Raw genomic sequence first — 122,834 nt, forward strand, 5'->3', positions numbered from 1 at the left:
AGGTTCTTTGGGTCACTATTTTCACTCTTCTTTATCTCTTAAGTGATCTTTGATTACGATTAATACAACAGATATAATCGAAGCTGCTACAGTGGTAAGTGGTGTGTTGTCTCATTTCAAGAGACATTGTGTTAATATTACAAGACTTTAGGATCATTTTCAAATGATATCTAACCCACTTCATTTTTTTGTTGTCAATTTTAGTTTTGTAATTGCATTTGCATTTGCATATGCATACTAAAATATTGAGAACAATATCATGTTTAAGTTCAGGGGTGTAAGGTCGAATTGTCACCTATTTTTTTTCATTTATTTTCTTTTCTATACAAAAATCATAAAAATTAAAAAAAATTGAAAAATATTTTAACAACTTTATTGTATTTTTGTAACACCCCGAGTTTTTAAATTATATCTCGAGGAAATCTAATTGTGAATTTCGATAAAACTCTAAAAGAAGGACTTAGGGTAAAATACTTGAATTTTCGTTTGTTCATTTTTAACGAATTTTGACTTCTCCATTAGGTTTAAAATGATAAAATATATACTTTAGCCTCTAAGAACGTTCAAATTCGAGTTCGGGTGAGAAAGTTATAAAAATCCTCGAATTTTGTGTTAAATGGGACCCAAAATAGTGAATTTTTGATAGAGAAAGAATCAGGAAAATTTAACTATACCATGAGGTCCGCAACAAAAAATTATTCGAAATGGAGTACTCATATGTCAATTTTCGAGTATGAATAATCAAGATTTTGTCGAAAATGTAAACGAAGGAAAAATACAAAAATGCCATCAGTTTTTATTATAAAAAGAACTAACTCATTCTTTTATTCATTTTCTCCTCTCCAACTCACAAAGAATTAGCCCATTCTCCAACCCTAGGGTTTCAACCATTTTCATCAAGATCTATCGCAAGCGAGCCCGAGTTGATCATCGACGAAGGAGAGAAAGTTGTCAGCATCGACGAAGTCCACTTTCAACCCGTTTAACCTTCATTTTCCTTTCTTTCTGTTGTTCTCTTACAAAAATCAGCAAGTAGGTTCATCTATACCTACTTAGAGTCTCATCAAAACCAAGGAAGAGTTGTCCATCATCATTGAAAAGGAGAAGAACACCTTCAAAGAGGGTTTTGGAATCAACTCAACCATTGGCACTCGAGTTCAACCACTATCGAAACTTCGAGCCGTCGAACATTGACCATTTGTATTGGTTCATCGCCATTGGCAACCACAAACCAAGTAGGGGACTCTTAATTCTTATTAATAACTGTAGATTTCAGAAAAATTGCATTTAGGAATTTTTCGAAACTTTTGTTATGTTTTAAAAATTGTAGAATGTTGTTGTAGTTGCTTCAAATTCATGCTAGACTTAAGGTATTTGATATATTCTATCGTGATTTAATTATTGGATTCGTGGGTGGATTATTAGAATCGAAAATGAACGAAAAACGAAGAAAAAATGAAAAATTTTACCAAATTCCAACGTTCTGACAGTGCCACCGTGCACTATTCACGGTGCTACCGTGTGCCGCCGTGCATTCACAGTGCTACCGTGAAAACCAAAAAGTAACCGAAAATTTTTCTGATATTTTTTTTGGATTCCTCATACTTTTAACATACCTAATCAATTACTTGTGACCCCCGCAACTCCTTCAAACAAAACGGGAAAAAAATAAATAAATTTTCGTCACGACGGGAATGTTTTAAGTATTTACGTGATATCTTTCACATTACTTTGAATTAGGTTACAAAATTACATATCCCTTCTCATGTTGTCAAGGACCTTCATTTACAAAAATCCATTCGACAACTTTGAAAAATCGAGTTTCCAATACTTAACCAAATTTTCACCGATTTTTCTAGTTTTGGCAGTTTGCCTTCGCATACCTATTGAGACCCTGTTTTAACAAAATTGGATAATTTTTCGATCGAATGATCAAAGTGTATTTCCAAGTTTGAAAAATAAATATTTAGTTTGAAAAGTTGAAAAGTAAAAACACGGGAGGATGGGAAAGGGATGAATCGGTAGAATGTCAGAATCACACCGAGGGGTGATGTCTGCATTTTACGTTATATGTTGGGTGTAGGTTGGTGAAAAGATATCCAGGTTATTAATGAAATGGTTGTATGTTTATTTAAATTTATGTTGGTGCAGAGGCTCCAAGTATTGTTGTTTATTTTAGGCCGGGTGGCCACAGTTGCATGGTAGGAACTGGATATCCATTCTCAACCTTGTTCTGTTAATTTCTCTTTTATTTTAAATGGAAAGCAATATATATATGTAGCTATTTTGTGAGCTGTTAAAAGGTCTGTGAATGCTTGAAGGGATAGTGCGTCACATCATCCGGAGGGATGTACTATCCTAGGATGTACGGTAGGGACGCGTATGAGAGTGGAGTCACAACTGGAATCCAGTTCCATTCCTTTCTTATCTTTACCAGTAAACGTGTATTGTAAAGGTGATCGTATACGAGTGGAGTGTTATTTTGGGAATCACATGCACGCCTGATAGGCATAGACGAAGATGATTAGTCAGTGATTACTAACAATCTAGTAGTAGTTGAACATTCTGACACATTGAAAAGAGACCCATTGCTTACGGTCACGTCAAACGGCCCGCCTGAGCTGGATAAATGGTCACCAGTGTGGTAAGAGCAGTGACCGACCACAAAACAGGAACTAAAAGCCAGATTTATGTTGTAACATCATGTCTCGACTAGGAGCGATCCAGTCGTGAATCCCAACTCTCTGATTCCACTACTCCACAAACTTGTATTATGTATCTGTTGTTATATTTTGAATTATAAACTGTAAAGCATGGTTGTTATTTCAATGTGATAAATCGTAGTTGTATAATAAAATAAAAATGTATAGTGAGTACTGATGATTGATGCCATGTAAATCTTTAAAATTGTTTAGTTGCTCATCCCTAGCTATACGTACCAGTTAACCGTAGTTTTAATAGTAAAACTTGCATGTATTGAAATGTTTCAGTATGCTTACTCGTACATATTAGGTGAGGTTATTAGTAGGGGTTGTTTGTGGACCTACTGGGTAACCATTATTACTCGCCCTTTCCTTCTTATTTTTTTTAGTTTTAGAGCCTGCAGCCGGAGAGGCAGTCGTAGAGTCGTCTAACGAGGACTACCTGGTGGGTCATATTGACGACCAGAGTCCATTACCCGGTGAGTACCATAACTACTTCTATTAGGAGTTCATTCGTCTTAGGAGCGGTATATGTTCTTTTTGGGGCCAAGTGCTAGGTCTATGTTAAAGTGAGAAAATTTTTGTAATCCTGTATATTTTCTTCTTTTTGCGCAACTCTGATCAAATTCTACGTTATTCGTAGTTTACTGTCTTCCGTACTTCGTATATTTTGGTTCATTGTCATATGCAGGATCTGTTGGTTATCGGTTTTTCTTTGTTTTGAGTTCCGTATAACATTAATATAAACGGAGGAAACCGTCCAAACTTCAAGGTTCAACCTCGAGATTTGTGTTAGCGTTTGGCAGGACGTCACAATTTTTTCTAAGATCCTAGCTTGTATATTTAAGCACTTAGTAAAAAAAATTAAATCAGCCTTTGGTTAGAAGCTTTGATCTGGAGTCTCCATTCGTATTCCTCTTAAGTAAAGGCTATAACAGAGTTACCTCTTGTTTATAGTTACTTCTAATAAGATTATCAAGAGTCTATGTTGAATTGAGTAAGCTCGTTATCTTCTTTCTATCTAGAGTATAAGGAAAATTCAGATTTGATGAACTTTGACTTCTTTGTTCATTTGGTTGGGTGATTAGAAAAAAAAATAGAACTGGATTGAAGATGTCTTGAACAACAACCATTGAATTAGATTGGGAACTTTGAAAATGATTGCCTGTTTTTCTTAAAAAAATGAATGAAAAAGAAAATAAAAAAACAAAAGAACAAGAATATAAAAAAGTCCCTCAAAACGAAAAAGAAAGATTCAAAATAATCAAAATGTAAAAGTTTAAAGTTTCAATAAGATGAAAGCCATCAAAAGTAAAAAATGTGAGTACATTGAAATATCACAGATAAATCCCCTTAAAGGTATTAAAGTGAACATCCACACTTCTCACTACCCCAGACAGGATGCTAAGTTTAGAATTAAATCCTAAGTTGATCCAAGTATCCTAGATTAGTTAGAAGATTGAAACTCACTTTAAGAAATAGAATCTCTAAAGTTTTTAAGTTAGAATCACTATATCTTAAAGGTCAACCAAGTATTACTTCCAAATGACTGACAAAATCTTAAAAGAACTTGTGCTTTTAGATATAAATTTTGATTTTGGCCATTATTACTTTAAAAGTTATTTCGAATTTTGTGGGTATAGTCTCTACAAATCCTTACGAGTCAAACTCGTCCACTAGGAGTAATTTAACAGTTTAAGGGCTTGTTAAATTCGTTAAATGCAGTAAAGATGCATGCAAAAGTGGTAAATTTATTTTTTAAGGGACTAATAAAAGGTAAGTTATGGGACGAGATCAATGTCTCAAAACACCGAATTATTCATACTATTCCCAAATATTTATCTCGATTTTCGTCCTTATTATATTACTTTAGATAAATAATTGTGTTGGGCCTCCATTTATCGCATCACATGTTATATCATGTTAAGTAGGCTTAATTGCACAAAATAATTATAAATATTGGAAAATTGATCGCGTGTAGTTATTGTTCAAGTCAATAATCAACTCATCAAGATGAACTCTACATCACTTAACCAAGAGTGCACTGTAATCAGGAGGTCAAAACAAACATCCAGTCAAAAGATAAGATCCAAAGCTTTCTAGAGCACTATGACGCAGTGGATTCTCAATGTCGCGTAGTCCACCTCGATTGGATCGTCCTAGAACTTCTCCTATTTGCTTCATACGTTAGATTATACACAAAAGTGATGACGATTATATTTGGATCTTTCGAGAAGGCCTCAAGCCTATAAATATATCATTTTCCTAATTTAGAAAGAATCTATTGGGCTCTTGTCCCTTTTCTTCTTCTCCCCCAATGCCTTTGGCATTTTTTTAGTAATTTTTTTATCAATTCAGCAAATTCTATAATTTCTTAAGGAGATAATGTATCTTGGTTATCATGAATACAAATGTAGTTTCTCCTTATTTCTCTTGTATCATTGGCATGACCATAGGCTAGACTCCCTTTATTAGTAAGAGGATGAAGCATAGAAGCAAGTTTTAATTTTGTGTATTTTTTTCTCCTTCCATGTTCTTTATAATTTTTATGGGATTTACTTCAAGGTTTTATCTAATTCTAATGGATCAAAGTTTTAGTTGAATTTTTACACCTTATATATTTAACTTAGATGTTCTATGCTAAGATAAGATCAAGATAGACCATGCTTAAATTAGATATTTGGTGGTAGGGACTTCACACATTCGTGAGTGAAGAAGTCTTAACTATAATATTTTCTCAAAAGTGTCATGACATATCTTCCAACTTAAGGAGCTCACACCAAGTCTTTGTGATTGAGTACAAAAAAGGATGAACTCAAATACAAATTTATGTGCAAATCCTAGGTTACTCTAATCACTAATAGATGTTTTACCTTTTGTTTCCTTAATAAAATTTCATCTTTTATTACTTTAATTTCTAGCAACATTTTACTCTTCATTTTGTTTCACAAAAACACAAAAATAGATTTGAATTGTAACTTAGATTAACTTCATTTCTTGCTAACTTGGTAACATCCCCCCTTTCTCTTGGGTTCGATCCCTCATTTGCCCACAAACTATGGAGAGTATATAAATATTAATTTATGATGAAATGACGACGATGACATCAAAATGCCTTCGTCAATGGCGTTGATCAGTGGGAAAACAACAACTGAGGGTTTAGATTTTAGGTCATGGGATAAACTTGTAAATATTTTATTTGATGAAAGGTATTAGGGTCATTTCATATGAATTGTTTTTAAACGCAATTATGAGAAGCTCTTATAACCCGCTTGTTAAAATTGAGGTCACAAGCCACAAAAAGCGCGAATGAAAAGCGTTATCAAACACAAATCACGGCACGAAATTACATTTTAATTGTAAAAGCTATGAAAAGCGCGATTTGAAGCGCTATTAAACACCACCTTCAAATGATTTATTTTTTAGTAATTTTCAATACTTGTGTCATTGGTCCATCAACTTAGCACATAACTTTCAAAACAATGTATCTTTGTTCGAGAAAAAGGGCCTCGTGGGGTTAGTTGTGTAGTTGGTATTTGTGGGAAGAGTCACAATTGTATGATGTAGATTCAAATATAACCCTAAGACATCCTCAACCCTAGGATTTGGTGTGTGGTTACATAGAAAGACGGGTAGTTTTTTGTTGGAAATATTATAAACCGTTAGATCCTCCCAAATAGATCTTAGACCGTTTAATATGCCTATATGTTTATGGGAGGGATAAAGATGTATTATATATATGCTAACAGATGCTCGTGGCTATGGCACATGTGTGACACGTGCACGCATTCCGCATCCGTTGAATATTCCTTGCACATTGAAAATTTAATTAAATTGATAAAATATCAAATCAAATAAATCAAACAATTAGCATTAAAAAAACAAATTCCTCTTAAATTCAATGGAAAAAATAATATATTTTTTTTTAAATAGATGTAAAAAAAGAAAACCCTTTTTCTAGTCTTTAACAAAGTTTAGGAGTTACCCTTTCCATAAATATTTCAAAAAATTATGTTCAAAAAATTCCACCAAAAAGAGATAAATTACTATTGAAAATAATATTTTGTTATTAAATTATCACATGTATACTTGCGAAACAAATATGTCTGACAATTACCAAAAAATGTAAATATAAAGAAAATCAAAGACAATCACTCTCACAAATAAAAATCACGACCCCCCCTTCTTCCCCAAATAAAAATAAAACATGAGAAAGAGAAAGAGACTAAGACCTTTCCCCCAACAATTTTCATGTTGTCATTTATTGAAAAAACAATTTTGGGTTTCAAAAAATGGAGAGGATAGTTTAAGATAAATGGAACGTGGTACGGTTTCAAGTAGTTAGTTGGTTTTAAGTAGTATTTTTTGTTTGAGTGGGAAACAATATCAACAATGGAATTTTGCCAAATAGATCTAACACCATAGATTATGTTTATGACTAGGACAAAAACCCTTGTCGACAACAAATTTTACAATCAACCTCGAGATTCATGAAATTAGATCGCAAATGATTTATTTGATTTCGATGAAATAGAGATACAAATCCTAGTATTTTCCTCTGATTAATAGTCAAGTATAAAATAAAATGATGACGTGCGTGTACTTTTTTTCTCTCCGGACTTCTTGTGTGATCTGTTGACAAGGTGCTTTGACGATGAATTTGTTTGTGTTTAATCTTTTTTAGAGGCTTCTATAGTTTTCTTCATTCTGAGCTTTATATTTTATATGTTGAAAAGCATTTATTGGCTTCCAAAGAAGGGCTTTAGGCTTGATATTCTCTTTAATCGAAGTTCGAATCTCTTAAAGAACTTTTCTTCGTCTCTAAAGAAGGGCTTGAGAGATTCTTCTTCTCTAGAAGGAGAACTTCTATCTTCTAAGAGAAAGTGATCCCTAGTCCCCCCCCCCAAATGAGGAAGGCTTTAGTATTTATAAACTTATGATAATTTAAATTTTCAATTATGTCCTTGCTTAAAGAGCTTTGATTGGTTCATATAAATGCTAAATTCGTCCAAATCTAATATTAAGGATTCTATGGATTGTTGGTAGGCAAAACTCATTTCTTTGGGTGTGGAGCCCAATATTTAATATGAATAACTTGGAATTATTGGATCATGGGCTTTATTAGTAAAAATCTAAAACTCAATCTTTAGAATGCTTATTTCTAATAGCGGAGCCCAATTTGGATGTGCGAGTCTATTTATGACTTCTAAGGACTTTATTTTAATTTATAAAATTTGTAAGGACCTTCACAAAATTCCATTTCCCACAAATGCCCCCTCAAGGATACGTTGTTCGATGCATAGCTAACGACGATGTGTCTTTTATCACACCATCAAGAGTGCGAATGTTGTAATAAAGATTAAGATTTATGTTAGCCATCCCATCTTCACATTGTGTGTAATTTCTAGATCTCCTTCTTGTGTTGTTTGTAAAGCTTTATTTGGCTTTGTATTGCTTGTGAAAGTCTTGGACTGAGCCACTCCAATATATGAAATCGCATAAAAGCCAACTTTATAAAGCCCAAATACTCACATATTCAAGCTTAATGTGGCCAAGATGCATGGGATCTAACCCACATTTGTTCAGTTAGAACTTATTGTGAACCTCTATTTTTTTTAATGTACGTTTGGATTTGATCCAACATCCAAACTCAAGTAACATTAATAATAGGCCCAATTGGCAAACAAAACATGGATAGGCCCAACTATTCAATTAGTAATGCCTCGGATCAAATCTAGACATATTTGAGATACTTGAGATCAAACCCCTCCAAGTTATCTAAATTCTTAATTTGTTGCAATTGATATGCCTAAGTTTGGTATATTTGAAATGTGTGGGATCAAACCCACAAAGTGTCCAAACGTTGTAACCAAAGTGCCTATTTGTCACGATCGTGTTCTTTCAAAGCGAGGTCGTGCGGCGCCTAGGTGCTAATCCATAAGTAGGCCTGTCAAAATTATCTCACACCACAAAGTGTAGCTAGCAATACAAGAGAATGGGGGCAACATGAGGCAAATTCGGGAGGTAACTTTGTTGAAATAGTATGCAAATTACACAGAGTATCACGTTGCAAAAGTAAATAGGTGTGTTACAAGAAACTAGTAATCTATGACACATGAGACTCCACGTAGCTTAGCGCGAGGGCTTGAAGTCAACGTGTTTGTAGGCCAGGGATTAGGATACTAGACACCATTCCTACAAAAAGTACGCTAAGTCTTTCCTAGGTTTCTAGAACAAAACATCAAAAGTATAGGTCGATCATACTCTTTACATTTTTATTACTAAAATGCCACTAAACTAACAGATATGCCTTGGCACAGAGCTAAAATGGCTTCATATGTGAGCCTTACATAAAATTATATGGGTGTTCCAAAGTGATTCCTAGGTGAGCTACACCTAACTCTAGGTGTCATCGTGTATGACCTTCACAGTCTTCCCCACATATTCTACAGATGTCATGAAAAACTTTTTAACTTCTGCTTGAAAGGTAGTAAGTTCTCTGTATTTTCCAAGATAACTTCACATTCTGGCATGTTTTTTTACTTGACGAAGTGCTCCACGTGCTGTTGTTTGATTGAACTATTGCTGACTTGACAGTTTTCGATAACTTTGTCGACAACACGCTCTGGTTGAATAACTAAATGAGAAGGTGTACGTGTTGGAATGCTATACGCGAAATCTGCATGGAACGACTTTAGACGGTTGGCATGGAAGATAGGGTGAATGTTGCGTAACCAGTATGGTAACTTCAACTTGTAGGAAAATTTTCCAACTCGAGAGAAGATGAGTATTAGGCCTTCATAATGCTATATTAGGCCTATGTGTGCTCGTTGAACTTGGTTGAACCTTTTCAACTGATCTATCTTGAGTAAGTTACCAATTTCTTCATTCGCTTAGAATTTTTTTAAGGTAAGATCTGACAATTTTATTATTATCTTGCTAAATTTTAACAAGCCTATACACCCTTGGACACTGTCCTTGATAGTTTGAAATAATAGTATGAGGAGGTAGAGGTTGTTGGCCAGTAATAAATTTAAAAAGACTCTTATCTAAGGAAGAGTTCTTCTGGATGTTGAAATAGAACTATGCGACATCAAGAAGATTCACCCAATCTTTATGGTTGGCATTGGTAAAATACCTTATATGCTCCAACATAGCATTGAATCGTTTCGTTGGCCCATTTGTTTGAAGATGTCCACTGGTTGAAAAGTCAAACTAAAACCCAAGTAATCTGAACAGTTTGATACAAAACTTTCCTGTGAATTTGGAATCTTTATCACTAATGATACTTTTGGGCACATCCCAATACTTGATGACATGATTGAAAAGTAATTGATCTGCTTCTTTTACAACCTGAACTTGATGGTAACCTGATCTCAAACCCAACTTCGAAAAGTATTTGGCTGCCACAAGTTGATTAAATAAGTCAACAATCAGTGGGATAGGATACTTGTTTTTTATGGAGACCTTGTTTGATACTCGATAATGAACGCAACGTCGCAATGACCCATCATGATTCTTTTGAAACAAAATAGGTACCCCATAAGGTGCCTAGGAAGGTCTAATAAACCTAGGCTCCAGAAGTCCATCAAGTTGCTTGCATAGCTCAGCTAGTTTTTGCAGGACTCATCTTCTAAGGCCCCCTCACAGGAGGCTTGGGTACCAAGTACTAGATCAATCTGATGGTCAATCGGCCTACATGGTGGTAAAACCTTAGGAAGCTTATTCGGCATCACATCATCAAATTTTCTCAATACCTGTTTAATTGGAGTGGGAGTTGAACTATGGTCATGATCATTAGGTTCAACTTTTAAGGTAGCAATATAAGTTTTCTCCCATTTTTTTAACTAAAGGACTGAAATCATCTTTCACCTAGCATAGTTAGTGTGTTGGCGAATAGCATTGAAAATGCCCTGTTCTATCATAAGAAGTCCATCCCAATGATGTCTCTAAATTCATCGAGTGAAACTGCGAGCAAGTCAAGCTTACTGTTCTATATCCTTATCTTGATGGACACGACCTTAGTCGATCCTTGGATAAGAGTATCCTGAGAGTTTATAGCTTTCATACAGTTAGAATCTTTTTCGAGTTGAATATTGAAGTGTTTCACCTCTACAGGGAAAATGAAGCATGCATAGCTCCTATATAACCTATTGCCTAGGTGGTCTTACCACCAATCTCTATGTCTACATACATGAGACCCTTTCATTGATGGTTCTTCTGAGTCTCAAAGGTCTGTTTGATTGCATTCAGCAAATTCATGTCTTCCATGTGAGGAGAATCATCATTATGTTGCCCACTTGGACTCTCATGACTAGGGTCACTCTAAGAGGCTTGTAGTGCGTTCAACTTGCTTCGCTGTGGACACTCAAACATCTTAGGATGACCACCACAAAAAAATTAGGCTTGTTGAGGTGATTGGTAGGCGAAGTACTTCTATTCTTCGAAGGGGAGGAATCCCGTTGGGACCCATGGCTAGAACTGTGTTTGTGTCCTTCATTCTTACCTTTGGAAAACTCATTAGTGTGTTCATATTGCGGAGAATACCTCTTCTGTCAACCGCTCGACTACAATAATAGCAAATGTAAGATCTTTCTTACATTGCCTTAGGAGCTCTATCTGAACCCAAGGCTTGAGCCCTTCTTGGAATGAGAACAGCTTGTCTTCCTCAGACATGTCATGGATATCAAGCATCAAGGCAAGAAACTGCTTGATGTAGTCATGAACTGTACTTTTCTGGTGGAGTTGCTTCAACTTGTTATGGGCAATGAACTTCACATTCTCTAGTAGAAACTAATTTTTCAACTCCCGTTTAAGGTCATCCCATGTATCGATGGAACATTGGCCACTTTCCATCTCAATGTACTTGGTTTGCTACCATAGTTTGGCATCACCTGTGAGATACATGAAAGCTGTGGTGACTTTTATCTCTTCTGAATCTGGATGAGTGGCACGAAAGTATTGCTCCATATCAAATAAGAAATTTTTGAGCTCTTGGGGACTCACAAGCGTGAAAGAAGAGCTTCACTACTGGTAGGTTGTTCATTACCAATTTCTCTAACCAAGAGACCTACCTTAGTAGTGAGCTCCGAGATCTATGTTTGTATGTCTACCAAGGATCCTCGAGGTCTACTAATCTACACGGATTTGTTATCCAACATATCCTAACGATCACTTAGTTAAGCAATACCATCAACGAGACCCAATAACTGAACCATCTTATTTTTGAGTAGCCCAATACATTCCTTGTTTGTATGTAAGGGTGGTGGAGTTGGAGCGGGTTGGTCTGCAATACTTTTCTCTCTTCTTACCATTATTCTCTGAACTAAATGGAACCGAAGAAGAATATGTCCTCAAACCAACTTGGCTCTGATACCAACTATCACAATCGAGTTCTTTCGAAACGAGTTCGTGCAGTACTTGGGGTGATAATCTACAAGCACGTCTATCAAAATTATCTCACATCATAAAACGTAGCTAGTAATACAAGAGAACGGGACAATACAAGGTAAAGTCCAGAGGCAACTTTGTTGATATAGTATACAAATTACACAGAGTAATATGTTACAAAAACGAATAAGTGTGTTACAAGCAACTAGTGATCTATGACATCTAGGACTCCATGTAGCTTAATACGAGGGTTGGAAGTCAACTTGCGTGTAAGTCGGGGATTAAGACACTAGACACCCTTCCTACAAAGAGTACGTTAAGTCTTTCCTAGGTTTCTAGAAGGAAACATCAAAAATAGAAGCCGATCATACTCTTTACTTTTTTATTACTAAAATGCCACTAAACTAACAAATATGCCTGGCACGGGGCTAAAATGGCTTTATATGTGAGCCTTATATAGAAGTACATGGGTGCTCCCGGGTGACTTTGGGGCAAGCTACACCTAATTCTAGGTGATATTATGCATGGCCTTCACACTACTCAAGCTTGATGTATGCGTATAATTGAACCCACAAAATGTTCAAACTCACAATTTACTATGACCAAGATACATATTAAGCTTGGTGTGTTTGAGATGCGTAAGATCATACACTCATATATTTTATTAGTGTATTTGAGATGTACGAGATCAAGCCCTCATCTTATCATTTTCTTGAACCCAACCATACTCTCATTTTCTTTAATCCAACCACACTAACACCATTACAGTGTTATTTAAATGGTTTTGTGTATTTGAGATGTATGGGATCAAGCTCCACCCAGATTCTCACTTTCTTTGATCCATTAACCCTTTAACCTGTATAGTATAGATGTTTCAAGAATAAACATATAGTATGAATCATTTCTCCTTCAGAAAAACACCCTGACTCTTCACCAAAACTAGTCATCCTCACCTCTTTCTTTTTGTTTGACCATCTTCACATTACCTTCGTTTAAACATAGATATAGATCTAATCAAGGGTTTCCTTCAAGGAAGGGAAATCAATGGTTGATCCAGATCTTGAACATCTGAGTTAGCTAAAGATTGCCTGGTCAAAGATTTTATTATTATTATTTTAAACATTATTATCTGAATCAAGCCTATTTTCAAATAAAATAGTCCCAGCTTTAAGTTGGTATGCAGAGGCTACACAATGAGTTGTAATTGGGTTACCTTAGTGTCCATCTGAATTGGTTTATGATACTGAGTCACCTCGTATTCGACTGGGCTACTTTGAATGGGCTTACAATGGGCCCCAAATTTATTGAATATTGGCCTAAGATGAGAGTTTAACTTCTTTCATTCAAGAATTGATTTAATTCTTAAGAAGAGAATACCCTTCTCCAACCAAAATTCTTGGAATATTATATAGATGTTGTTGCCTTTATTTTTTTTCCTAAGAACGAGAGAGACAAGAGAGAACAAGCCAAAAAACAGCACAGCTGCGTAAGCTAGAAGGTAATATTTCCTTTATACCTTCTTATTTCTTTATCTCTTGCTTTTCTTGGTGAGTGAAGACATGGATTGCACCAGAGTGTACACTACTGGGTTTCTTTGTTTCTTTTTCTTATCTCCCGAGACTTTGTGGATGATTCATCATTAAAATTTCTTCATGGCTACAGAGATTCCAAAGGCTACAGATTTACAGGAAGACTTTCATTAGTCCTTATTTATTTTGTAACAAAGAACAAGTAGGTCTTTCCTCATTCTTATATATATATATATATTTTGGCATGTGGATAAAAATAAAGGTTGCATTTTATTCTTCTTGAAGTACTAAAATTCATCCAATTTTCTTTGGGAAGTTGAGAAAATCTCAGTGTTGAAATTTATTTGTGAATCTACAAGAATTTGAAGGCCACTGTAGAACATTGCTCAAATTGTTCTTTGAGTGGACAAAATCCCATCTAATCAAATAATTTATAAAAAGCTAGACATAATAGGTATCCTTTTAGAAAAAATTTGGTATCTCATATTGATTTTTAAACAAAGTGATGCTACCATACTTTTCTTTCGAACTACTTCATCTCTTTTCATTACTTTTCTTCTATCTTATATCTTGGATTCCCCAATCATGAGTAACCCCTTAGTTTTCTTTCTTTATTTTATTTTATGTTTAATCTTGATTTTTTTACAAAGATTACAATCAAATATTTATTGCTTTTACTTGATCATGTAATTAAAAAATAGAAACCCAAACACAATTCTGCAAGCATATTTTGTTATCTTATTCGCCCCATTTTTTTATTTAAGGAAATGGAGGTAACACTTATTCCCATGAGTTCCTTTTTAATCATAATTAGAAATGAAAACTTTGATCTTTCTTCAGTAAAATTTGGAGGGTTACTCGAGTTTCTGTGTAATGAGGGCCAAAATTTTGGTGTGAAATGCATCGAACCAATAGCTTTATAAAGGCTTAGATTTTCTTATCCAATGTAGTATAGTCTAGTTCCAACTTGATTCCTACATCATAGTGATCAAGGGATTTGCTAGTTTACCCATATTGATCAATTGCTTGACATAATATTTCTCAGATTGTGGCATGCATCAACTTTGATCTCAGTGACTAGAATTTTAGTCATTATTATTGTGTCTCGGCAAGTAACACCTTCGATCCTTTTATCAGGAACTTATGACCCTTGTGAACCAGTTGTTGAAGCATAAATTTAATAATCGTGCTCAAGGCGGACAACATTAAATTGTTAGAGATGTTGTGTAACGGGATGTGTGTATGTATATATCGATATGCCAGTTTCTGAAATAGTTATTTATCAGTGGTGCTTGAGGGCGGACAATGCCAACTAGTTAAAAATACCATGTGATAGGAGATTCGTTCACATCAATTGGCTTGTCTCCAAAGTAGTTGTATATCAGTGGTGCTCAGGGGTGAACAACATTGACTGTAGGAACCACATGATAAGATACATTTATACACTAGTTAACCACTCTCCAAAGTAGTTGTTTATTAGTGGTATTTGGGGGCGAACAATGCTAACTAGCTAGAGGAACCACGTGACAAAAGACATTAATACATTGTTTGACCAGTCTTCAAAGAAATTATTTATTAGCGGTGTTCGAGGATTAACAACACCAACTGGCTGGAAGAACCATGTGACAAGAGATATCAATACGCTGGTTGGTCAGTCTCCAAAGTAGTTGTTTATTAATGGTGCTCGGGGTGGACAATGCCAACTGGTTAGAGGAACCACATGACAAGAGACATCAATATGTTGGTTGGTCAATCTTCAAAGCAACTATTTAATAGTAGTGCTCAGGCAGACAATGTCAACTGGCTTGAGGAACCACGTGACGAAAGACATCTATACGATAATTGGCTAGTCTCCAAAGTATTGTTTATTAGTGGTGCTCGGGGACGGCCAACTCGTGCCAGAGCACTATTGAGCTTAATGCCTTTTGATTTATACATGCATGTACCTTTAGTCAACGCAGCCCTAGTACTTGGTAAGACATGACCTATTTTTTGTAAATATGTGTGTTCACCCTTATTTTTTTTATTCCATAAGAATGGTTAAGGATACTTTTCCCAAAGATTCAAGGAATAAAAATCATTCCGAAAAGAACTTATTGCATGAAAGGTGGGTAGATGACCTTGCAGTTCCCTTTCAAAAGGGAAGTGACTTTGTTTTCCCCATGTTATGATAATTGGTCATTCAAGAAGAAGAAATAATCCGTCTATAGAATGAAAAATTTGTTGTACATACACTAATGATCAGTTCTTTGAGGGTACAAGATATGAAAAGGGACACATCACTCAATATGATGTGCTCTTGGGAGATGAGATTAATACGAAACATCAACCATGTTTATGTCATCCTCCTCACCACAATCAAACTCAAAATTGTCTACAACATATTTTGATGCAGAAAATCATGTAGCATGTCATTCAATGGGATTCAGGTATTGATTTTTGATGCGATATTCGATATTTAGTATTTTGGGATTAGAGATGGGACGTGATCCATAAGCAACAAAATAGAAATACGAAATATTTTCTTAGTAAGGTCGTGTTTGCAACTAGTAAGGAATATTGTCGTCCCAACAGTATGTATCGAGCTTTGTCCGAGATTTGGTGTCTTGAGACCAGTACTTTTGTAACGGGTCATGGGGAAGTTGGCATTTCTTTATGGAAAAAGTAAAATATTTCTAAATTTTCCACTATGGGTGATTATTTTAAAGAAATTCTTCCTAGTTTTGATGAATTCATGGATTGTAAGGCTATTTCAGAGTTTCCTATTTCTTGCCAGTACCTATTCAAGTCATATGTTTTACTGAATTTTGATAAGAGGGTTGATTGTGTTAGGCAAATTGAGTGGCTTGATTTTTGGTACACTAAAGATAAACTAATTTTTAATCATCGTCTGATAATGAAGTACAAAGAAATGACATAATCATTTTATTTAGATCATAATGGCAATCAACGTCCTAAAACAAAATTATGAAGACTTTTATCTTCTCAAGTCACTTTGGCTACAAAGAGTCATAAAAAGAGAGTAAATCCATTTATTAGACTCGATTTTCTTGCAAATCAAAATGTCAAAGATGAGGCTATGAGGGCTGTATATCTCATTTTGTGGTTATGTCGCTTTGATCTCCCTTGTGAAAGTGGTGATGTTCTTCGTCTAAGTACCTTTAAGGTAACGGTATTTATGGCCTGAGGTACTAAATTCAACTTGGTACCTCCACTTCTATATTTTTTGTATAAATGTTTAACTTAGACCAATTGGGGTATCAAAACACAGATAGTTGTAAGTGTTTCATTGAACTATTACCCCCTTCATTATTTGTTTGGGTAGATTCGACCTATTTGTTATATTTCGTCATGAAAATATTTGTGAGGTGGAAATGTATAGTCTTCACAAGTTTGCTTGTCAACAAGGCTTTCGTCAACATATTCCTGAGACTCCAATTTCTTTTGTTAAATCCATGAACATGATAGAGTTATATAGTTTGCGTCTATCTTTGACCCAATTAAAGAGTCAAGTCAAATTTTTTATTCATTAGAAAATAAAATATATGATTTTCCAATTTAATAATAGTTACCAAGATTGGTGGGCTCAAGATGTAGCACCACACTTAGATGCTTTTGACTTTTGGCTACTTGAAGATAGCGCCTCTGTTCCAAACTTCAATTTTGATGGGAGAAAAGGGGTTGAAGATTGTGATGCACGTCGTGCGTTGCTTACTTCATAAAAACCTTCTCAAAAAAGAAGAACGAAGCATATGCATGTTGAAGAAATGCAAAAGGTTGTTATGAAGTGTAGATTGAAATTACATTAAACAAATATTCAAATAGAACAAGACAATATTCTTGGAGTGGATATAGTAGAATAAACTATTCATGAATCAAGCCATATATGTTCATTGAAGCTTGTTGTTCAAACTAGGCCTAATAATATAGGAACAACTCTGGCTAGGCTAGAAACTAAAGATGAAAATGATGAATCTCCTAGGAGAGGTAACTTTACGTAGTATTGTAATTTAATCATTCTTACAAGGTCATCAACTGATTTGTATTGCATTGTCGATTTGTTTGACTCGAAGGATTTTGTGGACATCCTTACTTTTTTAGGTATAGGAGATGTTTGGAGTATTATTCATCCTAATGGAGGGATTTTAAATTTGGTGGATGGTACTAAACCTCTCAAAGAGTGATGGGGATAAGGTTTCTTCTTGCCCTCGCCAAAGCTCGTATGGTACTCCATCAATCACACATATAAATCTTGTTCTGTTGGCATTACCTATTTCTAATAAGTTGATTGATTCATCAATACCCCGAAGTCTCATGGGATGCTTATTATTTTTACCTAGACTCGACAAGATTTTTTACATGATAGTGATATCGACTTATGTGTACAACAAGCACTTCAACGAGCTTTTGATGAATTCTTTCAATCCAAGGTTGAATTGATATTTAGTATTGGTTTTTCCAATCTAAGAGAATTTCAATCTATTCATATGTCTATGATTGCCTCTTTTCTCAAAAATACTTTCAAACCTGATCCACAACCTTTGTGAATTTCTTTGAGTCGCTTATACTAGAAGTAGAAACGTATCTTTCGAGATGGGAGAAAACTTTATCATATATATCAACAGATGATAGGTATCTTCAATTATCTATTATGGACAAGAAAGCTTAACTAAAATGACCTTTAGTAGATAGCTTACGCACACAACTGATTAAAGCTAAAGATAAAATAGTTGAATTGACTAGAAGAAAAGTTGATATAGAAGTTGAGTTGACTCAAGTCAAATAAATGCTTCTACAAGCCATTACTTCTGAAGAGTTGCTTGGTACCCAAGTTTAAGAAAAGGAGAATTCAGTCACCTCTTTAGTGCTATAATCATAGATGATAGTGATGAAGTAGTAACTCGCAAAATAGAGAGAGAGAGTTTAAAAAAGAAGTTTTGGACGCCTTGCTTCTTTATATTGAGTTTATTATTTCATTTTTTTATTATTGTATAAGACATGGGAAATTAAGACATTATTTATTTCGTTTGAAATTAATAAAATTATCTTATTTCCTTATACAAGTATTAAAAACATTTATTGATATGGTTAAACCTGAAATAACTTTACAGACTATTTACGTATCCATAATGAAATCAAACCATAATGTATTTCAAAATGATAACACTTTAAATTTTTGCTAGACGCCCTTTCAAGTTTTCAACTAGCGAGTTTTTTTTAAATATTCACAATTTTAACTCGTGTGGGTCAGGAATATCATGTACTTTAAGCTCATACAATTATGAGTATTATCAAATAGTTTAGGCTCGTGTTGATGAGCATTGTCAAATAGTTTAGGCTCATGTCAAGGAGCGTTCTTCTTTTAAGCATAGTATCGTTTGGAAAATTTATTCTTGATTGGACCAAGATGTAATCTTTCTGATATTACAAGAAGGTATGTGTTATTAATGTACACATTCTTCAGTACGTGAGGTTCATCCCATTTTGGATCAAACTTCTTCCTAGAACGGTGTTAGAGGATGATTGATTGGTGTATAATGAGTACTAAATCACCAACTTGAAAGGAACGTGATCGAACTTTTTTTATTAAAGAAGCGTGACAACTGGATTTGGTAACACTTTAATCGTTGTTGTGATTCCAATACATGTCCAATGCATCAAGTTCAGTTAGACGTAACTTGGCATTCTTATATTAGGTTAGACATTCTTGGATTGTGATCCTTAGTAAAGATATCTGATGTTCCAATGGAAGGAAAGTTTCAACTCCATAGACCAAGGAGTAAGGTGTTACTTGTTTAGGGGTGTGGTATGAGGTTTTATATGCCCATAATACTTCTTCAATATGTTCATGCCAATTTTTATTCGACTTTGAGACAACGTTTTCAAGAAGCTTGCAAAGATTTTCTTAAAGGCTTTAGCAAGTCCATTTGTTGTGGCACTATACATTGTAAATCACCTCTATTTGATGTTGAACTTCAAGCAGAACTGATCCATCAAGGCGTTGCTGAAAGGTTTTCTATTATCTGTCATAATATATAATGGAATATTATAAAGAAGATGACGATGTCTTCAAACTTATTTATGAGTTACCTTGTCACGCCCCAAAATCCAAACACGAATCCCAATAATCCATCAGTTCGAATCTTGAGTATGAGGTAAACATGTACACAACCTGTTAATCAAACAAGAATAATAATACTAAAAGATAAAATATATACGCAGTAAAAAACTATACTGACTGACTTCAAAATCGGAGTAGCGGAAGCTAAAAGTCAAAATCATGATCCATGTCAATCCTCAACATCATTATCATATCCCAAAGTACAACTTTCAAAGGAATACATCGTTTCCCATAAAATCTGAAATCAATACATAACATCTAACCCCTAAAATGATCCTCAAATTAACAGGGGTTGTAGATCGTTGACATAACCTTCTACGAGAACCTTCTCGAATGGTTTGTCAAAAATTAGGCAATCTGAAAGGGGTAAAGGATAGGGTGAGTAACATGGGGATGTTACTCAGTAGAATGAACGTCATTTTAACAACGAGTCATACATGCATGAGTAATCATCTAAACAGTTAAATAATGAAATTTTCATCACAATGTAATATGCGAGAATGGTCTAAGCATAATAAAAATACATTTATAGTAAACTCAATCTATCATTTCAAGTATCATATACAATTTTAAAATGAAGACCATCTATCAACATTTCAATGAAAGGAAAAGTACATAATAAGAACACGACGGTGTAATTGTTAAAAGAGTAGAAGATCAAGCCAATATAATCGCCTCGGCTTTGGCAACTCGATATTTCAAATTTTAAATCTAACGTGGAACCCATCGTTATAATCTGATTTTGTGATCATTTTAGCATACCACGGCTGGATGACCATTTATCCAACTCAGACTGACCGTTGATCAAGAACCCAATACTAAGTTCAACTAATGGTGAGGTCAACCATTTGATGACTACAGACTAACAGTGATCACTAACTAGCCCAGGAGACCCCTTGCGTTGAAACCTATCATGAAGCAATACATGTGAATCCCGCCTACCTCTACACTATACAGAGACTACTTTTACACACAACGTTTCTCAAGAAAAAAGTAGGAGAAATTCTCAGATCTCAAAAGCTGTAATATAATCTAAGGTATCTCATACTACCAAAAAGCATATGACATCTAGTGTTAATCCTAGATTGACCTATCACTTCCGGATATACAGAAACGTATCACTTTTTTTAGGTTTTCTACAATTCTTTTATGGTAAACAAAATATTTGTTTGTATAGTATATGTATAGTATATATAGTAGTCTATTTTTCTAAAAATACAAGCAAGCTCGGTAGTGTCCTCCAGTAATATTCATCTATCCTTCAATCAATCTATCAACCCATCTATCTATTCATTTATCATGTCTTATGTGCCATGGTCACAACATAAGACTAGAGGCACTGTCCCATCATTCAGTCGAGAACCTGCGTTCTCTCTATCCATTCATCAATCAATTGATTAATCCATCTTCTAACTTCATAACTATCTATCAGAATATATTTATTTTTTAAAGTTATTCAAGACTCATTGGGCATCAACCAATTCAATTATATGGTTTTGGTTGAGTCAAAAGGCTCAGAAAACTTTCAAGGATTGATGATTGATTGGAAGCAAAGAGTAACGCGAACGTCGAAGTTTGTGGTCTTGGATGCGAAATGCTCAAGTGGTTGTGCTATTCTTAAAGACAATACTCCCCCTCTCTCTTATGATGGAGGACAGATCTTCTTCCAAGTAAGTAAACCCTCGAGTGGGATGTTTCGAACCCCACTTGCTAATTTTTCAGTGAGGGGCAGAGAAATTGAGTTAAAGACCGTGCGTTTGTAGAGCTCGACGTTTTCTTCAACTCCTCCTTTATTGTCAAAGTTCAACGGTCACTCGACTTCGAAGGATCTAGAAAATCCTTGCTTCTCTAAGATTTAGGACTTGGGGTGATTAGAGAGAAAGAAAAGTGAAGTGAAAGGAAATCAGATTTTTCTTTTATTTAAGACCTTGAGGGGAAAGTTGGTATTTTCACATTATTTCTATTTTAGATGATAACTTGACTTTTCGAACACGGAATTTGATAAATAAATACTCCATTCTCTATTTCATTGTGGATCTAATGGTGTATTCAAATTTTACAAATTCTTGCTCAAACAAGAATTCACTATTTTTGGTCTCACTTAATACGAAATTCGAGGATTTTATAATTTTTTCATCCGAACTTGAATTTGAGTGTATTTACAAGCTAAAATATGTTTTGCGACCATATTAAGGTCAATGGCGAAGTTAGATTTTATTAAAATGGATCGAATAAAATATGAATATTTTATCATAAGTTTTTTATCAAAAATTTTCTCGAGATTTCAATACTTGGTTTCCTCGAGATATGAAGTAGAAACTTGGGGTATTACATGCGTAACATAGAGGTGATAAGGTATTAGCTCCTACTTTCAAACGTCATAATCTGTTGAGAGTTGGTTGATGACGAGGTTTGAGTTCCCGTACATAAAGAGTTAATGTAACTTTATCTCTAGCCAAAGTTCAAGCCCGATGATAAGAGACTGGTATTCTACTATATTATTCGAACATTGTCTCATTAAGGTAAACGAAAATGGTAACACTTTATTTTGAATAGCGATGAAAATGACGTCTACTCCTACTCCATTGTTTTGATCTGCACCATCAATGAATATTTTCCAAGTCGAAAGGATATCAATAGAGAAAACTTCTTCATCGAGTAATTCAGGAGATAACTCGCAATCTGTTGGGATAGGATAGTCTACGATAAAGTTAACTAACATCTGGCCCTTCACTACCTTTTGAAGGACATAAACAATTTTGAACTCTAATAGAAGACGAGTCCACTTAGCTAATCTTCTTGACAAGATTGGCTTTGTCATGATGTACTTGAGTGGATTGATCAATGTTTCAAAATACTGATTTATTTACACTTTTCCCGTGTATTTATCTCGATTTTCATCATTATTTCAATAGATTAGATGAATAAGTATGTTAAGTCTCAATTTATTACATTTCATGATATACCATATTAATTAAGCTTAATTGCAAAAAATAATTATAAATATCAAAAAATTGATCGCATGTGTTCACTGTATAGGTCAATGATCAACTTATCCAGAAGATCACAAAATCACTTCAATAAGAGTGCACTACAATCAAGAAAGCAAATCAAGCAACCAATCAAAATATGAAATCTGGATGTTTCCAGATCAATGTGGCATAGTCTACCTCAGTTGGATCACCCAAGAATTGCTTCGGGTTGTTTTGCACGTGAGATTATATGTAAGAGTGATGGCACTTATTTTTGGATCCTTCGAAAACACCTCAAGTTTATAAATAGATCATTTTTCCTATTAGGAAAGAGTTTTGGGGGTCTTGTCCTTTCTCTTCTTCTCCTTCAATGCCCTTGACATTTTCTCTATAATTTTTATTTTTAGTTAGGTTTTATTTCAGCAACTTTTATAATTTCTCAAGGAGATAGTGTATCTTGGTTATCATGAATATAAATGTTGTTTCTTTTACTTCTTCTTGTATTCTTTCCATGACCATAGGCTAGACTCCCTCTATTGGTAAGAGGAGGAAACCTATGAGCAAGTTTTAATTCTATTTTATTTCTTTATCTTTCCATGTTATTTATAATATTTATAAGATTCACTTCAACATTTTATCCAACTCTAATGGATCAAAGTTTTAGATAAATCTCTACACCTCATATGCTTAACTTATAAGTTTTATGCTGAGATGAGATCAAGATAGAATATACTTGAACTAGATATTTGGTGGTAAGGACTTCACACATTATTGAGTGAAGGAGTCCTAACTATAATATTTTCTCAAAAAACTTTATGCCATATATTCCAATCCAATGAGCTCACATCAAGCCCTTGAGGCTAAGTGCAAAGAAGGATAAACTCAAATTCAATTTTATTAGCTAATCCTAGGTTACTCTAATCACTAATGACTTTATTTTTTATTTGCTTAGTATAATTTTCTCTTATGTTGCTCTATTTTTCATCAACATTCATTTACTTTATAATTTGTTTTATAAAAATACAAAAACAAGTTTTAAATTACAACTTAGGTAAATTTCATTCTTGCTAAGTTGGTAACATCCCCCTTTTCTCTTGGGTTTGATCCCTTACTTGTCTACAAGCTAAGAAGAATATAACATAATTTCTGATGAGATGACTACGACGACATCATAATTTTGGTGTCGTTGATGGGGAAAGGTGTAATTGTTTAAAGTTGGTTGAAGTTGTTTTTGTTATTTTCTTTGTTTTCATTTCTATTTCTGTTTTCTATTGATCCAAAAAATTTTCAAAAAATTATGCTCATTGCAACCAAGAAGAAATTCCAAGATCAATGGATAAAATTCAAACACAGATTTTGAGGTTTCAATGTGATGTATTGAACTTTGACTGCCCACATTGATCCTAAAGAATTAATTTTTTAATTTTTGACACATCTCTTTAATTATCTTCTGGATTATGGTAGTAGGTTTAGTTTTTGTTTTTTCTTTTCTATTTTGCACATTTTCTAACACTCTATTTTTTTGTAGATTGGAGAAATCTTTAGACAAAAAGATTAAGTGTAGCCTATTAAATCCAAGTTTCATTCCATCTTGCTGAGATTTTTTTTATTTTTATTTTTTTAATTAGGTTTCCTTTTTATTCTAGATCCATTTGTATTAAGAACATTGTAAAACTTTCATTAATTCATTAATTATCCAAGAAGACTTGGATTGTAATAGACTAGGGAAGGATGACGGTTGGACGATATTGTCAAGGCTCCTTAGGTTTGAATATCAAAATCGGAGTTGGTGGCCTAAGTCAACTAACCTCCGTCTAGTACAGGAAGTAAATTTGAAACACCCATGCCTCTTATTGCTAATGGGTTACTCCTTGACTATCACTTTGCGTACACTTCGAATTATTTACTAGATTTAGTAAAGAGTACTCTTCTTCTAAGAATGATACCATAAGATAAGGATTAGACGTCATCACCAATTTCTTGCTCTAATTAGAATAATCAATTTACTTGTCATCCAATCAAATTAATTAAAATCAATTAGACTTGACTATAGAGCCCAAAAGCTTAATAGGAGAAATTTGTTTCAAGTTGTGTCAATTATACTTCTTGATCATATTTGTCATCTAGTGAGATCTTGCCCTTTTAAGGAGATAAACTCAATTTATTTGAGAAATGAATGTGATTTAAGAATGCCTTTGCTTATGTACTATGCACCACCTCTGATCTGGAGATCTAAATGATCTGAATTTTATTTCATAAAACTAGGTTGGAAGGATAGTTGTGCAATTTCTAACTAATTAGGAGATGTCTAGAGTTAGATAACCTATATAGGTCCAGTCTTTTCTTTCGTGATTATTTGAATTACTCTGTAAATTGCATGCTTGGTAAACGATTCAGGAATAACACATTAGAACTATTTGATCTTGAGATCGAGCGTACCATCAATAGAATTCGTAAGAAACCCTCATTAAACATGATGGGTGATCGAGAGTGAATTCTTAATGAGTTATTCACTCTTACTTCTGTTATCCCCAACTACGTGTATTGTGTTACCACTAAACAATGCACCTCAATTTGAAATTAGGGCAACCACCATAAGTATACTCCCTAAGTTTTAGAATGTGAACAACTTTACACCTACTTCAATCGATTCTTGACCATATGCCACATCTTTAGAAACAAAAATTTAAATAAGAAGAATGTTAAGCTCATGTTATTTTCATTATCCTTGGAAGATCACGCAACTGCGTGATTGAACTCCATAGCTCCCAATTTCATAAATTCATGAGATGTTCTATATAAGAAATTCATGGTCAAATTTTATTTTATGGCCAAAATCGAGATAATGAATAATGCAATTAGGAATTTTATAGGGCGCCTGGATAAAGGAGTTTCCAAACTTGAAAAATATTCAATGACTTGTTAGTCAAATGCCCACACCATGGCATCAACAAAGCATAGTTGGTGCAATACTTCTATAAAAGATTAACGAAGACTCAACGTACCTTAGTTGAGTTTATGCGTAAAGATCAATTCATGAATCAAACTCCCAACCAGGCGTAGGATTTTCTAGTTGAAGTAGTCGAGAGTGCTCAAAATTGGAGTACTAATAATAAAGAGTTTGATAAATAATATCTCATAAGGAAATTAGAAATGTATGAGATGAAAGTAAATCCTGATCTCAAAAATGTTATGTCAAATCTAGTGAGTAATATGTACAATCTTACTAAAAGCGCCCTCGATCCACGGGGTGCGCGGATCCGCTTTTGACCTTTAAGGTTTGGGAATCGCCACCTAGTTATTACGGTCTAGGAACCAGATACTGACTCTAAACAGATAAAGAAACTAATCTACTGAAGAGAAAACGGGTCCGGGGATCACGTTACGGGGTTGGAAGGTGTTAGGCACCAACACCGTCCGGCTAATGCCGGTCTCTACTTATCCCAAATAAGACTACATTGCTAACAAATAACCTAGATAAAAAATAATAATAATAAAAGAAAGTTTACCTTTGATACGCAAAGATCTTGTTCCCTCAGATCCGACAAAAATTGCTCCTTGTACCGCACTCCTTGCTTCGTTCTGTCTCCGGATCTGATTTCTGATCTCCGAGGCAAGGTATCTCTTTTTTTGGATCTAGATTCTTCAAATTTGTTATGGATTTTGAGGTGTTTTTGAAGGGCTTTTAGGTGTTTTTTAGGCTAAAATCGAAGTATGGGTGTTAGGTAAGGAGTTGGGGCTTCAAAACTAGGGTTTATGGGAGGCTAGAGGGACTTTTTGACCTACTTCTCTTGGGGTTTATGATTTTATACGAAAATAGGGTGTGAGGACCTCTATTTATAGATTTTTTTAAGAGTTAATTTAGATAGAATTAGTGTTTGATTATAATTCTTTTAATTAGAATTGTGTTTTAGTTAGAATTATTTTAGGTAGAATTGTATTTTAATTAGAATTGTCTTAGGTAGAGTTATATTTTAGTTAGAACTCTATTTAATAGAGTTATTATTTAATTGGAACTCTATTATCATTTTGACTTTTGGTCTTATTTGATTGACTTTTAATATTTTGACTTTAGTCTTAAATGATTGACTTTTAATATCTTGACTTCAGTCTTTCTTAATTGACTTTAATTTTGACTTTAGTCTCACTTGATTGACTTTAATACCTTAACCTTAGTATTGCTTGATTGACTTTAATTTTTTTGGAGAACCCCTCTCTATTATATCTTTAATTCTTTGGACCCCCAAATGGAGGGGTCCTTAAATAAATATCTCACGAACCCTCAACAATTTTACTTGAAAGCCCGATTGATCGATTTTTTTAATTCAAAATTTTAAATTAATTTTATCAATGTTTCACTTTAATTATTTAATGTTTTATTTATTAATTTTGAAATTTTTTATTATGAAAATTGTGAAATTATCATTTTGCCCCCGAAGAGGACTTTTCACGTTTTAAGTCGATTTTTAATGTTCTAGAATGTTTTAGAATCGATTTTTCGTAAGGAATTCAATGAAAGTATTAGTTTGTGTCATTTATGAAATTATTTGTGTGAAATGGTCATGAACTTTATGAGGGGCATTTTCGTAATTTTATCGAATTCTGTTAAAATTGGCGAAATGATTTATTTGATTTCGATTTGTTATTTTATGTGTTTAAATGAGTTTTCCTAATCGTAACATAGACTCTAGTGTTGTTTTGATGTTAGGGGTATTTTGGTAATTTGATCAATTTTTAGTGATTTTTATCGTGAAGTTTCTTTTTGGGTCTGCAAGATGATGATTTCTATATTTCTGGAGTTGTATTTTCCTAGCATAGCGTGGTTTCTAAGGTTTTGTCAGTTTGAGATACCTCATCCGGATTTCTGAAATATTTTTAGTAACAAAATAAAGCAATGGAAATAACATCCATCATTGGGAATCATTGCGATCGGGTTGACGAGTTGATTAATCAAGCGGATGCAAAAATGGGGTGTCTACACTTACAAAAAAAACTAGATTCTTTCAGCATCTCAGTATTTACTCCTTATTATAATTCTCACTCAGTTTTAGTCGAACAAAGTTCTTTATGTGTCTTGTATGACGACAATGACCATTTGGTTGAATGTTGTCTCAACTTGCCATATATTAAGAATGAACAGGCCAATGATGTTAATGGTTACAGTGTTTTTAAGAAGCTCACTTAGAATTCTTACAATTAAACGTATCATCCAAATAATAGGTTTTATCCAAATTTTTCATACAAGTAAAATAAACCTATTCAATCCAATGGTCCGTCAGGTTACAATAGAAGTTATCTTAAACAAGCCGGTCCTTCTAGGAACCAAGCTATTGTTTCACAAGTTATATATCAATCTCAACAATCTATTGAATATAGAGCCATAATTTATATTCCATGCCCAATTACAATTCACTTGGTCGACAACAATATCTTTTAGAATCTATGATAGTAGAGTTGATGAAGTAGCAATAGTAACTCATCCAAACTCAACATTAGACCAATCAAAATCAAATTAAGATTAATCAGGTCACTACTCAGTCCATAGCTAAGATGGAAGTTCAGTTGGATTAGTTAGTTCTTTCCCAAAGAAGAAAAATGTCAATTCCCTAGTCAAACTATTCATAACCCTAAAGGTCAACCTACAGTTCCCAACAAATTGAAAAGTCAATACGAGGTAGGAAGTCATTCTGGAGATCCACAAAACTTCGCCCAAACTATCCACATGTTAAGGTTAGGAAAGAAGGTGGATAACAAAGTTTAACCTATTGACAAGGAAGATGATGTCCTAGAGAAGGACAAAGTTCAAGTAGAAGAAATCGTAAAATCTCCTAAGGAGTAGGAAAAAGATTTAGAAAAACTTCTCATCTTTTCATCAATTTCAAAAATACCATTTCCCTATGAAAGCGCCATCGATCCACGGGGTATGCGGATTCACTTTTGACCCTTGAGGTTTGGGAGTCGCCACCTAGTTATTACAGTTTAGGAACCTAATACTGATTCTAAACGGATAAAAAAACTAATCTACTACAGAAAAATTGAATCCGGAGATCACATTACGGGGTTGGAAGATGTTAGGCACCAACCCCGCCCAGCCATTGTCGGTCTCTACTTATCCCAAATAAGACTACATTGCTAATGACAAAACTTAGATAAAAAAATAACATAAATTTTACCTTCAATACGCAAAGGTTCTACTCCCTCAGATCTGATGAAACTGCTCATTGTACTGTACTCCTTGCTTCGTTCTGTCTCTAGATCTAATTTCTGATCTCCGAGGCAATGTATCTCTTTCTTGGATTTGGATTTTTCGAATTGGTTATGGATTTTGGGGTATTTTTGAAGGGCTTCTAGGTGTTTTTCAAGCTAAAATTGAAGTATGGGTGTTAGGTAAGGACTTGGGGCTTCAAAATTAAGGTTTTGGAAAGGTTGTGGAGGCTTCTTGACCTACTTTTTCTAGGATTTTTCCTTCGATACGAAAATAGGATGTGGAGGCTCCTATTTATAAAGTTTTTTAGAAGAATTAGGATTTGATTAAGGTTTCTTTTAGGATTTTGATTTTAGTCTTATGAGATTGACTTAGTCTTTAGGGTTTCACTTTAGGATTTTGACTTTAGTCTTATGAGATTGATTTGATTAGTTTAGATTAGGGTTTTGATTTAGGATTTTGACTTTAGTCTTATCAGATTGACTTGATTAGTTTAGATTAAGGTTTTGACTTTAGTCTTATGAGATTGACTTTAATGCTTTGACTTTAGTCTTTCTTGATTGACTTTTAATATCTTGACTTTAGTCTTACTTGATTGACTTTAAGATTGACTTTAGTCTTACTTGATTAACTTTAATTTTTGGAGAACCCCCTTTTATTATATCTTTAATTCTTTGGGCACCAGATAGAGGGGTCCTTGAATAAATATCCTAGCAACCATCAACAATTTTGCCTGAAAGCCTGATTGATTGATTTTTTGGTTAAAATTTTTAAATTAATTTTATTAATGTTTCACTGTACATTATTTAATGGTTTATTTATTAATTTCAAAAATTTTAATTATTAAAATTATAAAATTAACGTTTTGCCCTCGGAGAGGATTTTTTACGTTTTAAGTCATTTTTCAATGTTCCAAGATATTTTGGAATTAGTTTTTCATAAGGAATTCAATGGGAATGTTGGATTTTGTCATTTATGAAGTTTTTTGTATGAAATGGTCGTGAACTTTATGAGGGGCATTTTCATAATTTTATCGAATTCTGTGAAAATTGACGAAATGATTTATTTGATTTCGATTTGTTGTTTTATATGTTTGAATGAGTTTTGCTAAGCGTAATGTAGGCTCTAGGGTTGTTTTGATGTTAGGGGTATTTTGGTAATTTGGTCATTTTTAGTGATTTTTATCGTGAAGCTTCTTTTTGATCTGCAAGATGATGATCACTATGTTTCTGGGGTCATATTTTCCTAGCGTAACGTGATTTCTAAGGCTTTGTCAGTTCGAGATACCTCATCTAGATTTCTGAAACATATCTGGTAACAAAATAAAGAATTGGAATAAACATCCATCATTGGGAACCATTGCGATCGGGTTAACGAGTTGATTAATCAGGCGAGTGCAAAAATGGGGTGTCTACACCCTATCATCTTAGAGATAACAAAAAAAGTAAGCAATTCGAGGGTGTCCTTAAAGTTTTTCAAAATGTGTACATTAATATTCCATTCTTAGATGTCATTAAGCAAATACATTCTTATGTAAAATTCCTGAAAGATTTAACTACAACTAAGAGAAAAATATCATTTCCTTGGAAAACCATCATGGCAGCCTAAGTTTCGTCTCTCATCCAACAAGCAGTTGCACTGAAATTTAGAGATCCTAGATGTCTGACAATTTTTATTTACATTGGAAATCAAGTGGTTGAAAAATGTCTCTTAGACGTAGGCGTAAGTGTGAATCTTTTATCTTACTCAGTTTATAAACAACTAGGTTTTGGACTTTTAAAATCTACTGATATCACGTTGAGCTTAGCCAATAAGTCCATGAAAATTCCCAAATGTATAATTGAAGATGTGATAGTAAAATTTAATTATTTTTATTTCCCAGTTGACTCTATTATCTTAGATATAAAACCAGTTATCAATTCACATAGTCATGTTCCTATAATCTTAGGACGTCCATTTTTAGTAACTTCTGACGTAGTCATTCATTGTAGAAATTGGATTATTGCATTGACATTCGGGGATATAAAAGTCAAATTGAACGTCTTCCACAATTTCTAAGGAATTATTATAGATGATGATGTGGAGGAAGTGAACATGTTAAGTACGCTAGTCAATCAAACGTGTCAAGATTTACGATATTCTGATCCATTGGAAAAATGTTTGACCCATTTTGGTTAAGATTTTGACATAGAAGAGTCCATAAGTAAAATCAATGCTTTGTTTTAATCTGTTCCTTATTTAGACTCTACACGTTAGCACGAAAAAATAAAAAATATGCATGTTCGTACTTCCACTTTTGTTCCTTCCTAAGTCGAATCTCTTAAATTAAAACTCAAGGTATTTCTATAGACTTTGAGATATGTATTTCTTGACAAAAATCAAATTTTTTCTATGATAATTTTCTCTCACCTCAATGTAGTCCAAGAGAAAAGGTTGTTAAAATTTTTTAGGGAATATCAAGAAGTTATTGATTTGACCATAGCTGACATTAAGAAAATTAGTCCATTTGTGGTAATGCACCACATTCGTCTAGAGGATTTCGCTAAGCCTTCATTAAAACTTCAAAGACGGTTAAATCCTATCATGAAAGATGTAACTGAAGTAAAGTAATGAAACTATTAGATGTAGATATCATCTATCCTATTTTCGATAATCGTTGGGTGAGTCACATTCAGGTTGTTCCTAAGAAGTATGGTATCACTGTGGTAATGAACCAAGATAATGAATTAATTCCCACACGAGTCCAAATCGGATAGAGAATGTATATCGATTATAAGAATCTCAACTCAATTACTCACAAAGATAACTTTTCGCTATCTTTTATTAACCAAATATTAAAGCGTCTAGCAAGATATTCTCACTATTACTTCTTGAATGATTATTCAGGGTACAACCAAAATACCCATTGCTTCCACTGATCAAAAGAAAACAACTTTTACGTGTTCCTTCAGAACTTTCGTATATCATTGCATGCATTTGCAATGTGCAATGCACTAATTACATTTCAGCGATGTATGATGAGTATAATTTCAAATATGATAGAAAGATATCTTGAAGTGTTCATGGATGACTTTTCAGTATTCAGATCAAGTTTTGATGAATGTTTCAATCACTTGACTTGGGTCATCGAGCACTATAAAGAAGTCAAGCTAATACTCAATTGGGAAAAATGTCATTTTATGGTAACATCCGGAATTGTGCTAGGGCACGTTATTTCTACGAGAGAGATTGAAGTAGATAAAACGAAGGTAGGTTTAATTGAAAAGTTACCACCTCGTAGAACTGTCAAAGAAATTAGGTCATTCTTAAGCCATATAAATTTCTACTATAGATTTATTAAAGATTTTAAGAAGATCTCGAAGTCTTTATGTGAACTCTTAGACAAGGATATTACTTTCAACTTCTCAGAGTCATGTTTTTTTTGCATTTAACAAATTTATGTCTGAGTTAACCTTAGCATTCATCATTCAACCTCTAAATTGGAATGTTTCATTTGAGGTTATGCACGACAATTCAGATTATATGATAGGTGTTATTTTGGGTTAGTGAATTGATAAACATCTTCACGTTATCCAGTACACTAATAAAATCCTTGGTGATGCTCAGCTTGACTACTCTACAACAGAAAAGGAAATGCTAGTAGTGGTCTATGCCATTGATAAATTATCCCCCTATCTAATAGGATAGAAAATTGTGGTACATAGATCATGCTACTTTAAAGTATCTCCTACCTAAGAAGGATGCTAAAACAAGGTTAATCTGTTGGATTCTACTCTTACAAGAGTTTCATCTCAAGATCCAAGATAAAAAACGTGTAAAAAATATCATAACTGATCACCTATCAAATAATGTTATTCAGTCTTTTGAGGAATCTTTACCCATTTTTGAATTATTTCTTGATGAGCAACTTATGCAAATCTCCAATTTGAACATTCTGTAATATGCTGGCATTGTCAACTACCTAGTTATAGGTCCATTATCAGTCTCAATGACTAGGAAAGAGAAATTTTGTCTACCTTACAAAGTCAAATGGTATTTCTAGACAAACCATAGTTGTTCAAGTACTATTCCGATCAGATTATTAGACGTTGTATTCCAACCTATGAACAAATCAATATCTTAGAGTTTTGTCATAATCATACCTGTAAAGGGCACTTCAATGGTAAGAAAATCATTGCAAAAATCTTGCAGGAAGGCAAATCAAGCAATTAATCAAAATATAAGATCTGGATGTTTCTATATCAATGTGACACAGTCAAATATGAATGTGAAGCAGTTTACCTCAGTTGGATCGCCCTATAATTGCTCCAGGTTGTTTTACACGTGAGATTATATGTAAGAGTGATAGCGACTATTTTTAGATTCTTCAAGAACACCTTAAGTCTATAAATAGATCATTTTTCTAATTAGAAGAGAGTCTTTGGACTCTTATCCCTTCTTTTCTTCTCCTCCAATGCCCTTGGCATTTTCACTATAATTTTCATTTTTTTGTTAGATTTTATTTCACTAACTTCTATAATTTTTCAAGGAGATATTGTATCTTGGTTACCATGAATACAAGTGTTATTTCTTTTACTTATTCTTGTATCATTGTCATAACCATAGGTTAGACTTCCTCCATTAGTGAGAAGAGGAAGTCTAGGAGCAAACTTTAATTCTGTGTTATTTATTTATCCTTCCATGTTCTTGATAATGTTTATAGGATTTACTTCAAGATTTTATCTAACTCTAATGGATCAAAGTTTTAGATGAATCTCTACATCTCATATGCTTAAATGTTTTATGCTTAGATAAGATCAAGATAGAACATACTTGAACTAGATATTTGGTGGTAGGGACTTCACATATTAGTGAGTGAATGAGTTCTAACTATAATGTTTTTTCAAAAAGCTTCATGTCATATCTTCCAACCCAAGGAACTCACACCAAGTCCTTGAAGTTGAGTGCAAAGAAGAATAAACTCAAATACAATTTCATTGGCTAATCCTAGGTTACTCTACTCACTAATGACTTTATCTTTTGTTTGCTGAGTATAATTTTCTCTTATATTGCTTTATTTTCCATCAATATTCATTTACTCTCCATTTTATTTCACAAAAATACAAAAAATTAGTTTTAAATTGTAACTTAGGTTAACTTCATTCTTGCTAACTTGGTAACATCCCCCATTTCTCTTGGGTTCGATCCCTTATTTGGCCACAATCTAAGGAGAGTATAATATAATTTCTAATTAGATGACAATGACAACATTATGGATCAACTAATGCAATTAATCAGATTGTAGGTCGATAACATGTAATAATGTAATTTCTTTGTGGCAAAGATAAGAGTTTAACACATCTTCTCGAAGGGTGAATAGTTCACCTCCACACCAATGAGGATTTGACTCAAGTAACAAAGTGCGCTTTCTTTACTTTCATTATTTTCTTGAGCCAATACTACCCCTAGTGACATTTATTATGCATTGATATAAAGAATTAAGAGCTTCTCGAGAATTGGTGTTGAAAAGATCAGTGACTTGAAAAGATACTTTTTGATACTTTTCAAAATGTTCTCACAAGTTTCATCCCATTTAAATGATGTATTTTTCTTCATCGATCCACTAAATAAATGACAACGTCTAACTAAGTTTGAAATGAATCTACAGATGTAAGTAATCAGAATTACAAACTTTTAAACTCATAAATGTTCTTTGGTGTTGACATCTTTTGGATGGACTCAATCTTACTTCAATCGATTTCAATGTCACAATGTCAAACTACAAATCCTAATAATTTACTTGAGATAACTCCAAAAGCACATTTTAGTGGGTTCATTTTGAGCTGGTATTTTTGAAGTCTATTAAAGGTGTCACATAAATATTGTAAGTGATTTTTTTTAACTTTACTACGAGGTCATTGACGTAACATTCAATCTTATCATGTAATATATCATCAAAGATTATCTGCATAGCTCGTTGGTAAGTGGCTTCTTTATTCTCGAGTCAAAAAGATATAACTTTGTAATAATATACGCATTTTGAGGTGTGAAAAACTCTTAGTTCCTCATCTTTTGGCGGCATTCGAATTTGATTGTAACTAGAAAATTCATCAATGAAAAATAAAGCCTCATGCCTCATAATCGCATCACCCATAAGTTTTATAATTGAGAGCAAAAAATTATCATTTGGACATGTATTGTTCAAGTCGCGAAAGACTATGCATACTCAAAATTTTCCATTTTTCTTTCTTACAAGGACTATGTTGGCCATCCATGTATGATATTTTACTTCTCGGATGAAGTTGGCTTCAATTAACTTGTTGACCTCTATCTTAATCTATTGTACCAACTCTGGTAAAAAACGACATTGTGCATGTTTGATTGGGCTAACTCCATGTCTGACTACGAGTTGATGAACAACAACTTTTGGGTCAAGTCCTAGTATTTCTTTGTAAGTCCAAACAAAAACATCTTTATATTCTTATAGTAACTTGAAGTGCTTGCCTTTTTTATTATGGCTTAAAAGAATGCTAAGGCATGTGGGTTGCAGCTCTTCTATCGTATTGAGATTTATTTTTTTCAAGTCGTCGACAATGACTTGTTCGTTTTCTTCAAAGATAGGTGGAGTACTTTCGAGTTCTTCATCTGACAATGAAGACTCTTCTTTAGGGAATTTCTCAACGATGATGTGATTTATGAAAATGACATCTTCGAAATTGTTTATCTTCGTAGTTGAAGCTCGACTGTTGCTTGTTTGGTTCGTAAGGATGATGGTGCACCGCTTCATGACCAATGCATCTAATATCAAGACCTTTAAAGATGTTTGTCGTGAGATGGAATAGTGTTATGCAGGTCACTACTATCTTTATACTTAATTTTTGTATTTTTTGCTTATGTTGGCATCATGATTTCTTTTGCAACTTACGCCTAACATTTTGACCAATTCTAGACAACATAGATGCACAACGTTTATGAATTTGTGCATCATGATAGTAATTTTAAGTATCCAATTGGTCAAATATCAAAATGGTCGAGACATTGTCTCCAATTCGATCAAAAATCAAAGTGCAAGGAACTAGTATTTTTTCCACAGACTCATCGATGACTTTTAGTATATTGCGAAAAAATTATTTTCATCGTTGAAATTTTGATCGAGTCCTCTGGTATACAACCTGACCATACTCATGTGAATATAACTCTTTCTCTAGCTTGAACAATCTTGATTTGCATTATAGTTTATCCATGAATTTAATCGGTTGGTAGTAGTTCACCCAGTCATACAGATTCACCTTTCTCGTAATCGACGATCTCAAATAACTTTGAAGTTTTATAATCGAACCAACTTTACATTTGTAAGGTTGTGTTCATGATTCTTTGCAACTGATGTAGCTAGGATAAATCCTTCAATTAGTGGTGTAAACGGAAGGATTAACTCTTTTTTCAACATTTTCAATTCAACTTTAGAGAGAGTTAGCTTGGACTTTGATGAAGTTTCTTTGAAAAGAGACTACCTTAGATTCCATCGTGAATGTGGTACGTAACAAAGTATTGGGGCCACTTTTAAAATTGTAGGTGATGCATCTGACTTTGATTGACTTACTCTTGTCTACTCAATATCTGATTTGTGTTTTTCTACCATTTCCTTCTGAAATTGATGAGTAGAGGTCTATTTATCTTTGTCTACTCTTTGTTTGTTTGAAGATAGTATCGAAATTGGGAGCGTTTCTTGAATGATATCCTTTTCCAAATAGAATTTTGCATTAGCGAAATGTGTCTTTATATTGTTGAATGGGTGGTCCTCAGTCACTACGCATTTTTGCATATCGTCTTGAGAATACTTGAAGCATTGGTGTAATGTAGATGGTACTACTCCAATTCCATGCAGCCATGGTCGACCAAGAAGTAAGTAATACAAAATCTTACAATCAATCACATGGAAGAGCGTTGTTGATTTTAAATTCACATTAGAGAATTTCACTTTTATCATGCCAATAGTTTTCTAACCACCTAGGTTGAACCCCTGAATCATCAACTTACTATGAGCGAGCTAATCTATTAAGATGCCAATTTGGTTCATGGTACGAATTGGCATGATGTTGACTATAGATCCACAATCTAAAAGGATTATTTGAATTTTGTTTTCCATCACGTATCGACTCACATAAAAAGGTCTGTTGTGGGGTTGAGATCCTAATTGAAAATCCTTGTTAGTGAAAGTAATTATGGCCATACACATAGTGTGCTGTTGTGGATCTTCATCAGATTGAATTTCTTCTCTATACTTTCTTGATTTCGTTGATGCTTATGTCGAAACATACTGAACCTTTTGTAGTTCTTTAGAGAACTCCAAGCCATCTTGCGACTCTTTCCCTTCTGAGGCAATGTCATCTTTCGAAAATTTCTGATCTTCATGACTAGAAGTGGCAGGATGCCCCTTAGACTTGTCATCAACATCATCTTCTAGCATCTCTGCTCCTATTTGGTGGCATAAAACCACACAGACTTCTATACATTTCTTCAAGAGTTTCTTGGTTAAGAATTCTAAAAGAGTAATTGGCACACGATGAGGTTGTTGAAGGATGTCTTCGGGATTTGTGGGTGGAACTCGAAAAATTTTCTTCTTTGTTGTTCCTTTTCATTTCTTTGACCCTACACTTGGTTTTGATTTTCTTATATTTATCTTTGGCTTTGGAGTTGAAGGAGTCAGCACATATGTAGAGCGTTGTTTTTTATGAGTGAAACCAGTCTATCCTTCCTCATCAACTGAAGTTGACTACAAGATACACGAAGTTGAATTTAAAGTCGAATGAGATTGCTATCCTTATTGAAGTGAGCAGAAAGTGTGACGATCTTCCCTTGACTAGGCAATACCCCTAATATGGGGTGAACCTTTTCAATATCGGATCGTATAGACATGGATTATAATGACTTGAAAATTTTAATGCATGTCTCGAGGAAAGATTTGTAGTTTTGACGTTGATTTTAAAAGTAAGGATTCTTAATTTTAAATATTTGAGGTAAATTAACTCCACCAATGGATTAAAAAAAATACACTTTATCCTGTAAGCACGTTTTAATGAGGAGTCGAACGAAAAAGTTGTCGAATTCTCAAGTTTTGTGTCAATTTTTATCCAATAGGTAAAAAGTTAATTTAAAGACATATTTTGAAAAATCTGATCGCACCATTAGTTTCATATCAAAAAATCACTCGAAATAGAGTATAAGAATGTTCGAATCGACATTCAGAAAAAAATTCTCGAAATGACGCTTACATCCCTATTTAAGTATAAATATCAATACTTAGGAAAAAAAATTTATTTGTCTTCTTCTTTTCCCAACAACAAAAATCAGCCACAAATTCTCTTTATTTTGCAATTTAGATCTACGCCAAATGAGAACTATTCAAGTTTTATCGTAACAAAGAAAGACATTCGCCTCGCCAGGGCTACACATAAACGCAAAGAACTTCATATTTTATCGGAGAAAATTTTTGTGATCAACCGGAGGCGATCATCAACTCCGATTAATTGTAGAAAACAATCCGAAGTAGGATGCCTTCCCTTCTACCCTCTAGTTATACGGAATTTTCATAGAAAATTCATTTGACCTTTGATATTTTTATTATTTTTTTAATTATTGATTGTTTAATTAATTTCTTACTTTTTTAATAATTAAATCATAAATATTATTCATTTCATATGATGTATTTTTCAAACTCATGATTTGATCATATCAATTTTTTGGGGTTTCTTGTAGATCTATGGTATAAATTGTATTTGTGAAAAGTTTGTTTAAATTTAAGATAAAAATTAAATGAATTTTGAAGAAAAATCGCATTTTCAGTTCGTGACAGTCGATGGCATCAATGTGCTAACGACAGAAATTAGTTATTTAAGTAAATGTCATCTTTAATTTTTACTTTCCATTTACTTTAAGTTCTTTAATGAAATTAAGATTTTATCCTCCATTTAGAAACTTTGGAAATAGTTTTAAAATCGAAATCTCATCGTATCAAAATTTGATTTTTCGTTTCAAGAACAAAACGTAAATTTTAACATTTTTTCTCAATTTTCAAAATCCAATATCTTTATCGTTCCTTTGAATGAAGTTATAAAAATTACATGACATTTTCCATGTTATCAAATGCTTCCATTTAAAAAATATATTTTTAATTTAAACAACTTTGAAAAAGCATTTTTTCCAACACTTGAGTGGTGTTTGATAACGCTTTTAAACGCATTTTTTTAGTGTTTGAGTTGTAAATCCATGTTTTCATCGGTAATCACCATTTGATTAAAAAAATTGGTGTTAAAAAATTACATTTTTAAACACAAATATGAAAAACTGTGTAAATGAGCTTTTTTTATTCGCATTTGCAAGAGAAGCAAACACCAAAAAGTGGTTCAATTGAAAAGATTTATATGCCCCTGATCTTTTCTTCTTCTCTTCTTTATTGATAGAACCTCACGCAATTCTCTCTCTCTCTCTCTCTCTCTCTCTCTCTCTCTCTCTTCTTCTTTTCTTTTCTTCTTTGTCGACTCTCTTTCTATTTCTCTCGCATAACTCTCTATCTTCTTCTCTATAGTACTCACACAACACATAGCTATTCTCAATATAACCTCACACAGCATAGCCCTCTAGATCTTCTTCTCGACAGATCCTCACAAAGCCCTAACCCTCAACCATTTTTACTTTTTTATTCTCGATAGAAGGTCACACAACCCTAACCCTCAGACAATCTACCTTCAATAGTAGTCGATCTCGACATCATCTTCTTCTGCACCGATCGGTTAGGTATCATCTTTTTCTCTCTTTCCACAACCTATGCCAAAGAAACCCTCATTTTGTATGAAAAAATGATTGATTTTTCATCTTTAAAGTCAAGGGTTTTGGTTGAGGTTTTTTATAAATTTCTTATACACTTTGAACAAGTATATGATAATTGAATGTTATTAGGTATTCGATAATCTAATTTATAAATTTATAAATTTTATTTTCATAAATCGAATCGAATGTTATTGGGTATTCGATAATCTAATTTATAAATTTATAAAAAAAAAATTTATAAATCGAATCGAATGTTATCGTGTATTCGATAATCTAATTTAGAAATTTATATAATAAAAAATTTATTAATCGAATCGAATGTTATTGTGTATTTGATAATTTAATTTATAAATTTATAATTTTTTATATTATAAATTGAATCAAATGTTATCGGTTATTTGATAATCTAATTTATAAATTTATAAATTATTTTTTATAAATCAAATCGAATGTTATCAGGCATTAGATAATCTAATTTAAAATTTATTTTCTATAAATCGAATCAAATGTTATCAAGAATTCGATAATCTAATTTATAAATTTATAAATTGAATAAAATGTTATCAGTTATTCGATAATCTAATTTATAAATTTATAAATTATTTTTTATAAATGGAATAGAATGTTATCGGGAATTCGATAATCTAATTTATAAATTTATAAACAAAATTTATAAATCGAATCGAATGTTATCAGGTATTCGATAATCTAATTTATAAATTTGTAAAATATTTTTTATAAATGGAATCCAATGTTATCGGGTATTCGATAGTCTAATTTATAAGTTTATGATAAAAAAATTTATAAATCGAATCGAATGTTATCGAGTATTCGATAATCTAATTTATAAACTTATAATTTTTTTGTTATAAATTGAATCGAATATTATCAGGTATTCAATAATGTAATTGAATTTGAATTGTGATGTAGTTTGTAACATTCGTTGGATTTCAAATTCGAATTGGAAAAATATAAATTGAAATTCTAATGTAGTTTTGTTTATTATGATTTAACTGTCATTAATTTTAATGTAGTTTGTAACATCCGTTGCTTTCAAATTCGAATTGAAAAAAAAAATGAAATCATAATGTAGTTTTGTTTATTATGATTTATCTGTCATTAATTTTGATGTAGTTTATAACTTTTATATGCTTTTGGAGATTATCTATTTGATTTTGTCACCAATAAGAAAATATGTAGAATCATCAATGGCCTGTCGGATGGCTTGCCCAATGGCCTGCTCAATGGCATGTCGGATAGCCTACCCAATGTTTGTCGGATGGCTTGTTGGATAGCTTGTCGGATGTTTGTTTACTTGGGGTGTAAGTAGTAATAGTTGACCTGCCAATATTACCTATTTTTGAAACCATTTCTTGAATTTTGAGCTAAATATTTCATTAGTGCATACAATATTGTGCTAAACCCATCAATAGAAATGATGTAATATTGGTTGATGTATATTTATTTTGGTTTGTAAACACAAATGGATATTTTATTTTTTGTTGGATAGATATTTGATTTTTTGTTGGATGGATATCGTGATTAATATTATGGATGATGATTTCTATTGTATGTGGTGGATAACATTTATTGGATATATATTTTTCATGTTTTTATTTATTTCAGTTCTACTTATTATATTAGCTATGCTTATTATGTTTAAATGATGTCAGAATATAAATAAGATATTATGTGGATGTGTTATGTATATATGATGTTATGTGGATGTTGGATTGTGTATTATCGAAAAATTTAATATGTCCATTTTGAATAGGAGATGCTGTTGAAATTTCTATAGAATTATAAATTTTATAAATTTATTTAAATTAAAATAATTATTTTTATAATTTTTTATATAAATATATATATATATAGTGTAATTATATAAAGGTATTTTAGCCATTTTTTGTGCATTATCAACAATAAGGGTATTTTGGTCACTTTACCATAATACAATAGAATTCAGCAACTGTATCAAATAATAATTATCAAATTCTAGTAAACAACACAACACTTTTACAAAACTCTATCAAACAAACTTTTTAGTATTTTAGCTTTTTGCAGCTGTTTTTGACAACTGCTTCTTACAGTAAAATATGATAGTAAATTTTAAAAGCATTATCAAACGGGGCCTTAGTCAATTTTTCACAGCTTTTTTAGCTTTTGCGTTTTATGGTTTTATTATGTTTTTTTTTAATCTTTTACTCAACCAAAACCATCGAATAGAATTAGTTGATGCTCTATGGATCTCAAATGACTTTAAAAACGAAAGTACTTTGATAGATACTTAGGACGATAGAGATTGATTGATGATTATGGATTGATAGAGAGAACGTATGTTCTCAACTAATTAATGTGACAATTCCTCTAGTCTTATGTAGTGACCATGCCACGTAAGACATGAGAGATAAATAGACGGATGTATATTTCAAGTTCCCATGATCACATGAGATATGATATATGGATGGATGGAGTGACAGATAGATGTCATTGGAAAGCACTACTAAATCTTAGTTGTATTTTCAATAGAAATAATGATATACTATATACAAAATCAAACTGGTTTTGTATACTAGAAAATAGTTGTAGATAACCTACAAAGAGTGGCACATTGCTTTATATCCGGAAGCGGCGGGTCAATCTAGGATAGTATTAGATGTCATATGTTTTTCGGTAGTATGGGATACCTTAGAACATATTATAAATTTTGAGATTCGAAAATTTCTCCTACTTCTTTCTTGGGGAACTTTGTGTGTACAAGCGGTCTCTATATAGTTGTAAAGGTAATTGGAGTTCACATGCATTGCCTCTTGATAGGCTTCGACGTGAAGGGTCTCCTAGGTTAATTAGTAACTACTTTTAGTATGTAGTCGTCAAATGGTCGATCTCATTGTTAGTTGAACTCAATATTGGGTTCTTAGTCAATGACTAGTCTAAATCAAATAAATGGTCATCCAACCCTAGTATGTTAGACTGGTCACAAAATTAGATTATAATGATGAGATTCCACATCGGATTTGAAGTTTGGGATATCAAATTGTCATAGTTGAGGCAGTTATATCTGCTTGTTCCTCTACTCTTTTATTGACTATACTGCCGTGTTTGTATTATGTATTTTTCCTTTCTTTTGTGATGTAAATAGATGATTAACAATTTAAAGGTAGTATGAATTATTTTAAATGATAAAAATGATTGATTAGAGTTTTTATCAGTTGTTTAGTGATTATGGTTAGACATTTACCGTATGTTATATTATGAAAACCTGCATTATTTAATCGTTCAGTTGATTACTCATGTAGGATGACTTGCTATTAGAATGATGTTCATCCAAATAACATTCCCCTATTACTCACCCTGTCCTACATTTCAGATTATTCTCTTATTAAGGAGCGTCCTACATTTCAGATTATTCTCTTATTAAGGAGCCCATAAGTGAAGAGTCGCTCGAGGTCCCATTTAAAGAGTATGCTGAGGATTTACAACCTCCGTTAATTTGAGGATTACCTTAGTAGTTTAGTGATTTGTGTTCTAATTCATATTGTCGGACTTAATGTATTTTGAGAAGTTACATTTGGGATATTATTATCACGTGATTTGTTTATCACATTTACTCTCCAACAACCTAGCCTTTTAGATTTTATGAAAATATTTATATTAAAAAAAATTATTTTTTGAGCTTGATCCAACATGTTGAAAATGGATGGACAACGAGTACCCAATTTTAAAAATAAAATTCAACAGTGAAAAATAATTATTTAATTTTTCTTTTTAAAGTTCATATAATTTTGTCCTCTACAAGTGCATTGCATCATATCATGTTTTTAATGTCACAAGGTGATTAGATCAGAAAGTTTTCTTTATTTCACTATGGATAGGAGAGAGAAAATAGTGTTAAGTGAGTTAGTCACAACCATGATTTTTAAACTCGGTAGCACGTCTCGTCTCATTCAGCTCCGATATTGAGTTGATTCGGACGATACGTCTGGTCTTGTTCGACGTTGAGACAATGGTTTTTATCCATTTAAAAAATCTAAAAAATTCTGAAATGATCCCTATTAAAAAATGAACCCAAAAAATATAAAATTAAAAAAAATTGATTTAGGGGTGAAAGAATAGAGGGTTGAGGCTTTAAACTTGTTTGTCTCTATTAACTCGGACGAGATTTTGAAAATCTCGTCCGATACGTCTCGTTTAACTCGTGAGTTAATTATTTTCTACATTGTCTCATTTATATCGCTCGAGATATTAGAAAATATTATCTGAGACGACTCGCTTATCTCACGATATGCGATCATCTCAAAATACTTTGTGAGTTGATCTCATTTAGCTCTGATACCGAGTTAACTCGGGTAATACTTCTTGATCGCGGACAAGTTTAAAAATCATGGTCACAACTGCGTCATATTATCAAAATTCTTTTCTAGTTTATCTTATTTTATTAAAAATTATAATTATTTTAATTTAAATATATGCAAATCAATCAATATAAAATTGAGATGTTAAACGAGTTGACTCGTCCAAGACAACTCGATCTCGTCCATGGACGAGTTGAGACGCCAAATCGAGTTTTGGAAACATGATTAGCGCACATCTTTTTTGGGATGCTTTTTTTAGTAAAAGTTGGTGTGGCAATAAAATCTCTCGACTAATAATTATGATCCTTATTTCCTTCCCTCGACCCATCTCTCCTTGTTTTCTCTCTCCAAAAGAAAAGAAAATCATCCTCTAATAAATGACTGTAGCTTATCATGGAGCTTCTCATTCCAACGAGCCTTCCCTTCCCAATCTCCAAACCCTCATTGTTCTCTCCTTTTTCTCCAAAACCCTCTTTCAATGGCGGTTTCTCTCGTCGCATAAACTTCTACAGAAAACTTAATCGAATCTCGATTGTTCCTCTTCGAATTTCTTTGAGTTCAGAGCATGATTCGTCATCAAATCATGGCTGTCTTAATGAAGAATCTCGAGCAGATTTCGATGTTTCTTGGGGAGGAGGAGAAGATTCCAAGTTCGTCGAAGTGGTTGGAATTGGAAGCCGAAACGACGCTGTTCTCGATTTTTGTCTCGAATCTCCTTTCAAGTCTTCATTGTCGTCTCTGAGATTCTGGTACGCCATTCCCCTCTTAATTTCTAGTAAAATTTTCCTGAAATCGATTTGAAATTAAATTTACACTATGTGATTCCTTGGGAGTTTTTATTTTATTTTTTTTCCGATCGGTCGCTTGTGATCTTATTATTCCTGCAATCCTACTCATTCTTTCAAATTCATTTTATTTTATGGATAGTTTATCACGATTTGACTTGTACCAATTGATCCATATGTTATAGGTCTATTATATAAGTTGAATTGGTGAGTTTAGAACATTGTAATTTTGTATTCGTGTCTGCAATCTGATACAATGCCGTGCATATCATACTATACGAGTTCAGCAATGCAAAAAAAAAAAAAAATAGATTTTTATTTTTTATTTTTTTGTTTGTGTTGTGCAATCCTATACAGTATAGTGGGTAACACACCAATATCGGTTGCAAGCTTGGGAAGGATAGTCGAGAATCTTGTGTGTAAAGTAGGAAAGTTGGCTTTTGTATGCTCAAGGCTTTGTCTGGGAGTTTGTGATAGATCAAAGTCAATTTATGACCATGTAATCAATAGACTTGAGTGGAGGTTGACATAATAAAATGGGGAGTACCTTCAAATGGAGGAAATTTTCTCTCATCGAAATTATTTTATCAAGCCTATGTTGTGCCATGGGTTATTGGAGATGTTGATCATGAAATTTCTCCAAGGGGACAAAGTTGAAGAGTTCTAGAATCAATTGGTTGAGTGAAAACTCTTATTCCGTTCAAAATGTAGTGGAATCTAGTAGGATTGTGAAACTTTAGTGAGATCGAGAAAGCCTTCTTGGGTAAATGGCATTGGAGATTTGGTGAGGAGACTAATGCATTAAGAAGAGTAAATATAAGAACCTTTGGGTGCGAAAGACATGGATGAGATGTTGTTAACTTGTTCTACCTCGTATAGGATGGGAGTGTGGAAAGGCATCTCGAATACTCTAGTGACTTTTGTTGGCTTTGCAAAGTTAGTGGCGAATCAGCCAATCACTTTTCTCTCCATTCTTCTTTCTCACATGAATTATGGTCTCGTTTTATGTCTATGTTTACCGTTTGTTGGTGCTCTCCGTCTTCTATATCTTTTTTTTGCATAGTTGGTAGATTGTGGCCTTGTCCCTGCAAAAAAGGAAGAGATATTTACGAAAAAGTGATCAACTTTTGATGAATTTACGATTCCGGCTCACTATTCATATTAATTACCAAAACGTGAATGATACGAATTCGGAGGTTTTTCACTTCGTTATTTATCAAAAAAAAAAAAAAAATTACTTCGTTCTGAATTCTTTTTAACAAAAACATGATTGTTCACATTTTGGTAATTAAAATGAAAAGTGGCCGGAATCGTAAATAACTCATTTTCAGCTCATGAAATAGTAATTCACCCAAAAAGAATCGTTAGACTCAAACCCCTTTCTCAGTGTGTTATGCCTTTTGGAAAGAGAGGATTAAGAATATTTAGGCTTCTATGGGGAAGGAGAATTCCATCCAAGAGGTTATTATTGTTGTGCTAAGGGGTTCATGTTCTTTTGAAGCAAAGTGTTCAAGGAATTTCGGGGGTGTTCTTTGAAGATCTTTTGCTTGGGTTAGATTTTGTTTGACTATAGTGGCTGTTCTTAATAAATTTTCTCTATCTATTGAAAAAATGTACTTCATGTGTAGAGAGAGTGGGTAACTGATTGATTGCTGGAGAAGTTTGGATGGACTTCTTTCTGGATTTTGTTATAGACAGTGTTATGCAGTTATGCTTAAGAGTAGGTTTTTGGAGTGTAATCGTGTTTACTATATGCTGCTCCATTAAGAATGTTAGGAATCATTATATTGAAGAGAAATAGGAGACACGAGGCTACCATTCTCAGGGGGGTAAGGTGATAGTATACTGCTGACCTCTATTAATCTAGAGTGCAAGGGGATGTAGATATGAAGATTTCGTATCTTGATGGGTTAATCTTTAGTTGGTGCTTGATAGTATTCTCTATTGTTTTTGAGTGGGTTTCAGAATTTCTGGCCTACTTTATATGTTCCATTTTCTGGCCTACTTATCTCAAAGAAAGGAAAAAAAGCTATGATCAAGTGTCACAGGTTAAGTTTTGATCTTGAGGTTCACCTTTATCAATTTAAAAAACGAGATGTCTTGACCAAGATGGTATGATACAAATTGAGACAATGACCCAATGAATTCCCAATGTATGAGCTTCATCACACCCAAGACCTAGAGGTTCCAGCCCATACATTTCACATCAGTAATAATTTGAACCATGAATTCATCTGTCATTGAACGTCTCGTTTGTTTTTCATTTGTTTTATTGTTGGCTCTATTAGTGGACATAACTTAGATTTATATTTCTTCTAGATGTGCATTATGTGTATATTTGTCTTGTTGAGGTTGCCGTGAATAATTTTGTGTCCTTTGGTCAATAAAATCATTACCGATCCGTGATCCTACTTCTTGGTGCTGCATGATACATTCTTGAAGTAATGTTGCAACTTCTTTTCTGAATAATTTTAGGGAGCTTTTATTGCCACACCAACTTTTGGTAACAGCACCCCAAGCTGCGTGTTAATTCTTTGGTGATTTAAATATGAATTAGCTGTTAGCAAAAGTTGGAGTGGCAATAGAGTTTCTCTAGTTCTACTATAGAAAACATTATGATAAAGATATTTTTTCATGCTATTTTGGAAGCAAGCATGATTTTTCCTTATCTTTATATTATTTTGTGTTTTTGGTGTCAAAGCTTTTTCAGACAATTACATCGACAATACATTTGACAATATTAATGAAAATAATCCAGATTTAGCCAATTGAGCATTGTAGATATTAGCTTAGTAGATGATTTGAGTTCTGATGCTAGTAAGTGCCACTCGGTTGCCATCCATATTGGATTGAGTGATACATTTTTGGTCCATGTATATATTTCTCTATCTGTTTGTGATTTTTTTTTTTTTTTGATGCATGGCTGATTGTGTCATTGAAATGTATTGTAGGAATATTCTCTTGAAAGATTCAAAGGAGGTTCAGTTACAACAGAGGTCCCTTAGAAAAGGTTTTTTTCTTTGGTCCTTTGAATCTTTAGTTGGCTGAAAAGTTATTTATCAATTTATAAACTAAAAACTTTATATGTTGGCTACATTTAGTGCTGTTGACTGAGTTTCAATGCAGAATATCATAATATGCCAAAATCATATAATATACATAAGTTGACAAGAATTAAGATAATGGTTCAGTTCAAATCTAGAGAGAAGAAGATAAAGGAAAAAAGAAGTATTAAATTAATTAGCCCTAATTAGACTATATAAGTATTACATAATATGAGTAAAGGGAAAAGACCAAAAAGGACACAAACTTATTTAACACTCCCCCTCAAGTTGGTGCGTGGATATCAACAATGCTCAACTTGGACAAGACATCTTCAAAGGAGGCTTTACTAACACATTTAGTAAGAACATCAGCAAGTTGTTGAGATGTAGGAATAAAGGGAGTACAAATCTGTCCAGAAACAATCTTTTCTCGAATGAAATGACGATCAACTTTGATATGCTTCGTTCTGTCATGCTGAACCGGATTTGCAGCTATGTTAATAGTTGATTTATTATCGCAATATAGTAAGAAAGGGACCGGCACATGAAGATATAAATCAGCTAGTAAGATCTTGAGCCACAACAACTCACATACTCCCAAGTGCCATAGCTCTGTATTCTGATTCAGCACTCCATCGAGAAATTACATCCTGCTTCTTACTGCGCTAGGTTACCAAGTTACCACCAACTTTAGTACAATACCCAGAAGTAGACCTTCTATCAGTCACTAAACCAGCATAATCTGCATCTGTCCATGCCTCAACGCGAAGATGACCATGATTTTTAAATAAAATACCTCGACCAGGACATCCCTTAAGGTATCTAAGAATACGATAAACAGCAGTAAGATGAGATGTTCGAGGCGAGTGCATAAACTGACTTACAATACTAACAACATAGGCAATGCCAGGGTGAGTCATAGACAAGTAGATCAATTTTCCCACAAGACGCTGATATTGACCAATATCGGACAAACATTTCCCCTCAGAATCAGCCAACCTGTGATTCTGCTCAATAGGAATATCAGTTGGACGAAATCCAAGCTGACCAGAGTCACTTAGTAGATCAAGGACATACTTACGCTGAGAAAGAAATATACCGGACTGGGACTTCGCAACCTCAATACCCAGAAAATAACGAAGATGTCCAAGGTCTTTAATCTCAAATTGATGTCCTAAGTAAGTTTTGACTTCGATAAGGCCATCTTCATCATCTCCAGTAATCACAATATCATCCACATACATAATCAGAGTAACAGTTTTGCCTTGGGAGTGACGCAAAAATAAGGTGTGATCAACAAAACTCTGATGAAATCCAAACTGATGCATAACCTTAGTGAAGCACTCAGACCAGACACGAGGAGACTGCTTCAGGCCATAAAGAGACCGGCGAAGACGACAAACATGGGCAGAAGAAGCAGAAGTAAGAAACCTAGGAAGTTGGATCATATAGACTTCTTCTTGAAGATGACCATTGAGAAAATCATTCTTGACATCTAACTGAAAGAGAGGCTACCCTCTGATAGCAGCAACAGAAAGGAGAACGCGAATGGTAGTCATCTTGGCAATCGGAGCAAAAGTTTCTTGATAATCAAGCCTATAAGTCTGAGCATAATTGGCCATCAGACGTGCCTTATAACGAGCAATGGAACGATCCGGATTATGCTTAAGTGTGAATACCCAACGACAACCCACAGCTTTCTTTCCAGGCGGAAGAGGAACAAGTTCCCAAGTTTGAGTCTTTTCAAGAGCAGTTAACTCATCAATCGTAGCTGCTCGCTATTCATAATGGGCAATAGCATCTGCAATAGTAGTAGGAAGAGAAATAGCAAAAACAGAAGCAAGAAAATTCCGATAGGAGGGTGAGAGTGCAAAATCATGTATATAATTAGAAATGGGATAAGCACAAGTGCGCTTACCCTTATGAGTGGCAATATGACGATCATCAAAGGGAACAGATAGAGGCGAGCTGGTCGAACATAAGATGGATGGTAGTATCACGTGGACGTCGAGAGTAAACCTGCAATGGAGGAGGGGACGAACTAACGGTGGGTGGAGAATGAGGAACAGGCATAGGAAGGGGAAATAAAGAAGGAAAGGGATCATCAGGTGAATTTAAAGGAAACCACTTAGATTGAATGCCAACAGACCCACTATAGTAAGGAGTATGCTCAAAAAAAGAAACATCTCGAGAAATGAAATGTCGTCGAGAATGAGTATGGTAACAACGATATCCTTTCTGGGTAGAGGAATAACCCAGAAAGATATATTTGACGGCCTTAGGGTCAAGTTTAGTATGAGTTTGGTCAAGAATTTGAATAAAACAGACACACCCAAAAACACGCAGAGGAATTGGAAACACGGGACGATCTGGAGAGAGCTTAGAGAGGGGTGTGACAAACTGAAGAATACTGGAAGGGGTCCAATTAATAAGGTAAACAACAGTAAGAACTACATCAGCCTAATAGGTTTGGGGCACATTCATGCCAATAGAAATGGCATGGGCTAACTCTAGAATATGGCGATTTTTTCTTTTTGATCGACCGTTCTGTTGAGGGGTCTTAACATTGGACATTTGATGCTCAATGCCAGACTCTAAATAAAGTTTCAAGACTTCACTATAAGTGTACTCATTACCATGATCAGAACGGAAGGTCTTGATGGTACGACCAAATTGGGTATGAACCATAGCAAGAAATTGCTTGAAGATCTCATAAATCTCACTCTTGTGTTTCATAAGATAAACCCAAGTAGTACGACTGTGGTCATTAATGAATAAGACAAAATAGTTAAAATCAAGAGTGGATGTGACGGGGGAAGGACCCCACACATCAGAATGAATTAACTCAAACATAGCAGGTGTAGTAGTATTCATACTAATAGGATAAAAAGAACGCACATGTTTAGCTAATTGATAAGTTTCACAAGAAAAATCAAGCAAATTGTTATTATTAAATAAATTAGGGAATATGTGTTTCAAATATCCAAAGGAAATATGGCCTAAGCGTAAATGCCAACGCATTACATGAACTTTATTAGACTGACTACTACTACTACTAAGCTGAAGAGCAGAATGGGTGTTAGGTGAATTGGAAACATCCAGGAGATACAATCCATTCACTTCACGTCTAGTGCCAATCGTCTTTTTCGATTCCAGATCCTGAAAGACACAATGAGACGAATAAAAAGTTACATTGCAGTTCAAAGTTTTGGTAAGACTACTGACGGATACAAGATTAGTAGTAAGTTGAGGAACATGTAGTGTGTTAGTTAAGGATAAAGAGTATGTAACAGGTAAAAGACCTTGACCAGCAATGGAAGACAAAGAACCATCAGCCAGGCGAACCTTGCGATGACCAGAGTAAACACTATAAATTTTAAATAGGGAGGACGTACTGGTTATGTTATCTGAGGCACCAAAATCAATGATCCATGGTGAGGAAGTGGTGGAAACACTGTGTGCAGATGCAAAGGTACCTGAGTGAGCGAAGGTAGAAACCGACTGAGATGAAGTCTCTATCTGATTGAAGAATTTCCTGAACCTGTCAAGCTCGGCTTGGGATAGAGATATCGAATCCGATGGGGAGGTAATAGCTGAAGGAGGTGCTAAATCAATCGTCTGCTGAAAAACTACATGAGCTGAAGATCGTTGAGACTGTTGACGATGCTGATTAGGATGACCATGAAGTGCATAACAACGAGCCTTCACATGACCCAACTTTCCACAATGATTACACTTATGTCGCTGACGGGTAGGCAAAGACCCGCTGGGGGACTGTGGAGAAGGTAGGTGAGCAAGCATAGCGGAATGATCTCCCGAAGAAAGGGACGGAAAATGATCCATACCCAATAAATAAACTCTCGCATACTCAAACTCATCCCGAAGACCAGCCAGAAACTGAAAAATCCGATTCTTATCCATAATGGACACATACAATGTCTCATCAAGAGGGTCCTTCTAGTCATAGGATGAGGAATAGAAGGTCAACTCTTCCCACTGAGCACGTAGCTATGATATATAGGTGGTAATTGAAGAATCACCTTGCGAAAGACGAGATATCTCACATTCTAAGTTAAAGATCCGAACGTTATTTTGACGTTGCGAGTAAATGCTCTTAGCAAACTCCCATATCTGTTTTGCTGTAGAGGATAGCATAAAACCGGCTGCAATGTGTGGTTGCATAGATGTAACCAACCACGATCGGATCATAGAATCATTAGCAAACCAATGGGAGTAAGAAGCGTTGGTCTGTGCAGGTTGTTTGTCTGTCCCTGTGAGGTAATTGATCTTTCCCTTTCCACTAATAAACATTTCAACCGATCGGGCCCAAATGAGATAATTAGGACCATCTAATTTCATGGTAGTAATTTGAATGCTTGGCAAATCGGTTAAGTGAGAAGGAAGGCCAGTCGATCCATTACTAGTGATCGAGGAAGATGATGTCTCAGAGGCCATCAAGGGGTCCGTATGCTTTGGTTTGAAGGGAGTTCAAGTAAAAAACAAGAGGCACAATTGTAAAAAACCGTGAAAGTTGATCAAATACTGATGTGGGTGACCCGAGTAGTCATTACTGTGAGCGAGGAATCAAAAAATCTCTGTAGGTGTTAAAAAACGACTGTCACCACTCTCTTTACAAGTACCGTGGTGCTCTCAATCTCATGTAACAACCACGATGGTCAAAGATAAAAAAACAGAGTAAGAATTTCGTTGTTGAATTTGCAGTACCGATTCATAGACTGCACACCAATCTCATATAACAACCAACGATGGTCAAAGATAAAAAACAGCTATCTGCTGTGATCGTAGGGTTCAGAACAACAGTCTGCTGTGTCGCACAAGCCAGAGTAGCTTCTTACGATGTAAAAAGAAAACAAAGAAGGCACCTGCTGTGATCGCAGGTCTTAGACAGTCACCCACAATGATCGCACACCTCATACAGCCACCTACGATGGTCGCACAATACCAAAAAGGCTACCTTGTGTGTTGCAATGCCCATAAATAGTCGCCTTGGGTGTCGTAGGGCTTAGATACAACCATTGCTGTGAGAACAGCCTGATCGCAGGCTTAGATCAGTTATTAACTCCCTATCGCATGATGCGATTAGGGTTTGTAGTGACAGAGGATCCCTGTAGGGGTGATATGAATTGAAAAACGAGAGGAGTTGGGTGATGATTTAAGGAAGAGTCAGTCGATGGAGTATGTAGCAGTAGGTTTCGATGGAGGTAGAGAGCTTGGCTCTGATACCAAGTTCGAATTTAGAGAGAAGAAGATTAAGGAAAAAAGAAGTATTAAATTAATTAGCCCTAATTAGACTATATAAGTATTACATAATATGAGTAAAGGGAAAATACCAAAAAGGACACAGACTTGACACAGACTTATTTAACAGGTTCATTTATTTTATGACCATAGTCACCAAGTAGGGGTTTGAGAATATGTCGGCAAGGGAAAAATTCGAAAAATACTGTAAAATGAGGGAACAATAAAAAAAATCATGAAAAAATCGTGTTAGGGTTAGGACCATTTAATTGTTCCTCCTACATATTGATATTATATAATCAAGTACCATGTCAAATTATAATTATAAATCACCAAATCCCATATTAAATTACAAGTGACCACAGGTATAACATTCATTAACTGATCAAATCAATGTCATCTTCATTTGCATCCCCATTATCTAACACTTCATCGGTAAAATGATCACCATTTGTAGAAATTCTTATAAGGGTTTCTTGGTTATTTCTAATCTTCCAAGAGAGCTTTTGTTATTAGTAACACTCTTATGATGTTAATATATATATGAGTGAGAGAGAGAATAAAACAACTCTCTCTTCATCTCTTTTCTTCTCCACAAAAACCTTAATCCTAAAACTCTCAAATCTACTTGGTATCAGAGCTCAAGATCAATAAGGACCTTAGATACAAATTTAAAGAAAAAGGAGAGAGACAAGAAGACTCTCTTACTTGCTGCGTCTGATGAGGTCAGCAACCGACGTGTTGACGTCATCTGGTGCTGTTTTCGTCGGATATTTTGACCTTTTTTTATTGTTTCTAAGAGAGGGTGATTTTAGAGAATTTTAGGAATAAGTTTCATGCGATTTGGAGTTGTTTTGAGCAAGTTATGATGTTTTTAGTGAAAAATCAACAAAAATGACAGAAATTCAGGATCTGTCATTTTCTCTCCGTTTGTTCATTTCGATTACTTGTTTCTGAGTTTGGACATGAGTAGTTTGGTCGTTTTTTTATGAGGAATCTAATGGTGGTGGCCGTTGATCGATTGGTCAAATATTGAAGCTTCGGTGATCCTTTCTTTGGACCCCTTTTCTGTTTTTTTTGTTGAAAATGGTGCTTTTTATCCAAATCTGATCTCTTGTGGTATTTTCTGATATGGATTGACTTGTTCTCCATATTCTAATGCTTGCCATGTGTTGTTAAAGAGGATAATAAGTGTGTTTCTCCATCGGGTGAAGTGTACATCAACTTCGGATATCTAGTGGAGTGTATTTCGTGTTCACAAGGTGTTGTTTTTTTTTCGAAAGTTTCTTTACAATGTCTGAGGTTAGTCAGTCTTCGAATGTGTCTTTGAATGGTGAAGGGAGTATGAGTAATCTTCAAAGTATTGCTCCTAATCTTCAGATCACTACGGTGAAGCTAGATGGCCATAACTTCCTTGCTTGGTCTAAATCGGCCATACTATACATTAAAGGAAAAGGTAAAATGGGATATTTGACCGGTAGGTTACCAATTCCTGATTCTGAAGATCCAACCTTTGACAGATGGGATGCAGAGAATGCTATTGTTATGTTTTGGTTACTCCATTCTATGCAACCCGACATTAGCAGTAATTACTTATTTTTGCAAACCGCCAAGGAAATATGGGATGTAGTTACAGAGACATATTCAGAAGTAGGCAACACAGCTCGTGTGTATGAGTTGCGCCATAGTATTTGGCAGATGAGGCAAGGTGATAAGTCCTTGTCTACATATTACTCCACTCTCCGACGTCTATGGGAAGAGTTGGATCATTATCAGACATTTCGGGCCCATTGTTCTATCGATGCTATTGCGTATAAGAAGTTGGTTGAATAAAATCGTGTATTTGAGTTACTTGCCGGTTTAAACTCCGAGTACGAACAAGTCAAGGTTCAAATTCTAGGAAAGGAGCCTCTTCCATCATTAACTACAGTATATTCCTATTTGCATCGTGAGGAGTGTCGTCGTAATGCTATGCTTCAACCTACCATTCATGAGAGATCAGCCTTAGCCTCAATGTCCCAAAGAGGAGGTCGCAATAGTAGTCGTGCTCGAGGCGGTGGTCGTTCAGGGACAACTGTTGATGATAAAGATAAGTTGAAATGTGACAATTGTGGTCGTACTCACCATACTAAGGATACTTGTTGGGATCTTCATGGCCGTCCATCACATAGAGGTTCATTCGCCGTTGGCCGAGGAGGTAGTCGTTACAATAGTGGAAGGGGTTCAAGTGCTCTTTCTATTACTTCCATGGAGACATTAGAGCCTACTCCAACTCTAACACCGGCATCTGATAGTACTAACCTCTCTCGAGGTGAGATTGAGGCTTTTCGGCGTTTTATGGCTCAATTGGAGCTTCCTAGTACGGCTTCTACATCTGCGATCGCTTACTCAGGTACTTCGGCCTCGGCCTTCAGTGCGTCTGTTTCCACTCCTAACAGCTCTTGGGTTATTGATTCAGGGGCATCGGATCATATCACTGGTATGTCTTCATTTTTTTCATCCTATCATATATGTTCTGGTAGGGACAAAGTAAAAGTTGCCGATGGTTCTTATTCTTCTATAGCTGGCAAGGGTAGTGTTATTGCTCATCCATCTATGACCTTATCATCTGTTCTTCATGTTCCTAATTTTGCTTTAAACCTCCTTTCTGTGAGTCATATCACGAAATCATTAAATTGTAGTATCACTTTTTTTCCTTCTCATTGTGTTTTCCAGGACTTGGATACGAGGAGGATGATTGGTACGGGGCATGAGGAAGGAGGACTTTATTTTTTGGATCCCCCATCATGGGTTGCTACCTCAGTCCAGAAGCTTCCATCTACTGTTCGAAGTGGCCATCGTTTTGAGAAGTTATTACAGTGGCATAGGTGCCTTGGCCATCCCTCTTTTTTGTTGCTTAAACGATTGTTTCCTCAGTTATTTTGTTCTATTTCTGTGTCAGATCTTCAGTGTGAGATGTGTGAATTTGCTAAACATTGTCGAACCTCTTATCCTGCTAGTGGTAACAAAAGCAGTTCACCTTTTTCTCTTGTTCATTCTGATGTGTGGGGACCTTCCCCAGTTACCTCATTACGTGGTTTTCGTTATTTCGTTACATTTGTGGATGATTTTTCTCGTGTTACTTGGGTTTACTTACTCAAAGCTAAAAGTGATGTGTATTCTGTATTTAAACTCTTTCACAAAATGATTCAAACACAATTTTGTGTAAAAATTAAAGTCCTTAGATCTGATAATGGTGGAGAATACATGTCTGATGGTCTTGCTTCATTTTTTAGTGAGCATGGTATCATTCACCAAACCACGTGTGTGAGTACTCCTCAACAAAATGGCGTGGTTGAGAGAAAAAATCGTCACTTATTGGAAGTTACTAGAGTTCTCTTATTTACTATGAATGTACCGAAAGTGTTTTGGTCGGATGCTCTTTTAACTGCTACGTTTCTTATTAATCGCATGCCTTCGCGTGTCTTGGGATTTAAAATTCCCATTGAGGTTTTGTCTTCTCCTGATAAGGTGTTTCTCATTCCCCCCAAAGTCTTTGGGTGTGTGTGTTTTGTTCATGTCTCTCGAGCTGACCGCACCAAACTTGACCCTAAAGCCATCAAATGTGTCTTTCTTGGGTATCCTTCTAATCAAAAGGGTTATAAATGTTATCATCCCCCTTCTCGTAAATATTTTGTATCTATGGATGTAACATTTTTTGAGTCTACCTCCTTTTATTCCTCTTGGAACACATCTCTCCAGGGGGAGACAAATGAAAGTAGAGAAATGTTTTTTCCCCAAGAGTTGTTGTCTTGTCCTCTTCCTCTTCCCTCTAACAATGTTGATAGTGGTCATAATAGTGGTGATGATGGCCAGGGGGAGATTCCTATTATACAAGAGAAAGAATTACAAGTTGACAATAATAATGGCCAGGGAGAGATTCCTATTATATAAGAAGAGAAAGAACTATTTACGTATTCTCGACGTGACAAAGGCACTAAAGAGAGTCCTCATGAGCCCAACCAAGAATCCTCCCCAAATCCATCGATCAAAGGTAATATCCCTGCTCCTGAAGTTGATAATTCTAATCTTCCCATTGCAATTAGAAAAGGTGTTCGGTCATGTACTCGACATCCTATCTCCAATTTTGTTTCATATGATGCTTTGTCTTCCTCCTATCGTGCTTTTGCTATTGCTTTGTCCTCAATATCTGTTCCTCGTAGTGTTGTTGATGCCCTGTCTCAACCAAGTTGGAAAAAGGCAATGGAGGAGGAAATGCAGGCCCTTGAGAAGAATAATACTTGGGATATGGTTGTTCTTCCTAGAGGAAAGAAACCAGTGGGATGTAAATGGATATTTACTGTGAAGCATCGCCCAGATGGATCAGTGGATAGGTATAAAGCCAGACTTGTCGCCAAGGGTTACACTCAAACTTATGGCATTGACTACTGCGAAACATTTGCTCCGGTAGCAAAAATGAACTCTATTAGAGTGTTGTTATTTCTTGCAGCCAATCAAGATTGGCCATTGCTACAACTTGATGTGAAAAATGCTTTTCTGCATGGTGACTTGCAAGAAGAAGTGTATATGATACCTCTTCCTGGTTTTAAATGTCCAGGTATTGAAGGGAAAGTGTGTAGACTAAAAAAGGCGTTAAATGGCTTGAGACAGTCTCCTAGAGCATGGTTTGAAAAGTTTCACTGTGCCATGATGGGGTATGGTTACAAGCAGAGTCAAGCTGACCACACATTATTCATTAAACATTCCAATGAGAAAATTACTGCTCTCATAGTCTATGTTGACGACATTGTAGTGACTGGTAATAACTATGATGAAATGAAAAAAATTAAAACACCAGTTAACAAAGGAGTTTGAGATTAAGGACTTGGGTCAATTGAAATACTTTCTTGGGATTGAAGTTGCTAGATCAAAGAAGGGTATTTTCATCTCGCAGCGGAAGTATGTTATGGATCTCCTTCATGAGACAGGTATGATGGGTTGCAAGCCTTGTGATACTCCCATTGAGTCAAACCATAGGCTTCGTGAGTCTAATGGTGAACCCTGCACTGCTGTTGAGAGATATCAGAGACTTGTGGGCTGGCTTATTTATCTTACCTTAACCCGCCCAGATATTGCTTATGCAGTTAGTGTGGTAAGCCAGTTTATGCATGCACCAACTGCAACTCATTTAGATGCTGCTTATAGAATCTTAAGGTACTTAAAATCCACTCCTGGACAAGGTTTATTATATGCTTGTCATGGTAGTTTGCGTGTTGAAGCCTACGTAGATGCAGATTGGGCAGGATCAGTGTCAGATCGTCGTTCCACCTCTGGATATTGCGCATTTGTTGGGGGTAATCTTGTTTCTTGGAGAAGTAAGAAACAGACAGTGGTTGCAAGATCCAGTGCAGAAGCTGAGTTTAGGTCTATGACTCATGGGGTGTGCGAGCTTCTATGGCTTCAAATCCTCTTAACCGAATTGAACTTTTCTATTCATGGGCCGATGAGTTTGTATTGTGACAATAAGGCAGCCATTAGTATTGCTCATGACCCAATTCAACACGATAGAACTAAACACATTGAGGTAGATAGGCACTTCATTAAAGAAAAGTTGCAGTCTGGACACATTTGTACTTCATTCGTGCAAACTGAAGATCAGTTGGCTGACATCCTTACTAAGGGGCTGAGTAGTTTACATTTTCATAGTATTGTTAACAAGTTGGGCATAAAAAATATATATGCACCAACTTGAGGGGGAGTGTAGAAATTCTTATAAGGGTTTCTTGGTTATTTCTAATCTTCCAAGGGTTCTTTTGTTATTAGTAACACTCTTATGATGTTAATATATATATGAGTGAGAGAGAATAAAACAACTCTCTCTTCATCTCTTTTCTTCTCCACAAAAACCCTAATCCTAAAACTCTCAAATCCACTCCATCGTCTTTGTCAAGTTCATCTTCTATTTTTTCTGATTTAAGCCCAAAGTTCATGATTTAATTGTGATGTTCACGACTTAATTGTGAAGTTCGCATAGGTCAAGACTTAATGAAAAAGTCGTGATTAAAACTTGTTTAAATCGGTGAAGGAAAATGTCATGATTTAATCACGACTTTTTCAATAAGTTGCAGATTTTGGTGACAATGTTTACGACTGTATAACAAGTTTAGCAACTGTCCAGATTTTGTTTTAAATATAAGATGTCTTCTCGCATTTGAAAATTACTTGTAATCAATTTCTGATGTTGGAGTAACTGTGATGCAGTGTTGTATACAAAATATGGTGGGACTGAAAATTAAAAAATCAGGGCTTTGTTTGCCTCACAATTAGGCTTACATTGCAAAAAAAATTTGGAGCATTTTTTAGCTCATGGTTGATGCCACTTTCAGCACATAAATTTGGATATTTTGGCTATTCATACAACACAATGAGGGGAATTTCTTTGCTGATCATAAAAGAAGTTATTAATGGGGTCCATAACATTCCTATTTAAGGTTATCTTTGGGCTGGGAGAAAAAAAAAAAAAAAAAAAAAAAAAAAGATTTCAATGCTGGTGGACGACACACTTGTATGTTTCAATAGAACCTAAACAGAAAGATATTAAGGGTTTTGTCGAACATAGCTTTGTGGCAACCATGTTTAGCCAACTACATTTTAGGAATTAGAAGTTTATTTATTATGAGTTTTTCTTATTAAGACAGAAGTGTGTCAAGAAGTTTAGAATTTTTATTGTTAATAGGTGCTATTTAATAAGTCCAGAAAGAATTTCTCTTTTCATAAAGATATTCGGTTATTACGATCCTTAGAATCTATGAATTTAATGTTTTGTTTAGCTTTTTACAAAATTTTTTTTTTTGAATTAGAAAGTCCAAGGAAAGTTAGGGAATAGACCAAACCCTATAAATATGATCTACTTGCTGCACTTTTGTATGAGATTTAATGAAAGATTAAATTCTTGGCTTTTGCTAGGTCATTCTAGAGGTGAAATCTCCTTTCTTTGGTGTGAAACTCCTCTTGGACGCTGACTCCATCCGTTATTTCTTTACTCCCCTATAGACACCAAAATTTTGATGTTGTAGAAAGGTCACTACATACTCCAACATTGTGAAATTGCAAAAAGGTCCCTCCTTTTCTGATAGATCAAGTAAGTTTCCTAGGAGCCTTATGACCAAATAGATTCTGTTGGCTAGGAATGGGCCTTTCACAGCCTGGATCTAGGTTTCCATGGATAAAACCTGTGGTTCAAACATGTCCAAGACCCCAGGCATTGGGTCAACACACCCATCCAAGCAGGGGTGGCCCATGATCTGGTCAGCAAACCCATCAAAGTGGGTTGGCCCAAGAATTAAATAGCTTTGTCATGCACCCCATACCCAAAAGAATTGGGTGGGGTCCACCAAGAGTCCCTAAAACCACCAAAGTCAAATTGAGACCAATCAACCTCAAGCTAAGAGAATAATTAAAAAGTTACTTTTTTTTTCATAGGTAAAAAAAATTTAGCATTGGGTTTTTAAATACCAAAGCCACAATACTTAGCTTTGGGTGTCCTATTGAAAAGCCCTAAGGAAGCAAGGAGGGTCAAGGTAATTTCGGCCAAATATTCTTTGATAGATGGATAGTTGGATAGGATGACTTATGGAAGGCCTTATTTGAGGTGCGTGACACCCAATGAAGCACAAAAAATATTGGTGAAAATAAACAAAGGGCAGCGTAGAGGAACCACTCGGGAGGGAGATCTCTGGCTCATAAAGCTTTGTGACGTAGCGGAAGCGTGTGAATCAATAGATTCGATAGATCATGTTTAATGGAACACTCAAAATCAATTTGAATCAATAGATTCATTTGATAAACAAGCAATAGCTTGAATGAAAATAAAAAAATAATTAAAAGAGAAAAGATAATTGAATTGATTCTTAATTTTCGGATTTGGAGCTCCTTATATAGATAACTCTATCATAACAACTTGTAATCCTACTAAAATACTAAAAATTAATATTCCTAACTTATGTATAACATAATATTAACTTTCTAATCCTACTAGAACTCAAATTAGAGACTTCTAAGCACTTCTAATTGTAGTCTAAATAATAAAAACGAATTTAAAACAAATTAGAAACTAACAAGGAATTGTACTCCTAACATAACTATAAAATAGAAATCCTACTAGAAGTAGAAATAGAAATCCTACTAGAACATAAATAGAAATAGAAATAGAAATTTAACAGAATTAGAAAACTACTTAGAATTGTAGATGTCCTACATCACTTTGACTAAGGGGAACTTCTGGCCCTACATGCAAGTTGAAAATAAGAATGTGATAGATGTTAAAGACATGCAAGGATCTCCCACCAGCCGGCAGAAGAGCTCAGTTTTGTGCTAAGCCCTCGGCCGTTCTCTCAATGGGGAATGGATATCGTGGGGCCACTTTCGAGAACCCGTCTACAGATTACTTCTCCAAGTGGATCGAGGCTGTTCTTTTAGCTAAAATCTGGGAGGAAGAGGTGAAGGGATTCATTTGGATTAACGTTGTATATTGATTTGGGGTCCCCCACACCCAAATGGTAGACAACAGGCAATAGTTTGCTAGCAGCATGGTGAAGAGGTTTTGCGTAGGTCTAAGAATCATTCTGATCTTCTCATCTCCTAAACTCCTAAATATCCCCAACGGAATGGTCAAACGAAAGTTTTCAACAAAGTGTTGTTGGAAATTATTAAGAAACGATTGGAAATAGCCAAAGGTAAGTGGGCGTACAAGATCACACCAATGAGGAGCATGGGGGAGTCACCTTTTTCCCTAGATTATGGAATGGAAGTGGTGCTCCCATTGGAAGGGAACTTTCCGACTTAGAGAACTCGAGTGGTGGTACCAGGAACAAACGAAGGATAGATTATGCAAAGTTTGGACTTATTTGAGGAAGAGAGGAAGCATTGGTTAGACTCACCTCATACTACAAGAAATTACAAAAGTTCTATAACAAGAAGATTAACTTGAGGTGTTTTAAGGAAGGAGACTTAGTACTCAGACGAGTCTTCCAGTACACTCGAGAGCTGCAAGCTCGGGGTAAATTGGACGGAACGTATGTCGTGGAGAGAGTGGGACAATCAGGGACATAGTACATTTGTACTATTGCAGCGGAAGTTATACCATGACCATGGAATGCACTTGACCTCAAGCCTTACAACTAGTAGAATAAGTTACCCATGTTTTTGTTTAGATGTTGATTTTATTCTCAAGATAAGACATTCATAATAATATATGTAGAGGAATATTTTACTGAGTGTTGGTAGTTTTGATAGCTTTGGCAATTTGAGTAGATCTTACTTTCCTTTTGTCTCTCTACTTTTTTATGACAACTATTCAATAAATCAAAGTCTATTTTAATTCTGTCAATATTTGAGAATGTTTGAATGTTTGGCGAAACACTTAGCCTCTTAAAGTTGTTGGAGAAGGGGGTGGGGGGAATCCAATGTGCGATGTACTATCTCGAATGCTCACCTTCCCAGATGTACTTGAGAAAAGGGGGGGGGGGGGGGGAGGGGGGTGCGGCAATGGGCGATGTACTATCCCAAACTATAAAACCTCAGTTGTTGGTTCGAATTCGAGTTCGTAGTTCACCATTCTAGAATGAACTTGGTTTGTAGGGGCAAGTAGAAATAATTTGTTTCTTAGTTCGCTAGCTTGGTTCGCTTGTATATATATATATATATATCAAGTATACAAGTACAATTATAATGTTAAAAATTCTAAGTTCAATAAAAAGAAATTAATATAATAATCCAAATTCTAGATATAAAATATGAAAAGAAAATATCATAAATTGGTTTGGTTCACCGAACTAGTTAAAAAATTGTTTGGTTTACCGAACCAATTAAAATTTTTTTTTGCAAACCAGCATGCTTTGATTTGTCAACCCAATCAAACTTCAGTGGGTTCGTGGTTTGCTTGATTTTATGAATGTAATACGAATTGTACCACGAACTACTTCGATTTGTGGTTTGGACTAGTACCAAAAAATTGGGTAACATAGGCCCCAAATACTCGCCTTCCCAGAGGTATTTGGTGAAAGGGAAGGGATCTCCCATGGGCAACGTACTTTCCCTAACACTAATCTTCCTAGACGCATTTGGGAAAAAGGAAAATCCCCTTCCAAATTAAGAGGATCTTTCAAAGCTAGCATGCTAATTAGTGTGTAGCCTTATAGGACAGCTAAAGTAAGGTATCCAAGTAAATTAGTCCAAGGAGTGGCCATAATATCAAGAGGTGAAATTTTGAAAAAGGAAAGCTGGCTGCATTCCTTTCTAGGAATGCTTCCCCTAAGGACTACTATGGGTCAATGGGGGTAATTTAGAATCCAAACAAGAAGCAACATAATATTAAGCAACATAATGCCATGCAAAGAAAGTGAGGAAACTACGTAAGCTAGTAAAGATTAAAAGCCCTCTCAAAAGGAGGGGAGCAATAAATGATTGCCTTCATGGTGGAAATATTTCTATATGCTTCTCAGAAGAAAGACTTAATATTATAAACATTGAAAAAATTTCAGAAGTAAAGAGAAAGAAGCCTAGGATTGAGAGTGCTCAACTTTGTCTAGGGCAATGACTGCTGTTGGCAGGGGCGGTTCTCTGGACTTAGGAAGGGTTGAAGCAACTGCACCTCTTCTCATGCTTCTTCACCTGGTCACATGCCGGGATGAGTGAATCTTGGAATTTAAGATTAAACTAGATTGGAAAGGTCTCCCAATTAGTATGTCTAGAAGAATGAAAAGGACTTGTGGAGTAGAACAAGTTAGGCCCATGACGCCATTGAGGTCCATAAGCCTACAAGCTTTCACCCAAGTCTCTTTTTTGGCTTCTCTTCTTGCTTCGCCCACTTCCTATCCATTTGGGCTAGAAGTTGAATAAAGGTTCGCAATAACAATGTTGGCCTTAGTAGTGTACTTTGCCTTAAGCTCTATTAGCCCATTTTTCAGCCTTTGACTTCTACTTGAGTAGAAATAACTTCTTCCTGAGATGCAGTTAGCCCTTTGATGTAGATCCTAGTTAGAGTTCTACTAGGATTTCTATTTCATAGTTATGTTAAGAGTATAATTCCTTATTAGTTTTTAATTTATTTTAAATTCGTTTTTATTATTTAGGTTATAATTAGAAGTGTTTAGAAGTGTCCAATTTGAGTTCTATTAGGATTAGAAAGTTAGTATTATGTTATAGATATGTTAGGAATGTTAATTTTTAATATTTTAGTAGGATTCTAAATTGTTATGATTAAATTATCTATGTAAGGTGCTCCAAATTCGAAAATCAATAATCAATTCGATTATCTTTTCTCTTTTATAATTACTTTTTTGCTTTATGCTATATTTTCTTTCAAGCTATTACTTGTTTATCAATTGAATCTATTGATTCAAATTGATTTAGAGTGTTCCATTGAACACAACCTATAGAATCAATTGATTCATACTCTTCCGCTACATCAAGTGGTATCAAAGCTCTTGCTACGATCCACAAAAGATGTTTGGTGAAGTTGATTTTATCACAGAATCTTATCTAGAAGATCAATTGAAAGCTAAATTGGAGAAGTTTGAAGAAAGAATCACCAACAAAATTATGGCTATGTTGGAGTCCCGTGTTCAAGGCATTGTTCTCAACACCATTGAGAAGGAGAAAGGTAAAAAAACTTTTGGAGATGACCCAAAGGATTCCCACCATTCCTCCCACAATTCTCTTCATAATTCAGCCCCTAGAAACTCTTCTAGAGAGGCCGAATTCTCTCAAAATCAAATCTTACCTATAATTTTGGTTTTGCCCAAATCGCACTACTCCCCACACCTTATACCACCTTCCCTCAACCTTCTAACCATACTACATCACTCCTATACCTTCAAAATAAAATCTCTCACCCTCCAACAACCACATATCTACTCCCACAAAACATTTTTCCTAACCTTAATCCTCCAAATATCCTTCAAAACCCATCAAATAACTTCAATGACCCTTCAACGACCATAACAGCCCGATATATGGATTATATAGACGAATTGGATCCTTATACTTCCCCTCCCCCAACTAAACATCCCTATTTTGACCATGATAGATTTCTCTCTAACCCTCCCCATACTCACCCACCTCCATATTGCGAAGCCAATGCAAGACGGGGCCATTATCCCCCATCCACAAATCAACATTTCCATGATTTTGAGGAGGTTGAATGCGTGTTCATGCATAACGCACCTCCACATCCTTGCAACAATGGGCAACAAAAGCGGTCTTTTGACTATAGGCTTAAGGCGGATATTCCTACCTTTAATGGGCTTTTGCATATTGAGGATTTTCTTGATTGGAACTCCATTGTTGAACGATTCTTCGAGTACATGAAAATTTCGGAGGATAAGAAAGTCAAACTTGTAGCTTTTAAGCTAACCGGGGCAGTCTCCTCTTGGTGGGACCATCTCCAATGAGATCGACTATGTCAAGGCTTTTGGCAAGTGCAATCATGGCCAGTCATGAAGCAATTGCTTAAGCAACAACACTTACCATCGGATTACATCCAAACCTTGTTCATTAACCTACAAAATTCTAAGCAAGGGACTCAAAGTATACAAGAATATGTTGATGACTTCGCTCGCATTCTCTCAAGGAATGAACTTCAAGAGAATGAAGACCAAACTATTGACCACGCATCAATACACAAGCTTGCACGCAACCATAAACAATGCCCTAAAGGTAGAATCCTTTATGCTTGATTCTCGTCCTTCTTCTCGTCCTTCTTATACCAACAATCGGAGGTTTAACTATCCACAATCTGCTCTCTCATCTCATTAACCTTATCTTATGGCTGAAATTGAGAGTGAATATCTGTCAATTTATGTCTGATTTTTCAAATGGTGTTACTTTCTAAGCTGAAATCGAGTAAAGTTTTTGTCTAAATTGAATAACTTTTCAATGTCTACAATTTTGTTAAAGAACTCAAAATCAGATTCTTACTCTTACTAGTCAAAAATCCCTGTTGAAAGTTTAGCCACCACAACTTATATACTATTTCCAATAGCTTTTCTTTTCCAAGCTACCTCTTCTAGTATCTCTTTCCTTCTCTTATTTTTCATGGTATTGATTTAATCTTAGGTAAGATTAAGAACAACTTAATTTGTAAAGGATTTAGGCTAAAGTTGAAACTGAGTTTTAGATATAAAAGAAAATACAAGGAGTTGTCTTGACTTACCTACTTTGAGAATCGATTAGGAATTTTTGAAGAGTTTCAAAGAGCTGATTTGCAGAGCTTTTGGTCTAGCTATTGTTGAGATTGAAGTGGGAAGAAAAATGAAGGTACTAAGTAAGGTTTTGATGGAGAATGAGCTTTACCACATAGTTTTGTTTTGCTTTTCAAAAAATATCTTTATTTATTATTACTTTATTTCCTATAAAGTTAATGTGATGACACCTAGCTGATGAGTATTGATTAAGAGTTTATTACTTAATACTAAATTTGATTCTTTTAACTTTAATCCACGACTTACTTTGACTTGGTCAAACTTACCGTGATTTTCTTCGATTAAAGTCATCAGAAATCTGATTTTTGCGATCTCATAGTCTTAATTACATAGTTATTTGAGATCTTGCCTTATCCGTGACATCTGATCTTCTAAAATCTTGCTCTATCAAGAGTATTTTCCAAGATTGATGTCTGAGGTGGGTTTCATCAAATTAGAATCCGACTGGGTGATGAATGGGAAATTGCTTTCAAGACACACAATGGGCTCTTTGAATGGCTTATCATGCCATTTGGACTCTCCAATGCTCCTATCACTTTCATGTGAGTGATGACTCAAGTGTTGCAACCTTTTTGGGGAGTGTGTATGGTGGGCTACTTTGATGATATATTGGTTTATAGCTGTGGATTGAAGGAGCCTCCATTCCATCTTCAACAAGTGTTTGATTTGTTGAGGAAAGAGAAGTTTTATGGTAATTTGAATAAATGTAGCTTTGCTGTGTGTAGAGTGGTTTTCTTGGAGTATGTGGTGTCCTCCAATGCTATACTCATAGATGAAGACAAGGCCAAAGTGATTGTGGATTGTCCTATACCTTATAGCATTCAAGAAGTAAGAAATTTTCCTAGCCTTATTATTTTTTTATAGAAGTTTTATTAGAAATTTCAGCACCTTAGCAGCCCTCTCACGAATTGCCTTAAAGAAGTTATTTGAGTGGACACAAGATGCCCAAGATAGTTTTGTGTTCTTGAAGAAGGTACTTATTGAGGCTCCTGTTCTAGCTTTACCTGCCATATTTATAAGACTTTTGAACTAGATTGTGATGTGTCGGGAGTTGGAATTGGTGGTGTTCTTAGCCAAAGACAGCCCATTGCCTTCCTTAGTGAAAGTTGAATGGTGTCAAATTCAAGTATTCAACTTATAATTTGGAGTTTTATGCCATAGTACAAGTTATCAAGCATTGGGGGTACTATTTGGCTTTCAAGGAGTTCATTTTTTGTACCGACCATGAAGCTCTTAGTGCATCGATAGCCAATCTTATCTAAACAAACAACATTCCAAGTGGGTGAATTTCTTACAACAATTCAATTTCTTTTTGAAGCACAAGTCGGGTATTCTTAATAAGGTAGCTGATGTAGGACATCTATAATCCTAGTCGGAGTCTTAGTAGATTTTTAATTCTAGTATGATTTATTTCTAGTTTCTAGTTTCTAGTTTTTGGTTTTAGTAGGATTTATATTTTCTAGTTCTAGTAGGATTTATATTTCGTAGTTATTTTAGAAGTACAATTCCTTATTAGTTTCTAACTTGTTTTAAATATCGTTGTAATTATTTAAATTGTAATTAGAAGTGCTTAGAAGTATTCAAATTAACTTACAATAGTATTAGAAAGTTACTATCATGTTATAGATAGGTTAGGAATGTTAATTTATAGTATTTTAGAAGGATTCTAAGTTGTTATGATGGAGTTATCAATCAATATAATTCTTTGCTTAGAACAAATCTATCTTTTAGTTTTCTAGAGTTTGGAATTCATTGATTCACCCTTTTGAACCTATTGGTTCAACTTGAGTCCATTGACTCTGAGTCCTACGCTTCCGCTACAGTAATAGTTGATTGGTTAAGTTGAGGAACTACTTATTGATAGAGATGAGGAATGTAGTGGCTGGTTTTGATAGCTTCAGGGATCATTATTAAGAGGATCCTTATTTCGCTCCTATTCTACATATAATTCAGCAAGATAAGCATGCTGATTTTCTACTCAAAGATAATTTTCTTTTCAAGGGTTCGAGGTTGTGTGTGCCAAAGTGTTCCCTACGAGAGAAGCTTCGTGTTGAGTTACAGAATTTGGGTCATTTGATACAGATAAGACTCTTGCATTGCTTCAAAATGATTACTTTTAGCTGGGAATTACAAAGGATGTTACAAGGTATGTTCAAAAGTGCCGTGTGTGCTGAAAGGGCAAGGGAGTAGCTACCAATGTGGGCTGTACTTACCACTTCTGGTACCTAAAAAACCTTGGTTATGCATTAGTATGGAGTTTGTATTGGGTCTCCCACCCACTCAAAGAAATAATGACTCTTATCATGATGATTGTTGATCGGTTCTCCAAAATTGCACAGTTTGTTCTGTACCAAAAAACTATGGATGTTTCACATATTGCTAAACTTTTCTTCAAAGAGGTTTACAAGTTGCGTGGTGTGCCTATTTCTATAGTCTCTGATAGAGATGCCAAGTTCCCTAGTTATTTTTGGCATATTTTATGAAAGTTCATGGGAACTGAATTGAATTGCAGTACTTCTTTTCACCCTCAAACTGATGGGCAAATGAAAGTTATCAATCAATTCCTAGGCAATTTACTTCATTTCCTGGTTCGGGAGCATATCAAGGACTAAGATAATGTTCTTCCTTTGGTTGAATTTGCTTACAACTCTTCAAAGAACTGGACTATTAATACTTCTCCTTTGGAAATGGTGTATGGTTCAAAGCCCTCTAGTGTTGTTGATTTGGTTCCTTTATCTACAAACAAGAGGACCAATGCCATGATTGAAGATATGACAGCATTTATGAAGGATCTTCATGTACAAATCAAATTCCAAATTGAGAGTTCGAACAACAAATATAAGGAAGCTGCTGTTCTTCACAACAGGAGAGTTGTGTACAATGCAAGTGACTTGGTTTGGGTGGTTTTAAGCAAAGATAGGCAGTCGGGTGGCTTATACACAAAACTTAGAGCTTGCAAAGTGGGAACTAGCAAGATATTGGAGTACATCAATTATAATGCTATAATGGGTGGAGCTTCCTCCACATTTAAAAACATCTGATGTGTTAATGTAGAACATTTGCTGCCCTATTGTGTCGACTGACTTGTGGTCGATTTCTTTAGGATGGAAAAATGATGCAGTCCAAGTTAATTAGTATTGTTAGTTTTTCTTTAGTTTTCTTTTGTTGCTTCAAGTGTTCATGGAAGGGTAGTGTAGTCATTTCACTTGGGCTGTTATGTTTTAGTTTTACTTATAAAAAGGCCATCGAACGTAGTTGTAAATCACTTTTTCTTGAATGAAATAGATTCAAGGGAGAGTTTTCTCTTCTAACTTAACTTTTCAACTTCTCTTGAATGATGAGGATTTAAAGGCATGGAAAGTTGTGAGAATTAAATGCGCAAAACAGAAAATGTGGTAGTGGGTAAGTGAAAAGACGTTCCTCTAAAGAAGTTCAGGCAACAAAGAAAGGAAGGTTCTCGAGATCCCTAGCATTGCAAGGAATATCCATACAAGATCATAAATTATCCTAGAGATACATAAGTCGCATAGTGCAGAAGGAGTTGAAAAAATCCCAAAAGGCATGTTCGGGATACTTGCATGACAGTAGAGGGAAGCAAGACTTGGAGGATAAGCTAGGAAAGGTAGCCAACAAGAAGACCCCATGTTGGCATTGTGGCTCCCGAGCGACAGACCAAGGGAGGGGGAAGCCACTTCCCTTCCTGAGTATGCTTGGGAATCGCGGTAAACTTGCTAATTGAGCTTAAATCCTTAGAATCCCGAAGAAGATCCAGGGATTGGGTGTAATCTTATCAAAATAGAAGGAAGATGAATTGGAAACAAAGACTAAAGAAGGAAGGATTACAAAGCAGAAAAAGTGACTGTAAATGTTTAAATACAAGGTAAATTTGTTTATGAAGAATGAATTGATTTCAAATGAATAATAAGTGTGAATCTGACTTGGGTATCAGAGTCTCTTTCTTAGGTACCACACTGGTGCTTGTGGGTGTTCTTCTTGTAGTTTTGATCTGGTGGTGCTGTGAATTTCGAGGTGGTGGTGGAGAAATCCCACACTATCCTTGTTTCTCAAACCAGTGTCCATATCGGTACTAATATCTGAGCATCTTAGGTTACAAGATTAATCATCATAACTTGAAGGGTGAAAAACAAGGCACTGCAGTTCCAACAAAGGGAAGGAAAAAAATGTAATGTTTTTTGTGTTAGGAGTTAATTATGACATGCATAATAGCATTTTGATGTTTTACTTGAACAATAGCAAAATATAGTTTAAAGTTTTCACTCATTACTATTTTATTTTTTTTCCTTTGAGAAAAAGTTGCCTTACTAAAATTTAACACAATTAGCAATGTTAGGTTATGTTACAATTAAGATCTGTTTTCTTCCATGTACAAAAGAAGTCTGAAACCTCAGCAACTATTGGGTTTTGATAGCAGAAAAGAATTATTGTTTGCAATTGTGTACAACTCTTCAATCTGACCTGTTCTAACCTTGAAAACTTGGAAATGTTGACCGCAACTTGAAAAAAAAAACTTTATTGTTGTTTCTCATAGAGAACTTAGAATCTTTTCAAGCTGACTAATAAATCAAGTTGTTTTGATTGTTTGATCTTAGTTTTTATTTAAATAGAGGCCCATACCTCAATTGGTTGCTTTTGCATTGCAGCCATGATAATGTGGGTCAAATCATAACCCTACTACCCACAATCCAAACAAGAATGAAAAAAAACCTTGGCTATAGCATATCTGGTTGAGTTATTGATTCTTTTGGTTTTAGTTGTTAATCAACATACCAACTTTGATTTCACGTGTAGTTGTTTTTGTGTTATGTTGCATTCTCTTTTGTTGGTTTTGTGCTCTTTAGACAAAAAAAAACTCGTGTATTGTAGAAGATCAGATTAGGGTCTAGTGAAGAAAAGAATGGAAAAAATGGAGGAGTCGAACTTTACTTTCTCACTATGAACCGTGGTATATATATATATATATATATATATAAAATAAAGAAACAAATGAAATTACACTTATGCCTTAATGGCACTTATATATCTAAAATTCTCCCTCAAGCTAGAGAATATGTATCATATAATCCTAGTTTGTTATGTAGAAAAGTATATATATATATAAAATAAAGAAACAAATGAAATTACACTTATGCCTTAATGGCACTTATATATCTAAAATTCTCCCTCAAGCTAGAGAATATGTATCATATAATCCTAGCTTGTTATGTAGAAAAGTAACCCTATCACTACCTAACGATTTAGTAAACAAATTAGCAAGTTGATTTCCAAACTTGACATATGTTGTGGCAATTTTACCATTCAGAAGATTCTCACGAACAAAATGATAGTCCACATTGATTTGCTTCGTTTACTCATGAAACACTAGATTGGAAGCTATATGCATGGTTCCCTGGTTATCTCATAAAAGACTCATAGGTGTTTCTACTATGAAACCAATCTCCTTGAGAAAATGTCTCAACCAAATAAATTCACAAGAAATATGAGACATGACTCTATATTTAGCTTTTGCACTTAATCTAGCCCCCCACTATTTGCTTCTTGCTTTTCCATGATTCAAGATTACATCTTATGAAGGTACAATAACCTGTGGTAGACCTTGTGCCTAAAGGAAAACCAGCCTAATCTACATCTGTATATCCCTCAATCTGAGTATGACCATTAGGCTTGTACAACAAACCACGTTTTGGTACCTCATAATACGTTGAATAGCTACCCAGTGTGGCATCCTAGGTGTTTCCATAAACTGACTCACAATGCTAACCTGTGAGATGTTTGGTCTTGTGATGGTGAGGTAATTCAACTTTCCAACTAACCTCTTGTATTTGCTGGGATCACCGAAAGTTTCAACTTCTGGTCCATGGAGGTACTTATTGGTTTGGACCCAATTAATCCTGTCTCTTTTAACAAACCTAGCACATACTTCCTCTGAGAAAGACTAATACCACGACTTGAATGAGCCACCTCAATACCAAGAAAATACCTAAATTTTCCCGAGTCCTTGGTATGAAATTGTTGTTGAAGATAAAACTTCAACTTCTGTATCCCATCAACATCACTACCAGTCAAAACAATGTAATCAACATAGATTATCAGCAACATATACCCCTCAGTTTTCTGATGGAAAATTGAATGATCTATCTGACACCACATCATTCCAAATGCAAGAACCACATTACTAAACTTACCAAATAATGCTAGTGGAGATTGCTTCAAACCATAGAGTGCTTTCCGAAGCTCACATACTTTCCCAGTCTCCCCCCTGAGCAAATAACCCAGGTGGTTGCTCCATAACACTTTCTCATGCAAATCACGTAGGAATGCATTTTTAACATCTAACTGATATGAGAGCCAATCAGACGTAGTAACTAATGCAATCATCACTCGAATTGAAGTAATTTTCACAATTGGAGAGAGTCTTAACATAGTCAACTCCAAAAATCTATGTGTATTTCTTAGTAACTAACCGAGCTTTCAATTTTTCAATTGTGCTATCAAGATGAAATTTAACAGCATAAATCCACCTACAACCAACGACATGCTACCTACGAGGAAGAGTTAGAGACTTAGTATCATTATGATGTAGAGCATCCATCTCATCAACCATAGCTATTCTCCTTCTCAGGTGAGATAAGGCATCCTTGAGATTCTTAGGAATAGAAATGGAAGAGAAAGTAGGGATAAAAAGACATTGAAAAAGACAACGAAGCATAAGAAATAAAATTAGACATATGATATCTAGTAACACAAGAACGAGTACCTTTGCTAACGATAGGTAATTCACTAGAAAATGAAGTAACATCCATTTACCTGAATGGAAGGAGATATAGGAGGTGGAGATGGATCTTATGTCGACAAAGAAGTTGGTGCTGGCGGTGCTGCAATGATCCTCCTGTGATAAACTTGAAGTTGTGGAGTAGGATTGGGTTCAGAAATAGGAATATGAACAAGTAAATGAATACTTTTTAATTTAGCATCAACAGATGACCCAGTAGAGAAGTATGGTATAGACTCGAAAAATGTAATATCAACACAAACAAAGTGTTTGTGTAATGTGGGACTATAACACCGGTAACCCTTTTGAGTATAAGAGTGCCCAAGAAACACATTTCAAACTTTGGGATCTAACTTGTCACGACTAGAACCCAAATGATGAACAAAACATACACACCCAAAAACATGAGGAGGAAGATGAAAAATAGGACAATCGGGAAATAAGATTTGATGTGGAAAAGTACCATCAAGGACAATAGTAGGCATACGATTGATGAGATGACAAGCAATTAACAACCTCACTCCAATGATATTTGGGAATATTCATCTGAAATATTAAGGCTCGAGCAACGTTAAGAAGGTGGTGGTTTTTACGTTCAGCTACCCCATTTTGGTGAGGGGTATGAACACAAAATGTTTGATGAATGATACCATGAGACTGCAAATAAGTAGTATAACAACTGAGAAAATTTTGTTTTTGCATTATAAGAACGTAAAATGCATAAAGAAGTACCAAGTTGGGTTCAAATTTCCATATGAAACTGTTGAATTATATTAAACAACTCATAATGATCCTTCATTAAAAATAACCAAGTACTAAACGAAAATGACTAGACTCTCTACGATCCATACTAAGTGGAAAAGACACTCGATGGTGTTTTCTAAATTGACACACTTTACAATTAAGTATGAAGTCTTTCTTTAAAGTAGGAAGTAGACTTCGTAAAACATGAGGAAAATGATGACCAAGCCGACAATGCCACTAGAAGGTGCTAGAAGATGAATGAAAAGTTGCTGGGGTTAGAGCACTGTTGAGAAGATACAGATCATCTACTTCACGCCCGCCACCAATCATCTTCTTTGTCTTTAGATCCTAAAACCACAATGAGAAAAGAAAAATGTCACTGAACAATCCAATTTGTTTGTAAGTTGGCTTACAAAAAGAAAACTAAATGGGAATTTAGGAACATAAAATATTGAGGACAAAGAAAGACTATGATTGGGTTGTGAAGTTCTTAATCCAACAACTTTTGAAAATGACCCATCGACTAATTTAACGTTTTGACGAGAAGATGGAGAAAGAGATGATAACAAGTGAGAATTACCTACCAATGATCTGATGCACTATAATCAATAATCCAGGGGCTCGTAGATTATAATAAACAAGTGGATACCTTACCTGTCTGGGCTAAAGTAGTAGTAGCTGATGAGTAGGAGACTAGTTTGTCATACTCTTCTCGAGAAAGGACAATGAATTTCTTTTCAATGCTCTTATCAGATGAAATAGTAGGTTGCACAACATCCTGAACTGAAGATAATGATGCTTGAGGGATAATTGGTCTCCCATGCAGATCCCAACAAAAGTCAATAGTATGCCCATCCTTGCTACAGTGGGTACATTTTCGGGTTCCATGGCTTCCCCCTGAATCTCTACTGCCACCTCTGCCTCCACGACCATCACCACGTATTCCACAATTACCTTTATGACCATGATCTCCAAGAGTAACTAAAGCAGAGCGATTGCTCGTAGGTTGGCCACTATTTGATAGAGTGACTCTCTTTAGCATGGAGGAAACATTTGTCAAGGATGGAAGATCAGGACTTCCTAAAATCTGAGACTTGACTACATATTTTGATCGAAGGGATGAAAGAAGACGATTGACATCTATATCCTCTATGCTTCTACATTTGAAGGATATCACTAGAAATAGGTTGATATTGATTAGTTCTTTACGCATATAAGCATCAATGAAGCAAATATTTGATCTATAGTTTTATCATCCTGCTGTAAGGAGAAATATTGCTGAGTGATCTCATAAATTCGAGTTATATTGTTGGATCCCGAATATATGTGCCTCACTCATTCCCAAATCTCTTTTGAAGTATTTAAAAACATAAAGTTAACACTGATCTATGACTCCATACTATTCCACAACCAAGTAAAAATCTGAGCATCTTTGTGTTCCCATACCTCAGTGGCTTTTTCATTAAGAGAATCAGATTTCACTATGGTTAGATGAGATTTCTTACCCTTGATCTTCAAAAATATCTACACTGCATTTGCCATTGTATGTAGTTATTTCCATTTAAGCAAGTAGAAGTCATTTGAGTTCCAACCAAATCAGTAGATATACCCAAGATAGTCTTTTGATTCATGATGAAATAACTGATTGCCCAAGAATTAATAAAATTGTTTTGCACTTTTTGGCGCTTCCCCCAAAATTTTCGTGAACTTTTTTCTATTGCCGAAAAATCTCCTCAACACGAATTTCTTATTGCCAAGATCTATGAAAAACCACCAAAAAGCAGAAAGAAATCTATCTTAGTAAGTCGCAAGGTTCTAGAACTCCTCCATATAAAATCTCAAAGCTCGAAAACCCTTTCCAATTAAAATCACAGATCTCCAATACCTCTCAAGATGAAATCACAGGGTATCTTGAATGCTAGAAATACAATTTGAAACCTAACCACCACACCACACCACAACCAACCACTAATAACTTTTGAAAAACCCTTGATCTATGATCACATTAAGGATATTTTCCAACCACAAAAACAAAATCCTCCAAACAGAGGATTTTAACCACCACGAGGATAATAAGTACAAATCAAATAAGAAAAATCTGATTTATACCAAGAGAGAAAAGAAGAAAAAGGAAAAATGCGGAAGAAGAAGAGAGAACCAAAATCTGGTCACTAGAGAAGTTCTAATTCCATATAGAAGATTAGATTAGGGTTTAAAGAAGAAAATAATTCAGAAAGTGGAGGATTCGAACTTGACTCTCTCACTATGAACTGTGGTATATATATAAAACTAAAAAATAAATGAAATTACACATATACTCTAATGACATATATAAAATACCGATATATCTAACATGCATCTAATGACATTGTTTTCCAAATGATGGTAGGATAAGGTTTGGTTGATGATAATTATGGGTTTTTTTTTTCCCAGATATGATACCAAGGATTGTGGAAGTTCCATCATCTCTATTATCATCTCCTCGGGCTGTTATCCTTGTATGTGCATTCCTTACCTTATACTCCTGTTTATGTAATTAATTAATTTTTTCTTTTATGATTTTACTTACGAAAATAATGTCATTGAGGCCATCTATCTTATGATGGTTTTGACTATATGAACTGTCTTTCTTGGTTTTTCTTAGAGGACCCTCCTTTTTCTTTATTTGTTGTTTTTGTGCATGGGCTCTTTTAAGTCGTACTGCCAGGAATGAATCATGAGGGTATTGTCCATATCATTGGAAGGGACTTTGGACATATTCTTCTAGTTTTTTTCTTTTATTTTCCATTGGATCTCTTGTCACCAAATGATAATCTCATGCTTAAAATTTATATGTTTTTTTTTATTGCATTTGATATTGCCTTATTTTTTAGAATTTCTTCTTAGGCTCTTAAGGATTTGATCTTCATTTCTTCCAGTTGATTTATGATTATGTGCAATAAATATGCGTTTCTGGTTCCATTAAAAACAAGTTAGATCAAGCCATGGAGATTCTATTTTATTTTTTTAATTTTATAAGTGAAGATAAGTGGACAAGGAGTCCTTAAAGAAAAAAAAAAAAAACAGATTACAATATCTCCCTACTAATAATGTCCCATCTAAACAAGAAATTCTCAAAAAATAAACACCTAAATTCCTTAAATTGCTTACACTAAAAGAACAACAAACCAAGAACGCTAAAGATAAGTTCTTGAGTCAAGCTTTCCTTGCCATCAAAAGTGCGCCTATTCCTTTATTTCCACAAGCCCCAACAAATAGCAAAGGGGGTGAACTTCCACAAAATCTTCAACCTACCAGAAAATGAGGGAAACTTCCAACTTAAAGAAGAGAAGTAAATGAACTGGGAAAACACCAAGAAACCTTAAACAATGAAAGATAGTGGGACCAAACACCAAAAGCCAAATCACAATGAATAAGAAGGTGCTGAACAGACTCCCTACCCGCTTTACACATACAACAATAATCAATAAAAAACAAACCTTTGTATTTGAGGAGGTCAACTGTTGGAAGTTGACTTAGCTGCCAACTACATGAAGAAAGAGAATTTGGTCGGCATTTTAGAAGCCCAAACAAAGGAGGAAGGAAAACAAGACTTAAGATCTTCTAATAGAGAATATAACTTTATAGAGAAGAGATCGTTATTAGCACCTTTCCAAATCCGACGATCCGCCTTATCAAGAGGACCTGAGGAGGTTGGCAAATCTATGATAGAAGTTGCGTTTCTGATTTCCCAATCGTTAAGCCTTCTTCTCAGACCAAGATCCCAAGACTCACCCCTCTAATTCAGAACCAAGAGACATGTTTTCCTATCCTCATGGACAATGAGTACAACCTTGGAAACAAAGTCTATAGAGGATTCTCACTACACCAACAATCCTCCCAAAAATGAATTCGATCTCCGCTCCCTACCTCAAAGTGGCTGTGCTCCCCCCATGGCTATCCCCACACTAGAAATACCTCTCCAAACACCACAACCATAGGGTTGTCTACTTGGATTACACTCCCTACCCATAGGGTCCTCCCCAAACTTGGCTGCAACTACTCTCCCCCAAAGTTCCTCTTTTTCATTTTTAAAGTGCCAATACCACTTACCCAACAAAGCTCTATTCACAAATCTAAACCTTTTAATCCTAAGACCATCGAATTTTCTAGGCTGGCACACCAACTTCCAATTCACTAAATGTAATTTACGACTTTCCTTTTTATCATTCTAAAGAAAATCTCTCACTAACTTTTCAAATTGCAACTCAATCTTTATTGTCATTGTAAACAATGATAAAAAATGAGTGAATGTTGGAAAGGGTGCTCCTAATTATGGTCAACTTCCTACCCTTTGAAAGATGCTTGGTTTTTGATGCACCTAGATTTTGATAGGACTCTTCTACTCAACCTTTACCTTCAACTTCCGGATGAAATTTCTCCTTTTTATGGGAGTTGGCTACACGATGAAAAAACTTTGTATTATTGTCTCTTGCTTCAACCACCTCACTTTGGCCTTTTGTTTCCAATTAATTTCTTCCAACAAAATCACTTTCTGGAACTTAGCTTTCAAATTGTGCCTTTAAACTCTCTCCTCCTCTTCAATAACTTCCAATTCCTCCTCCTTCCTATCCAACACTGTTATATCCTCCAAAAAGCTTTCTTCCTAACCTCTATTCTTCTGAAAAGCTCAAATTCCACAATTTCAACTTTTCCTTCAACTATTTCAACTTTTTGCTAAAGATTGCCCCAGGTCTTCCCAAAACTTCAAAACTATTCCAGCAAGAGCTAACTAGCTCAAAAAAACCTTCATGCTTCAATTACATATTTTCAAAGTGAAAAGGGGTTTGACACCTCAAATCAACCCTTGCCTCCAAAAAGATAGTAGAATGATCTGAAACTGGCCTAAGAATTATAGAGTCTAGTCGTAGTTGGGATGGCCTGATTGTTAGTCCAAGAGAAACAACTTCCTCCCAACAATAAATCAATCAACTCATTCTTGTTCACAAACTTGCCAAATTTCCTCTTACTTGAAAGACAATTACGCCCTCCTTTCTCCTCAATATCAAACCTAATGACATTAAAATCTCCTCCCACACACTACAAGCTATCCCAATAAACCAAAACACCCTCTAGTTCGCCCCAAAATTGGTCTCACTCCCGAGCTTTTGTAGTCCCATAGGTGCCAATTAGCACCCAAGTCTCAGTTGACCTCACACAATTGCATAGAACAAAAGCTGAAAAGGTCCCTATCAAGTGTCCTCTTATTGTTGCAACTCTAGTGTCCCACAAAACAATAATCCCTCTCGAAGAACCTACTGCTGGAAGAGTAATCCACTCCACTGAATTCCACTAACTACCTCCAATTTTGACTCTTGAAAAATCATGACATGGGGGTTTTGAAACCTCCAATTTTGTAGTCCCATAGGTGCCAATTAGCACCCAAGTCTCAGTTGACTTCACACAATTGCATAGAACAAAAGCTAAAAAGGTCCCTATCAAGTGTCCTCTTATTGCTGCAAATCTAGTGTCCCACAAAACAGTAATCCCTCTCGAAGAACCTACTGCTGGAAGAGTAATCCACTCCACTGAATTCCACTAACTACCTCCAATTTTGACTCTTGAAAAATCATGACATGGGGGTTTTGAAACCTACCAATTTTGTAGTCCCATAGGTGCCAATTAGCACCCAAGTCTCAGTTGACCTCACACAATTGCATAGAACAAAAGCTGAAAAGGTCCCTATCAAGTGTCCTCTTATTGTTGCAAATCTAGTGCCCCACAAAACAATAATCCCTCTCGAAGAACCTACTGCTGGAAGAGTAATCCACTCCACTGAATTCCACTAACTACCTCTAATTTTGACTCTTGAAAAATCATGACATGTGGGTTTTGAAACCTACCAATTTGTTTCACAGAAGCCCTTTTGCGACGAGTCCCTAAACCCTTAACCTTCCAAGACAAAAGCTTAACTTATATTTTGAACTATTAGGCCCTTAACTCTTCTCCTACTGTCATCTGACTTCAACAGAAACCCACATCTTTTCCTAAAATTTCCACCTCGTTAGACTTCCTCCCTCTTCCTCCTTGAAATATTTTCTCCCCTCCCCCCCATAATTTAATTGGGTTGATAATTCTTTACACTCTTGGATGGAGAATCGAGTTTAAATTATCGACCTGTTTTTCAGCCACTTTGTCTTTGAATCCATCCTCGCACACACGGTTTACCTCAAAGACACTATTGATCCTTATTTTGTCATCTCTTCGAAGGAACATTCCAAATTCCATCTTCTTCCCTAAAACAAATTTCATCATAATCTCAGCCCCACTGAAAATTTTCAACCTAGAAACACCTATCGCAACCCCAATAACTAGAACATAATTCAGAAATCATATCAACATTAGCTTTACTAGCTCTCTCCTCCTGGCACTTCTAAATTCTGCGGACATACTCCCCTGCTAACCAAAGACTTCCCCACAACCTTTAGATTTTCAGATCTGTGGATAACCAAGGCAGAACCCAAAGTCTCAAAAGATTCAGCCTCCCTGTCTCTGTCTTCTAGACACCTCGCAATCGGGTGTCCATTATTAGGACCAGAAGAAGACAATGACAACAAATTCGGGGTAACCAAGGTCTCTCTACAATTGTTCACCACCCTAGGCTGCCTTCTACCTTTCCAAGGTGGCCTTGAATTAGGAAAACACAATAACGGAAGCTGGAAACGACTAGAAACACTTTCCCTAAACCTTGCAAGCTTTGGAACAAAATAGGGCTTAAAATGGGATGGATTTTATCCGAAATCCGAGTGATCTGAATCTGAATTTGGTTCCTTGGAGTATATCTGAATTAAAATATGGTTTGGATATGGGTTGATGTACCTTGACTTGAGTTGGATACGGATCTATCCCTATATCCGCCATAATCCGAATGTTATATTACTTTGCAAGTTGTATTTTTATATTTTTCAAGTTATTTTTTTATCAACCAACAACGGTTGGGTGTCGTGGTCAAGGACTCTATTCAAAATGGAGAGGTCCTGAGTTCATGTCACCATTTGGCCATGTTTTGGCAATTTTATTTAAGATAACCTTTAACAGTTTGACATTATCTGACACGACCGACCTGAATCAATTAATTTGGTTGGATCAGATCGGATAAAAATTTAATGAATGTAAAATGGTTTGGATATGATTTTAGTTATTAGGATCCGAGTTGGATCCGGATACAAAATTCAGATATGGATATGGACATACTCATATTTAGCTTGAACCCGGCCCGTTTTAAGCCTTAGAAAAAAACCTAACAATGAAGAAAAAACCTCAAAAGACCAAGAAGTAGGAATGGAATAGAAATTTGAAGTTAACAAGGAAGATACAAAATTAGCAGCCCGCCAACCTTTTCTGGCACCAATTATAGGGTTTAGTAGGAAGTCCAAAACCTGATGATTTACGGAGCTTGCAGGGAAAGAATTCTCTGCAACTTTTTTGTGTCCGAACAACAAAGCTTCTTTATCTCTATTTTCAACCAAATCAGCAATTGGAGACACTTCTAGTTGAAAGAGATTCCGTTCTGACGTCTCAACCCCTAAACTCAAGGTTTCTCTTCCTCCCACCAAACACTCCCCTTCAAAGGTGTAGTGCACTCAATCTTTGCAAACTTCCCTTACCCCTTTCTCAAAGACGAAGGTGTTTTTAGTAAGTGTTTGAACTTCAAACAACCCTTTGGCTCAGTCTTAATCATTTTAAGAGGTGGAGGTTTGGCCCATCAACACCAAGCCCCTTTTCCAAGCCTTCTTTCAACACAACACAATCCGTGGGTCTGCTCCAAAGGGCTTTAGTCTGAAGATCTTCAAAAAGTGATTCTTGGTCCTCAAACTGAAGCTTCTCATTAGAAACCACCTGAGACTTGATATGAATCCTAACAAGATGAGAGCAAATGGACTCATTAAGCTGTCTAGATCCATTATTTGAGACCTCAAATGTCTTTAAACCATAAATGGGCCAGAACTGAAGTTAATGAACCAAAAGACTGATGTTGGAAGGGCATGGGGCTTCAACTACACTCACGGCCCAGTCTGATGAACAAAGTCTAGGCTTGCATTGGTAATAGGACCCATTGAAAAGGGTCCACTTGTGAGTTTGGAGGCCTGTTTCTTTGGTTTCCTTGCTAGTCCCAATTCTAGAAATCTTTACACGTATTTGTCATTCAAACTTTCCTCATTGTAAACTGTTGTGTTCCACCTTTTGAGCATGCCAACTCATCCCTTATCCCAAGATACCCTTGTACTACATCTGGTCGATAACCTTCTCTTGAAGTTTCCTTCCAATGAGGTTCGCAATTCAGCTGTAAGGATTTTTCTCCAAACGAATCTTGGACAAAAGATGCGTCCAAATCCAACGAGGAATCTTCCTTTGACGAAGAGGACGAGGAATCTAGGCCATTCGACAACTCAAAGTTGGGATTTCCTTCTCTTCCTGCCCTTTTAAACTCCTTTTAAACCAAGCCAGAGTTGGAGACCACCTCATGAAGACTCGCAGGCACCAAACTAATATCTCTCCTAATTTGCGTATATTTTTCCTCAGAAGATCTCACCAAATTCTTTAACCCGACTTAACATTTAAGGTTTTAACGTACGGCTCCTGAAGGGTCAAATCAACTAGCTTAAAGACTTCATGGGCTTGACTAAAATGTTGGGCTTTTAGGTCCAAATCAGCAACGTTGTCCAACAACCGTCCTTTTTCTTCTCTAGCTGTTCCACCCTCTCCGAATACTCCCTTACAACCCATCACCTAACCTCCTCAATTTCCAACCTCTTACGTCCAACTTCAGCTCTAGCATTGACCACAATATCCCTCCCTCTATCAGCACTTCGAGGATTTGGACCCAAGCCTAAACCCACCACCATAAAGGTAACAGAATACCTATGGCAACCAAAGGAAACAGTTTCCCACCTAGCTTTTAGCTCCTAGATTCCCATCTAGAATTCTTGCCGCTGTGAACCTACTTCTGTTGGTCATTGGTCACTGAGTCGTCGACTTTTATCAGTCTGCCTAAAGGTTTATGTAAAGACTTGAACACATCCAAGGTCTAGAGTTGGAGTAGTAAATCGTAGACATCAATCGAAGTACTTTTCACCCATTGATTAGGTAGACAATTCGAGAGCGTGCACCATTGATGGAAATTTACCAAGCTACCCCTTCTTTTCACCGAGCTAATTGACATAAACCAATCCAAATGCTCTTTTGATTTTGGCAATAGTTATCTTGGTCTTATCCCATACGAAGCCAGTTCATAGCAAAGATGGAGTTATTTGAAAATGGCCTCTTGTATAACGATCCAATTAGTAGCAATCCATTTAGTTAAGTCGGACCCCTCACAAATAATAATGTTTGGCTAATCTCCAAACCCACAGAATGGTATAGATACTGAGAAACTTGTTCTCCCACCATAAATAGCAACTAATGGAGCCAACACCTGCTTCTTAACCTCTTTCACAACAACCTGCGACTTGAGCACTAGGGGTAAGAACTTCGCCCCTTGCACGACAAGTTGAGGCTTGTACACTGGGATTAAGGGCTTACTCAAAGGTAGCTTCAACTCTAGAGCCTCTTCTATCCCTTTCGTCAAAGACTTCCAGCTCGAGTGATTAGTTCCTTTGGGGAAGATAATCGGGCTAACTTGTTTTTGGAAGTAAAGTCTAAGATATTTAAAAAAGCTTCGCTTCTATTAGACCCTTTTTTGCCACCCTAATGTGAATACGAAAGGAGCATTTACTCCTCAATGGTTATCCCGTTGGTGTTTTAATGGCTTCTGATAGATTTTTTAAAAGCCATATACCTTCTTCAACTAAGAACTTTTTAAGCCTGCCCATGAAGGGGAATGCTCAAAAATCACAAACCCAAGACTATTTTGGATTAAACAAATTTTAAACTCAAAACTCTTGATTCCAATTGTTACCATTATAGGGTGATTATTTTCCTTCATCAAAGACCAACCAAACACCAACCGCCTTACAACCTGATCCGTAGATTGACTCCAGTCGTCGGAAGAAGCCGAAGGACCTGGCTACAGACCAAACGTAATTGTGCAATGACTGGAGTTAAGTTTCTTAGCTAACATTGACATATATCTTCATAGTAAGGAGATCCTCCATCTCCATTTCAATTTCTGCTGATGGTTGGAACTCAATCTGGATTTTGAACCTCATTAATGAACTACCAACTTTCTATCAAAGATTCTAGCTTTTCAATTTATTTGACTCAATCTTTACCTATTGGTGGTGGTTGAAACTCATTCTCTATCGACTCTAGATCTTCAATTTATCTATCCCTGGAAATTACAAATTCCAACCTCCACATATTATTCTCATTTGTCATATGCCACTTAGGGGGAATTGGCCAACAATTTGTAATACCCCCTCCTAAGTGATACCCACTTTTTGAGAAACTACTGTGGATATTTAGAATGGAGAAGACCTTTTTTTGGTTATATTCACTAAATTTTTATGAGGACCATGTTAAAGGTACTTGTTTCATGGTGGGGAACGGTGAGAAACATTTATTTTGGAAGAAAATTGGTGTGAATAGGTAGATTGTGTTATGTGTATCCGTGTTTTTATAGATTGGTTTCTATTGTGGGGTTAACATTGAACCATTATTTTAAAAGAAGAAAGAAGAGGTGGTTTGGTTCTCGATCTTTATGTGCAATATATTGGACAAAGGAACTGAGGAGTGGTCATTTTCCCTGGTCATTGTAAGAGGCTACATTCTTTTGGAATGTTTGTGTTTGAGGGGACTTGAAAAGGAAATTTTCTATTTATAGTTGTCGAGGGATATTTTTGTCGGGATAAGTTATTGTTTGAGAGAATTGTGGGAATCTCTGTTCCATCTAAATGGAGGTGTTTATTCAGATTGTGTTGTTTGATAAACTTGACTGCTAATCATCTTCTTCATGATAAGATATTAGGATAATGACCCCAAAAAACCTATTAAGTGCAAATTTATTAGGAGATGTTTGAAGAATGCTACCTAAGAAAACTATTTAACTTGATTGGGGTTGACCTGGGTGGACATTCTCTAATTGAAATTTTATTATCCAAAAAGCAGCATATAATGGTACAGTGCGATGTGATATTTACATCAACAGATTTAATTTACTTGTTAGAACAATAGTCTCACATCGGTCCTGGTTGCTCGATTTGTGTGGTATTTGAGGAGACAGCAATCCTCACCTTAGAAGCCGGTTTTGTAAGGTTGAGTTAGGCCAGGCCCATGGACCTTAATATTACTGATAAAAAGTATATTGACATCAGTACATATCTGCAGTTTCTAGTGCTTCATTGACATTCTTTTAATTTGTTTGGCTGTAGAAATTAACTGTCGGTCATATTGATTCATAATTTGCAACACTGAATTTTGATGAATGTACTTGCATTTAGCATAAGAATCCTTGGTTGAAATGCTTATATTTACTATTTGACAAGAATTATAATATATCTTGTTTTCATGAACATAAGCATTGTATATTAAATCATCTGTTAAATGATTTGCTTAAGCAAATTGTAATCAAATTCTTATTCTGTAGGTCCTCTTCAATGGACAATACTTATCAGCTACAATCTCTTGCTCTTGATATAGGTGGCAACTGCAGGGTATGGCATAGATCACACTATAGCAATTGAGCTTCTTAAAGCTGTAAAATCAACAAATGGATTGGCTGTTGGCCTTATTCTGAAACCTTTCAGCTTTGAAGGACAAAGACGCCAAGATGAGGTAGGGTATGTTTTGAAGCTAGAATTTCATGTCTCTTTTATCTTTACCATAAAGAGAAATAGGGAAAATGCATAATAACAATTTGCAGGACATTGAAAAGTGGTACACTTTTACATATTTTCTCAATATAATTATAATAAATGTATTAACTTACTATTACAATTCAAGTCTTTATTTATGAAATTTTCTTCATTATATGTCTTTACTTTGTCAAACACCTTTTGTTGACTATTACTTGGACGTAGTTTGCAGTACTGGAGGTTCAAAATCGGTGCGATTTTTTATATTCATACGCTGACAACTTTATCTTTGGGAGAATATATACTTGATAAGATTGATCCATTCCCATTTCCATTGTGTTTTCTAGTATGAAAATCAGCCGATTAGGGATTTCATGGTATGGGTTGTTGATTTGGTGTCATGGGACTTCGTATTTAGGAGGAATCTCAAGGATTGGGAGATGACTTTATAGCTATTTTGATTGCGTGGATCATAGATACTCCTTAATGCACCATGAATGAGGGTCATTGTTACCTTGACATGTGACATGGGTGCTAAATTTCTAGGTATACGGCACAACAATTTCTGGAAATTCCATACGGCAGCACAGCCTTAAAATATTATCTTGGGGTACAACAGATTTTGTAAGTGGTACTCTGGTAAATTATGATACATTAAGGAAACTTGGATCTCGATAGCTACCCAAGTTTTGCAAATGAAGGAAAATTGTCCTTGCTAAGGATCACCATTCATAATGTTAGTTCATTTGTGAAAAAATTGAAGGAACATTTGTCTACCATATATTTGTGGTGGTATGTGGTCCTTATTGTGCATGGTTGTACTAATTTTGATAGTTAGATCAATGAATCTCGTGTAAAATAACACATTAACCAAAAAGTAGGTTGATCAGTTATCCTAAACATTCTACAAGTATGCCTTACTTCAAAACTCTTTTCCTTTTATTTCTGGTTGTCCAAAATGAATACAATTTCTTAGTCATTTAGGGTCATCTGCTATAACTAAATTTTGGTATGGCTAGTCATTTAGATGAGGTCTTTATGTTGGACTATTAGGAATTTATTGCTATGTTTCCCCATGAATGAAAAATAACCATCAAAATGCAATATGGACTATATTGAACTCAATGACTGAAGATTGGGCCTTACCTCTCGACCAAAAGTCCAGTCTAGAATCACCAATCAGTCTAATTTTTAATGTGTAAGTCCACCAAGGGGAGACCCAAAGGTTCATAAGGTATTTCCAGAATATTTGTTTCCTAAGAAATGTGTTACACCAATGTGGTATGTGATTGTTGTGTGGTGCTGTTGATTGGATTTTCAATTGCACATTAACTGCTAAGAAATATCTTTCTTATTTTAAAAAGATTTGTTCAATTTTCTGGATTTTTTTTTTTTTAATCTGGACTTCAGACATTATTTTTGTTGTGCCAAGTGTCAGCTCATTAAAGGCTGCATTTGGTGAATGCTTGCTTTAGAACTTTACAAGTTAAATGGAAATTTAATGATTGACTACAGGTTAGAGACTTGGTAAACAAAATTCGGGAGCACACAAACTTCTTTATCGGTGAGGTCTTGATCTGATGTCATGTATCAATTACATTTTTATTTTAGTGTTTCTTTTAAGTGGCTTGTAAAAAGATTATTCAAACAAAGCACCATTCTATTTAAATAAAGATAGATGATCTTTAACATCATCAAGGTCCTATCCCCAATATCTGGGATCAGCTGGATGATTCATGGCCCTCCACTCAAATATATATATATAACCATGTCTTATGTTAGTTTAGGAGTCTTTATATCTATTCTCTCTACCTTATGCCACTTCCTGTTTGGTCTTACATTTGCTCTTTCGAACTTTCAACCTGCATATTCATTCTTAGTGGTGTTGTCTTTGATTTTTGTTGCAAATGTACGAACCATCTCAATCAACTTTTCCATAGTTGATCAGCTACTAGGTTGCTCTTACATTTTCATGGATGAACACGTTTATGATTTTATCTTCGGCTTTTCGCTCATAAATCTCAACATCCTTTCCTCTATTATGGTGGCAACATTGGTAGGTTTGTCCTGCTTGAGTGCTAACCCAATCCCAAACCTCTTTCCACCACTTAACCCACGCCCTACCCAATCTTAGATTAGGTCTAAGGTATTAGTCCAAAGCCTAGTCTGAGGTTGTTATAAGCATATTTACTTGTACATATCTAAGCACACACAATCATTCATGTTTTAATTATTTTGTGTGGTGATTATTTATTTAAAGGCATTTAACTTTAAATTTTCCTTTCATCACATTGTTATATTTCAAAAAAGTTGAATTGGCCCATTTGAGAACAATTCTTCTATTGTATCATTTATAAATTCAATGAAATCCATGGATAATCTACGAATCCCCATCAAATAGAGATTTTTCTTTCAATTATATTTCCATTGATCATAATGTGAGAATGTTAGACTTGATAATCTGGAAAACTTGCTTAGTTAGGGCAATGACCCTACTAGCCTTTGTATTAAGGAGAGAAGAGAATGAACGAGTACACCCCCATACAATACAAACACCAAAAATGATACAAACACACACCATAGACACTGTACACTTTACAACACTCCCCCTCAAGCTAGAGCATAAACATCAAACATGCTCAACTTGACAGTGACATTCATAGGGATGGATGATTTAACTATTTTAGTGAATATATCATCGAGTTGATGAGAGGAAGAAACATGATGCATCCTAAGCGAAATGTCTTGGACTTTTTCACAGATAAAGTGGATATCAACTTCTATATGCTTGATTTGCTCATGCAAAATAGAATCAGAGGCAATCTTCTTTGCTGCTTCATTGTCACAGTATAATGTCATAGATTTCTTGGTAGGAAATCCTAACTCACACAGAAGAGATCGAAGCCAAAGAAGCTCACATGTACCATGAGCAATAACCCTATACTTAGCTTTGGCACTCGAACGAGATACTACTGGTTGCTTTTTTCTCTTCCATGCAACCAAATTGCCTCCTAGAAAGGCACATTATCTTGGGGTTGAATGACAATCAGAAGTAGATCTTATGCAATCTACATTAGTAAAAGTGGTGATATCCAAATGACCATGTGAGCAATATACACGTCCACGGCTTGGACTAGACTTGATATAACAGAGAATACAATGAACTGTTGCGAGATGGTAATACGAGGAGCATGTATGAACTGACTAACCAAACTCACAGCGAAGACAATATCTGGTCGTGTGAGGGTGAGATAAATTAGCCGGTCTACAAGCCGTTGATAGGTATGTGGATAAGGAAGATCATCTTCAATTTCATATAGAGATAGCTTCGAATCCATAGGTTAAGTAGCTGGTTTACAACCAATCATACCGGTATCACAGAAGAGATCCAATGCATACTTTCTTTGTGAGAGAAAAATGTCTTTTCTGGAACAAGCAAACTCAAGCCCAAGGAAATATTTTAAGGCACCCAAATCCTTAACTTTATATATACGGCCTAGTTCCTTCTTCACGTAAGTGAGGAAGGACAAGTCATCTTCAATGAGAATAATGTCATCAACATAGACTAAAAGGATAGTATGACCTATGGAGCCTGAATGAATGAAGATTGTATAATTAGAGGGGCATTTCTGAAAGCTCATGTTAATCACCACTTCGTTGAAGGATGAAACCAAGCTACAGGTGATTGCTTCAAACCATAAAAGACTTTTTGAGTCTGCAAACCATCTCTAGGGACTCACCCTGAAGTAGGAACCCAGGTGGTCGATCCATATACACCTCTTCTGTGAAATTCCCATGAAGAAAGACTATTCTTCTCATTTAACTGATAAAGTGGCCAATCTTGATGAGCTGTAATGGAGGTAAGGACTCGTACCGAAGTCAACTTTGCCACAGGAGCAAAGGTGACATAGTCAAGGCCGTATGTTTTTGTAAAACCATGAGCAACAAGACGAGCTTTGTACCAAGCAATACTATCATCAGAGTTATGCTTAACAATAAGACCTAATGACAACCCATTGTTTTCTTCCCAGGGGGAAGAGAGACCATTTCCCAAGTCTAATTACTTTGCAAGGCAACTATTTTGTCTAGCATAATAGTTTTTCATACGGGACCAACAAGAGCAATAGATACTATGCGTGGGATAGTCACAAAGTCAACAACAGAAAGAAATGCCCAATAAGGGGAATAAACAACCTAGTAACACACATACTTTGCAAGTGGGTAAGGAGTAACACGCTTATGAACTCCTTTACAAAGAGCAATAGGCAACTCAAGAATAAAAGTATCAATAGGATGAATAGCTCCAATAGGAATAAGAGAAGCAATAGGTTCATCAATAGGGTGAGAAAAACCTACCGGAGGTTACGTAGAGAAAGGTGGTCGTGGTGCATAAGAGGGGGAACCATGCTACTTGCGACAGACATAAGTGATATACTCCTTTGGTTTGGGAAGATCAATCGGTACAGGCAAAAGCAATGATAGAAGAGGTGTAGAAGGATCTCTAGAAAAACAAGGAACATCATCGAAAAAGGTAACATCTTTGGAAGTAAAGAATTGACGAGATGTAGGATCATAGCAACGATATCTTTTAGGCATACTAGAATAACCAACAAAAACGCAACGAATCTCGTTATCGTTTAACTTGTGACGATTAGGATGAAGATCTTGAACAAAACAAGTACAATCAAATACACGTGGCTCAATGGAAAACATGGGGCGCCCAAGATAAAGAGTTTGGAAGGAAGTATGGCCATGAAAATCTGAGAAGGTATGTGATTGATCAAGAAACATGCAGTAAGAATGCCATGGACTAGTAGGTCTTAGGCATCTCCATATCACGTAATAAAGATTGAGCAACCCCAACCAAATGTCAGTTTTTACGTTCAACAACACCGTTTTATTGAGGGGTACAAGGACAAGTAAATTGATGGATAAGACCATGGTCTAAAAGATAGTGGATAGAAGGAGAGGACCAATACTCAACACCAGTATCAGATTGAAGAGCTTTAATCGGAGTACCAAACTTAGTGGACACTATAGCATGGAATTCTCTAAATTTAGAAAAAAACTTCATTCTTAGATTTCATAAGGTAAATTCAAGTGGCGTGAGAATAATCATCAATAAAGGTAACATAGTAGCAAAACCCATCAAGAGATGTTGTCATGCCCCGAAATCCCAACACGAATCCCTATGATTCATTAGTTAGAATTTCGAGGTGTGAGATAGTCAATCTCACAACCTGATAGAACATTCACAAATAATAATACTTATGAAAAGAAAATATACGCAGCGGAATAAACATTTGACTAACATATATACGAGAGTCTAGAGTAAGCGAAAGAAATCGACAAACACTGATATAAGTCAAGATCCTAAATCTCATAATTCATTAGGTTACAAAAATTTCTAAACTAACATATTTCTTACCTACAAACAAAAACCACTAGGATTCCCTACTAATCCTCAAAGACACGGTGGTGGCAAGACATCAATTTGTTCTTCTTCGAGGACCTCCTCAAAAGACTCCTCAAAGAACAGCTCTTCAATAGCTGAATTATCTGAAAGGGGAAGGATAGGGTGAGTAACAGGGGAATGTTACTCAGCAGGATGAATCCCGTTCTAACAGCGAGTCATATATGCACGAGTAATCATCAGAACAATTAAATAATGCAAGTTTTTATAATGTAACATACGATAAATGTCTAAGTATACTCAGTAAACAGTTATAATAACTTTCAATCTATCATTTTCAATCATTTAAAGTAACATATGCATCTTTTAAATGAAAACATCTATCAATCATTATAAAATAAGAAAAAGATACATAATAAGAACACGGCGGTGTAATCGATAAGAGAGCAGAGGAACACGCCGATATAACCGCCTCAGCTATGGCAATACGATATTCCAAACTTAACCTCTGATGTGGAATCCCATCGTTATAAATCTGATTTTGTGGCCGGTCTAGCATACCACGGTTGGATGACCATTTATCCGGTTCAGACTGGCCGTTGACCAAGAACCCAATACTGAGTTCAACTAACGGTGAGGTCGACCGTTTGACCACTACAGACTAAAAGTGATCACTAACTAGCCCAGGAGACCCCTCGCGTCGAAGCCTATCAAGAGGCAATGCATGTGAACCCCGCCTAGCTATACAGAGACCGCCTTTACACACAACGTTCCCCAGGAAATAAGTAGGAGAAATTCCCGGATTTCATAAGCTGTAATATGCTCTAAGGTATCCCATACTACCGAAGAGCGTATGACATCTAGTGTTATCCTAGATTAACTCGCTGCTTCCGGATACACAGCAACGCGTCACTCTTTATGGGTTTTCTACAAACCTTTACTGGTAAACAAAATAATTTATTTTGTATATAATATATCATTTCTTTTAATCGAAAATACAAACAAAGTCTGGTAGTGCCCTCCAATGACAGTTATCTGTCATTTCTATCCATTAATCATCTCATCCCTCTATCTATCTATCACGTTTTACGTGGTATGGCCACTACGTAGAACTGGAGGCACTGTCCCATCAATCAGGCGAGAACATACGTTCTCTCTATCCATCCATCAATTAAATCGATCAATCTATCATCTAATTTCCTACTATCTATTAAATTAATTTTACCTTTAAAGTAATTCAAAATCCATAAAGCATCAACCAATTCCATTCGATGGTTTTGGTTGAGTCAAGAGACTCGAAAACAAAGATAAAACCATAAGACATAAAAGTTGAAAATATGTGAAAATTTAACCAAGTGTTAAAAAAATGATTTTTCAACGTCGAAATTGAAAACGAATTATTTATTTATTTATTAAAGAACTTAAAGTAATACTTAATTGTTTTTAATGAAATAAAGGTAGGAAATGGGTATACATACTATATGGAAGCAACACTAAAAAAATTAGAACCAAACTCAACATTCAGATATTTTTCCGAATTGCTGATTTTTCTTCGAAACTCGACCAAAATCGATCCAAATATTATACCAACTATAAAATGCTTATATTACATCAAATGAACTAAAACCAATCATAAATAAGCATGCAAACATGATTCAAATCGTTCAAATATGTATAAACTTAATGAAACGATCGATTTATCAACAATCATATGGATTTTCTATGAAATTATCGCATAACTAGGAGGTAGAAGGGAAGGCAACCTACCTCAAGCTATTTTCATCGGTTGAACGAAGTTTAAAATCACCTCCGGCCAATCTCCAAATTTTTCTTCCGGCAAAAATCGGATTTCTTTGCATCCACGCGTAACCCTCGGCGAGAGGAACAACTTTCCTTCTTGCGCCTAAGCTCGGATCGTTCTTGTTTAGTATAGATCTGAGTTTCAAATATTGAAGGAAAATGATTGAGATTTGTTTGGAGAAGAGAATAAGAAAAATCTGATTTTTTCTAATAGAATTCAGATATTTATATAACTTAAGTTGGGACATACTTGTCATTTTGGGAATTATTTTTTCCGAATGTTGAATTGGACAAACTTATACTCTATTTCAGGTGATTTTTTGACACGAATCTAATGCTATGATCGGTTTCCTCAAATTACGTCTCTAAGGTGTCGTTTACTTATTGGGAAAATATCTAATGCGAAACTCGAGGATTTGATAACTTTTTCAATCTACTTCAGATTTAGGCGTGCTTACAGGGTAAAGTATGTTTCTCGATCCTTCAAAATCTATTGGTGAAGTTAATTTTCCTCAAATATTAAAAATTAAGAATCTATACTTTTAAATCAATACACAGATCTAAAATTCTTTCCGTGAGATACATTTTAGGATTTTCAAGTCATTACAGATGTGGTTGGGGAAGGACCCCAAACATCGGAGTGCACCAACTCAAACATGAAATTACAATGATGCATGCGTGAAGCATAAACGATTCTAACATGTTTAGTAAGTTCACAAATTGGACATTGAAAGTTAAAAGAAGAACATAAAATATGAAATTTTGGAATTAAAGCACACAAGTTTGAAAGCCATCATGCATATGCTTGGCATGCCACAGATGTAAATTATCCACACTAACACCTATAGAAAAAGGAAAAATAGTAGGAATGTCGCAATCAATAGCAATGACAACAACATAATATGAATGTTTAGTGTCCAAGTAGTATAGGCCTCCTCTCTCGACCTCAACCCCCCTACCAACAATCCTTCTCATAGACAGGTTCTGAAAGACACAATAAGTAGGATAAAAAAGAGCACAATAATTTAAGTGTTTAACAATACTATTGATAGAAAGATGCTTAGTAGAAAAATGAGGAACATGTAAAACATGAGACAAAGAAAGAGAAGAAGAGATGGGGAAAGTTCCTATAGGAATGATGGGAGTAGAAAAATCATTACGAAGGTAAATTGTTTTGGGAAAATAAGTTGGAGAATATAATGAATAACTTTGAGACTCACCTGTCATGTGGTCAGTGACTCCTGAGTGGGAAATGATGTAGCAATGACTGCATAAGCTACAGAATCATGGATACCTGATGTTGCAGATGAGTATGAGTGTCAACTGTAGAAGAGGATGGAGCAGAAGTAGTAGGGTGGGATGAAATCTGCATCTCAGCACAAAACAATGCAGTAGTACACATTATCTCCGCCATTTGTGCTTTCATCGAGTTCAAAGCATCAGTGATAGACTCGGGTTGGGAAGCATCAACAATAGTAGAATCATTGGTAACAACAGTAGAATGAGAATGGTAGCCCTCAAGATAATCATGGAGATGATAACACGGAACACGGCCATGCCTTGCAATGCCACAGTGAGAACATATGACACTAGAAAGACTACAAGCACGACCACTACGACCTCAATCAGTCCATCGATCACGTCCAACAGAGGGAGGAATGGGATAATGAGAGGCACTGACAAAAAAAATGTGATCTCGAGGATCAATAGAGGAAGTCCCTAGTGACATAATTGCACGACGACATTCCTCACTAAAAACTATGGCATAGATGGTGCGAAGCTGAAGAAAAGGGGATGTCTCTAGAATCTGAGTGCGCAATTGCTCATTCTCAGTGCAAAGATCCCCTAGAAAATCATTGATCTGACGACGCTCAACCTGCTTAGCAACAATCTTAGCGGACTCGGGTTGGAGCTCATATTGACTTAACGCCTCCCAACGGCATTGGAGGGCACTATAATAATAAAAAACAGAACTTTCTCCCTGCTAAAAAGTAGCTAACTCGCGAATAAGTTGGTAGAATCACGCGTCATTCTCAACTATTCACGCATCATTTTCAACTAAGGCATATGTCCGTGAAAGTGAGATCCACACCTGATGAGGCAGTCTCAAAAAATATAGTTTGTGATAATCAAGGGCTCCATAGAGTTGAGAAGCCAGCTTAGAATGATGCAATTCTCATAGTCCCACTTAGCATTAGCGCCAACATCAATAGTAGACCGAGGAGTATCTCCTGTAAGATAACTCATCTTCGAATGACCCCCAATATAACGGGTAATAGCTCGATGCCATGCAAGAAAATTATCACCATTAAACATTAGATTGGTGATAGAATTAGCAATAGGATCAAAGAGGGTGAGAGGAACAAGGGATTTGAATTCCATTATAAAATAAATGTTCTATGGTGGAAGAACACAACCAAATCGCCAAAAAAAAAAGAAAAGGATCCCAATAAAAGGTTATGCTACCAAAGGATAGCAAGAGAGAGCCAAATAGGGGCAAAATGATTACAGGATGATGAGAAAAGAAGGGCAACAGTTTTGCCCTAAAAAAAATCCCAACTGAACCAAGCAAAAACCTTAAATAGAGCACAAAAAAAAAATCATCAAAGCCCAAAGAAAATCAGATCTGAGGCTATAGATGTGATCTATAGCTATAAATGACACAACCTGTTGGGGGGTTTCTGCAATAAGAGATTAGGATCATGAAGAAATCAAAGAAATACGAAATCGAGGAAACTGTTCTCCAAACTTGCAACTCGATAAAAAACATATCAATCGGCCTCAAATCTTATTTCTGAGCAGTCCATGAGATTCAGGAGATCAAAAACTAGCAGAAACCATCGATCTTCGATGTTTGGGGAAGAACTAAGGTTGACGTCATGCTGATGTTAACGACAAAGCTCAGAAAAAATGCAAGAAACCCTTGCGCTGATACCAACTTGATAATCTGGAAAACTTTCTTAGTTAGGGAAATGACCCTACTAGCCTTTGTATTAAGGAGAGAAAAGAGAATGTACAAGTATACCCTCATACAATACAAACACCAAAAATGTTACAAGCACACACCATAGATAGTAAACATTTTACAACAGTCATTACTTAATAATATATTCATGTAAGCAAGTGTATTGCATATTAAGGTGCATTTAAATAACACAACATGATTATTGTCATGTCCATGCATAATACAGATGTGGTGGCATGCTACTAATCTTCATGTTATTGCAGTTTGATGACTTATAAGTACGTTTTCATGCTTGATCAGTTGCTACCTACCCTCGCAAAGAAATTCCTTCAATCTTTCACCATTTCCATGAAAATTGTGTTTGTGTCCATACTTATATTCCATTTTTAAACTAATTGAAATAGACACCAAAATCAGAATTTAATATCATGCCAACATCTCATATCCATTATCGTGGGATTTGGTTTACCAAATAAGGTACCTTGTTGTATATGCCAAAAGACCATGAGAAGCTATAGAACAAAGTTGTTGAGTTGCTACAAAAGGGGTTGAATGTGTTGTTCTAGGGTTTTTGGCACTCTAAGACTACTTAAAGATATGGTGTATGCGTATTAAAATTCTTACCACCTATGTCTGACCTCGATTAAATGATTGCTAGGCAAGTTTGTTGGGTGAAAGACCTTCTGTAGGATTTATTTGTGGAGTTTTTAATCACCAAATTCACTTTCGGTCTGGAAACGAGCTGAACACGACCTTCAAAATGTGAAAGAATTGTATGCATGGTTGGTATGCCATTGTTGTTCACAAACACCTAATACTTTCATGTATATTATGATCAGGGCATAGACTATTTTTTGGGAAACACACATCTAACTGCTTCTCAATTGGATGTTTGAGTGAAAAAATTCACTTCATAGAATTAATGATATCTAGTCTCGACAAGAGTTGAGAACCTGGACCTCTTTTCTTGGCATTTGTTTGTTTTTGGTTTTTGATCTTCGACCATATGACTTAGAAGACCTAATGTGTTGGTCTGTATCACTTATGAGATATGTTCCCTTCATCTTAATCCAGTTTACCTACAAATAGAACATTGTAATTGTTTATGAGAATTTTGTATGATTGTCATCATCATCGATGCATTACCCCAACTTTTTGATAATTTTTTATTTGATTGGGTTGATGCAAATACATGTTTTACGGTGTTGAGTACATTGTCATTTTTTTCTTTTGATCTGCAGTGGTGGACACTGATGCTCTACTCCAAAAGGAAGTGGTAACTCTAGCTGAGGCTTTGAAGAGTGCAAATAGTGCTATTTTGGTGGCCATCAATTCTATCTGCATTCTCATGTCTGTAAGTTTGCTTTCTTGGAGTTCTATGTTACTATCAAATTTTGAATCCTTGAAGAACTTCAGCTGTGAAATTTGCAGGAAGAGTACAAGAAATTTCTTGATCATTCACATAATAAAGTAAAGGAAGTTACAGTTCCAGAAGTTAGAAAAGTGAGTTTTCATCACCATCTTCTACTTTTGCTACAATATCCATTATCCTATTTTTATAATGCAATATTCAACTTCTTCTCTTCCATCTAGTATGTTTGGGTATCAATGATCTTTTTTGTTATTGGCTAGTGTGTCTGAATTTATTTGTCTGAAGTTTAAATATGGATTTTGAATTATATATTCGTTTTGTAACACTCGACTTCTAAATTTTCATCTCTTTTATTTTCTTTTCTGATTCTTGATCTATTGTAGCCTATCCGAACATTAATGATATTGTGTACAGATTTTGGAAAGTTATGGAGGAGCAAAAGTTGGATTTGGAGCTGGTAACGACATGAAATCGTCAATTGCACGAGCTGTCTTTGACTGTCCTTTTATTGGTGGTGGTATAAAGGTATAAGTTTGAATTTCATGGTCCTTAGAGAGCTTCTTCTTTTTTTTTTTTTTTTCATATGCTAAGTGGTGCAAATGGTGTTGACAATTCTTTAGCAAAGAGCAAACAAAGAGTAGTGTAATAGGAACTTTTCCTAGATATGTATTTTTTTTTACTCAATCCTTTGTAGCTACTTTTACCTTTTTTACATTCTTTTTTTCATTTATAGGAAGAAAAAAGAGTTTGTTCTTGATGATTCTAATTTTCTTTTCTTTCCCTGTTTTATACATCTTTATCAAAAATATATTTTTTGTAAATATCCCTCGATCTTTAATCTTTGCCTTTTTCCATGGTTTAGTTTTATAGGTAGGTATACATAATATTTATGATACTTTCTTTAAGGTGTTTGTTTTAGACTTGGGGGATGGTTTTCAATTTTAGGATGCTTTGTGGTGCGAAGACAAGCTGCTTAGCAAGCCTATTGAAATCTTTATGATGCGTCACATGGGTAGTTAAAAAGGACTTCTTTTTAAAAGGTGTCTTAAGCTGCTTGTGGACAGGATTGTTTGGTATCCCCATAGTTGACTTCCAAGTAATTGGGAAATGTATCAACTAGTTTGGTTGGCTTCCTATAAGGTACCTTTCTTGTCACATGAGGATGATAGACTCGTTTGTGGGTGGGATATCAAAGGGGTCTTAGTCCAAGCAGAATTTTTTTCTGGGCTTGTGAAAAATCCAACAGTTCCTTCCCTGTCCATTCTCATTTGGTGAACCCCTCCCTATTACGTCAAAGATTGCCTTTTTTTTTTTTTTTAACCTATCAAAAAAAAAGATTGCCTTTTCTTGTGGTTGGCCACACTCAGTTAAGATCATAACAGTGTATCATTTCATGAGTCAAGGAAGATCATTCGACACGTTTTTTTTTTCTTCTTTTTAGAGTGTTGGTGCTACCATCCAAGGTAGATCCTGAGTCATGTGCATTTGTTACATTCTTTGTCATCAAGGGTTATTTTCTACTAGTATGATAGAGTTCATCCGAGGTTGAAGTGGGAGGCTTTCGAATTTTGGGAGTGAATAATTTGGAGAGTGCTTCCTGTCTCAATGAGTTGGTACATTTGAAAATTGAGGAAAAACCTTACATTTTAGGAAAAATATATGATAATGGATGCTGTCATTTTTAGGATGCCATCTTAACTCTTTTAATGGCCAGCTATTTTTAAAGAGTTCGAAAGGGTTAAATTAGTTTACTTTTTTTGTAGTTGGCAGGTCCCCCATGACCACTTCAAGGCAATTGAGCAAGTTTTATTTTTTAATTGCCCCCTCGTTAGTCTTTAGTCATCACTTTTGGTTTTTGTACACTAGGGTTTTCCCCTTCTTTCTTTTATCATGGCTGACGTCTGTATAGTTAGTCGTATGTTTGTTTAGTGTGGTTTTTCATATTTTTTGTTTGTTTTGGGTATCTTAATAATAAGATATAGTTTGGGGGTTATACTTGTAAATATTTTAAACTTGATTTATAATAGAGAGACCAATCGTGTGGTGAGTTACACACGACTTTCCAAAATAGTGGATTCTTTTTCCTTCTTTGTTCGATCTTTGGGTATGGCTGGTCTTGACAAAAGGAGATAGACTTTTGATTCGACTTGACAGAAAAAAACTACTCTTTGTGGGAGTTTTCCTTTCAGACCTTTGTTCAAGGTCAAGGCTTATGGATTATTGTTGATAAGACTTTTGATTCGACTTGACGGAAAAAACTACTCTTTGAGCCGTTTTATGCAATTTTTGATGCGTTTGAGGCCTGAATATGAACCTATCTGTGCTTCTTTTCTGAGTAGAGCTGCCTCTTCCTGATATTGATACTGTTCTTGCTGAACTTTTGAGGGAAGAGACTAGACTTCAGACACAAGATATGGTGGATGCTGCAAGGACTGTAGTTGACTCAGCCTTTACAGTGGAGGTGTAAATAAAGCATCGAAAGATCTTTCCAAGGTGCAATGTTATGGATGCAAGGAGATGGGTCATTTTTCTTGGTAGTCTAAGAAAAAAAAAATATTTTACTTATTGCAAAAAATATGGACATGGGATAAATGAATGCAAAAATAAGCCTCAGAATCATAAAACGTCTCAAAAGGCTTTTAGTGCTACTCCGGATCCCTTTTATAATGCATCCTCTATCATGACTTCTTTGCCTACAGCTGCTTCCTCTCTATGAGAATTCCCCAGGTTCTGTTCTTCCTCCTCATGTGATGCAACAAATTTCCCAAGCCCTATCCAGTGCCAACTTCTCAGGTGAACTAGATTCTGATTGGTTTATTGATACAGGTGCATCAAGTCATATGACAGGTGATCCTTCTCATTTTACTTCCATTCAATCTGGCTTTTCCAATCAACAAATTTGTACTGCTGATGGAACGAATTTGAAGGTTGAACCTTTATCTTGTCTCCCTCACCTGACCAAAAAATTACTCAATCTAATGTTTTGTATGTCCCAAAATTGACTGCAAACCTTATCTTTGTTTGTCAGTTGGTGGAAAATAATTGTTTTGCTCTTTTCTCCCCTTTTGGTTGTGTTGTGCAGAATCTTCAAACAAGGAGGGTGATTGCAAAGGGTCCTAAGAAAGGGGCAAAGCTTCCTCCTCTCATTTGAACCATCTTCCTCATCTACTACTTGTTTTTTTGCTCCATCTATGAATAAAATATGGGCTTTATAGCAAAAACGTTGTGGCCACCCACACTTTGGTCGTCTTCCTTTTATGTTTCAAATTGACTTGCCTATTGATACATTTATTGATGATTGCACAAGATTGATATGGGTTTACTTCATGCAAGTAAAATCTATGGTGTTGCAATTTGTCCCGTTCAATAGGTAGAGACACAAAATGTTTTCTTTTTGGAGCCTGTGTTTTATTACCCTCACAACTCTACCATAGATTTCTCATCTACGGAGTATCCGACACCCACCTCATTTGATTATGATCATTCAATTTCTTCTAGTATGCTTGAGCCTTTTTTGCAAGTATATGATTGACATCCTCATTCGCCTCCTTCTGAAGCTCCTGCAATCACCTCATCTGAAGTAGATCTACCTGACACATCAATCCCTACCTTTTCTCTATCTCCCTATAATCATCCGCCTACTCATGTTCGTTGTTCCTCTCGTATTTCTTGTCCACAAGATAGGTTTATATTTTCTTACCATGGTCTCTTCTGTATTCTCGATATTGTTTCTATCAGGCTGCTGGGAATTCACATTTGTATAAGGCAATGACTGATGAATTGCATGCCTTGGATGAAAATGAAACATGGGAACTCATTCCACTTCCCCAAAATACACAACTTATAGGAAGCTGTAGGAAACTGAATTTATTGAGAATTCTTTTATATCCATTACAAATGCCCTAATAGGGTATTTATAGACCAACTATCCTATTACAAGAATATTCTAGAAAACTATCCTATCAAGAATGTTCTAGAAAACTATACCAACTATCCTATTACAAGAATATTCTAGAAAACTATACTAACTATCCTATTACAAGAATATTCTAGAAAACTATCCTATTGTGGAGGATTACAAGAATATTTTAGAAAACTATCATATTAAAGAAGGTTACAAGAATGTTCTAGAAAGTCAAGAGTGATCAAGAATAATCAAGAAGAATATCCAATTTTCCTGAAATAAGCCTTGTAGATTTTCAGCAGAAGCAAATGGGTGTACTCTGTGAAGTTAAACTTTGATGGCAGTTTAGATCGCTACAAGGCACGATTAGTTGCTCGAGGTTTCAAACAAGAATATGGGATCGACTATGATGAGACCTTTGCTCCAGTAGCCTACATGACCACTGTATGTGTGCTTGTAGCTATTTTTGCATCTCGTCAATGGACTATTTGGCAAATGGATGTTAAGAATGCCTTTTGTTGCATGGGGATCTTAAAAAAATGTGTATGGCACCACCTCCTAAAATGACCTTAGAAAACTTAGGACTAGTATGCTGGTTGAAGAAGGCCTTATATGGTCTCAAACAAATTCCCCGATGTTGGTTTGAGAAGTTTCGTCATATTGTGGCTTCATTTGGATTCCAGCAAAGTTCATGTGATCACTCTCTATTTCTAAAGAATGGAAACCAAGGTTTTGTCTATCATCTAGTTTATGTTGATGACATCTTAATCACAGGTAATGATGTGTTGGGTATGACTCGATTTAAGCATCATCTTCAATCCTCCTTCAAGATGAAAGACTTAAGAAAATTGACTTATTTCGTGGGATTGGAAGTATCTCAGGACTCTCGTGGGTATGTTATGAGCCAAAAGAACTATACTCGAGAACTTATTGCCTTTGCCGGTCTAACTGATGGGAAGATGGTCGAAACTCCACTTGAACAAAATGTAAGGTATAGTGATCCGATGGTGTATCTCTAGAAGATCCAACCATGTATAGACGGTTGGTTGGTAGCTTGATCTATTTGACTATGACACGACTGGATATCTCTTATGTTGTTCACATTGTCAGTCAGTTTGTCTCCAACCCTTGTCGACTTCATTTGACAACAGTTCATCGCATTATTAGATATTTGCAAGGAGGCCTTCATCATGGTCTTTTCTTTTCTTCATCTTCTTCAGATACACTTGTTGGTTATACTGATGCTGATTGGGCGGGTTGTCAGGATACTCATCATTCTACAACTGGTTATTACATGTTTCTAGGAACATCTTTAATTTCCTGGAAATGCAAGAAGTAGGAGACTGTTGCCAAATCCTGTACTGAAGCAGAATATCAAGCTATGTCTGCTGCTACGAGTGAGATTGTTTGGCTTTGGCACCTTCTCTTTGATTTTGGTATCCAACAAAGTTCCCCCACTCCTCTATATGCAGATAATACAAGTGCTATTCAGATTGTGTGCAATCCTGTTTTTCACGAGTGGACAAAACATATAGAGGTGTCTTGTCCCTATGTTAGGGACCACTATCTTTTTGGCATCATTGCACTCCCCCATGTTACTTCTGAAATATAGCTTACTGATGTTTTTACCAAGCCGATGTCTCATGCCCGATATGCCTTTCTTCTAGACAAACTAATGCTCCTTGATGATATGCATTAGTTTGAGAGGGGGGGGGGTGTTAGTTGTATGTATGTTTAGTGTGGTTTTTCATATTCTTTGTTTGTTTTGGGTATCTTAATAAATAGATATAGTTTGGGGGTTATACTTGTAAATATTTAAAACTTGACTTATAATAGAGAGACCATCGTGTGGTGAGTTACACACGACTTTTCAAAACAGTGGATTCTTCTTCTTCCTTCTTTGTTTGATCTTTGGGTAGAGTTAGAAGAAGATTGGAAGTTTGATATGTATTGCTCATGTGTTCTCATTAATTTGTAGATCACACATTAAGGCAAACTTAAGTTGTCTCTCTAGATTGTGTGTGCTTGTCATTGATTCCTCTCCTTTCGGATATTATAAATGATGTACATTTTAGGGATTTCGTCCGCATGGCCTTTTTATTTTTATTTTTTTTGGATAACTCTAAATTTATAAAGAAGATAGGAATATAAATAGAAATACAAAAACAACCTACTTAGGAGGCTGAAGAGTTCTATTGACGGAGAATTAATTAAAAATCCAGGTTTCCATGTTGTCACTTACTCAACAAGAGTGCATATTCTTTCTGTTGAAGAAGCGGGAGCATAATTGCAGGCCTTCAAAGGCAAGGAGGAGGGTCTTCAAAGGATCATTCTTAACATCAAGGCTTTTCTATTTCATTGGTCATCCGTGTTCGAGGAATGTAAAGGGTGGTTTAAGGAGGATTTATTTTCTGTTGATTTAGGGATCGATAGGTGATTTTTTTTCTTTCTATTGTATCTCCTTTTGACGTTTTGCTTCTATCTCCATTGACTCCCTTGTTATGTGATATATATTCGTCACTCGTCAAAAAAGAAGTGGCTATTAGGTAATAGGTGAAAGAGGTATAGTAACATGGAGAAAGTATTTGTAGTTAGATTGGAGAAAGTCGTAAGAGTCAAGTCCTAGAGATTTTCAAAGAGTTACTCATTTTGTCTTAAGTTGAATTGCAGTGGAAATAGAAGTCTTTAAGGCTAATGTCCTGCTATCTTGAATGATATCATTTGAAGTTATTTTGATCGATATGATCATGGTTTAAATTTTTTATCGTAGGAATGTTTCGGACAGGGAAAAAAACCAATATTGTATTGGCCGATACATTCTGAATATTCCCATACAATCCCAAAACATTCAATGTTTAGTGGTCAATCTTTCATATTGGTCTTGGCCGATACCATGGCTATGAGTGCTTCTATGACGAATGATTTCTTGTTCAAGCTGTTATGTACTGCAAATAACCACATGTCGCATTCCTAATTCAAGCAACAACATGTTTATGCTAAATGGCTGTCCACTTGTGGTGTATTCGCCAAATTAAACTTTGAACTTACAGATTGTAAACATTCTACTTGAAATGACTCCACATTACTTTCTAGAAAATACAATTGACATAATATTCCCTATCACTTTTGTCCTAAACATGATTTCTATTGGCATTAATCTACTTTATTGTTGGAAAATTTTCTTAATTGTTGTCTATGTTCTGACGATGTACTTTCTTCATTTTTTTGTTACCAAATACAATGGAAAAACACATAGTTCTCTAGATTTAGATCTTGCCTACTAATGTTGTTTATTAGTTCACAGGACTTGAATGGCATTGTTGTCTGCACCGTTGCTAGTGCTGATGTTACCGACAACAGTGATCCTCATCCCTTCTTGCATATCTTCCGTCAAATTACAGGATGCAAAAAGGAAATCCTAGCATCTGTACTTCATGAACCTAATCTGGAGCCAAACCTAATTGTAACAACAATCATAGTCATTGGGTAAGAATCTTCGTTATCTATTGAGAATGGTGACTGATAAGTAGTATAGACATTTATCACTGTACGGATGTTCATTTGGTTTCCCTTCCTGTCAAACACTAGACCTGTTTTTCAAAGATGTATGTCAAACTATCCCATATCATACAATTAGTTTTTAAGGGCCCAAGCATTTTCACTGATAATAAGTGGTGTTACCGTACACAATTCTTCCTAGAATGACAATTTATTTACCATGTTAAAATGAGTCATACTTTGATGATATCATATGATGTTTATTTATTTATTTTGTAAATGTTATATAAATGTCGTTCCATGTTGAGGATTGTCCAAATGCCACAAAGTGCCGGCACTGCAAAAATTCAAAAAGTAGAAGTGCCAAGGTAACAATGCTGGCGTGTTGTCAGTTTATATTTTCATAGTGTAGTCAAGGAACGTTTTATGGACAAATGTTCTAATATTACCTTTATTTTTTTAATCCCAAAAGGGGTCTGAAGGAATTGAAACAGTTAACCTTGTGGGAAGCACCAACAAGATTTTGCTTGAGTTCTATCTTCCAAATTGAAAAAGTTTTTGGTGGATAAAACATTTTTCTTTACAGTTTGCTGTCATGAAATGTCGTCAAGTCTTGGATAGCATCCTATTAACAAATGAGATTATGGATTTGGGGATGAGACAAGTTGAGCCAAGGATTGTTTGCAAAGTTGATGGGGAGGTGGCTTATGTTCACGTGAATTGGGATTTTTGGGTTGAAGTGAAAGTGGATCCTGGTCTTCATCTCCACAACTTCATTCCATATCCTAGGCTCTCCACCTATGTTCTGTAGGAGCTCAAGGGAGGAAAGTCAAGTTGATCTCCTATCTACTTTTCTGTTTCATTAATGTATTGGAAACTCTCGCACTACTAGCGTTGGAAGGATTCATGGTTTTTCTTAATGGTCGTCCATTTCAAAATTGCAATTTGCGTAGGACACTGTATTTTTGTGCTTAACAAACCAAACTTGACTCAGATTCTTGAGGTGAAATTTTTAGGTACTTGAGTTGACATTGAATTTTTTATTTATCCTTTGAATATTGAGGATTTTGCATTAGGAAAATGGACAACATTTATGAGTTGGCTTGGTCATTTAGGGTGCAAAGTGGGTGATTCTCCATCCTTATATGTTAGTTTTCCTTTAGGGGTGTTTTATTGATCTATTGAGATTTGTAATTAGGTGGTGGAAAGATTTGAAAGGATGTGAGAAATGTGGAAAAGTAGTAGGTATCCAAGGTGGGAAGTCATGCAATGCACTTTATCGAGTCCAACTAAGTAATGCATCTGTCTTTCCAATTTCGATCTCAATTGTGATGTAGTTCATGCTCATATGAAGCACACCCAAGCAAGAGCTTGGAAGTGGCTCTTATTGATCCAATGGATCGTAGGCCTTTGTGCAAATGAAGAGAGGTGATGGAGCTGTTGGGCATTCAATAAAAGGTGCTAAAGGCACATATGACATCATCAGACATGTCATAATCTTGCATCTTGAAATATTATTTCATTTATTTTATCTTCCAACAAAAAGTGGGTCCTTCCCATGGTTCAGAGTATCATGTTGTTTAGAATGTTTTGGGGGAACTTTTGATTTCATTTGAGACTGGCACAAACATTAAATGTTTCGAGAATGTCTTGGATTGGATTGTCTTGAAATGTTTTGGTCAACATAGTCTTGGTTTTTCATCCAACTTTAATGTTGTATTGAAACGAGATTTTAAACCTTTATTTTTTTCTTCCTTCTAGTAAATCAATTTCTTCCATATAATAAATTTCTTTTTAATGCCCAACAACCCACCCAAAATCCAGGTTTTGGTGTGTAAGCTAGACTTGTTCGCATGGCCTCAAAGTTGCATGGTGTATGTGGAAAACAATTGAATTATTGGTATAAGCCCAAAATTTTTGGTGTTGCCACTGAGTAAGCCTATTTTTAATGAGATTTGTAAGTTGGATGAGACAGGTTTTGGTCCCAAATGTATGGTATCAACTCACGCTAACTATACCAACTAAGCTAGCTGGAACCTTCCACCAAAAATCCTTATTTTTCCATTGTTTGATTTTTTTTTAATTTGACCGCCTTCAAGTTACTCCTAAACACATCTTTTTTTATCTGCATAGGAGAACATGATTTTTAACGTGTTCTTGAAATAGAAGGGATTTAGTAGTCTAGTTATTACACATGGTCTAAAGCTAGTCTAGGAATCATCAATTGAGTAGTACTAGAGAAAAAGTCGTCCCAATCACCACTATTCAAAAACTATCCAATGTACAAAGGGTGGGATCTTTTTGTTATTAAAGGCTTCAATGTGTCTGCTTATGGAGCCTGGTGCTGGGCGGTCATTTGTGAAGCAAACAGTCATCTCGTGAACTGGGTTAAACTGATCTTCTGAATATTCCCCTTGGAAGTGAAGTTCTCTCCTGGAGCAGCAACAAAAAGGTGATACACCTGGGTCGGAGGCTGAAAAGAAGAGGATCTGCTCTATAGGGTCAGTCAAGGTGGATGGCTGTGTTATCGAGTTGAAATCTTGGTTTGCTCAAATTAATAAGCTGGACAGTGGGTGGCATAACTTTAAGGGGTGCCGGGTGGAGATTATGGGCTTACCATTTTAGTTGTGGGACAAGCTGGTGTTCAAAAAAGTTGCAGAGCAAATGGGTGGTTTTTTAGAAGTAGATGCAACAACAACGAATCTGGGTGAGCAATCGGCTGCGAGAATCCATGTTGGGCGGAGAAAATGGAGAATACCTTGTGGCCTTTTGATCTGCTCGGAAGGCATCGAATACTATATTGGGATCAATAAAGCGGATGATGAAGCTGCAGCTACAGTTAGAGTTTTGAGGCAGAAACCCATGGATATTGGAGGCCAGAACTCAATTTGGGATGGGTAGTAGGGCCAAAACCCAAGACAGGATCCTCGCGAATTTAGAAATATTGACCTTAGTGGAGGCAGATCCAGAAGAGGGGATCCAGCAAGCTTTGCTGATGTCAGTGGAGACTGGAGCTTGTGTGCCACTAAAGATTCCGTCACTTGTAGAAGTTGGAGTTACAAGGAGGTGTGTTGGGGAAGATGAGCCTAGAAATAACACTTTGGGTGTGGCAGTAGCAAAACCAAGAGACTTTTCAAATTTTGAATTTGATTTCAAGGTTGACACATGTCGAGCATGTGGCAGCGTTCCCGAGGTAGTGGAGGATCATGTGGTGGAGTGGAATGAGAGGGAAGGGGTGTAAGTAGTTGTACATCAGGAAGAGTCTTGTAGGACAGATGACGAGTATTCTGCGGCTGCTGCAGAGGAATTGATTGTGCTTCAGGATGGTGCGGAGGATTTCGTTTACAGGGACATAGAGAACTTGTATGAGAAGGTTCCTTTGTCCTTATATGCTGAGGGCGACGTGGAAAATGCAGGATCCTCTACGCTTGTAGGGGCAAATCACGAGGTTAGTAGCAGACTCGTGTGTTGGGCAAATAGTATTGGGCAAGCCTGCTGGTGTTGTGGCAGATTTGGATCTGGATCCTAGTTCTTTCGAGAAGCCCAAGGACTTTCCCACTTTGGATGAAAGGGGAGACTCAACAAACATGTTCTCCTTTGAGGAGTTAGTCTTGGATCTGGACCCAAATTTGAGCCCATTTGAAAACGGGGAGGCTTTGACTTGTATTCATTTGATGCTAGCTGGCTTTTGGCAGAGGCCCAATCATCAGGTTCTTTTTGTTTGGGGTCTGATTCGGCCCCTGTTCTTTCAAAGAAGACTAGGATCGAATGTGCCTTGGCGTGGAAGGAACAGCTCGAAGCGATTTTTCTGGGGGCTATGCCTGATCATGAGAGATCGACCGCGAGTCGTCTCTTGATCTCTGGTATAACAGTTCAAGAAGGGAAGTTGGAGCTCTTTGAACTGAAAGGATCCCTTCCGTCCTTCGTGCCTTGTCTCTAGTTTTCTTGTTGGGGTTATCCAAAAGGGCTGCAGCTAGGAATGTAAGAAGAAGTTTGTGTTTCCCATGGTTCTGGAGGTCAGTTGGCGATTTGTATGGCTGATAATGTTCGAACGAAGGATTTTGGAGAGTGTTCCAATGGATTGGCACAGGAACTTGTCATTGTGAGCATGCCTGAGTGGGAAGATGAGGATCAATAGGGCCTAAAAGCTGTGTCAGAAGAATTTTTGGCAAACTTGTTGGAGTCAGGTCTAATAGTAGGGATGTCAATTAGGAGAGAAAAGGATGAAACTGTGATTTTACTGGATGTCACCTTCAAAATTGGGAAAGAAGCACAATTGTGTATGAAGAAGGTGGTTGGAAGGTGGCCAAACATTGAAACAACAGGGACTGGGGGCCATTCTAATCAAAGAGCTTTAAGTTTGGCCCCTCAAGAGAGATTTGAAACTGAGCTAGCAAATTTGCGGGTAATGAAACCGTTGTTGGACGCAGCCACTAAAGCAAAGAGGAAGAACATCAGACTTCAGAGAGCTACAGGATCTCCAAAGATCAGTGGCGGAGTTCCTGATAAAATCAATAATGGGCACAAGGATCAGGCGTACGTCGACGAATCCAACATCGGATCATTCACCTATTGTCTTGGTTGCAGGACTATACAGGAATCGCCCCCAACTCCGTTTAGGTTTGAGAATATGTGGCTGTCCCATCCCAATTTTAATGACTTGATCACGCTTTGGTGGAATGAGCATAGTTTCGAGGGGAGACTAGGCACAATCTTCCGATTTAACCTGAAAAGTTTAAATGAGAGATTGAAACAATGGAATGTTGACACCTTTGGTAGCATTGATGCTAGAAAAAAAGAGATTTTGAAGGAGTTGGAATGTTTAGACAAGAAAGAAGAGACAAACGGCCTTAGCGAAGAGAAAATGATATGTCGGGTTAATTTAAAACCAAAATTTCAAAAAACTACAGACCGGGAGGAAATAAGTTGGAGGCAAAAATTGAGAATACGATGGTTGAAGGAAGGAGATAGTAATACCAAAATTTTCCACAAGATGGCTAGTCATGGCAATTAAGCTAATTTTATCTTGCGTTTGAAGTTAGAAGGGGGCGTGGAAAGAGGGGGAGGATGAGGTGGTGGAAGGCATAGTGGAGTTTTATAGAACATTGTATACAGGACAATTCCCTGATAGACCTCGTTTGGACAATCTTTCTTTTGATAGGATCTCCAATGAGAATCAATGTTGGTTGGAGCGTCCTTTAGACGAGAAAGAGATTTTTGCTGCAATTTCGAGTATGGATGGTGAGAAGGCGCTGAGTTAGGAAGGATTCTCCGTGACTTTTTTCAAGAGTAATTGGGAAACTTTGAAAACGGATTTATTGGCAGTGTTCGATGACTTCTTTGCCGAGGGCTTTTTGGACCATGGGTCTAACTGCAGTTTGTGGCTCTCATTCCGAAAAGCTTCGAGATGGAGGAAATATCGGATTTGAGACCAATTAGTTTGGTGTGCTCGGTGTATAAGATCATTTCCAAAGTGTTGGTTGCAAGACTAAGAACAGTGATTCCAAACATCATTAGATCAACTCAAGGGGCTTTTGTGCAGGGGAGATAGATTCTAGATGGCGTCTTGATAGCTAATGAATGCATCGATTCAAGAAAGAAGTCGAATGAGCCAATTTTGATTGCAAAGTTGATCTCTAAAAAGCTTTCAATCATGTGAATTGAAATTTCCTAAAATATCTGATGAGGAGAATGAGTTTCAGTAACAAATGGATTACATGGATTTTGAATGAATCACTAATTCCTCCTTCTCGATTTTGGTGAAGGGGTCTCCTTCCGATTTCTTTCGGAGTTCAAGGGTCTTCGACTATGTGATCCGCTATCACCTTTTTTCTTTATTATAGTCGGGAAAGCTTTGGGGTGGATGTTAGCCAAAGCGGTGGAGACTAGAAATATTACTGGGTTCCGTGCAAGCACGGGGGGTATTCCTAATTCACATATTCAATTTGCAAATGATACACTTGCGTTTTTGGATCACTCAACTAGACAGGTCCATGTTTTGAGTGGGATCCTTGGTTGCTTTGAGGCTATTTCGAGCATTCCAGTGAATTACAAGAAGAATAAGCTTTATGCAGTAGGCCAAACTACATGGTTAGAGATGTTGGTGGCTTTGATTGGGTTTCAGGTTGGCAATTTTCCCTTCTCCTACCTAGGTCTACCCTTGGGTTGTAGATATAACAACAAAGAGTTATGGGATCTAGTGTTGAAAAGGGTGAGGAAGAAGTTGAGCCATTGGAAAGCATACCTTTCAAAAGGAGGTAAGTTGACACTTATTAGAAGCACATTGTCATCAGTTCCAATTACTTCATTTCCCTCTTCTCATTGCTGAAAAGTATGGAGTTGAAGCTCGACAAATTGTGTAGGGATTCTTTTTGGCATGATAGAGATGGGACGAAGAAGTTGCACTGTGTGGTGGAAGAAGGTGTGCTCTCCCAAGAGTAGTGGAGGTTTGGGTATCAAAGATTTTAACACAATGAACTCGGCTCTTTTAGGGAAGTGGCTTTGGAGATTTGGAAATGAAGATGGCAGCTTCTGGAGGAGCGTAATAAAAGATAAATTCGGGATTCGAAGAAATGGGTGGGAGAGTGGCTTGGTTAATAGTGCTCATGGGTATGGGGTGTGGAAAGGTATTCTAAGAAGGCTTCTATTGTAACGTAAGAAGGTTAAATTTAAAGTGGGAAGGGGCGACCGGGTTCGATTTTGAGAGGATTGGTGGTGCGGGAACCAAGCTCTAAAGTTATAGTTCCCGGAGTTGTTTGAAGTTTCTTTGAAAAAGGAGAAGTATTTTCTTCCTTTATTCATAGAGTTGGTGAGGGGATCAACTAGGATTTTGGGTTTAGATAGCCTTTTAATGACTGGGAGCTAGAAAGTTTAGTGAGATTTACAGATTGTGTGAACTCTGAGCGAATGAACTATGATGTGGAGGACAGTCGGGTTTGGGTGGGCACAAAAGATGGTAATTTCACCGTGCGATCATTGTATTTAAGCGGAGTTCAGAGTGGCGATTACAATTTTCCTCACACCATGATTCGGAGTGCTTCTATCGCTTCCAAGGTTTCAATGTTTATGTGGCATGCCACTCTTGGGAGGTTGCCAACCATTGATCTTATGAGAAAGAAAGGGTTTTATCTCACAAATTTTTGTTGTTTATGCAAGAAAGACAAGGAGTTAGTGAATCATCTTCTTCATTGCAAGTTCGTGAGTAAGATTTGGAACCATTTTTTTGTTTTGTTTGATTTGGTGGGGGTGTCTTCCATACTCTTGGAAAGACTTGTTGGCAAGTTGGCTGGATTGGGGAAGGTACTTCTTAAAGGCGAAACGCACCCTTTGGGGATTATTACCTTGTGCGTAAGTTGGAGCATTTGGAAGGAAAGGAATCGTCGTGTGTTTGAGGATAAAGAAGAGGATTTGCAAGATGTGGTCGTGTAGATCCTAGCTTTGTTATTTTTTTGGTGTAAAAGGTTTAAAGAATTTAGTGGTATATTCTTTGAAGATTTCCTTGTGAGGTGGGAAAGGGTTTGTAATCTAGATTTGGGGTAGTCTTCTTGGTGTTGTTCATGGTTTTTATCTGCATTTTGGTAGGTTTGTTTTCCTTGTTCCTTTCGATTGGTCTCCTCGACCTCCGTCGTTTTAATGAAATCAAGATCATCTTTATCTATCAAAAAAAAAAATTCCTGTTGACAAAACTACTTGTAGACTTTCTAGCTCCCAATCATTAAAAGATATAAATCAAAATAAGATGATTTAGACTCCTAACTAATTATAATTCATTTGTACTGAAAGTTAAATATTATGTGTAATTTTTTTATTAGTGACTTATTGTATGACTAATGAATGGTGATTTCCACCGAAATATCGTATTTTTGTACTTAAGTATAATTAATTCAATCAAAATTTTCTATTCATAGAAATATTTTGCAAAATGATAGTGATTTCCACCGAAATATAGACAAAAGAAAAGTGTTGATTAAATTTCGTCTTGGACCTTGTGGAAATGAAATATTTCAACATATTTTGTTGAAGAAATTTAATACTATGGTTCCTACTTATTTCTTGTAATTCTACACAACTCTATTTCTTAACATTTTCTTCTAGTTATAAGTTTTTTTTCTAGTAGTGTCTCACCCTATTTGGACAAATCTGCAACCACTTTAATCTTGAAAACCCTTAAAACCCATCCCTAAGATAATTCCTTTTAGTCAAAATTCTCATAAATTCAGGGGTACTTTGTTTGACATCTTTAATTTTAGATGGGCCGAGTTACTGAGGATAAAAAACTTTTGGTTGTAGTGAATTTCTCTCTCATCAATTCCTTGATTTCTAATAAATCTCTTACCTGTCAAAAGGGGGGAAAAGGTCAGCATGACATAATTGATTTTTTTTAATTTTTAAAAAATTAAAGGGTTGTTATTCAGAGGGAAAGATTGCAGTACATGGAATGATGGGCATTGTCCAAGAGACCAATCCCTAGGATCCAATCAGATGGAAAGTTGTATTTTGCCATTTCAGCCTAGCTAGTGATACAAAATGGGTGGCCATCTAGAAAACCTTCCTCCCATTATAAGATTCTGCCAATGTTAACCAATGCAGAACAGCTGAAAGTGTGGATGGCCTTCTAAAAAACCAGTTGATGTTCCAACTAAGTTCCCCTTGTGATTTTAGTTCCATATTCCATGTTCCATAGCTAATAACTACTGTCTGCTAATTTCTTTACTTGAGGCAATCTATTGACTGTTGACTTCCTTATTAATTTTCTGATTTTTGACACTTAAACTTCCTTTGTGATTCTCAGAATTAGTGAACAAAATGTTCCTCAAAGAAAGGGTTTTTTGTCTGGTTTGGCCCTGCGTTTTCCTTTTGTTTTCTCTCTTTTGAGGAGAGACCATACCGAATCTGAAGACCCTATACCAGCTCATTCTCTTAGAAATCCATATCCCTCAGAAGTGATGAGTTCATCGGATGGTGGGAATATGCTAAATTTGAATTCTGTGGATGTTACTAATGGAAGTCATGATCTGGACTCTGAAGAGCTACAGACACTATTGGGCAGCAGTTATGATGAAATTCATGCTTCGAGGTTCGTTGATTCACCTCTCTTGTCTTACTTTCTTTGTGGCAGTACTCTAATGCATTGAGATGTGATACTATGTGATTGTGGAGAATGCAGTAGTGAAGTTAAAAAAAGTGAGATTGGGATTAACAACTCTGCTTCTAATGTTTATGATCGAACTTTTGAAGGTATGTACAGCATGAGAGAATATTCTTTGAATTTCATGTGATTCTGAACCACTGAAGTCGAATTCTATAATTTATGTTTGTGGTTTTATCAATGATTTAAACATGAGTTGGACTATTTGCACTCACCTTTTTGCTTGTCTCACCCACTTAAATGTAATTTTCTAAATTACTCGCCACGCTCACTTAAAAAAAAAAAAATTTGTAGGAAACTGAATTTATTGATAATTCTTGGATTGCTATTACAAATGCCCTAATAGGGTATTTATAGACCAACTATCCTATTACAAGAATATTCTAGAAAACTATCTTATTGTAGAAGATTACAAGAATATTCTAGAAACTATCCTATTGTAGAAGATTATAAGAATATACAAGAATATTCTAGAAACTATCCTATTGTAGAAGATTACAAGAATATTCTAGAAAGTTAAGAAAAATAAAAAATAATCAAGAATGTCCTATTTTCCTAAAATAAGCCTTGGAGATTTTTCAGCACTCCCCCTCAAGCTGGTGAATATATGCTTTCCATTCCCAGCTTGCTAATGACTTTTTGAAATGTGGTTCCAGGTAATCCTTTCGTTAGAACATCTGCAAGTTGCCCTTCTGTTGAAACGTATGGGGTGCAAATTAAACAATTGTCTAGTTTTTCCTTTATGAAATATCGATCCACTTCCACATGTTTTGTACGATCATGTTGCACTGGATTATGAGCAATATTGATGGCTGACTTGTTATCACAATACAACCTCATTGGACTGTCCCAGGTGATTCTAAGATCTTCCAGAATTATTTTGATCCATAGAAGTTCACAAATTCCTTGTGCCATTGCCCGAAACTCTGCCTCTGCACTTGATCTTGCTATAACCGGTTGTTTTTTACTTCTCCATGTAACTAGATTTCCTCCTAGAAATGTACAATAACCAGACGTCGATCTTCTATCCACCACAGACCCTGCATAATCTGAGTCTGTGTATGCTTCCAAACGCAAGTTTGCTCCCTTTTTAAATAAAATTCCCTTACCTGGACTACCTTTTAAGTATTGGAGGATGCGGTATACGGCTTGCAGGTGTATACTCTTAGGATTGTGCATGAATTGGCTAACCACACTAACAGAATATGCTATGTCAGGCCTAGTATGAGAGAGATAAATCAGTCTTCCAACCAATCGTTGATACATCCCTTTGTCTACAGTCTCATCTTTTGGAGCTTCACTTAGCCTATGATTTGCTTATATCAGTGTCTCCATGGGCCTGCAACCTATTTTTCCAGTTTCCTTGAGAAGATCTAGCACATACTTCTGTTGTGAGACAAATATTCCTTCCTTTGAACGAGCAACCTCTATACCTAGGAAATACTTCAACTTGCCTAGGTCCTTTATTTCAAACTCTTCTGCAAGACGTTTCTTGAGTGCTCCTTCTTCCTTTGCATCATTACTAGTGACAATAATATCATCCACATATACCAGTAGTGCAGTTACTCCTCCAAAGGCCGAGTGTTTTACGAATATATATATTTTGTTGTTCGGTAGACTAATTTTTGTTCAGTAGGAAGCTAGTAAAAACTTTCGTTGCGACTCAGCAGGATCCTACCAAATCCACCTAAACAGACTTGGTAGGAACGTACCGATTGGGACACTGTTGGAACCTACCAAATCCTTTTAGGTAGATTCAGTAGGTTCCTACCGAATCTATGTTGGTGAATCCAGTACTGACCTACCGAATGTAGACTTTATTTGATTTTTTATTATATTTTTTTGCTGCCAAGATTTTCGAACGACCCCTAGAATTAGGAGTTTAGGTTTTCACAATCATTTCTAACCTATTTTGCAAGCTCTAAGGTTTCCAAGGTAAATCCTTGTTGAAACTTTCATAGATGCAAAGAAGAAGAAAGAGAGAGAGAGAGAAGAATGAATCACATTTGGTAGGGGATGGTGGGTGAAAGCAGTAAAGTGTGTGAGACAAGCAAAAAAGTGGGTGCAAATAGCGCACCCCTTTAAACATCTGTACCTTACTATACGTAACAGCAATCTCTTATAATTCATCATCTCTCAATGTTGATTATAACTTCGAATCATAATTTGGTTGTATTGCCTAGGTGGACCTGTTTTTCAAAGGGAGACACTTAATTGCTGGAATGTTGGACCAGGTTTCGACGTTGCACAAGAATGGGCCAAAGAAAGGGCATCTATCTCTGGAGTTAGTCCTGTGCTCAATGACCAACCCTTTTACAATCTTCCAGTTGGTGTAAAACTCTCTGAAATCTCAACAGACAGTACTGAGTTCACGAACACTCCACAACCCTCGGAACCAAGAACTTCTGATGATCCAAGTGCAGAATCTCTGGGCACTAAAACTATGCCTTCTTGGGATGCATTAACTGATGCAGGTTTTGAAGCAGCAATAGATATTTATAATGCTGCATCCACACTTTTAAAGGGAAAATATGCTGACGCTCCGAGGAAGCAAGGATTGCTTTCTGTGCGCGCATCATCCATGCTGGTAAAACTGCAATCATGAAAGATGGATGTCTAGTTCCTGAGATACTGACCTTTAGGAGATGGGTATTTTAGAAACGCTCCGCTTTTAAATTGGTGATATTAGGTTTACCCCCTTGCAAAATGCAAGATTAGTTTTACCCCCTCCCCTTTCCCCTTTTTCCTTGATGAATTAACTGTGAAATTTTGATTTAATAATTTAAGTAAATGAAGAGCATTTTGCAACAAAAAAAAAAATTCAAAATTTCATCGTTAAATCATCAAGAAAATGCAACGTTGACTTACGGTCAAGGGGGGTAAACCTAATCTTTCATTTGGCACGAAGGTAAACCTAATATAATCAATTAACAGGGGGGCATTTCTAAAATACCCTTAGCAGATTACTTCAACCACATGTTTTTCATTGCTTTTAATTGGTTAGATTTATATAATACCATTATGACACAATTGAAACACAATCTTTTTTACTTTAATATTTGATGTATCATTAGTTCACAGCATTAAAGTATAACATGAATCTTTGTATTCTAACAATATTAGGCCCATCATCTAAACTTCTGGTAGGCTAGGTATGGAAATTACTCTTTTTTCTGACACTTCTATATGTGCATAATTGGGTGGATTTTTCAGAAGAATAATGCTGAAGTGACCTCAAGCTGGAACCTCATATCACACTTCATGATGTGAAAGTGGATAGCAACCATAGATTCTTTTTCACTCATATCTCGATGAAAATCATCTATGGTTCCTATCCACTTTCACGTCATGAAGTGCAATATGAGGTTCCAGCTTGAGGTCTCTCCAGCACAACTCTTTTTAGAAATCTATCTAATGCAGATAATTGATGATTAATTCAAGACCCTGTGATCTCTGTTCTGTCAATAAAATGCTGATTTGTTAGAGCAAAACAAAGGAGGAACAACTTGGGAAGAGTCCCTTTTCTCCTATGAAGAGTGAAACAAACTCCCTTTCTAGAAAAAAAAAAAAAAAAAGTTCAGGCAAATTTGCACTCTAGGAACTTTCTACAACATCGGATTATGATGCATCAAATAACCCCAAGTGGCATGGTACTACCGATCATTACTGATACAGATCCTTCATTTCCACACGAAGAGGGAGGTGAATTGGCATAGGAAATTTAAACCTCATCTTGTCTGGATTTGTTCCTAAAAGACAAAGACAAGTCAATTTTAACAACTAGGGAATCCAAACTATTAGAAAATAAGGGGCAAAAGTTCTTGTTGAAATATCCCATACAAGGAACCTTATTTGATATTTAATAACCCCTGACTAATAAGATCTCCATGATTTAGAAGGCCATTTTCTTGACTAACCAGCATGACCCAATTTTCTAAGAATTTAACCTTCCCATGTGCCATTAATTTTCAATGTTTATTTTAGGGTTGTAATGTTCACTGAACATGTAAACTCCAAATTCAGAAATCTAGATCCATGGTTTTGTTTGAGTCTTGATTCAATGTTTGACTTGTTTTCCTCACTAAATCTTGGAGTGGAAAATTGACTACTAGTAATTCATTAATTCTGTTCAATATTCACAAGTCAAAGTCATGCCATATGTTAGTTGGCACTCAAGGACAGAGTCACATGTGATAAATATTTCTATGCAGGAAGCTGAACGAGACTCGCATAAAAAGTGGAGTCCTATTATGGAGATGCAGTATCGAGGAGGAATCTACAAAGGACGTTGCCAAGGCGGACTTCCTGAAGGAAAAGTAATCTACCATGCACTCAACACAATCTTACCTCTTATTTTGTATCACAAGTTTGTTAATGTACCTAATTATTTGATTCTTTAGGGTTGTCTAACACTTGTGGATGGAAGCATTTATGATGGCATGTGGCGCTATGGTAAGAGATCAGGTCTGGGTACATTCTACTACAGTAATGGGGATGTGTTCCAAGGATCATGGAGAGATGACCTCATGCATGGGAAGGTGTGCCTGCTTATATCTGTTCGCAACTCTGTATTTGTTTCCGACTATATATGTTTGACCCTAAGAAATGTGTGATTCTGGTGCATCTGTGCATTCATGCCTTTGCCAAGTCCAAAATGTTTTGTGCATATTTATAGAATGTATTGATGTTTGCTTACTTTCATTTTTAGTATCAAATTTCCATAGATACATACTCATCTTGCACCTGGAACTAGATTACAGAACCTTTTGTTTCCATATCTGAAAATTAGGTTACTCGACTGTCAATTTTTAGCCTTCTAAATAAATAATACTTGGTTCTTGCTCACCCAATGTATAACTGCTTTCAAAAGGTATAATGTATTCTGCTGTAAACCTAGGATGGCTAAATGTCTATGTTCATACAGGGTTGGTTCTATTTCCACACTGGGGATCGATGGTTTGCAAACTTCTGGAAGGGAAAGGCAAATGGTGAAGGTCGCTTCTATTCAAAAGATGGAAAAATCTTTTTTGGCCATTTCCAAGATGGATGGCGACATGGCAGCAGCCTGTTCATTGATATTGATGGAACAAGGTAAGTATATATGGTTGACCATCTTGCACTCTTTTTTTTATTACTTAATGAATATGAAAGTAGTAGCCAACCAAACGCATTGGAGGGCTTCTACAAAGAAGCAAGTTTTTCTATCATAAGAATTATATTCTAATTTTATTTGCATTCGTATATGTAGGTTTGTTATCTTTCTTTGGAAGCTTTGCAGTAGAAGTGTTCCCTTCCTTCTTTTTTTTAAAATAATTCTATATGCTCAAATATGGAAAATATCCACAATGTAAAATATAATCAGAGCTTCTCCTTTGTTTGTCTCTTCTTTGTGCTCAATTGCTAGGATTCTCTATTGGTTCTAGAACTCTTGATTGCTATTTTTGCTATTTGATATGTTAGGCATACATTCTTCTAGCACTTGTTGCCTTTGAAGATTATTGAAGAAGGAAAAGGCAATATTGTTTGGATATGGAGGCTCGGCAAAGAATTGTATAGATAACAGGCTGAGAAAGGGTATTCAAAGTTGTGAACAACTCACGAGTAATTAGTGCTTACGCTACTATGAATAGAACTATAGACCACTACTGTCAAAAACGGTTTCTTAGGCAAACACCTCTCACCATAGGGGAGTGTGATTTGCTGGCCCAAAACTCCCCTACTTGCCTCGGGGTAGCACTCCACCTTATTGAAAAGGATTAAAAGTTTGTGAGGAGTACATCATGCACTGAAGCTTCAAAACTTCCCATACCTTTTTTAGTGCCTTGTGTCACTTGTGCACCTTATGTCATTTGTTGGTGATGACAGATTTGATAGGTTAAAAGTTCAATTTTGTTCTCTACATTTTGTTTCCCCTAATCCACCTAGTTACCTTACCTTGTAAATCTGAAAACTGTCTGATTTTTTACCAAGGTCATTGGACCTCCCTTTCCATGAGGAAATGATTACTTTACGGGATGAAGGTAAAAGAATTGAATACTTCTTCTGAGCATCAGAACTGCTCCAGTAAGAAAAACAATCATTTGTACCTGGTGAGGAGCATTGGCCTTCTCATTGTGTAGGGGAATAAAGTTAGGTAGTGCAAAGTGGACATACATATAGATATGTTTTAATGTGCTACATAGCTGCAATGTGCCAGATAGGAACCATGCATTGGTCGTGTGGAGTCAATCATGCACTCAGATGCCGGGAGTTTTCCATTTGGCTTCACTATATGCTACATGGTGCAATCTAAGTGAACCACCTCCGAGCACACAAGGGAGATGAGTATGTATATAAGGTTTGGCAGGTGCAAGGGAGTTAACCCATGGACATCATTGCTTCACTTTGATCATCGAAAATAATGCCTTGTTCGCTGATCATCAAGAGAAAATGAGTTGGCACTAAGTCCCAACTAAGGCCTGTTACACTATTTACAGCCTACGGTCAGATGATAGAGCTATTTAGGGTACATACAAGGAGAGAATTCATTTTTGTCTTTCCCTATTGAAGCAAGAGGATCTATCTGAATCTGTAATCTTGAACCTTACTTGTTTGACTTGCAATAAGGCAAACATTAAGTTAGAACCTTTGCATGCACCAAGTGCAAACAACAGTCTCAAAACTGCAAAATCCTGATTTCATCATAATGATATGTAGTATTATTGTTCATTTTTCTATTGTTATATGTAAGTTGAATGTAAGAGCACGACCTAAAAGAGGATTTGCAGTTCCTATTTCTTCCCTCATAAGTCAAGCATCATTCCTAATGCGTTTTCCACACATTTCAAAATGAGTTTATGCTTGTCGATGTTGTCTCTCCTTTTAATACCAAAAATAGCTTGTTATTACTGTGATCCTTGTCACAATAATCATTATCCTATCTCTTGTGTCTATTACTTACCATCAAATGTCTTTTATTTACAGGTGGGCTGAGATTTGGGATGAAGGTGTGCTATTAAGCCGTGAACAGTTGGAATTCTGAAATTAGGCCAGGGTAACACCATGTATAGAAAGTTCACTATCATGTTATTATATAAATGTATATTTTTTATAAATATTTTACTCAATATTTGATAGGGTTAGAAGTTTCAGAAAGGGCTGATTCTTATAGGATGATTTCCATATGGTCCCATGAGAAGCTCAGCTGAACGCAGGGGCGAAGCCAGGATTTTGCCCATGTGGGGGCAACCAAGAGTAGAAATTTTTTTGTGGGGACAAGTAAGAGTGAAAAGAAATATTTGGGGGGTGGGGTTCAACTACGAGTGGAAAAAAATTGTGGAGGCAATAGTGACATTTTTTTATTTGTTGCAATAGCTCACTAATCCATAGACTTTGAAAATTCTTGTGGGGACAACAGCCCCCACTGTAAATCCACCCCTGGCTGAACGTGTTCAATAGGTAAAAAGCATGTTAAACTGTTGTAATTTATAGTTAGTTTTGGGTTTAAATTGTCTTCCGGCTTCAATTCTTTTTTCTCGTTGCTTGATGGTGAATTTCAACTATCAATCATTTACCATACTATAAAATCAGTATAAAAAAAAATAGCAGAGTACTATGATATAGTTAAGTTACGTACCTTTGCTTTTGTTCTCCACTTTTATATAGTTTTTTGAAATTTTTGGTCATATCTTGTTTGGATTTGCTTGTATCACACTTCATTTTAAAATTGCAACATATGACTTCAAAGTTTTATTAACAACACTTTGTGCATGATTGGCATGTTTCGGTATTTGGTAATGATGCCATTGTGGCTCCTAATTTTTAAAACACGTCTAGTTACGACTCACACTCATTCCCAAGGTGTATGTGATTGCCATTTTGGCTTCTAAATTATAATGTTCTCTTCCTTGAAACTGTTTTGGAACTTGCACAAAAGGAGTTGAGAGTTACCTATCCTGATTTGGGGTTATTCATCTCCCAAGGGATCTTGTCGGTTGTTCAGATTTTGGACTCAGGTGGTTGCAGGCTAATTTCCTACCTCGAAAACAACAATGTTTTAAAGGATTGAACACCCGGTGATCAGACTAGGTTACATTTAAATTGGTTTGGTTTTGTGAACCCTTTCAAAATATTGAGATAATTGTCAGAAAACAATATTTATTTTAGGGTGTGTTTGATTTCACATGGAAAATGTAGGTGGGAAAATCATTTTCCATGGGTTTGATTGTTTTTATTTTTTTTAATTAATAGGTAAGCTTGTTATTAATGAGGTCGGTAACTTGGTGCTACGGGATTTAAACTTTACGTTTATGGTTTCATCACCTAAAGACTTTACCAAGTTAGTTGGCACCAACGGTTTTTCCCATTGGGAAATGATTTCAACTTTTTTCAAAATTTCAGCCTTTTCCCACCTATCCTCATGTGAAAGTGAAATCTAACCTCAAATCATTTTTCTTCTTCTGCATCACCACAGTTCTTAGGACCGTCAATGGACTGGGTTGGGTTTGGTTTGGGCCGGGTTTAATAAATAAAACCGTAGTCCAAGCTGGGTCCACATTCACATGCATTCCGGCCATTTACGAGCTGGGTCAAACCCATTTTCAAAGATACTATGAAGGTAGGGGAATCATCATTAATTTTTTAATAAAGCTATTATATATTGAATTTAATCTAGTTTAGCGGGCTGGGCCATCATTAGGCCTATATTTAAATTCCTAACCCAGCCCTCTTATTAAACGAGCTTCGCCCACTTGGCCCGATAGTTAAATGGACTTTATAATTAAGCCCAAATCTGATCCATGGTGGCCTGGATTGGGCCAAATTCCAGCCCATTGACAGCTCTAACAGTCACCACCACATTTGCCAAAATCGTAACGTCAATGCCATCTTTGGCCATCCTCCCTCCTCTCCCCTTTTCTTCCTCTATTGTTTTTTTGTTTTTTGGTTTTTTACCCAGTTCTATTTCTCGATGGGGGCAGGGATGGGATATAACTCAGTTCGAGCCTGATTATCCCTAAATTCAATGTGAGTTTTTCTATGTT

The 122,834-nt window shown here is 35.8% G+C and overlaps 2 protein-coding genes across 3 annotated transcripts; both read left to right on the forward strand.

Annotated features, from left to right (window-relative positions):
- The first annotated feature begins 44,404 nt into the window (after window positions 1–44,404).
- LOC147409982 (protein ACCUMULATION AND REPLICATION OF CHLOROPLASTS 3, chloroplastic-like) lies at window positions 44,405–121,318 on the forward strand. 2 transcript variants are annotated; one of them, XM_086432173.1, is made up of 16 exons: window positions 44,405–44,829; window positions 47,817–47,875; window positions 76,377–76,441; window positions 85,560–85,694; window positions 87,230–87,278; window positions 97,134–97,246; window positions 97,324–97,395; window positions 97,679–97,789; window positions 104,473–104,654; window positions 113,458–113,742; window positions 113,833–113,903; window positions 115,998–116,401; window positions 118,026–118,130; window positions 118,215–118,352; window positions 118,739–118,905; window positions 120,778–121,318. In XM_086432173.1, exons 1-16 carry the CDS (start codon window positions 44,474–44,476, stop codon window positions 120,833–120,835), a joined length of 2,370 nt encoding a protein of 789 aa, XP_086288299.1. In that variant the 5' UTR covers window positions 44,405–44,473; the 3' UTR covers window positions 120,836–121,318. The 2 variants fall into 2 exon arrangements, with proteins under 2 accessions (XP_086288299.1, XP_086288300.1); XM_086432174.1 differs by having other exon boundaries at window positions 116,049–116,401.
- On the forward strand, window positions 47,882–56,011 carry LOC147409983 (uncharacterized). Its single transcript, XM_086432175.1, has 2 exons — window positions 47,882–55,647; window positions 55,884–56,011. The coding sequence occupies exons 1-2, from the start codon at window positions 55,140–55,142 to the stop codon at window positions 55,919–55,921; spliced, it is 546 nt and encodes a 181-aa protein (XP_086288301.1). The 5' UTR covers window positions 47,882–55,139; the 3' UTR covers window positions 55,922–56,011.
- Window positions 121,319–122,834: the final 1,516 nt, after the last annotated feature.

The sequence above is a fragment of the Akebia trifoliata genome, chromosome 2, assembly GCF_017979445.1.
Source record: "Akebia trifoliata isolate Shusen 1 chromosome 2, ASM1797944v1, whole genome shotgun sequence".
In the NCBI taxonomy this organism is placed as follows: domain Eukaryota; kingdom Viridiplantae; phylum Streptophyta; class Magnoliopsida; order Ranunculales; family Lardizabalaceae; genus Akebia; species Akebia trifoliata.

Excerpts from the sequence above, each read along its gene's own strand:
- LOC147409982 (XM_086432173.1), top strand. The coding sequence starts at position 44,474 with ATGGAGCTTCTCATTCCAACGAGCCTTCCCTTCCCAATCTCCAAACCC. Across the intron at positions 85,695-87,229 it reads GACAAAGACGCCAAGATGAG|GTTAGAGACTTGGTAAACAA; the intron begins GTAGGGTATGTT and ends GATTGACTACAG. Across the intron at positions 113,743-113,832 it reads GATGAAATTCATGCTTCGAG|TAGTGAAGTTAAAAAAAGTG; the intron begins GTTCGTTGATTC and ends TGGAGAATGCAG.
- LOC147409983 (XM_086432175.1), top strand. The coding sequence starts at position 55,140 with ATGCTTCAACCTACCATTCATGAGAGATCAGCCTTAGCCTCAATGTCC. Across the intron at positions 55,648-55,883 it reads GGCATCGGATCATATCACTG|GACTTGGATACGAGGAGGAT; the intron begins GTATGTCTTCAT and ends TGTGTTTTCCAG.